The sequence below is a fragment of the Tachysurus fulvidraco genome, chromosome 1, assembly GCF_022655615.1.
Source record: "Tachysurus fulvidraco isolate hzauxx_2018 chromosome 1, HZAU_PFXX_2.0, whole genome shotgun sequence".
NCBI lineage: Eukaryota > Metazoa > Chordata > Actinopteri > Siluriformes > Bagridae > Tachysurus > Tachysurus fulvidraco.
In genome coordinates, this window is record NC_062518.1 from 6,316,188 (window position 1) to 6,439,211 (window position 123,024).

Below are 123,024 nucleotides of genomic sequence, written 5' to 3' on the forward strand. Positions count from 1 at the left end.
ATGCTCCTTATATAACTTATATAATGTTTAGCTTATTTTCCACATTTACTAGTTTTGTGAGTATTTTTGTTCTCACACGTTGTATCCGTCATGACCTCGAGAGTTATTTTAAGTGCATATAGACGTCTTAATGGGATCTCAAGCCTTTTTACTGCACTCTCACTTTTAATGAGATTTTGCAGCTATCCCATACACACACACACACACACACACACACACACACACACACACACACACACACACACACACACACACACACATCCCTCACAGTGCTGTTATTGAAGGCTGCCAGTGAACAAAGAAGACCACAAGCCCCCATATCTGGTTATATGGGGACACCCCTCCTCTCTCTTGCTTTCTCTCTCTTTCTCTCTCTCTCTGTCTGTCTCTCCTGGCTCCCATCTGGTGAAGGAATATTGAGGGGCCAGGATGAATAAAGCCTATACTGGCAGGCAGCACATAAAAGGTTCTGCTGTTTTCTCTTCACACACACATGAGTAGTACAAAGTGATTTGTAGTGTCTTTTTATATTCCACCATCTTTTATTTATTTATTTTTGCTGGATACATTTTCTGCCTTCTGTGATTTTTCAAATTGATTAATAACTAAAACCTCTACCATTAGAAAAGTGGAAGAAAGGAAATACATATTTATTATGCAAAATAATTTGTACACCATTCTTGACATAGAAACCTGATAATGTTAAAACATGACAAATGACATGAAATTGCACTGTATTTATTTATTTTTTTTTGAGTAAATATATACTGAATTAGCAGAACAGGATGTGGTTTGGGTCTCATGACAGAGGATTGGCAGACAGGATGGTGTAAGTCGGTTCCTTTTGAAAGGTCAGGCCACCTCCCGGGAGTCCCTCAGTCTCCCTCTTTTAATATGCGCCTTCAGCCACTCTAATTATCTGGGGTCCAAGACTGATGTATAATCCATGGCAAATTTTTGGCAGGTAGTTGTTGTTTTATCATGTAGTTTAGATAAAATTTGGTATTTTGTCACTAAGATAATTTGAATTTAATAGAGAAAGCAAGAGAGAGAGAACAGAAGAAAGAGGGAGGGAGGGAGAGAGAGAGCAATTCAATTTTATAAAGAATGTGTGAACTTCCCTTCTCTAGGCATGTGCGCTGTGCAATATCCCCATTCAAGGCCAACAACCTTGCAGAGAACACTCCAATTCTTCTTGTGAAAAGAGTTTGTCATTGTTAATGCCTTTTACCATTCAAGGCCACTAAAGACACGTGAGGTTATTTTTTATATGAGACCTTTATGAAGCAAGACACCTGTAACAGATTCATCCAGAAATTGAAAATATTTGGAAAAAGTTTTCAAACTGGATATCACATAAAATCATGCATGGATACAAAGAAACCAAAGAAATATCCATGCACACAGACCTATAAAGAAATTTATCGCTAATCAAATTATAGTTGCTGGTTGTTTTTAGTGCTAAGGCTAATGAAAGTGTGTAATAATTGATGAGTGTGGAGAAGTATGCAGTCAAGGGGAAGCAGTGGGGGAAGGGTGCAGGGCATTATTGGGTTTTAATATGCACAGTAAATTCATTTTGGAGCATTTCCATATAACAGAAGAGAACTGGTGGAGATGGATTACATGGATTCCACTCAGACCCCTGCCCCTGGTCCCAGTGGAACTTGGATGCTAGCTAGCCACTCCTCTCATCTTCTCTAGTTCCCCCCCTTTCAACAATTCTCTTTTCCCTCTCCTCAGATCAAGGAGATATTTATGAGTTGACTAGGCTTTCCCCTAGTCCCTATACTGCCCTGTCATCAAAGAGTGATTTTCGGTCACTACACCTCCTATGCTTGTCCCTCAGGGATGACTGGAACACCTGCCCCCCACCAGCAGTGATATAGTCATGCGTGAGATGCTGAGCATATGCGTGAGCACGTGCACACATGCACATTCATTAAATTCTCATTACAGCCAAAAATATAAACCCCCAATTAACCAAACATTCAATTCAGACATAATATAAAATATCCACATCAATTTGGATTCTGCTCTCGTTGTATTGGATTTTGCACACAGTCTAATTTGCTGTTTTTTGGACAGCTTTCATGAGCAAAATCAAGCGACCCGTGACGTTCCGGCCGGCCGAGTGTGAGCTAACATGCTTTAGAGGGGGAGTGACACTCGTTGTGCTTGTCAAATTAACAAAAAGTAATGGAGCTGAGATGCGATGGCACAAGCTGCGATCTCACCACAGCTGCCATTCTTCCTGTTCAGATGGAAGATTATAGCAGATAGAGTACATGAGATGCTGTTGGTTGCATGCAATTAAATTGGGAAGTTCTCCTAGAAATTAGAATATCATTCAACTCTGTAATAACACAGAGCAAGAAAATCAATTTCATTTATTTGGTATTAAGCAGTTAATCGCAGCTGAATAATGACAATAGTTTGTCAGTGTAGTATTCTCTGAAGAAGCAAACTCAGTTTGTAGCTAATTCTTGTAGCCATGTTTGCAGCTAAATCTCCGGGTTCATTATGTCATCACATAGAATGGATCAGTTTTCCGTTAAGCTCAATCAAGCGCAAATGTCTTTCTGCAGCTCGTGTAAATCAATCAACTTGGGGAATGTTATCCAATTAGTGACTCACTCACACAACGTAATAAAGTGAAAGGGTATAATTGGACATCGGCTCGCGCATCACCTTTGTCGTCAGACATTGGTCTGACATTGGTGAGATTGGTGAAGGTCCTTGGATGAGATAAGATTCCCACATCCTCTCATATGTCCTTTTTACCTGTGTGATATATAAAATGTCCCTCTTCTTAAAAAGTGTCTCAGCAAGTGCCTCCTACTCACCTGTATCTCACACAGAGATAACCTTGAATAAAATTTTTGGAAGACATTTGGGTATCACCTGGAGAGCCAAAGAACAGGGTTCTAATGAAAGGGAGGTCTTATCCCACAAATAGCTTTCTGAATCCAATTCCTCCATGCTGTCACCATTAATAGGTTAGAGGGGTCAGTAGGGCTTTAGTGCTCTAGGGACTAGGCTATTGATTTCACTACAGAAGAGCACAGAGGCTTCCTATTTGTACACAATGGACCATCAATAACATACATATATGAATATTGAGCTATTTGGTCTACGGGATTCCATGGGCTTCCTCTGGGTTGTCCAGTTTCCTCCCACCTCCCAAAAACCTTCTAGTTCTTTTGATTGGCTACTCCAAACTCCCCCTAGGTCTGAATGTGTGTGTTTGGTAACCTGCAATGACTGGCGTTCCATTCAGGAGGTGTCCCTGCTAATATCCAGTGTTCCCCGAGAACCACTGTGAATATGATCAGGATAAAGTGGTTACTGAAGTTCGGTGAATGAGTGAATGATTGGATGACTGTTATTATGTGTTTTTTGCCTTTACAAAGGAGAATGATTGGAAATTAGAAACAGACACTGGTATACAATTTTTATCATGTTTTTATATAAAAAGGATATATAGAGCATTTCATTTTGACATCAACAAAACTCTCAATTTACAGGTAACACAGCAAAAGAAGCCACACTTTACTTCGAGGCACAAAACAGGAATATGGTACCATAATTTCTTTGCTAATAACTGTAACATTTGTGCAGTTCTGAATACCTTTACAAACAGCCCCTTTTGTTGTGGAATATTGCAGCAGTAGTGGGTTTTAAGAGGAAGTAAGATAGGAGGAGAAGGTCTCAAGCCACTGACAAAACACATACCAAAAACAAGAGGGAAGTCAAATAAAGACAGGAGGGACTGGGAAAGGAAGGAAGGGGAACATCTGGCAACAACATACTTGCAAAAATGCAACCACTGGCAACCACACAGGACAACTACAGAGTTGTGTCCACCCACAGGACTGAGAACCGTAGCGAAAGTTTCACTCAGTAACTCGTGCAGGTGACACGTAAGAATCATTCTCTTCTGGTGAGTGGGTCCAGCGCAAACACTCCTTATCAAAGATTAAAAGAGTTTTGCACTGGACTCCTGCTAAATCTATTTATATCTTTTTATACATGTTTTAACAATAAGTTTATATTTGATCTTCTTTTTAAATTGTCATCACAAAACCACAATTTGAACCAAAAGTCACTACAGTTAAATGTGCTAATGTGTTACATACATATTTTTTTGTTGTTTATACTGAATAAACATTAACTGTTACCATGGATTTATTGCTTTGTACATTAAATATGTTTGGAACCTGCTCCAGCTGTAGGAGTCTGTTTATAAAGCAGATTAAGCCATTTTTAGTCTTTATTTTGCAGGGATTTCCCCTGAACCCTTAGACCCAACCCCATAAAACCCAACTCTACACATTACCTTTGGTTAACTGTGCAAAGAAATCAACCCATTAGTAACTGAAAGGAGAAAAGGGAAAGTGGTTCTAAAAGAAGTACAGCTAAAAACAGTGTCATCCATGCATAACTACATACCACAGACATCAAGATGGTCATGGTGTTAACTTTAGGATTCTGACAAACAGAGGACTCAAGGATTGGGTCTTTTGGACACTCTGTGCTTTTCTTTTTTTTCCACTCTGTGCTTTAATTTATCTTCTTTCTTTTCCTTGTGTCTTTCCTTGTGGTTGTGTCATTAGTAATCACTAATCTCCATCCGAGTCTCAATATTACATGGAAGCTCACAACCTGAGAGCAAGACACAAGACTAAAGCATGTGCAAAATTATAGCTCAGCTATATGTGCTTGGAGGAGAGCATTAACTTCAATTAATGGTAGTGTACAATGCTAACTTGACCATATACCAATGATCATTGTGCTACGATGCTTTTTAGGAAATTCAGTCCATATCTGCATATGTGACCAAATTGACATATATGGAAATAAACAGCCAATATTGCTTTAAATTTAGTTAATTTGTATGCAATAAAATCATCATTAATTGTGCAACTGTGCTCTCCTGGCAGTGGATGGCTGCGCTACTACAGGATATCAAACAAGTCAATGGACAATGCCTTCGGAACCAACTATGTCACTCTGGGTTCCTTGCTCTTTTTGGTTTTTTTTGCTCTTACTTGACAAAACTCTGCAATACAATAAGCATCGAAGATGTCTAAAAAATCTTCCAGACAAAGACATCATGATTGTTTTTACATCTGTGTTTCTTTTTTAATGCTGTGCTCTTAAATACAGTGTCAAAGACCCACATCCTCTTAAGTCACACAGAAAAACCTCCATCTACAATGAAAGAGTAACACATCATGGAAAAAACAGGCTCAAGGTTTTGTGCAGTGACACAGTATGAGTTTTGAAGTGCAATCAGCAAAAAAAACAGAGAAAACCAGTATATTTGTTCAGGTTACAGGGTTTTCTGTCGCTGGTTTGGCTCTATGTGCATTTCATATTGGAGCCATTATGAGGTGTGGTGGTTTTCAACACCTGCAACTAAACTAATCCTATAGAATGTTGAGGTGCAAATATTATTTTCACAACATTACACTAGATTGCACTTGAAATATATTCACTTGTTATTCTTTTTTTTTTTTACATAGACAATTTACAATTACAATCTGCCAATTTGATATGTATTACATATTTCTATAATTTTAGTTATATATATATATATTTATATATTTTATCTATTTTAACATCTTGAATTATTTCATATTTGATTATTTTCCTTTGTGCAAACAACAAGGTGTATTATTTTACATCTTTATCATTTATTTTGCACTTTTTTTTTAGAATCCACAATCACTACAAAATACGTCTACTATATGAATGTGTGCATGTGATTGTATTTATGTGCTTTCTCTGAGTGTCTGTGTGTGTTGTCTAGGAGTACTCTCTGCCCTGCCTATATCCGTACCCTCCCTCTTCTGCTCCTTCTTGTACGTATTCTTCCCTTTTCTCCCATCCATCAGGCCATCCTCCATTCATCTGCGAGGTGGCTCCGTACGACTTCGCCGGGGCACCCAGAGCTCCGTAGTTTTGTGTGATGTCCCCAGTCTCTTCAGCCAACTCATCCTCATCAATGAAGCCACATTTTTCTTCACTGGTCTGCTCTGGATCAGCCCATGGCTGTTTCTCACCCGATGCAAAGAGGCCGTAGAAGATCACACCGCCGTAATGCACCAGTGATGCAATGAGGAACACATACTGCCACTCTTCTCTGGTCTGCAGAGGAGAGAGGATGCTGATTTTACTCCTTATCTTAAAATGAGCATATTAATTATATTCAATTACACTAAATAACGTATGTATAAATTATGTACTGTAAGTGACAGAAAGGAATTTAAATAGTGTGACAGGTCTGACAGACTTGGGTCTTTGTACATACATTCATTCATTCATTCATTCATTCATTTTCTACCGCTTTATCCGAACTACCTCGGGTCACGGGGAGCCTGTGCCTCTTTGTACATATAGAAACATTTAATTGTAATTTTAAGCATTTGCTTATTTATAGAATTATCCACATCAATGATGTCCAAGTTGTTTGTAATGGAGTTCTGCACTGACTTTTTTACCAACACATTCACCTATGTTTACTTCACAATACTCACAATGATACCTGTAATTACTGAAAATGTTGTCTTTATTTACTTATTTTGACCATGGTGGTGCAGGTGTATATATATATTTGTTTGTGTTTGCTGTTTAATTACTGAGTAGAGAGGTGGTGACTATTGACCGTGCTGATAGAGGAACCAATAGGATTTAGTTTTATCTTTGCTTTAGACTTTTAGTCTATCTGTTTCACCTGCTCATCTGTACACTCTGCTCAAACAGATTACATTTATTCTACAACATTTATTTTAATATTGTCATCAACTCCATTGTCTTTGTCACCTTATAGACCACTGACTAGATGGTCTGTGCCTCTGTTGTAACTCTGTATACTGGAGCTGAATTGCATTTTGGAATTATGTCCAATATTTGCTTCCATATTGGGTTTTTGTTTAAACACTAACATGCTCTTTGAATTTTTTTAGCAGAAAAATATGACTATTATCGAATATGTTTGTTGATATTTTTTATCCTGTTAATTTTTTTTATCTTATTTGTTGATATTTTTAAAACATTTAGTGTGAAGCTTTTCTTTAATCAGTAAAGTAGAAGACATTATAAGTCTACACAAATGAAGGATATTATACATTTACATTAAAAAAAAAACAATACTGATTACTCAGAAAGTATCAGATATTTTGCCTTATTTTTGCGATGTTCCTACCTTATTTTTGGTCATAGCACCAACAATCAGAGGGCACACCATGCCTGACAGGGTCCCTACTCCATTTGAGATGCCCATCAGAATACTGGCATAACGCGGAGCTATATCTAAGTGATTGACATTGAAGCCTAAAGAGAAGGTAAAACAGACATTTGAAAAGATGAATGATCAGGAATTGATTTATAAGAAGTACTGTTTTTAAATGATTAACATAACCCCTGGTAAAATTCCATGGTAACATTTCTCTTCCTAACTTAAACACCAAGTGCCACTGAATGTATCAGATTTGAATCTTGTGAAAAGGCACAGCAGTATGCTACCAATATGAAACAAATCAATGAAAGATGCTGTGAATAAAAAGATGTCTAGTGTTAGTACAGCAGCACATTTGAGTTCAGAATACATGGGGATATTAGATTTACCTACTAAGCTGACTAATTGACTAACTGATTTATATGTGTTTTTTTCCCTGCGTATGGCATTCGCCAAGGGACATGGGTCACTCTCCCTCGTTCATTCAATTTTCCACCGCAGGGAATGATTTATTTCAAGGCATCACAAGTAACTAATTGGAGAAAGAATAAAAGGTTACAGTAAGTTATTAATGTCATTTATAAATCAGTGAAATTCTGTCCACAGTTGAAAGTACTGAAGTTACAGAAACAGCATACTGCATTAATATACTGCATTTATCGCCTCATCCACTGTAGGGTGTGGATTTTTCAGTATCTCTGACATTCTGCTAGAAAATCTGACTAAAAATAGATCGTGCAGCCATCTTGTGGAGCAGCGACTCTCCCCCACCTCCCGCTCAGTGGGTTGTGTCTGCCTGTGCAGGCAGTAAGGCAGCTCTCAGGGGAAAGAGAGGATGAATTATTTAACGGGCACAGTAGAAATACACTCTTGTCTCCAGCTGCAGAGAACACCAAACGAACACTGGGCTCTGTAGCTAACCTAGTTATAATATTTCCTTTTTTCTTTTCTTTTCTTGTCTTTTCTTTTGTTCGTTTTGCTGTTTAAAACAAAATTACTTTAAAGATCATCTTGAGTAAACAAATAATATCTGCAGTTTTGATATAGAGTGAATGACAGTTTCTGAAAGAGAACAATATGGCAGGCTCTGTTTATTGAACACCACATGGAAACAGTGCGATGCAGTTTGATTAAAATCTAACATCTTTCTTCAAAGATTTCAGACTGAAAGTCATGTTTAATAATCATTTTGTTTTAATTATGAGCAACATTCATATTTATAGAACCTCATTTGACTCACCTGATATAGCAAATCCACTGAAGCCCACAGCTAGCACCAGGAATGAGATGGCCATGCCTTTACTGTGAGAGTATCCTACTATTAGCAGCAAAGTAGCTTCCATACCGAAGCCTAAGAACAAGTGAAAGAGTTTGGTCAACAGCTTTTATCCATAAACATAATCATGACAATGAAATATTATGATATTTATATCAGTATTTTTGTAGCTTAAAATTTAGCCTTTTCCATTTCACTTGTATATAGAATACATCTGATGCACATTATATCAAATAAAGTTGCCAACCACTGGAACATATGAATGAAAGACTCGACCATTGTGTGCATGCATTGATGGCAATTTCCTCTTAATTCAGCTTTAATAATAGCTCAAATCACATGCATGGGCATTTGCATACAAATGTTGTGTACAGTGTAGTGATAATACACACCTCCACAATTCATGATCTTTCTGACATTGGTCGTAGACATGAGGTTCTTACTACGTAGATAATCTGCTATCTGCCCTCCAATGGGCACAATGATGGTCATTACCAGATGCGGAAGGGCTGAGAGCATGCCAACCTGAAAAACGAAAACAATTATGTCTAATTATACTTAGTAAGGTTATTGTAATAACCTAGTGATCTAAATATTATTGAAATATAATTCTAAAAAGTATTTTCTCATCCTCATCTCAATTATTAGCAGTATAAACAATTTTACTGGAAATAGACATCCAAAATATACATGTTGAGAAGGAATATAACTAAAATCCAATTGGCAATGACCATCATTTTTACCACTTTTATTTCACATGAATCAGATTCAAATTTAATGAACATACTCGCTGTAATAAAATATAATCGTAAGAGTTCCTTTAATATTTGTTATATAACCCATAAAAGTCATCAAGTACGTCTGCTATTGGTAAAGGTTTTGTCTATTTGACATAAACAAAACATATGGGTTGAGTCAATTACCATAAATTAAAAATGGATAAACTATTTTAAGTCATGTTCTTTGAAGAACCAATACAGGTTAAATAAAAATGCAAATTCAATTAAACACAATACAAATCCAATGACGTATAATTAATTATATGTATATTATCACCAGCATATCAACAAAAAATCAGTGTAATGACATTAAATACTGTTCACGCTGTGGGTGTTATTTTTTTTGGAGATGAGGAGACAGAAAAAAATTAGATGCAAATGCAGGCTTTGGTGACAAAGCACTGATGAATAATTCATTAAATCAGCTTACACCTTTGGGAATGTTGAAGGTCACAGATTTGTTAACTAATTTTGACCACAAGCATACAGTCATCAAAGGATCTATTTGGAGGTTCCTCGTAATATAAATATACACAAAGATGTGAGAAATTTCAGCAGCTGAGTGTGCTTACCTTGCTTATCTCAAAGCCAAACACTTCCTCAAAGTATGCTGGCTGGCTGATGAGCAGCAGGTAAAAGGTCCAGCTTCTGCAGAAGTTGGCCACAATGATTGCATAGACAGGCATTGAGGTGAAGAACTTCCTCCAGGGTGTCTTGAATTTCTGTGGGTAGAAATTTCACTGATTAAACTTTAACTCAAATTTCATTGATTAAACACAGGTCTATTTATGCTTCTTGAGTAATATTGATATTTATGTGAGAAATTATTTTATACCATACATCCTGCGCTCACTGCTAAGACCACTTTAAAAGAGACCTTTTCTAAAGCCTGGTCAATATTTATTTACTTCTCTACCTTCTGCTCTTTGGGAGAAGGTGACATTAAGAAAGAGACAAGTTGTAAATGGCAGCAATATTTGCTTTTTCTAACACAGATGAAAATCAACAAATTTTTCAACCTTATTAGATACATACTTTAGTACAAATAAAAGACTGCATCCTCAGTTTATATTGCATTATTGTTTACCAACAAACCAATGTGTCTTAACCTACAATTATATATGGAATAGATAAGCCCTTGAGGTTTACTGTAAGCTTAAGGAACATTTTCTCATTACAGTATTGAGTAAACAGGATTGCATGTGAGAGATGTAATGGACAGAGAAGATGCCGGGGAGAACACATCAAAATGAGTAACGGCTAAAGGATTTGCTCCCTGCCATTCTTCAAAGAGACTGATTCGAGGAAAGCTCTGAACTTTTTAAGGCTAAAATCTCTTTGGGTCTGTGCCAATCAGAAACCGTTTTACCATGCCATCAATACCTTTTAAAGGAAAACCAGACCTTCTTTCTTTCTAGTTGAAATCCTGATTTCTTAAACAGGATTTAACACCCATCAATCAATTGTGCATTTGAGAAAAAAATGACAGTGTGGTATTATTTTGTGTAGTGTTTTGAAGCGAGTGCTGTACTGTATTAATAATACATTATAATGTCCCTCACATCAGATGGGCCCAGAAGCTTGGCACTCTCTCCAATGCTTTCCTCGATGTAGCAGCGCTCCTCATCCGTGATTGTAGGATGCTCAGCGGGACTCTCATAGGACACCAAGATCCAGAACATGTACCACATAAGGCCAAAACACCCTGACACAAAAGACAGGAAGAAAGAGAGTGAAGGAGTTTTTTTTAATCACTATTGTGATGCTTTCTGAAAGGTTGAGTGAATCTGTATGACTGGCCCATAGACTGTCAGCATAAGGACAGAACCATGGAAACATGAGAGGAAAAATCAATACAGTGTCAAATAATAATCCATACTATGCTTAGAGCTCAGCAGCACTTTGACTGTACACAGAGAGACACTATTATCCATTTAGGTCAAATCTTTGTTTATATGAGTATATAGTGCACCCACATATTATATGCATACAATTTAATATGTATTTTGTGAAATCACTAAACTTACCATAAACATAGAAGACAGAGGACCAGCCAGAGTACTGCACCAGGATCCCAGCCAGAGGCATGGCTACAACTGCCCCAGCATAGGATCCTACATGAGAATTAAGGGGGATTATTAAAGAAAATTTTGAAAAGAGAGTTGAACAAAATTGTCCTTTATTAAAGGTATTAAAAGTAAATGTGCTTGATTTCAGTCAAATTAGTTCACATGGCAATTACATTTGGTAACATAATCAGAAAGAGGTCAACTTTCAGTGGAATTGGTTCATTCCATCAACTCATGTACTGTATGAATCAGTTATACAGGACGCTACACAAACGCAATCACATCTAAGGGCAATTTTATAGTAGCGGGTCCATTTATCAGGCAACAACTGCACTTCTGTGGCACCTATTAATATCTTAATGTATGCTAACACTTAATATGAAAATATGTCAATGCACTTTTACTATGGTACATGGTTCTAATTCTGTTATAGGTATTTACTAAAAGACAAAAATGGTTCCTCTACAGAGACAAACTAAAAAAAAGAGTGCTAGACAGAAGTATTATGCTACACAAGTCAATGTAGAATCATCATAGCAATTGATGACAAAGAGATGGAAACCGATGAACACTGACCATTGGAATATCCAACCTCTTTAATCAAACTAATCAGTCAAGCAAAAAAAAAAAAAAAAAAAAAAAATAGCACATTTGTAATTGCTGACATGAATTTTTCTGTGCTTACCACAAAAGGAGGTGGTGGCCAAGCGACTTCTCTCCAGAGGCGGGGCCCATTTACTCCAAATCCCATGGCATGCTGGGTATGTCACTCCCTGTTACACAATGACATTACAATAATTATAAGTATAAAGACTTATATATATGCATTGCTTTAATATTAAAGCAAATATTTTCAACAATGTCTAAGTAATTACTCACATCACACCATGTACAGTAATTGAATAAAACAGACAACCTGAACATACTTGTATTTGGTTTTCTTAATCAAATTTTACACTTGAACCAGCAATAATGGAATATTTACTTATTTATTATTGTTACTTTACTACTAGTGTTACAATGTTAATGTGATTTACAACCCTGGCTAATTTTTCTCTTCCATTTAAATATCAGACATAATGCAGCCCCATAAATCACATGAAGTCAGCATGCTATGAACATAGCAAACAGACAAGCTTTGAGATCAATGCTTGCTACTGAGAGTGACTAATTGTCATGTATTCTTATTCATCACTACTTTGTTCAGTTTATTATGAAAGGCATTGTTCCAAAATTATGTTAATCAGCACCAGAATTATTTCTATCTCATGAAAGCTATCAAAGATTATGTACAGTAAGTAAATAACACATGCACATTTTCTTTTTAACAGCAGAAGACCATACTTCTGTAATATACTATTTTCACAATGACCAGCACCTGCACAATTAATATTTCTTTCCTGGAGAGAATTAAAACAATGGATACTTTCTGTAACCTCTAAAAAGTAGGATATTAGATTGCTCTTCAGTTCAAATTTCAAGATCCTAATTGTGATAGCAGCACGATGCTAAACTTTGATTTTGTGTTTACAGCAAACATGTTTTGCAAACTCTGGGTTCAGATGCATTTTTGCATGTAGGCCTGGGAGATTCAACCAGGTTTTGGGTTGAAATATGCTGTTACTTAAAATTTTGATTTTTGCATCATTTAACAACAGCACACAATTACAATTGTGGTACAGTGTTAAATGGTGAAGGTTGTATGTTTCTCTCAAAAATGGCAATCAGTGTTGAACTTCAAACATGTCATAATCAAGGTAGTACAATTTGAAAACTGTGATATTTGGTAAGGACCTTACTGTATCAACGTTTTCCTTACTCTGCAGTGGAACAATATGTTTTTGCATCCAATTCCTGACAAATTTCCAATGATTTCAGACTTTTTTTTAAGTTGAATTATTGTAATTAACGAATTTATTTTTATATAATTATCTACGTTTTTCAGGTCAATCACTTGATATTTTTTACACTGATAGCGCTCTGGTTTTCACAGTGGTAATGGGGAAAAGGGGACAATGTGATTCTCCATGTGTGTAGACAAGAGTCAGAGTTTCTAGGGACTAAAAGCTCGATTACTGTTTGTTACAGTCTATTACTGGCCATTCGCATAGTGATTTGCATCATTTTTAAACATTATTTTGGGTGTCAGTGAGTTAACCATTGGAAAAAATCGTTCTGTTTTTCTTCCCTTTATGAGTCAATGCAGTAGCGCACGTGACCTGCTCACCTCCACCAGCCCCTGCAATATCCTGACGAATATGACGCAACCGTAGTGCACGCGCGCAGCAGAAGGGATGAACATGTTGAGAGTTGCGGTGAGGACGATAGCTGCCCCGAACACCCTGACAAACACAAACATTCCATCACCTTCATACGTTTGCAGGGAAACATTTTGCAACAAGACAACACAAAAATTGAGAATAGAATGTGTTGCCTCTGTGCCTATAATAAAATACAATGCTGAGTGTGCTTAAATTATATTTCTATTGATATTTATATTTGTATTAGGAAATATGAAATCTCTAAGTAAAATAAAGGAGTATCTGATTGAAGTACAAGTCAAAACGAACACCGTTTAAATGAGTAGGTATGTGGTATCTTCGGTATAATGGCTTTTATGTAATCCGATAAAAATCATTATTGTCTCTTTTATAAAATTCTTGCTTGACTGACAAAATCCTAAATTCACTTTCAGTTCAAACCTAATTTCAAATTTGTTGAACATTAACCTAATCTAGTAACCTAATAGTATTTAACCTTTTAATCGGGTGTGTGTGTATATATATATATATATATATATATATATATATATATATATATATATATATATATATATATATATATATAAATCCCCGAACACAGTGCGTGCGTGCGTGCGTGCGTGCGTGCGTGCGTGTGTGTGTGTGTGTGTGTGTGTGTGTGAGAGAGAGAGAGAGAGAGAGAGAGAGAGAGAGAGAGAGAGAGAGAGAGAGAGAGAGAGAGAGAGAGAGAGATTTTTTTTCAGCAAACCGAAACGCCTAAACGCTCCAGCTTTCATGCTGCTCAATATCAATACCAGGCTCAGAGAGAAAAGACTATAGCGTAATTTCCATCTCAGTGTTGCATATGTAATATGAGGCATGGGTAAACCCTGTGGCATCGTCTCAAAACCTCCCCCTTTCTCACTGAACGGATTAGACACGGTGTTCCCCCGGGATCTCATTAACAGGTGGAGGAAGCCAAAGCCCACTTCCCCTTGTGTTTTCTGTCACCGAGCCAAGGGCTCTGTCCCCGCTACAATTAACGGACTGATAAAAAAAAATCACTGTGGGATATTTCTGTGATTTTTTTTTTCGTTTTTTTTCTTCAATAACTGTTTCTTAAAAAATTGTGCATGTTTTGTAATTATTTTAATTTCAAAATGAGTTTAAAATGTTACATACTCACATTTTATAGAAATCGATTTACTTGAGGCGGATAAACCCATCAAATCATTAAAATATTCTATTATTAAAAGGGTAAAAACACAAAACAATTTAGTATTTTAAAATACTACATATGCTGCAGGGCCGATAGCATAAATAGGTACAGTGTAGAAAACTAGATTTACCTGTTGGCTGCTAATCGCGATGATATGTATCCTCCTGGGATTTGGGTCACTATATAACCCCAGAAAAATGAGCCATGGATCATTCCCACTGTCTCCGGGTCCCAGTTAAACTTGGCTTTCTGAGAACCAGAGGAAATGAAACCGTGTTCAAAACACAAAACACTGATATGTGATCAGATGTATTATATATTATTGTGCAGATTTATATTGTAGAATTTTTTTTGGTTCATTCACATATTATATCGCTATAAATGATTCTTCTTTTTCTTCTTCTTCTTCTTCTTCTTCTTCTTCTTCTTATTATTATTATTATTGTTATTGTTATTGTTATTGTTATTGTTAATAACAATAACAATAACAACAACAACAACAACAACAACAATAATAATAATAATAATAATAATAATAATAATAATAATAATAATAATACAATCGCTTATATTTTAAATAAAAAATTGAATTGATTCCATTTGCATTTTCACACCCCAGGAAATACATTCAATTGGTGACTGAATGGACAAGGATAGCAATAGGAATAACTTAGAGGGGAATTTTGGGAAACCTTTCTTTTCTTTTAAATATAAAAATAATAAAATATTTAGGTTAGTAATTAAGTCTGTGGAAGTCTTATGGCCCTCATAATGGTAGTAATGGTAGTGTGTGTGTGTGTGTGTGTGTGTGTGTGTGTGTGTGTGTGTGTGTGTGTGTGTGTGTGTGTGTGTGTGTGTGTGTGTGTGTGTGTAAGAAGGAGGGAACCACGTACATGACGTAACACCTCTGAAGAAATTACGTAGACGTAACAACTATGAAGAAATTCGTTGCACGCGCACGCACCTCTTTAATTATTATTTTGCCGTTCTGGTGAATGGTGCTGTTGTTCACCATGCCCACGATGGCCACGCCCAAATTGCACCGAATGCCGAAAGAGATGCAAAAGCCGAGGCCGCTCATGATGGCGATGATGTAGCGGCGCGGGAGGCCGAAGCACGTGCAGTCACATAAGGGCGCCTTCCGTTCACTGCTCTGCGTCGGTCGGCCATCTTCCGTTAATTCAATATTATCCCCAGGTTTCTGTCTCTTCTCCAACACCCTATACACCAGCGAAAGGTCATTACCGAGTGAACTTAGTATAAACCAGTATAGACCCTATTCATGAGCATGGATAGTAACGAAAAAGTTAAATAAATATTACCCAGTACATCAATAGGCCATGAGATATTATAGGGCTAAATGATAGACAAAAATATAATTATAATTAAACTCTTTTCAGCACATAAGTTTATCAAATCTCATTTTTATTCATGTTTTAAACTAGTTAAAAGTCTTGTGGGTACCATTTTTTCATCTAAATACATATATCACACAGCCATTCTTAATCATGATTTGTAAAATATTTTTGAACAATAAATATAATGTATAAACAATTGTTATTAACGCTACAAATCAAAGTCATGAAATGCAGAGGATTCTGCAAGGCCTCATCTGTCTCTCCTGTACCGCAATGCAGCATTTCGTTCACCTTCGCCCTTATTTGCATTCATACAAGCTTCACGTTTACAAGTTTCAGCAACACCAACAAAAACAGGGGAAAATGTTTCAGTATTTATTGAGAATTGTAATTATTAAGAAATGTATTCCAATACACATCTGTATTTTTTTTAATAATGTTTACACAACAGTTGCAGACGGATATCATGAAACCACGAAGGCAGATCAGTCACCCAAATAAAGAAAATCGTAATTCCAAAAACACAAGCTATTTTATTTGATTATCTTTTCATTCTACATTGAATGCATTATTTATAATAAATCAATGGCCTGAACGAATGTCATATGTTCTCTGAGTATGTTCGACGTTTAGTTCAAGCTCCCTTTTTAATGTCAAGTGTTAAATAATTTAATTTGATGTCTCTATCATATAGACAACTATTCAGTATGAAATCTTAAAATAATAATAATAAAATAAAATTAGCACAACAACGCACGTTTCATTATTCAATCGAAAAATATGTATATAAGAAAATTGTTAAAAAATCTCTTACAGGTTAAGCATAGCTATAACTATACGCGAACGAATATATGTTTAAAAACATAATATAAATCCAGAAAAACTTTCCTTGTGCACTCGTACATACAGTGAAGGAGATTCTCTTCGTGTGTGTGAATTATTTAAAGACCTTTGGATGATCTTTAAAAAGGTGAAACCCAGGAGAATTCTCTTGTCAACGAGAACAGTTCAATCAAATTTTCTCTCAAATTACTTCTCACAATCACATGCTTAACATTTCACTCAGAATTTACACACACACACACACACACACACACACACACACACACACACACACACACACACACACACACACACACACACACACACTTTTAAACATCCCCGTGACTGTGTTACAAATGTGCGTTCTAAAATCTGGCAACATCCTCTAGAATTAATTATGGAATTGTACACCATTATTTCGGTCATATCGTTCACGAAATGCAATGCAATGCATAATGCTTTCGAGTTAAATTCAAAAGAACATGATTGTTTTAGCTTACTTGTACACATGACCCAGCGTCTTCCCTGCTAGATGCTTGAAACCCTCTTTGCTGGGCACAAAACCGGGCTCCTTTGGAGTATCCATTTCCAAATATGATAATCCCTCGTTTTATATTCGTTAGTGTTAAAGTATCATGTCACGGTGGAGCAGGTCGGGCATACCGGACAGACACCCAGCAGATCTGTGATTAAGTCGGACAGATAAGCTAAAGAAACACGAGGTCGTTCCTCAGACACGAAAAGTGACAAAAAAGAGACAAACACCTATATATGGCAAGAGAAGTCAGAAGTAGAGTGGCTCTGTCTGTTCGGAATGATAAACTCGCTCTTCTTACGCACCGTGAGCGTTTTCATTGCCATCTCGGTGTGAACCAATGCATTTGATGTTCACGTCAAACCCACGACTGCCTTTTAGAACACTGGAAAAAAAAGTTTGGTGGAAAAAAAATCTAACCAACGGAAATCAAACGGACAACAAACGACAAATACAATCAGCGATCAAATAAAGGACTGGAATGGAAGTTTCCGGTTTATCTTATCTGCTGCACGACACCGCTTTCAGCACCAAGGTCAGCGAAACGGCGCGTGCTGCCCGTCGCTATGCACCGGCGCTCTCCTTACACTCTAGACAGCACCCCCACCCCCCAACACCCTCCACACACCATTCCCTCCTTTCTCTATACACGCCAATCTGCCCACTTTAAATGGGAGGGGTTCGACATCACGGGAAACATTCGCAATCCCTTCATTTTCAAAAATTCCCGTCCGATTTTGTGCGCGCAGATGCGTTAATGCGACAAAAAGGGCTTTTTTTTAAAACATCGTGTACACATTTGTGCTTTCAGTCTCACTGGTTGTTTATTATATGAAAGGCGAGGCGAGCCTCCTGGGGGCGGTGCTATGGAAACGGTATGAAGAGTGTTTCCCCCTCCGAGATCTCGCTTCTGTGGTCGCAAAAATGTATTAATAATTCAAGCACAGCTCAGCAAAGCGTCTTCTTAGCTGCAGAAGATGCGTGCAAGGAGACCGAGTGTGAATATGCATCTGCAATGCAATAAGTATAAGATGCTAAATGCAGCAATGCCTTGTGTGTTCAGAAACATACTAGCAAGATCTACTGTATCCTTCAAAATAAATCTTATTCAATATGCGCCTCTTTGATTGAAAGTTCACGGCATAGCGCTAAATGAAATAAGCACATAGACATGAAACAACACAAGGTTATAACAAGGAAAGCCACACAGACAGCAAACAGGTAGTTGGACCAGCTGTAAGTGAGCATGTGGCGCCGTCTGGTGGACATTATATGAACATGCGCACAAAACTACATCTCACCAGCTTCCCTGAACCTATTAAGTTTTTAACCACATACACCTTATAATTTTTTTTGTTTGTTTGTTTGGAAAATTTCCTCTAAGACGCAAACTGAGATTTCTTATATGAAAAATCGTAATGGTTTATTTTAAGTGTCATGCAATACATGTCACAGACAATTAAATGGTTAAATAGCACCGCTAAAAAAATTCAAATAAGCAAAAAAAATAAAACAAAATAAAAATTTTAAAGTAAAAAACTTTAACATGAAACAGTCAATTTCTTTACAAGAAACTTTGAGATGAGTTACCCATCAGCAACAATACAAAAGAAAAGCATAACAAACTCATTTAGAATAAATCTTCAAAATTAATAAAAACAATATAATAACAGCTTCACTTATATGAAAAGACGGTTTAATATCACACACAAACTTTCACAAAATGATGTTAACAATATATTGCTCAACAAACATGGAGGAACAGCCCACAGCCTCATTTAATCCTGCAGAAGATCTTAACGTTTTACAAGTCTTCTTCAAGGCTTATGAACACAGCATTTTCTGAAACCTGAACTGGAAGAACACATAAACAAAATGTATACATGATAAAACACAAGACAAAAAGACGTAATGGAAATGCCTCATGTTCAAAACGCCTCTGAATTTGTCCCTTCATTCCTTCTGTTTACACTAGAGTACACTAGGAAACATACTGAGCCTCTTAATTTTATTTTTTTTTTCATTTTTGTCTGGAATTGTACATAGCTATTTATCCCAAATAGGCAAAAAACATTACATGTGATAGATAATGTGGCAATTAAGAAAGAAGTTTGTATATTCTCTGTTTATATATATTCAAACGGAAATAAATCCTGTACCCCCAAATAAGCCTTTTGATGCTCTTTGGATTTAGTGTATACATAAACATTAGTATTTAATTTTAAGGGTAGATATCTCACTATCTATCTATATGAACACATTATAGTGCAATATATTCACTCCAGTTTACTAAAGAACTCTTTAGTAAAACTCAGGCTTTCATCAGAAAATGGTTTTCCTGAAATATATAGTGTAGCACTGTAGTTTTTTTCTTCTGTGTTTTGGCAGTTTTATTACAGATTTGGCAGTTATATTAACCGATTAATGGAAATGTTGCAGCATTTCATTCACAACTCTAACACAGTACACATACTGTAGGTCTTATCTTTGAGGAAGAAGGCAAAGGAAGAAGATAAATGATCCATAATAGAGCAAAAGCATTGCACAGAGAACATGATAAACTTTACTTATGACTATTACAGCATAAGTGTTTGGCTAGATATCATACTCAAAAAGGGTTTGAGTACAAGAGAGTAAGACACGCAGTGTAGTTGATGAGCCAGCAGAACTCTGGTTATTTCTTATTTAAAGATAAATAAAAACCACAGTGCAGCAACCTTGGGCAGTTACAGTACTGATCAAAGTTAACAGGATAATAATATCTAATTATTATAGCTTTATGTGTCTCTAAAGAAATTCTTCTGTGATCATATAAATATTCTTGAGTTCACATTTTACTTTTACTTGCCATTGGTTTACAAGGCAAAAACAAACAGAGGGTCAGTCCAGAGTGCTATCCAAATCATCATGCCCATAACTGCAGTCACATATACTGACAGAGCACTGCATGCTAAAGGAGACAAGAGTCAGAGTGCACTGCAAATGAAAATAAAATACAGAGCGCAGAAGTGCCTCAAGATCACGTCATCGCTTGATTTTCCTATTTATAACAGAAAGTGAGTTTATCTGGGTTCCAAAAGAGACAAAGCTACAGGCAGGCTAGTTCTTCACTTACACATGCAGTACAGCATGGTCTGGTGTTGATCATACTCCAGATACTCATAACTGGTTGGCTCCTGTAGGCTCACAGCTCCTCAGATGCATTCAGACATAACTTCAATCTTGTCTGGAGGGAGTAGGGAGCTGCTCTCTGTTGAGTGACAGAGGTCTGTAGTCTGACTCTGGCTGAGCTGCATTTTTATCTTCTGCACGTCGTAGTCGTGTAGGTACTCCTGCACCATGTATCTCTCGTGCTTCACACGGTCTTTAATGTCTGATGGTACATCTGGGATCAGCCAGGCCACAAACAATTTCACCACGAACACCACATGCTGGGGGGAAGGCACAAAAATTGTCTCACATACAAACATCTCATATGCAAATAACTATATAAAAAATCTCAAAATAACACCTCACTGTCCTCACCTCCATGATGATGATGAAGGCCATCTTGGCTGCTAGAATATGCCAGAACTGCATGTTTTGTGAGTACTCCTTCGGGTGCCCAGGCGGATAGCGAAAGTCTCGATATCTATAAAATTTCCAATACAATGAAAACGGTTAACTTAAGATGTTATCTACGTAAAATCAATAAATTCCAACCAGAGCCTACAAACAGTTGCCAGTAATGCAAACTTGTCCTAAATTAAATACTTATATTATATATGGTATGGTAGATTCCAATTTTAGACACCTCTTGTGCAAGCGCCATAAAGAGTTATTTCAATTTATGCAGGCACAGAATATGAATACTGTAGCTGTATTTGGTTTGAGTGGAACCTTGTACGGAAACTAATACAAGATTACAGACCCAGCCACATACCTGCATGTTGTGATGATGGACTCATTGAACCAATGGGGGTTCTCCTCACTATCTGGCTTGTTTTTTGGGTCGAGCTTGGAGATTTCATACACTGAAAGGGTGTTATTAATGTAGCCTTCCATAGTGGGATGAGTACCAATATGGTACGCATAGTGATAGACAAGACGAGGGATCATGTCTGAGGTAAATGCCATGATGAAGGCCTGGAATGACAAATAGAGCACAACAATTTTAAAAATAAATAATGAAAAACAGAGTTGTTTCCATCTGTATAGCCACCTCTCTGTCTATTAGTATATTGTGACAAACACAGGACCAACTGTAACCACAATAGTTCACACAATTATCCAGTCAGCAAAATGTGACAGCAGAGCAATACATAAAATAATGCAGATGCAGTTCAAGAGCATCTGTTAGTGTTCACACTAAACATCAGAATTGTGAAAAATGTGATCTCAATGACTCTGTTCGTGCCATGTCAGATTGTACCAGGCAGACTGGTTTATGGAAACAATATCTACTGATATGTGTCTCTGTAGGTAGAACATGCAGTTTAATTGCAAGCAGTACAAATTTGACCACATGATCTAATTGACCACATTTACAAGAGCATAGCATATCGAAGTGATAAAGTAGCTGAATATCATTTATTTTTAATGAGATCTGTTTGCTATGTGGTTGATGTGATATTGCATGATAAGTAGTTTGGTGAAAGATGGTGGCAGGTTTCAAATTGACAGAGATGATGCAAGATTATGTTTTAGGCTTTTATACACACATAACATCATAAAAGACCCTTGGCCTTTGCTACTCACATTTGTGACAACAGATAAAATAGCCACCACGTTAAGGATCTCCTGCCAGGCTCCAATGTTGCGTGCCTTGGCCGCTACAGGCCTTCGGAACTGTGTTGTGAACTTCCATGCATCAACCCTCACCTCCAGAATGTTGTTAAAGAGAGCGAGAAGTGGAGCAAGTGGAAATGAAGCCACAAATAATGTGATGAAACCAAACTGGATTACTGTTTAAAAATAAAACAAACAGTAACATTAGATTAGACACGTTTCAAAGATACTCAGATAGCAATCACAGGCTTCTTGAGGGGTTATTAAAATGATAAAACAGTGTAGATTTATATTACTAGTTTTACTAGTTACAATAATATCAGAGAGGTATGAATAGGACGGAATTTAAAGTGTGATTAAAATCATACCCATCTCTAGGTATTCGTAAAAGAGACCAAACTGGCCAAGGCTCTGTAAATCATGGTCCTGCTCCCATCGACTGTAGCAGCTCTCTGGATGGTTTCGGCCTTTCCTGCTGATCCACCAGTTCTTTAGTAACCTGAATTCCCAAACACAGTTTCGGTCACTCAGCCAAGATTACTGTATTAATTTCTATTGACCTATTATGCATGCAGTGCATTACATGGGTTTGAAAATGTGGTCAATTGGTTTATGAAAAAAATTATATATTGCCTGGTCATGATTTATTGTGCATAAGACAACAATCTCAACCTTCGCAAGTGTCATAATGCATAGTGGTGTACTACTAACACTCCATGTGTCTGTGTCTGTATAAGGGTATAGGCTAATTAATATTTAAAACGTATCAGAATAGTGAATTAACTTAAAATATTAGAACTGTAATAGCCCTACAATAAATAATTACAAAAAACCTTAACCCATTTAACTCCTGGGATCCAGGCAAATCCTGCATTTCTGCATTTTTATTAGTTTCTTAGTAAGTACTAAATTATTTTTATTAGTTAATAAATAGCATGCTTGAAATGAATAATAAACTGGACTTGAATGTTGTTAGGTCTGCTCGTGGGGTCACTCACGGTAACAAGGCCTCATGGATATTTCCCACCAGTTGTTTTCCTGCCATGACAATCACTAGTTGAGTGGTGAGCTCTATCAGACAGCCGCCTGGAGCACACTGCGAAAGATCACATCCTCAAATTACACAAGCAGCTGTGTAAACTTTGAAGCAATATATGCGGAATTAGATTTGACAAATGAAGTAAATGTGACATACAACATATAGCAAACATTATGACTACAGTATATCATCCATCAGGCTAAAAAATATTCATGCTATACGTATAATACACAGTAAATATAAAATATACAGTGAATTCTTAAGGTTCTAAGTTTGTAATTTGATGAACAGGTTCAATATTTATGTATTCACTATTTTATACAGTATTTCATACATTATGATTTTGTGATGCATATACAGGAATACAACAAAATGATAAAATTTATGTTGTATTTTTAAGATAATTGTGAAAACAACCAGAAGACAAACCAACGTACCTCCTCATTTCTCAGTTTACTCCACTTCCCAAACATGTAGGTGTAGTTGCCAGGGTAACCCACAAACTTGCCTTTAAAGAAGGCAACATAGAAGCAGGAGGAGTAGTAGTTGACAAACTGGAACATGAACATCTTCATGGTCAGCTTGTTCTCATATTCCAAATGTGTCTTGGGGATTTCTGTATGCAAGGTCAAATATTCAAAATAATAATAAAAGAAAATCATAAATAAATGACAGACAAAAGACAGCTGTTGCATCAAACAAGCTAAGAAGTTTACAGTTTTCATGTGTCACATGAAAACTGTATAACATACAGTTGCTTATATATGTTAAAGGACGTAATGCTCACACTATAAAATTGTACAAGTACTATAAAAACGAGCAATTTTTAATGAGCAAAAAATTAATGAGCAATTACATTACAGAAGTAACATTTAAAACTGACAGTAAAGCTCTGACTCACCCATATCAGTAATCCGTATAGCCACATGCTCATAGAAAAAGTTGAGGATGAGGATGATAACAAAATTAATACATGATGCTGTAACAGAGGTAGCCAGCTGTGGAGTAATCAGAGATCCCACAAGCTGGATATTGCTGGTTGGGCTATCCTTCATGATACTAGCAAAAGCAGCATAAACTGCTAACCTGTATGCAATCACTCCCATTATACAGGCCACGATCAGTAATGTCTGAAGAAGAAACAGAGGACAGATTTCAGATACGAGTTTGATGGTCCAGTTAATTTTACATATATGAATATTGTTTCGTTATTATCGAGTTTTAAAGATATGTTGTTTTGCGAGCAAGCATAGTGACTCACCCAGAACAGAACTGTAGCTCCAGAGAAGCAGAAACGAGCACACTTGCTGGTTAAAGGTAAATATGGCTCCATTTCCTGAGATAAATCAGAGGCTGTGTTATTATAACTACTATAGCCACTCTCACTGAGTACTCTCTAAGATCTAAATATTGTAAAACCGGAACTAATAATTGGAATTTTAAAGGTCAGGCAAAAAAGAATTGAGTACAACTAAGGTTAGGTTAAGTGTTTAATTTTTAACACCATGTTCGGCATCAAGTATGATATTCATGACAGAAACAAGGTTAAGCTGTATAAACAAATACATGTGCAAATATACATAAGAAAATTTTAGAAAGTAAAATAATTTAAATGTGTAAAATACTTCACACTAAGCAAGGTTAATATTTATAAGAGTCTTTTAAATTAAATTAGGATTAAAAATACAAAAATTCTAAACCCCTTTCTGGTGTTATCTTGTCAGGAAATCTCCTAAAAAGACCTCACAGAGTGAGTACAGTGAATGACAGAAAGTAAAAGAGGTTCACGTAAAGGACAGACTGAATTGCTACCGAGTGAGGACCAACCACACTATTTTGAAGACACGATTCACCTTTGTGACACGATTGGGGCGGCGCCTGGTGCACTTCAACTCAAACTCAGGCCTGATCTGAAGCTGCTGCTGCTCCTCTTCAAAATCCACTAAATCCCACTCGTATTCCAGTCTCGCCTGCCTCCGCTTCCATAATTCCAGAAATAGAGTCACTGTAGGAAAGAAAAAGAGTAAAAAAAAAAAAAGACAAACAACAAAAAAGTGTAAACGTTAGTAAAGGACTGGTTAAAGCAAATCTATAGTGTATTGTCATCTGTCTACACAGCAAAAGTGGATGCAGACATGTGATATTATCCTTTTTCTGGGAGGGAAATCGCTCTGGGACCCCCGATTAACATTTCTATCATGTATCATTTACAAAGATCCACTGTGCCTGCTCTGCCTTAAAATGAGGTAATTACTGAAATTCTTTTAGCCGACTAAATTCGGCAAATTAATCGGATAAATAGTTCTGCTTCATCCAGCCCATTATGTATTTCTGGCCCATGAGACCAGTTTGGTGTTCTCAGTTAGTTTACAGTGCGTTTTCACCAGTAGGTGGCAGTGTTTGAATGTGGTGGGAACAAACTTACCCCAAATTCCCATGAAAATGGCAAAGAACACTGTTCCTTCATTGTCAAATAGATGGGATTGCTAAAGAAAGAAAAGACATTCAAATGAATTTTAAAAAGTATATGTAGATGGAACTGTATTTATTGATTTGTAAAATGTGTATTTGCATTTTACGTATTGGATAATTATATAACAAAACATTTTGCTAAAAGATCCTGGGTACCGTATTATCCTCCTATCTTAGACATTATTACTTATTTAGTTACAAGCAAAAAGTCTGTTTTATTTTTAAAAAATATGATACTTGCATTACCTTGTCAAATTATGACCTAATATATAAAATCTAAATTAGCCAATCAATTCAAGATCAAGGGTAATTTATTATCTAATAATAAAGTCAAAAACCTAATAATCAAAAACCTAATAATTTAGTGTCACATATAAATATAAATGGACAGCAACTGGGCAATAATGACATGAATAGTGAATGAATAGTGGGCTATGAATAGTGAGCTAACTTACCCATGATGACAAACACGTTGAGTTGAGTTTCCAATAGGTGCACTTCTTATCACACAGAGGACACATGACAATGGTTCCACCAATATTGGGGTCACAGATCTCTTTACTGAAGAATTAGTATGAAGGGAAAAAAATACAGGTCAATTAAGAATACCTAAATCACATACCGAGATTTTCTACATCGAAGACAAACAACATTTGCTTACACAAAACACAAATGGTGCATTCATGTTTATTAATGATTAAAGTTCAAATGTACAAAATGCTGATTAGTGTGAGTGAATCTGTGTAATGAAGTACAGTACTAATAGCATTCTAACCTTGTTATGTTATCATCATAGCTGAGTAAACCATAGACAAAGCAGATGACACCCATGACAGCAGCAAAGAACAGCATCTCTGTGTAGAAGCCCAGCCAAGCAAAGTAAATGCCAATCTTCTCACCATAGTACTTCCTGTTCAGAGGTAAACAGGAAGCAACACCACCCAGGAATTAATACTAGGGCTTTTTTAGTTTACGTAAGTTAAGATACAAGCATTTTTCCAACATTTACAAGGTTTATTTAAATATATCAAATAAATATATAAAAAATATCACATGGTTTCAGTAAAGATGAATTCAAGTTAAATACACTGCATGTGAATGCTTACTGTATGTGATAATGACAGTGTGTGGATGGGTCGTCCCATTCAGCCACTGCTGTAACCACTTATGTTTGTCAGTGTACATTTTTGGAGTGTGGTAAATTAAGTAATAACACTTTAGATCATTCTGTGGTCTGTGACCAATACACATGCAATTGTGGCACCAACTGTTGTGCTTTATTTTGTGAGTTGCACCATGTTAATATTCTGTTTTAAAGATGACATACAGATAATTGCTATGCATTAATACTCTGTTGAAGCATCTGTAATTGTTATTTAATTACGTAAACAGACTAGTTTAAATACAATATCATATTGAAAATTTTCTCACCTGATGAGGTTAAGCGGTTGCTCTTTATAAAAGCAGAGAAAGCGAGCCCAGTACTTATACAGATGAAATCTCTCACTCTCACAATGTGGTTCCTTCGATCTCTTCCAATAGCGGCACTAAAAAACAAACAGAAATAATGGACGTTCAACAATACAGAGCTGAAATCTGTAAAAAGAAATAAATTATATATAAAGAAGTCCCATATGAAATGCTGATCTTACATCATGGAGCGGGTAGGCAGAGGTGTAGGTGCCATTGCTCAGGAGTCTCTTAATTCCAGTCTTTTCTCTATCTACTTGATCCTGATTGTAGTATGAACACCGTGTAAGTATAAAATAGACCTGAAACAACAACAAAGAAAAAAATTACACTTATTGTTAACAAAATGAGCACTTAAATTAAAATCTTAATAACATACAATCCTGTTGCGGGTGGAGGGTGGGAAGAATGTCGCCCTGTCCTCAATCAGGAAGAAGTCCACTTTGTTCTTGTTGAAGGGTGCGGTGAAGTAATCAGACTCGGGCTTCATGATATTCCTGGGAAGGCGGATAGGCTGCGTCAGCCAAGCTAGTGAGATTTCCCGTCCTTTTGGGTTGTCCGTCTTCTTGAATGGCACTTTTATCTTCAGCACCTCTGCATAGGTGGCCAAGACTTCCCATGGAGCGTGGATTTTCAGATAGTATGTTTTATGGTCATCGGAGTCCTTCAGAAAGGCAGGGAAAATAAAATCATTCTCCTTTATTGGTTGTTTAACTCATTGACCTCTAGGTGGTATCTGTGCATATTACAGTTCAGAAACTCACCAATTTATTCTCAGTCTCCAGTTCTAGACCAGCCTTCTCAAGGTTGGCTTCAAACTCTCTTCTCGCCTAAAAAACAAAAGACAGAGGCAGGCACATGAACATACTCATAAAAATATTTATTAATAACACTTTAAGGCAGCGGTGTCCAATCTTATCCACAAAGGGCCGGTGTGGGTGCAGGTTTTCATTCCATCCAAGCAGAAGCCACACCTGATTCCACCTGTTTAATCAATTTTAGTAGACTCTGTTGTGGCTTCTGCTTGGTTGGAATGAAAATCTGCAGCCACACCGGCCTTTTGTGGATAAGATTAAACACCGCTGCTCTAAGGGTGTCTACGCAGCAGTACAACAGGAAGTATTGCTGACTTAATACTCCAAAGACCATGAATTTAATCCTGCCCATACTGTTACTGTCTGTGTAGGGTTTTGCATGTGCACATGTGGGATTCTTTTGTTTTCTTAGGTCCTCTGATTTCCATAAACATACTAGTAAATAGACCAGCTACAATAAATTGTTCCTAGATGTGGATGTGTGTGTGTGTGTGTGTGTGTGTGTGTGTGTGTGTGTGTGTGTGTGTGTGTGTGTGTGTGTGTGTGTGTGTGTGTGTGTGTGTGTGTGTGTGTGTGTGTGTGTGTGCCTGGCATTCTATGCAGGGTAAGCTCCCTCTTTGCACTTAATGTTCGATGATAGTCTCTGGCTTCACCACAACCCTGACCAAGATAAAGTGCTTACTGAAGAAGAATGAATATACAGGTCAGGATCTGCATTATTCCTAAAAGCTCACCTGTGATACTCACCTGTTGTTTAGCTTTGTCTGCTCTTGGTGTACAATATTTTATATTTCTCTCCTTTCTAAAAATACATATTGACATGCATTTTCCATCTAATGGTTTAATAGCCTTCTCTAAAAGCAGAGCAGACTAACTGTATCTATTTTATTTCCTCAATTTGTCATGCCATAAAACTGAAATTCACTCTCACACATTAGGGATGAGGAAAATGGGTTAAAAAAAATTCCCGGGTCACGGGGAGCCTGTGCCTATCTATATATTAAAACCTCTTTTAGTAAAATGTAATAAAACCTCTCAAGAACACAGACAAGTACAAGACTGCAATAGAAACTGGCTAATCAGCTGGATTTTGTAAATAATCTTTTCTTGGATAATTTTTCACACTGTGTAATCACTGCAACACGACAGCACTCTTAATTATGAGACGGCTGCTGGTAGGTTCTCAACAATTAGTATCACACCATATCCACTCCATCAAAAGTTCTGAACTCACACACCGTTTTAGGAGCCGTGATACCTTTAGTGGGAACAGCAAAGACTGTTAAAGTGAATTATCCTGACGGATGTATCAACAATGAATAGTTTCTCACAGTATCAGCAAATCTATGCTAATGAAAGCTTACTTACCGATTTCTTGTCTCCATCTTTGTCAGTGTAGGACAGGACAAAATCAATGCGTCTTATGCCATCTCTGAAATACACAGAGTCACTGTTCTGCAGCAGCTTATTAATCTAAAAGGAAAGAACAAGTGAGATAAAAAAAAAGTGGTCAAAGAGAAGCACGAGCAATTGTACAAATATTGTAACATAACATAGGTTATTTTAACCATGAACTATTAACTGGGAAGATATTTATATCAATTGCAAAACTATTCAAGAAGCTGTTCTGACAATCACTGAGCTATGATAGCTATGTGAGATATAATGCTGTCTGAGGATAACACCAATACATAAAGATAAAGCACACACAGACACACGCACACACACTCTCCTACAACCACAAACCTTTCAATGACCAAACATAAAAAGGGAAATTGTTCAACAATGAATACACCCCCAGATGGTCCAGCGGCAGTATCAAACGCTCTCATTGCACTGAAGAATTAAATCTCAGTGCCGGTCCTGAGTCCGGGTAAAAATGGGAGGGTTGCGTCACAAAGGGCATCTGACCAAATCTAATATGCGGACCATGTGATCCGCTGTTGCAACCCCAAACTGGAAGCAGCCAAAGGGAAATCCGTTGAACAATGTATACACAAACACACTCTGCAGACACATAATCATGATGACAGATTGCCATTTCCTTATCCGTTGTGCTAAACATAGCATTAAATTAGTTAGTAATATGCGGAGAGTAGCTCTTGAGTACTAATGCAATGTCCTTCTGTTCTGTCATCAGAAATTATGTGTGAAGTAGCTGGCCTTGTATTACTTAGATTCCATAATAAGACATTATCAGCAGACCTTTACCCTACTGTGTCAAGTAAAGCATGTAGACACCACACATTCTCAAGTTTGCACTTTACCTATTGCACAACACTACAAAACCAAATAACTTTTGGTGATGCTTTTGCTTGCCAACTACTATGCAACAGTGCAGGCTGATCCTTCATAAACGTCCATGCATGGCCCTGTGTTTTACAATACTGGCAAATGAAGCAAGAAAAAAAAGAAATGGGCACTGGATGGTTAACCAAGCAGCGTACTGTACAGAAACTCATTAACACTAATTAAAACAAAATTTTCTTAGAAAATCCACCTTCTGGTATATTTTATAAGATTATAGGATACCAACAAAGAACCCTGAGGAAACCCATGCAGACTACAAGAACATGCACAGCACTGAGAGAAACAACGCTACCCACCATTACACATCTCTGTTGTTCCCAGTGTTATTATTATTAACTGTTTTTACTTTAATTGTTTTTCTGCCTGTGATATTGTTAGTGTTTTTGCTGGTAGTGTTATAACTGTTGTTGTTAGTGTTGGGGTTGTTAGGTTTGTCAAATGTTTTAGTATTGCTCGTAATGTTTGTTTATTATGTTTACTATGGGCCATTCATCACTGTCCTTATTTTAGACAAAATTACCTCCACAGTGTAAATGCCTAAACAAGTAGCTTTACTTAAACCTATAAACTAGAAGAATAGAAAGTAATATATTAATTAGAAAAGCAATATCCAAATGCTATCAGCCTCCATGACTTCATCACGGTAAAAGCCTTAGCCTGACATTTAATTAAATGGGAGAAAGTAAATCCATATGAATTATTTCAGTGGGACACTCTGTGTCTGGCACTTATGCAGGAGGAGCTCATTTCACGTTAGCAGACAACTGGCTTTCAAATAGCCATCAGTATGAGTTATGGCAGTGTAGTGATTACTCCTGACAACAGCAATGCTCCAGGCTAACAACAGCATCAATTAGTCAGAAATATAGAAGAAGGCTGACACTACTAGAAGTATCTGAAAATCGATATGCCCCATAAATCATTTAACTGCTTATTAACAAGAATATTGAACATGATTTCAAATTATAGGTTTAAATATTCTGGCTAGTTATGCAAACTTTAATATGGACTCAGATTACTGTACTTGTGTTTGAGATACATGTCATCCACATAAAAAACACCCACACACAGTGGATGAAAGTGTTGTGACTAGAATGTTCCATCTTTTTTTGAAGCTACCACATGAGGCAGTACACAAAACACTACTATAATTGTTATTAACAATCCAGTAAATGTTAAATATTTGCCTAACACACTAAATAAAGCCCTGCTATTTTAAAGAAAAAACAGTTCAAAAAATCATATTCTATTTTAAATGTACATGTGCCCTGAGCATACCTCAATCTGCACCTGCATGTCACTTATCACTTAGAAACCAGTCCTAGAGAAGCCCAGATCCAGAGGATTCATAGTGCATGCTATGTTTTCATGACCCTGAAAGCTGATCTCACTTGTACCCTGTAGATAAGAGTCACTTATCTGCTCACAGCAAGGACAAGCTGCATTTTTGAAACAAAATGTTCAGCTGTATACAAAACCAATTACATGGCATTGGTCATGTATGACTTGATGCTTATGATATGATGCATATCGAATGATTTTGTGTCTAGTTGTTTCATGCATAATCAGAATCAGAATCAGAATCAGATTAACTGATGCTTGCAGAAATGGTAGAAATCATCAGAATGCTTGATTGAAGTGTATTTGATCATAGTATAGTGGTTGTTTTTTTTTTTGGTTTCCTTTTTAAAATGTAAAAGGAAGGCTAAATGCTGGCCGGAATTGAAGTGAAGCGAATGTAGAGGCTTATGGGGGAAACAGATAAGCCAGGTTGAATTGACTAGAGCCAGTGGTTTTTGGACAAGTACATAGCATTAAGAAAATGTCATTTCAAATGTTTGTTTTTTTCCCCCTCTGTCACTGCATCTCTAGTTTAGTTGATTTCTAGTTTGAAAGTATGGAGACCATACCAACTGTATAGTTAGGTCAATGGACAGAAAAGCAAAATAAGATTCGGATAATGTCATGTTATAACCTCAGTAAACCTGCAATAATAATCAAGCATTTTTGTATAGCCCATTTGCCTAACACTCCGCCTCCTGACAAACAAACTGTAGTGCCTTGTAATAAATGTGCCTATTTCTAAAATGTCTATGCCTGTGTATCTGATTTTCCAAAGCACACATTAATACTAAACCCCATTACTTTCATTATAGTACAAAGTTTCCATGTTTAAATTTGTGATCATATTATTATCATTATAATTATTATTATCGTTGTTATTAATTAACTATACTGCTGTAAATACTACCTGCTGTAAATACTGACTATATTCATTTTGATTATTTACCTGTGAATCAGATATTTGTCAGGTTGTTAAAGTTCATGTCTAAAATTGAGCAGTTTATGCAAGTATACTGACCACACTCGTTTTTTCATAAGATTTGACTGTACACAGCTTTGCTTAGTAGGATTTGAAGGAAGTGCACATTCCTCTTTTTGGTATATGAAACCGACTAAAGCCATTAGCTCCAAGGAAATACAGAAAAAATTAAAAGAGTATGCAAGTTGGTGACGAAAAGCAAGTGTTTGCTTTCAGTTTGTTGAGGGAGAACCTCTTAAAAAAGTTACATCTTCAAACTAATTGTGCTTCCTAGACTCAAATGGTATTCTGTTACAGGTCGGTAATGTAAGTATTAAATCACAGAGTTCTTATAGCTTGATGAGCTAGCAGAATTTTTAAAATACTTTTTAATCTTGTTAGGCTGTCGAGTTATTGCAGCAACTCGATAATTTATTTTCGATCAAAGATTGCAAAGAAACATTGCTCCTCCACCAAACACTGATGTCCTGCCAAAAGACAGGCTGAATCCTATATGACTTCCCGTTCACTAAGTATGCACTCTAACTAGAGTAGAATATAATAGCTTAATATATAAAATATAATAGTATAATATAATAACTAGAGCATAATAAAAGAGCCTTGAGAAGATGATAACGGAATTGAAACGTGCTTTCCTATTAGACCGACTAGCAAAAGTGTAATTACAAATGGACTTCTATGACAGTTTTCCTAATAGCAAAAAGTAGAATCAGGCCTGTTTATACATTTGTTATTAATTAACATAGTAATTAATTAATAATTGGCATAGGGACATTTAATTTCCATTTGAATGAAAAATGCAAATGTAAGAAATAAGTCCCAATTATATCAAATAATTATCTTTGGGGTAATGCAACAGCAAACACATAATTTTATAATTAGCGTTTGAATAGAAGTACAGAAAATAGTTTAAATTGCCACTTTAATTCATTTTTGACCTCATTTTAATACTGATTCCTATTTTGGATGTTTTACACAAAAGTGTGACTTTCTGACACATCAGATCCATAAAGCAAAAAAATCCATAATATCTTCATAATTGATATTTAACAGTAATATACACGTAGAATTAGCAAGTATTTTTAAAGCTATACCTTTAGTGGTTTCTTTTATTTTAATACATTCATATGTGTATATGTATATTGTTAGAATTTGTGAAAATACATTATCTCCCAAAACTCCACCACAATAATAACAACGATCAATTTATCTGTAATATACTGTACATAGTACCTACACTGCCTTGCAAAAGTATTCATACCCACTGAACTTCTCCACATTTTGAAATGTTACAACCACAAAGGAAAATGTATTATATTGGGATTTCATGAAATAGACCGAAAGAAGGACACAGTAAGTGGCACATAATTGTGAAGTGGAATAAAAATTATAAATGGTGTCCAAATTTTTTTTACAAATAAATATCTGAAAAGTGTGGTGTGCATTTGTATTCAGCCCCATTTACTCTAATACCCCTAACTAAAATCCAGTGAAACCAACTGCCTTCAGAAGTCACCTAAATAGTAAATAGTGTGGAGATGTATGTAATTTAATCTCAGTATAAATACAGCTGCTCTGAAGCCCTAAGAAGTGTGTTAGAGAACATTAGTGAACAAACAGCATCATGAAGACCAAAGAACACACCAGACAGGTCAGGGTTAAAGTTGTGGAGAAGTTTAAAGCAGGATTAGGTTATAAATTAATATCCCAAGCCTTGAACCTCTCACGGAGCACTGTACAATCCATCATCCGGAGATGGAAAGAGTATGGCACAACTGCAAGCCAACCAAGACATGGCTGTCCACCTAAACTGACAGGCCGTGCAAGGAGAGCATTAATCAGAGAAGCAGCCAAGAGGCCCATGGCAACTCTGGAGGAGCTGCAGAGATACACAGCTCAGGTGGGAGAATCTGTCCACAGGACAACTATAAGTCGTGCCATCCACAAATCTGGTCTTTATGGAAGTGGCAAAAAGAAAGCTATTGAAAGAAAGCCATAAGAAATCCCGTTTGCCGTTTGCAACAAGCCATGTGGGGGACACAGCAAGCATGTGGAAGAAGGTGCTCTGGTCAAATGAGACCAAAACGTAACTTTTTAAACAAAATTCAAAACGTTATTTGTGTGGCGGAAACCTAACACTGCAATCACCCTGAACACACCATCCCCACCGTGAAACATGGTGGTGGCAGCATCATGTTGTGTGGATGCTTTTCTTCAGCAGGGACAGGGAAGCTGGTCAGAGTTGATGGGAAGATGGAGGGAGCCAAATACAGGGCAATCTGAAAACCTGTTAAGAGTCTGCAAAAAACTTGAGATTGGAGGCGGAGGTTCACCTTCCAGCAAGACAATGACCCTAAACATACAGCCAGAGCTACAATGGAGTGGTTTAGATCAAAGCATATTCATGTGTTAGAATGGCCCAGTCAAAGTCCAGACCTAAATCCAATAAAGAATCTGTGGCGAGACTTGAAAATCGCTGTTCACAGACGCTCGCCATCCAATCTGACTGAGCTTGAGCTATTTTGCAAAGAAGAATGGGCAAAAATTTCACTCTCTAGATGTGCAAAGCTGGTACAGACATGCAAAAAGACTTGCAGCTGTAATTGCATTGAAAGGTGGTTCTACAAAGTATTGACTCAGCGGCTGAATACAAATGCACGTCACACTTTTCAGATATTTATTTGTAAAAAAAATTGTTTTCCTTCCACTTCATGAATACTTTTGCAAGGCACTGTACATATTTTCCTTTTCAATATAGTCTTGCGTTCTTTGTTAGGTCACATGACCACATATGCAAACTTTAAACCGCTTGTGCATGCAATGAGACACTTTGCAAGTCAACCTAAGCTCAAACGACTGATTCACAATGCTGGTAATGAACATAGTACCGACCTCATAAGTAAATAAATCTGTATAGAAGAAACAGGCAAACAATAAAACATATAAAAAAACTCTGTACATGTACATATGTACATGTTTGTGGTATGAATAGGGAAGCTTATCCGATCCACCACAAATTTACACATAGGACAAATATTATTTCAACAAGTGAGTAAGTGTATACAGTAACTAGATTTGTAAAGTTCGTCGCGACAAACTTTGATGTTGGCTTTGAAGGTGCAAGTATAAGTGTATGACCTACATCTACAACTATATTTGATAAAATGGCCAGTGAGTAGATGCAGCTCACTCTATATGAGAGAACACAGGAAAAACATGATTTATGAACAAGTCAGTCTTCAAATGCTTGAGAGAGAGAGAGAGAGAGAGAGAGAGAGAGAGAGAGAGAGAGAGAGAGAGAGAGAGAGAGAGAGAGATGGGGAGAGAGAGAGAGAGAGAGAGAGAGAGAGAGAGAGAGAGAGAGAGAGAGAGAGAGAGATACAGACAGACAGAGAGATGGACATCAGTGCCATCACTGAAGTCAAAATTTCAACAAACCCATATCCAAACCATAGTATTTAAAACTAATATTTAATTCTCCCAAAGCATACATTGTGCTCGGTTAGAAACAGATGTGCACTTACCTCCTTATGGCCTGGCAGTTGTGTCCCTTTGTCTGTTGAGGAGAGGAGACTGCCATTATTGTCTGTGGAAACACAACCAGTCCAATTATGCAAAGCAGTAGAATACAGACATAATGTTAAAATAAATGAGAAAATGCTGAAACACCTGATGATGAACTTAACAAAACAAAGCTTTTGGTGAAATTGTCTAAAATTGTTCATTATTCATCAATGTAATGTGAAAAAAGTTTCTTTACACGAGATTTCTGGATCATATTTGATTTTGCCGGATGTCCTTCTTGATGGTCTAGTACAGGGAATTATTATAAATATCCTGACAGTCCAATATGGAAATTTAGACATATTTTATAAACAAAATACTGTCTGTAGCATTTCTTAGTGTCTCTATGTATGAACAGAATGACAATCAGCTGAAATAAAAAAGAAAGGTTCTCATGCCTTGTTTATTCCTGTTGATCTAATTTAATGTGTAATATAAGGGAAAGAGCAAATGGATATCCTGTGTCTGATTCAGAGGTCAAAGGTCAAATCTGAATTCCCTGAAGTCTGTGTTACAGCAATACACACAGTTGAAAATAAGAAAATGTAACAGTTTATAGAATAAAGCTCTCCAGTGTTTAAGTAAGTAGGACAGAGTAAGTCTAGAATACATGAAACACAACTTACTTTAGAAAAATAAATTACAATATTCTTAAAATCAAACAGTACTGATTGAGCAGAGATATGCAAACCTGTCAGCTTTGGATATTTTCTAACAAAGAATAAGTAAAACTCCACCTTCTTCTGGTATCTCTCCATCATAAGCACGTGAACTACTTGTAGCAATCTGTACCACTTATGCTGACAGTACAGAACTGAGAGAACTCTGATGGAATGACAGGACTTCCTGTGGGTTGTGCAGAGTGCTACATACACATATTTGCACAATGCAAACCCCACAATCATAATGAGCAAAGTTCCACACCATACACTCACACAGCAGAGTGGTCTGGGAGAGCAAAGGGAGTCAAACAGTATTGCGAAAAAATCTATAATTGCTGCGTAGACATGTATAGATGGCATGACTATATACAGTCAGTTAGAAAACCAACAAGAAAAGACAGCATAAGAAGAAAAAATGCTGAAATAGGACATAAACATATTGCCTTTTATTGTTCGCACTATGCTAATACTGTGTAGGACCTCCCTTTGCTCTCACCATAGCCACAGTTCCTCAGAAAACACTATGTGTTTAAAGTCTTCAACAGTCGGTTTGGGTGAGGTTGCTCCCACTGCAGCCTCAGATTTCTGTTCTTGGCTGAGAGAAGAGGAAGCTGAAATGATTTTCTGCTGCTGTAGCCCAACTGCCTCAGGGTTTTGTGTTGTGCATTGAGATGCTTGTCTGTTCACCATAATTGTATAGAAATTTTATCTGAGCTACTGAGATCACATTTTACCTTCGTCCTGATGGTTGATGTGAACATAACATGAAGCTCCTGGCCCATACTGTACCTGCCTGATGTCAGTGTTTTTTGTAAATGTCATTTCTTTAAATATTATATTATTTAAAAGAACCATTGCTTGGATTATTTGTTTATGGATGGTGATTTTATTATTTTCACATATCAATATTTTTTTGTGGAAAGTTATGTAATTTATTTATAATTCCATAATGCAAGAACAAAAATACAATTACTGATAAAGTTGAAATAAAAAATATGTGGACACCTGACATTTACATCCTTATGTGGGCTTCCTCCAAACAGTTTTAAAAAAATAAATAAATAAACTAATTGTACTGAATGTCTTTGTACACTGTAGCATTACAAATTCCCTTCATTGGAACTAAAGAGCCTAGTCCAAACCTGTCCCAGCATGACAAGCCCCTGTGCACAGAGCAAGCATCATGAACACAGGTTTGCCATGGTTGGTGTAGAAGAACTCAAGTGTCTTGCACTGATCCCTGACCTCAACCTTACTCAACACCTTCGATACGAAATTAAGACCAGGACCTCCTTAAAGCTCTTGTGATTGAATGGGCAGATCTCCACAGCCACGTTCCAAAATCTAGTGCAAAGCCTTTCCAGAAGAGTGGAGGCTGGCTATTCAGAAAGCACATATGTGTGTGATACTCAGGTGTCCATATACTTTTGTATATATGTAGTGTATATACTGTGTTTTAGATGCTTAAAAATGTTTTATATTTCAAATTGTTGGGAGTGTTAATATTGGAGAAGACAAAGAGCCATTAGAATGTGAAATAATTACACACACCAATGCACTGCAAGGGAAACATACAGTGTCAAAGTCAAGGCAACTGATGCCCTCATTGCCAGTCGCTTGTGTGGCGTGGGAGTAAATGAGAGAAAGGGCTTATCACAACCTCACACACAGCCCATTCTGTATGTGATGGCAAAATGTGTCTCACAGTGTGTTGGCACTCATCTCACACTCTTACAGACAGAAAGCAGACACAAATATAGAACAGTGTGGCACACAAGCACACACTTACGATTAACACCAAAGAAGTTAAGAAGAAATTAAGTTCATATGGAAATAAAGACAAGATCAGAAGAACAAAAGACATGCGTAAGATGAGGGACAAAGCAAAGCCATGATTGTGAATACTGAGCCCAAAGACCAGGCCTTTGACTTGAAGCAGATATCAGTACACAGTAGTAATAAAGCGGTGGGTGGACAGACTGATATCACATAGAGACAGACTCCGTCCATACCTGCGAGAAAGGTCTTCCTGTAACCTGTCAACACTGCAAAGCCATCTTAACCAGGATGACACCAAGAAGTCAGTGCACAGAAAAGAAAAGAAAGAAAAGCAAAGACATATTCTGGTTGGTGCTAAAAAGAGAAAACAGCAATATAAACACTGTAAAAGAAGAACATAATACACAAACTGTTAGACAATCTACATCTCTGTAGCTCAATTTAGGGTCCTATTGAAATCCGAGTTTGCAATACGAGAGCTCTGGATGATAGCTAGCAGGTTACGGCTCTTGTCATGAGTGTTGCTTTCTCTTAGGCCTGGTGATAATATTGCAGGTGATGAGTGCTGGGAAAAGGACACCTGCTATACCTAGTTACAAAATATTATCTTCACCTCACTGTGTGTTAAATGAAAAGCTAAAGTAATGAATACAATCAAAAGGGTTTCCAAATGAATTATTAAATTCATTTGGAATGTGCATACATTTAAATATAAACCAGATCATCTATACTTTGAGTATTCCATTGAGTAGTTCATGGATTGATGGCATTATGGTATATCATTTTAAAACTCTGAAGCAGTAATGGGAAATGTAGCATGTGTGTAAAAAAGAGGTGTTGTGAAAACAAGCGTTGTGTCTGTAAACTGTCAGTCGTACATTTTGGAGTTGTATTTGAACAAACACACAAAATCTCGTATCTGTAAACTGTCGTGGCCGTAGATTTTGGCATCCAACTCCACAAAAAACATAATTATGTACAATAGTTTTAAATTACGTACAACTAAATTAAAATTTACACACAATGCTTTGAATTACGTACGATTATTGACAGTGTTTTTATTCCATAAAAGGACCCATAAAAGGGAGTTCACAAACAATATTCAAATATGCCATGTTCCACAACTGGGCCTTTCACTGGCTTCCCTTATCTGTACAAATATTTAAATTGTCAACACCTGTTTACAATACTTACCAATCCACCTTCATGTCCAGACCCACCCAGATAACAAAACACCGATCAACTTCCAAATGCTGTTGTTTTTGATGTTTTCTTCAGAACTAGCAAATATGAACTAAGGACAATGAGTTTCGTTGCTTTTTGATTGGTTCCCAGCGATGCTACAGAAAGCTGAAGAGCAAAATAAAAACTGGCTTTTCTCTAAAGTTTTGGGTGACTATTGAATTTTAGATCCCCATTCATTCCAGCAAAGCAACTAGAAACTATTTTACCCAAGGGGATCTCCATTTCAAATATAGCCCTTCTAGATTGGTTTGGGTTTGAACTCCACAGTTGAAACCATATTGTACACCCATATTCTTGTGAAGCTAAAATCAAGTTCCCATTAGGCCACATATAAAGAACTGGCTACTTAGCAATCTTCTATAAGCACATTTAGATACAACTATGATCAAGTGTTACAGGAAAAAAATAGCTTATTTGTAAATATGCTTGGAAGATTTAACATGAGATAACCTGGTTTAGACCTGTACAGACTTTGTTCATGTTCCTGTCTTTCTGAAACAATCCCAGCAGGGAGTTGTTTGTAAGTATTTGAAGCGCACTGGTGTTTGTGGTTTTTGGTGCTTGTCAGTAAATGAACATTTCGCTAAGTCATAGTGCTATTTTTGTTTTCTGGTCCCGTTTGATTGACGCATCGGATCTGCTGCGTCGGTTGCTATTCTACAGGATGTGGCTTTTTATTTACAGTGCTGTAATAAGCAGGGGAATCTAAAGCAGGCAATATATGCCATCTCCTACGTATAAAGTGAATATGATTGTACTTCCTGTATCCGTGGGGGTTAGCTGTGGGTTCCCCGGTTTTTCATCTCACCTTCCAAAAATATTTCAGTAGGTGGAATGTCTAAGACAAAATGTTGACTGAAGATGAATTATATACAACAGGTTTTATTTGCTGTTGTTATTCACAGTACCTTAATAAATCTGGTCTGTTGGCATTCATGCTATAGGAACACATTTAGTTTTGTGTAACCCTTGTGTGTAACCTTCCTTCTTTCCAGCTGGCTACTAGAACGATCACCAAAACTATAAAACAGGAAACTAGATTACAGAGTCTTGTTGCCATAGCAACTCTGGCTCTTTTCCTTTTCTAGTCCCTTATGTGTTTGCAATAATATCAAAGGTTCATGCCGAGTAAACAAACTTAGGCCTCATGCTGTTTGCCCTAAATATTGTTTTTTGTGCTACTTTGCTAGGATTGATGATATCCGATTTTCAAAATGATTTCATTCAAACTACAGTAAAACTTGCAAATGTTCATTGATACAAGACCTCATATAAAAAATACTTCTGAGAACTGAAGGATAGTAAAAATGCCATCAGTTCGTTGTTACCACTATATTAACAATAGTGGGATGTGGTAGCTAAGTGGTTAACGTGTTGGACTACTGATCGGAAGGTTGTGAGTTCAAATCCCAGGGCCAAACAAGCTGTCACTCCTGGGCCCCTGAGCAAGGCCTTTATCCATCAATTGCTCAGCTGTATAATTGAGATAATTGTAAGTCGCTCTGGATGAGAGCGTCTGCCAAATGCCATAAATGTAAACAATACTTCATCCATCCAAACAGAAACTTGTAGTGACCATCATGGATGCCATGCTGCTTTAATTACCAAAACAGAATTACAATTCATATTACCTTCCTCTTGTCAAATAACTCTATTCTGAAGACTAAACAGATATACACTCTCTCTCACTCATACACAGAAACCAAACACATACACACACACTCTTACATGGTCTCTCTCTCTCTCTCTCTCTCTCTCTCTCTCTCTCACACACACACACACACACACACACACATACACACTCACACACAGACACACACAATAAGAGGTTTATGAATGTGAGCACTTCATGGTCTCCACATGTTCTGTCCTGATTAGTGATTGGAGAGATAAACAGGGGCAACGGAAGGCACCACACTCTGTCACTCCATTAAACACAAGCACTACAGGAAGATACGTGTGACATTTAAAATGTGCCCATTATCTTCACTGCCTGAATTCTGTTTAACCAAGCCTGGGCTAGTCATTCTTGTCTGGTCCTGTTTGATTGTTGTCAACGGCACAGCATTTCTTATGTACCTGAGAAGTGTATCCGTCTTCTCTATCATAGTGCTGAGTGTTCCTGCTCAATTGCAAGGTATTCATAATTGAAATATGAGTCTATGTTACACATTGTAGAGGTTCCTGCATTATTTTAACAATGCAGTGGTCACAAGAGCTCCAAAACACACAACATCAATATATTTTAGAAATGTGGTATAAATTGTTATCTCTTTCATTTTTTTCTGAAGATGGTGAATTTGTTGTTAAATTGAGAATCAGGTAAACATTCTGGATCTTAAATAAAAATGCACGGAAACTTGCACAAAGAGTAAGATGTTAACAACAAAAGCAATTTCAATTTAACGTTATTATATGAATATGAATATGAACTTGGTTTAATTAAAAAGCATACAGTAAATGCATTGTACAGTAAATGTACTTTTTTTTCGATCTTGGATTTTTTGCCAAAGTATGACTTGCATTTTATAATTAATATTTAAGATTCCAGACTAATCACTCCAGCACTGCTGAACAGTATAGAAAAATAATTGATATTTGGCTGGGGTTTTCTTTCAAATAGCATTTTTCCCAAATGCTGCTTATTTAAAAAACACTAATCAACCTGCCACAGAGCTTCCTGCTGCTGACTCATCTCAGTTCCATGGAGTTCACTAGTGGGTTTAGATACTTATATAATGGATTATACTAGAGAATATAACAACTACATTGCTAATAAAAGAATTTTAGTATCACTGTATGGCAATAAAATATCACAGGATAGCTTTAAGAATAGACAGCAGTCGCCTGACACATTGACATAAGAAAAGGTTCAGATTCTGTTTGAAGCCATGGCCTATACTCTGCCAAGGTTGTTAGTTATTTGATTATGTTGAAGGATCTGAAGGGCTAAAAAAATATATCCTTGCATACAGTGGAAAAGGTATTAGCCATGACTCATGCTGGATGATTTGATAAGGGCTTGTTACACTGCTGTGTTTTGTCAGAAGTCACACCATGGTGAAGTTGTGGACTGAATTATAGTAGCGAGTCAAAGTACAGTAGAAGATCTGAGTCTAAGCTGATACCTAGCACAACCATCCTCAAACAATTCTCTTTAAACTTACACACGCAATGAATCAAATATTACTAGATCTGGCCAAAAAATATGAAGAAAAAATACACAATGGTGTGGGATTTTAGGAGAGTTGTATTATAAAAAAAATTAATCCATGATGACGTGGTGTGATGCGGCCTGAGGTGAAGCAGAGTTACCCAAAGTGGTTTATTTTCCCACAACAACAGATTTATTCCTCTTTTACTCTAAGTATTTGCCATTTTTTATATTAATTTTAATGCTATAATACAAGTCAGTTATCACTTAGATTATCACTAGACATCTTTTCTCTCTCTCTCTCTGAGTTACTAACACCTGTTAACTGATTTTAACTTTTTAAAAATAGAACTGACCCTGGAGACTCCTTCCATAAATTATGCATAAAAGAGTCCTTACAGAAAGCTTTACCATATCAGCAAGTATGATTTTTAATTTAGACGTTTATTAAACATATATTACACGAGGACCATTCAAGCCTCTGTTAATGAGCTGTCTTATGAAATGATATCTTATTAGTGCAAATGCATTAATCTAAATCTTGTTTAACTTAGACAGATCAGATTTAATAACTGAATTCACTATAATATAAATAAAATATATCATATATAATCTAGTGTAGAGTTTTAAGCTTCATACTCCGTGTACTTTCAGTACAAACAAAGATCATAGTTTTCAAGTCGCTTTTAATTTCAATGTCATAACATTTTCGAGGTTATTTCGGTCACATTACCAAGGAAATCAAAATATTCCTTTACAATATATAAGTTAACAATATCATCACAGTCAGATTGCTCAGAATGTAGCATGACCTCAGCTGCATGATCTGTCTCTGGTGATTCAGTCTTGGTTCCCTTTAGGGTTCGGATCATTTGATCAAGTAAATTCTGAAACTCTTGTAATGAATAAATACAGCAGTGATATGAGACCAAGTCAAGTCAAGTCAAGAAAGATAACGTTTTCAAATGGTCTTAACACTGGTGACTTTTCTGTGAAAACCATGCCTAGCACAATCAGGATATAAATACACTAAGATATAACATTTTTTTAGAACTAATAAAGAAACCACTTTATGTTATTTAGTTACTTTATTTAGTGAATCCAAATGACTCAATCTTCCCTACAGTATATAAAATCCACTATATATATATATATATATATATATATATATATATATATATATATATATATATATATATATATATATATATATACAGACCATGCTACATAATTGATAGTGCACCATTCATAGTGCACCACGTCTTCTTTAAACACGCCTTCCATGTTATTTAACATATTCAGCAAATATACTGCTAAGTAAATAAACACGTAAAAGGATTGAATAATCTGCTCCCGAACTAAACTAGTAAACCCAGCTAGTCAAAAGCTTCATCACAAATCACGACCACCTCCCTGTATATAAGCACTTTATTGGATAGGAACTAATTGCTTCCACGCCCTATGTAGTGCACTAGGTTTCGATTAGAGAGTCGTTTTGGGGAGTAGGAACAAGAAAAGACTGTGGGAAACCGCTCCAATGGTTTAACCTAACAAACCACCCAGGCTGCTTTAGTGGAGAAACTAAATAAAGCACTATATAAACTGTATAATGGAGATTGGTGTATATAATACGTTGTTAGATTATATATCTATATATATAGGATAACCACCAATGCTGGCCTTTCTTTCTATAACCTAAAACACCGAATCACCTTTCCTGAAGTTACATCAGCTGTGTAAACATGGAAATGTACTGAATTAAACTGATTTCAGTACCTAGTTCACATTCAGTAGCTACATTTTTTACCTTCCACATGAGCGTCCGCTTTGTTTGTCATCTCTACAAGAGTGGCATCTTTCGTCTTTCCCGTTATCCGTTTCATCTTCACCAAGAGAAAGCACTTTCGTCTCGTTTCCAGCTGTTAAATCTCCGACGAATTCATTTTAAAGTCCACTTTTCATGAAGAAAATCCTCACTACAGCTACAACGGTTCATACATCCGAATCCTAAATCAGCGACAGGAGGCGAAGGTTGGATCTAAAATCGCTTCATAATCTCTTCCCAAGTGAACTACAGTCTACATATATATACACACTGCCCTACTGAATGTACTACGTAGTGTAGGGCACTAGAAGGGAGCCATTGGGTATTCAGTACACGGAGACCTGAAATGGGCGTGGTTTTAAAGCGTCAATTTGTTTTGGCGAAAATGTCTGGAATTTTTATTTGTTCATATCATTTATTCACTCTCATCATTTCCAGGAACTGTTTAGAGATGACGTGTCTTACCTGAGGACTCACATTAACCCAGCTATTATCATACATAGACAGTAAATTATGGATTAAACATTTCATTTAAAGAGTAATAAAGAAAAAAGAGAATTAATACACATTAGGTTTTGGTATTCACTTACAAAAGTTCTATGTTTAATTAATACATATGTATAGTTTTTGAAGCTATGAAGAAAGGGGGGGGGGGGCGCGATGGCTTAGTGGTTAGCACGTTCGCCTCACACCTCCAGGGTGGGGGTTCGATTCCCGCATCCGCCTTGTGTGTGCGGAGTTTGCATGTTCTCCCCGTGTCTCGGGGGTTTCCTCCCCCGGTCCAAAGACATGCATGGTAGGTTGATTGGCATCTCTGGAAAATTGTCCGTAGTGTGTGATTGCGTGAGTGAATGAGAGTGTGTGTGACCTGTGATGGGTTGGCACTCCGTCCAGGGTGTATCCTGCCTTGATGCCCGATGACGCCTGAGATAGGCACAGGCTCCCCGTGACCCGAGGTAGTTCGGATAAAGCGGTAGAAACTGAGAGAGTGAAGAAAAAGATTTTGTTTGCTAACAAGTGAGATGGAAGAGTTTTATGTCATGATTCGTTTTTGTCACCCAAATGAAGATGGGTTCTTCCTCATGTCCCCTCAGGGAGTTTTTCCTTGCTCATTAGTGATAGGGATAGATATATATAGCATTTAAAATTTTAAGTTAATATTTTTTAAATTAATTTTAAACTTTAATTGTATATATTATTAATGTATTTATTTTGATTCTTATTTTCTTCTTCTTCTTCTTCTTCTTCTTCTTCTTCTTCTTCTTCTTCTTATTATTATTATTATTATTATTATTATTATTATTATTATTATTATATTTCTTTCTTGTTTCTCTCTTCTGTTTCCATACTTTTGTAAAGCTGCTTTGAGACAATGGGAATTGTTAAAAGTGCTATACAAATAAATTGAATTAAATTAAATTTAATTGAATTGAATTGCATATATCCTAGTAATTTTTGTGCTGGATCCATGCACTCTCACACTTTATGTACATTACTGACGTATTCCTATTTAATACTCGTATTGTCTATATTGTCTATATAGTATGTTTTTTCTTGTATAGTCCAAGCTAAATGTATAGTATAGTGTTATTTATGTCTGTACTTTTTCACCAACAGCTGGGACCAAATTCCTTGTGTGTGTAAATGAATATTTCTGTGTTATAGGATAAATTGTTTTTTTTCCTTTTTATGAATTTATTTGCATGACATTTTGCTTATATGTGCAATTCTTTATCAATGTGATTGTGCTTTTCATAATGATGGAGTTGATGTTAAAACAAATATTTTAGTACATTGTTTTTCTTGTATAAGCAACAGATTGTGCCAGCTGAAATAATATACAGCGTGAACTCATTTAAATTGCAAAATGTTATTACAATACACTTTTATCTTTGCTAAAGTTCAACCATATTGAGGACTGGACTGCATTATGTCTTCAACATAAACTTTAAGATTATTTTAACTGTTTATAGTTCAAGATCATAAGTACTAAAAATCTAACCTAGTTGTTACCTAGTTGTAACTCGTAATAAAAAAAAAAAGCTGAGATACTGTATACTGTATTATTGTGTTTGTTTGTCTCTCCCTGCTGGTTAGACAAAGAAAAACGCCTATTAAAGTACCAGTATTGGACACCCAAGACAATGCACTACCAGTTAATTGTAATGTTAATTGGTAAGTGTGTGAAAACCCTCCTGGATGAAGCTCCTTTGTAAAGCTGATGGAGAAGATACCAAAGTGTCCATAGCTTCCTGTTAACAATAGTTGATCTTCAATAAATTGTGAGATTGGCCTAACACTTCTCTTGATTTTTTTTTTGCTTCATTAAAATCGGTTAAGATTGTTCCGTGAAGCTAAGATAGAGTGTGATAGTCAAACATAATTATTCAAATCGAGATTGTTCAGAACTGTTCCTGAGCAGTTTAATGTAAATGATGAACAATTATTTTCTTATATCATGGAAACTAAAAACTTGTCAGGCCAATCCAGGGCCTATTACTGGTGTGACCAAGAATGCACCATGAAAGGGAACTTTATGCACACACACACATTTACATTTACTGTACATTTAAGGCCTTAGGTAGACAACCTTATACTGTCTCTTTTGAAAGTCTCATTTCAAGGAATACACTTTTACTGGTTTATCAGGTTTGAAGTCTTTTATCAATTAATACATCCTTACTGGTTTATCGGGTTTGAAGTCTTTTATCAATTAATACATCCTTACTGGTTTATCAGGTTTACTCTTTTGGGAGAAATTACAGAAATTCTATTTTCTCATCTAATGTACACTTGAACAGCCAACATATGCAGTCTGACCAAACTGTAAAGCCAACAAAGCAGCCAAAAAAAAAAAAAAAACAGTGACAGCTTACAGAAAGCTGGTGACTGAAGACAGGCCTGAGACCAAAGGTGAGAACACGTTTGTCACACTTTAATGTTTCAGATCATCAAAACAAATTTAAATATTAGTCAAAGATAACACAAGTAAACACATCATGCAGCTTTTAAATGAAGGTTTTTATTATTAAGGGAAAACAAAATCCAAACCTACATGGCTGTGTGTGAAAAAGTGTTTGTCCCCTAAACCTAATAACTGCCATCAAGCGTTTGCGATAACTTGTAATGAGTCTGTTACAGCGCTGTAGAGGAAATTTTGTCCACTCATCTTTGCAGAATTGTTGTAATTCAGCCACATTGAAGGGTTTTCAAGCCTTTTTAAGGTCATGCCACAGCATCTCAATAGGATTCAGGTCAGGACTTTGACTAAGCCTCTCCAAAGTCTTCATTCTGTTTTACTTCAACCATTCAGAGGTGGACTTGCTGGTGTGTTTTGGAAACACTTTTTCACACACAGCCATGTAGGTTTTGTTTTCCCATAATAATAAAATCCTTCATTTACAAACTGCATGTTGTGTTTACTTGTGTTATCTTTGAATAATATTTAAATTTGTTTGATGATCTGAAACAAAAACAAAAGTGAAGTGTAACAAACATGCAAAAAAATACAAAAAATCTGGAAGGGGGCCAACACTTTTTCACACCACTGTATGTACATATTATATATATAATTAACCGTCAAATATGACTCTGAGTATATTTATCTCTAAAGACTCAGAAATCAAATATTTATTGTGATTGTGTCTCCCTCTGCTGGAGAACCGGAAACTCACTTATAACAAGAAGCAGATTAACAAACGATCTGAACACTAGGGGGCGATATACACCTTGTTCTCTGCTTACAAAACCAACACGAAGAAGAAGAAGGAAACTACGGTGTGTATAGCTTTTATTTACATTTGAGCTCAAATGTGTTTTATACACTAATTCTGGTGAAATTTCCTCATCTAGCTAACAGAAGTGGACTTTTTTGGTTGCACCGTTTGTTTTCCGTGTTGTAAACCATTGCTAGCAAGGCAGTTAGCTTTGTTGTTAGCCTGCTAGCTAACACAGAATATGCACAATAACGAATCCGGTCATTTATTCATGTTTTATTTTAAATCTGCTTTGGTGTTTTGCTTCTACGGTGTTTTTCAGAGGCACCAGTTGTTCTGCGTAATGGAGATGATCCGTGTGATTTCTCAAAAGTTTCATATTTGTGCTGAAATGGGAATCTCCCAGATCCTGTGAGTCTTCAATCCCAGTAAGACACACCAGTGTGAACACCAACACAAGTGACAGCTTTAGGACAGGAAGCCTTTATACTGTGCTTTTATGCGTAGATTTTAATAAAGAACCGGTTCTGGAATTCTCATAGTCCTGGATATTATAGTGCTTTTTTCCTCTCTTACACAAGAGGTCCATGTAATTAGCTAATTATCAGACCTTTACTACTAATAAAAAAAACCTAAAATGTAAAGGACATGAGACATTCCAAAACCAGTATTGGTGACCTGTGACAAATACACAACTGTACTCACACACTTACTCTGAATTCTTACAGAAGTAATTGTTGGAGACCGTTAGTAAAGGTAAGCAAGACACCTCTGATTTATCATATAATGTATGGTCTTGGTGTGATTACATAAACCGGGCAATTACAGACACCTTCTTCAAGTGACCAGTGTGGACAAATCTTTGCCCTGTTACAATAATTTGTGTTGTAAAATGAGTAAAGTTTATAATCGTGACTTTTAAAATAGTTACTAATCATAGAATGCAAAAACATGCTTTTCTATATACCGGTAACTATCATCTATTATTTGATATGCTTTTTTTACAGGAGCTTTATTTGTTAGTTCTGAGAGTTCCAGCTTTTGACACTTCCCCTAGTTGATATATCAGCACTATGAGTGAACCAAAGAACAGAGCTGGCATGCCCAACAGTCTCTCCAATCGTGATGTCATTGACATACCCGATGATGCTTCTTTGAGTGACTCGGATCCTGATGAGACTTCACAGCCCCTCAGCAGAAAGGTTGAGGAGGTGTCTTCTTCGTCTGATGAGGAAAATATTCAGGATGGCATTGATGTTCCTCAAGGAACTCCCAAGTTCAGGTTGACTGGAGGGAGTTTGAGTTTCTCAGATCGCAGCAGAAGCATCTTTGATCAGCTGGATAGTGCTGTGAAGCTTACTTCGAGTCACCTGGCTGAAGACAATGTCATTGATGGTGCGTTTGCTCGACCTGCGCCTCCATCGCCCCCTATGAAACGTAAAGAGCCAGAGAGAACCAAGAAAGCTTCATCAACCAAGACAGTCCCAGACTACCTGCTTCACCCTGATCGTTGGACTCGCTATGACTTGGATGATGTTCCTGAGACAAGTGACAGAAAAAACAGCCAAGTGGCTCATGAGTTCATACAGGGACTCCATAACCGTAGGAGATCCCAAGAGGCTGCTGCAAGTTCCTTTAATCCAGCTTTCAACCAGGACCATAGCAGCAGCTCAGGGCACAAGATTATCTTCTCTAAGCCCAATATGGCCTCCAAAGATGAAGGCCAGGACCTGCACAAGGTGAACCGAGCAAAGACAAACGAGGTTGGTTTAGTTCACTTGGATGATGAACAAGAAGAAGAAGGGGGAAAGATGGCATCTCTTCCCCACAACCCGTCACCAGATGGGAAGAAAAAGAAAAGAAAGTGGGTGGACGATAGCCACAGTGAAGAGGCAAAAGAGACTAATGTTATTTTCAGTAGCGGGAGGAAAGTGAACCGCAAGAACTTCCGCAAGACAGTTGATGAAGAGGACTAAAAGCTTTGAGTGCATGCATATGCCCAGTGCTGATCCCTCTGAGAATATTATCAGCTTAAACTTAGTCTCTGTGATTAAGCACTTATAATTTAGTTTATTTGTAATGGTGGTAAAAGCAACAATCAAGACCAGAGATATTTCTGCATTTTTCCAAAGTATGTTCTCTGTTTCATCATTTGTAATTTTGTGTGTGTACAACAGTATGGTAAAGAATGGCTCACAAAAAGTGTTCATCTATAACAGTTTTAATGAATAAACATTGTCCAAATTAAATTCATATTAAATTGTTTTTTCCTTGACCTTTATGTAGTGAAGACACTGGTATCAGGTTTGCATGGTTCTTTGAGTTTGTCCTGCAAGTTGAAGTTTAAAAATGATCTTTTAAAAATTGCATTACTCTGTTATGGTAAAGTTTTGCAAACAGATTAGATTAGACCCAAATGTGGTGCATATGGATAATATACCAGTTGAGATTCTGTGCTCCAACTCCTCTGATAAAATATACACTATGCTGCACTCTGTTTCCTTTGGGGTAGATAGATAAGCTGATTACTACTCACATTTGCCTTTTTATCAGTTATACCTATCATCTAGCCGGAATTTATATACATAGACAATGAATAGCTTGTCTGTAGCTATGCATGATCTGGCAACCACAATGTACCTTCAGTCAATAGGCAGGTGCTTAGAGATCACTATGGAGTAGGAAATAAAGAGGACTAAATAGGTAGATGATTCTCAACACAGCAGTCACCTTAGAATGTCACACCACTGATGCTGTCCTTAACACAGATTGAGGATGGTGCCATGTCCTTAACACAATTGGTGTCACAGATTGAGGATGGTGCTATGAAGATCTCGGACCTCCGCTGAGATGAGGCCGAATCTGAGAGCTCCATGGACTCCATGTGGGCTTTGAGGACAACAACCTCCTCATCAATACAACATTTATCAGACAGTATATTTATAATCACACCCTCCAGTGACACCCATATGTGGATGAGGTTCCCCTTTGTGTCTGGTTCCTCTCAAGGTTCCTTCCTTTATCATTCAAGGGAGTTTTTCCTCCCCACAGTCACCTGAGTCACCTCAGACTTGCTCATTGGAGATAAATGCAAACACAGTTAAATATATCTAATATTAATCTAGAATTTGGTATTATATCAATCTTTATAATAACCTTTTGTTTATGTTCTGTAAAGCCGCTTTGAGACAACGTCAATTGTAAAAAAGTGCTATACAAATAAATTTGAATTGATGGTGCTGAAAATATGTATACATCCCAATAGCTGTCTTACTTTATAACTGGCCTAGTAATGATTTATTATTAGTTTAGTACTTGTGAAGAAGTTCAATAATTGTTTTTCTAACGAAGGTCACAGTGGATCCAGGGTCTATCCCAGAAACCTACTGAGAGGTTAAAGGAAACCGGACGGAGAACTCTAAATACTGTAAACAGTAACACAAGCAGAGCATTTGAGGACAAAATAAATAAATAAAAAATCTGTTTTAGTCTCCCATTGTTGTTCTGTAATAGTCACACACTCCTCCTTCACTAGGTGTACTGTGACGTCACCGACGCCCACCTGAGCAGCCGGTACAACCAACTTTTACGCGCAGGAGTTGTTCGTGGTTCAAGTAACGCGGAAGTGTCGGATTGCCACAAACTTGTTTTTGATCCTAAACCACCTGATGGACTTTCTGAGTTTCTTTTAGCCGTGGACAGGTCGACAAGGCGACTGAATCGAAACGCAACATTTAATGAATGATCCTTAAATCTCTGTAAATATCTACAACACCATGCACTTCAAAAAAGTCCAGGTAAGTCAGGGCGAGAAAATAAACACTCGTTTGTGTGATTTATTTTGGGCAGATGGGTTAAAGTTATGACGTTTGTCTAAATTCCGTGTGAAATGTCCATGTCTAGCTCTCTAGTTATTGCAGAACTAGAGTACAATCATCTAAAATCATCTAAAATGTTCTGTGTTGGAAACACTGCACATGTTTCCTCATTTAATAAAGTACCAAACCAGCAAACAGGTTGTTTTCCAAACAATAACACATTGCTTCCTCTTTGGTTGTTCTCTTGTTTTCTGGATCATTTCTGACATATATATAAATGTATGTGTGTGTGTGTGTGTGTGTGTGTGTGTGTGTGTGTGTGTGTGTGTGTGTATGTATGTATGTATGTATGTATGTATGTATATGTATGTATGTATGTATGTATGTATATGTATATATATATATATATATATATATATATATATATATATATATATATATATATATATATATATATATAATGTGTGTATGTGTGTGTGGTGTGGTGTGAAAAAATGTTTGACCCTTCCTGATTTTTTTTTTTACACGTTTGTCACACTTTAATGTTTCAGATCATCAAACAAATATAAATATTAGTCAAAGATAACACAAGTAAACACAACATGCAGCTTTTAAATGAAGGTTTTTATTATTAAGGGAAAACAAAATCCAAACCTACATGGCTGTGTGTGAAAAAGTGTTTGCCCCTAAACCTAATAACTGCCATCAAGCGTTTGCAATAACTTGTAATGAGTCTGTTACAGCGCTGTAGAGGAAATTTGGTCCACTCATCTTTGCAGAATTGTTGTATTTCAGCCACATTGAAGGGTTTTCGAGCCTTTTTAAGGTCATGCCACAGCATCTCAATAGGATTCAGGTCAGAACTTTGACTAGGCAACTCCAAAGTCTGTATTTTGTTTAACTTCAGCCATTCAGAGGTGGACTTGCTGGTGTGTTTTGGAAACACTTTTTCACACACAAGCCATGTAGGTTTGGATTTTGTTTTTCCTTAATAATAAAATCCTTCATTTACAAACTGCATGTTGTGTTTACTTGTGTTATTGACTAATATTTAAATTTGTTTGATAATCTGAAACATTAAAGTGTGACAAATGAATTAATTGTACTTCAGACACAGAGGCTTATTCCCAAACATTGTAGTTGATTCAAAAGAGTTTTCTTTGAAGCTATTAAAGTTGCAGTTGAAGTTGTTTCATTTTAATATCATTTTGAAGTTCCCTCTTTTGATTAATGATCTTTTGGCATCCATAACAATGGTTGGTATTTTTATCCCATACAGTAAGGAATACATTACCTTAACGTTTTATAGCTACAGTAATTCTACACGTACGTATGTTCATGGTCAACGTGTGATGGATCTAATGTTGAAATCTACAGTGAGGTTGTTGTAATAAACTCAGAAATATCACCTCCATTTCACTCCTGATGGTGTTTTTAACATGACAAATATGTGATTGCAGAAGAAAGATGAAAGAAGTTGATGTTTATGTTACACTTTGGAATTTGCACACATGAACCTAGTTGTGTGACATCATGTGTTTTACATGAATACATTCCATATGTGAATGATAAAGTGTGTTTAGCATTTCTATAAGGTTAACAATTCGCCTCCTGTGAAATGTCCTATTACCGGATGACATTTGTAGGCTAGAAAGTGTTGTCATGCTTTTTACTGAAAAGCAAAAATGAAAGCATCTAACACAAACATTTGGTGAAGTGGTGCTAAATTCTTTTGCACTTTAAATGGTATTAGTTGAATATGTACAAGAGCCTTGTCTTTTGACAGTGGACATCAAAATGTAGCAGCTGCTAGCCGTATTATGTATCGCGGTGGAACAAGAGAAGACCAGATGAATAGTAATTTGGGTGGAAGACCGGATGAACAGTAATTCAGTGCTGGTTATACTGGCTGTGTTGAGTGCTTTTGTTGCATGATTTCTCTATTTTTCTCAAGCACATACACATGCCTCAGAATCATGTCTGGACCTGTAATTATGATAAACCTGTAGGAGTAGAAGTTAAGACGCGACTTGTGTTTGCTGCTGTTACAATGATCAAACAGAATGTAGCATCATCATGTAGGCACACTCTAGTCCACTTGTTTACAAAAACTGGCAGCTTTGACTTTTATACTCACCAATAAAAACTTACAAAGAGCTAAACCTATTTAAAGATCATACAACAAAGGAACAGTTGATAATATCAGCATGTGATGGATATGAGATACACAAGGCATTTAGTTATCTGCTGGTTTATGCAATTTTTTTTGTGTCTTGTATCCATTAGAGAGACAAAAATTCGGTGTTGTCCCGATCTTAGTATTAAAACGTTCAATTCAATTATTTGTATGGTGATTTTAACAATAGACATTGTGTCGAGGCAGCTTTACAAAAATCTGAAATCGTTGACGACAGACTTTCAAATTGAAGATTTTCAAATTGAGGTTCCTCTTTGAATCTGGTTCCTCTCAAGGTTTCTTCCTTTACCATCCAAGGGAGTCGTTCCTCCCCACAGTCACCCGAGTCACCTCAGACTTGCTCATTGCGGATAAATACAAATACATTTAAATATATCTAATATTAATCTTTTTTCAATTGTCAGGGTTACGCTCTTTACAAATAAATTTGAATTTAAATTCATATTTAGATACAAAAGGAACATGCCAGAGGTAACCATGGCAACAAAAATAAAACCTAGCTAAGAGGAACATGAATTGAAAGAGAAAGCATCCTCTTCTAGTTGACCCTAGATAGTAGTCTTAAAAAAAGCATTACAGAATTACATAATAGAAGAGGAAATTTAAAGATAGTAAATACTACCAAATGTGTTGTAAAGAGGTTCTGTATGAGCTTGTTGGAAATGAGTCCTGTTTATTCCTAGCCCTGATAGAACCTTGTATTCTAAGGTCATAATTTCTGTAACAGTTTCAGGCTGGAGTCATATAACTGTTGTTTAGAGAAAGATAATCAGGAAGTTAAACATTTGCATTAAATTTTACATATAGTATTATATCTTTGTGTTACACACAGAGCAGGATACAGTAACAACCAAATCAGTTCTTGAGCATGTATATTTAAGGCACATTATTTTGACTGGTACAGTATACAGTGAAACCAAAAACAACTTGTCATGCATTGCTGTTTCATTATTTGTCGTCTAAGAATTAGATCTATATGCGATATTTTTTGTTTGTTATGCTTTAGGATGACATAGAGCTGGAGATCATGAACAGAGAAAGTCCTGAGAATGGCAGAGATACCTTAATACCATTGGTAAGACGAAACTCTGAAATCACATACTCGTGCTTCTCGTCATTGGATTCTCACAAGACTCATGGTTAGCCGTTGCATCTGTATCATATGAGTATTACATAAAATGTATTACACTGTCACACTTCCTCTCAGCACACCAAAAAACAACAGATGAACAAACAAACAAAAAAATGACCACCAGAAATCTATAAATGTCAATAAGTCATGTGAATAAGTTTTTGTTGTCTCATCTGTATAGTTTTCCTTGTTGATGTTTTTCAGCTAAGCACTCATACTGCTGTGCGATCATTTGACTGCATACTTGTAGCACCTCTTCTTAAAGATCAAAATGATCAGAAATACAAGAAGCAGGAAGCCTACATCAGCGATCTCCAGTTGAAAAACCTGAAAGTGACTGTGAGTTAATGTTAGCAGTCTAATAGAGACCAAGAAATGTTTTAATCACATCGTAAAACACTTGTCTCACTCGGCATTAACAGAAAGTCCACCATGATAACAAAATATTCTATGGCGTTCGTGCTCCTGAGGAACTCTTTGACAAGTATAAGTACCTGCTGAAGGTGTCTGATTCTTGTAACTGGAGTGCTGAAAATGGAGACTGTGTCCAAAACACCACAAGGTGTGTTACTTCTGTCATTTGATGTACCAGTAGTTTACTTCAAAGTTTGTGTTGATTTATTTTGTATACACAAGCTCATACTGATCCCACTTTTTTCAGGATTAGGATTGTCTATTTTATCCTGCACCATACATTTATTGGGACAGGAGGTGAGTGAACTGCCCGACATTTCCATTCTTTTTTAAATTCTGTAAAACTGCACAGGTTGTTTAAATACATTGCCATTTATTCCTTACTAAAATTAAAATAGGTGTATTAGTAGAAGAACAGGGTTCTATAATGGTTCTTTAATGGCCTACTAGATAATTAAGGGCCATGTTAATTTTTCTTTATCACAGAAATTTGAGTATATTTAATACATTTCTGGATATTTGAATTTTTTTTAACTTGTATACGTACAGTACATTGGTTTAAGAAGTGCTCACAAATGTTTCAGAAATATTTTACGTTTCCTTTAGAGCTATTACTTAAGACATCAGATTTCTGTTTCTATCATAATGGATAAATTTCACTACAATTGACACTTATTATATACTCAATATTTCTCATTTTATAATTTTGGCCTCAAAATATAAAAAAAAATACTAAAAAAAAATATTCTCACAAATCTAACTTAAGAGAAATAAATGCTACACACTAATGCATTAAATAAGCAACCTGTTCATGCAGTGTATATAGAACTGAATACTTCCATAAGACTCCATGTTAATCAGTTGTATACTAATCCTTCTGAACACACCTAGAGGGCCTGAGGGATCTTATGAACCAAGAAGTGTTCGAGACCTTGTTCTGCCTCCATGAGGTAAAAGCTTATGTTTACTTTTATGGTTTTTATTTGATTGATTAATCCCTAAAATATAAAGCATATATTATTGATGCCTTTGAATTTGTAGAGGACACAGCAGGAGTATCTGAAGAGGAAGTGGGCAAGTTGGAAAGCCTTAAAACATCTAGTCAACCAACCTGTTGATGATATCAGGTAAAGGCTGCACTGTTGTTGTTTTTAGTGACCCATCTCTAAATCTACTTTCTATTCAGTGTTTATACTTTTTGTGACATTAGTCCTGCTTCCTTCCATGTGAATTAGTATTAGCTTACTGTCAAAATTGTGTTCTTTTAGGGATTACTTCGGTGAGAAGATAGCTTTATATTTTTTGTGGCTTGGTTGGTACACACGCATGCTGATCCCTGCTGCTGTCATTGGAATAGTTGTGTTCCTTTATGCCCTGGCTTTTTTTGACTCCAACCCCATCATGTGAGTGAGTCAAAATGCGAATGTGTGTACTGTAGTTGAATATATACAGTATACTTTACATTACATGCCAAAATGAATTGTAAATTCACTAAATGGTTCCTTATCCGATTCAGTGTTGGTATGTTTTGGCATGATATTTGTGTGTGTTCCAGAAAGGAAGTCTGTGAATCAAACATCACTATGTGCCCAATATGTGACAAAAGGTGCCATATGTGGAAGCTGTCAGACACCTGTTTTTATGCTAAGGTAATAAAACAAGACTTTTTTTTTTTTGTTAAAAGAAAACACTAAAAGTCTGTGTCATTTGTCCTTATTTGTAGTTGAGTCATCTATTTGACAATGAAGGAACTGTGGCCTTTGCAATGTTTATGGCTGTTTGGGGTATGCGTCATTCTATAAAATATCTCTAAAACAAATATATCCAGACCGCATCTATGCCTGATGATTTATTGTAATATGTTTGAACTAGCCACTTTGTTTCTGGAGCTGTGGAAGCGCCATCGATCACTAAATGTCTCCAGGTGGAGTGTCTTTGACTGGTGTGAAGATGAGGTGAAGTATCACCTTCTTTTATTACTTTTGTAATTATGCACCAGCAAATCAGAACACAATTAATTAATTACCAACAGCTGTTTAGCTAGATTTGATTACAACTTTATTGTGTCCACAGGAGGAACTTATCCTGGAAATTGTAAACAACCCACATTGTAAACCCAAGGAGTATAAACACTCATACATACAGAGCATTCTGGTTCTTCTGCTGTTCACAATGGTGGTAAGACATGCAATTATCCACACTGCTCATTGCCCGTTTGTTTGAAAGTGATTTGATATGTGTTACCTATTAATAAGCCTCGCCTGAAATGTTGCCCTTTTTCATCCCGGCAGATTTACAAACTTAACGTGTCACTACCCAATTAAATATGTGTGATTTTGGGTTGCAACTCTATGTAAATTAAGACACGTGTATATTTTTGGCTTTCAAAACCTTCTGAACTGAATGTTCCAAGCATAAAAATCCATTAAGAGAGGGATTAGTATTGTTAATCACTATTTTGAAATGACAAATTAAGAAATGCGACAAGCCTGTAGTCTTAAGGAACTTGGAATGTCCTCCAGTGACAGAATTATTCAGCATTATTCTTGTGTTCACTGTGTGTAGCTGGTGGTGATCATAGGCCTGGCACATGCTCTGGTGATCTGCCGTGTGGTATCTGCCATGCTTCTATCAGACACCGAGTGGAAGGTTGTAAGCAATAACGCCAACATGATAGCAGTGACCCTGGGAGCAGTGCTGCACTACTTGACTATACAGGTTATGACTCGGGTAAGAACCGCCACCTAGCACCACATTTACAAAATTACAGACTAAGATACTGTTTATGAGCTGCCATTATCATCCACTGTCAAATACTCATGTGAATGAATTCAAATATGTATAGACGTATACATTTCCACATTTCTAGTGTGAACAATAAAGAGTCCATTAATGCATTAACTCTGGTGCACTAGGTTACAGACTTAAGATACCATGAGTCTAAATCACCGTTCAAAGTTTTTTTTTTTTGTGTGTGTGTGTGTGTGTGTGTGTGTGTGTGTGTGTGTGTTTTTTTTAAATACAACAAACAGGGAACAAAGTGCTAGTTGAAGTGTTTCTTGAATAAGTAGGTCTTCAACTTGTTTAAAAATAGCCAGTGGCTCCTAGGGGAAGTTCATTTGTTCTTCCCTGTCTTCTGTGATCTACTTATGATCAAATATTAATACTGAGTTGTATTTAAGATCAACTAGGTCTTAGATCACTTAATGTTTCCAACTCTGGAGTATAAACCAGGTAATATATTTATCTGATTTCAGTGCAGTCTGCTATAGTAGTTTCACAAACAGTTAAAACCTGTGGATTATAATGACTGTCATGTGGCTCTAGTTTCATGACATCACCAGTGTGATTAACACACAGAGGTGTAATTGCTGAACAGTTTCACATCCTTCAGTAGAACTTATGAATTTTTTTACAAATGGGATTAAAACAAGTTTTTATTACCTTCTTAAACATATTTGAACATGCTCATGAATATCCAAATCATGCCATGTTTTTGAACGCTAGAGAAACCGCTCTCACCAGTTTGTTCAGTTCATGTATTTTTACCACATTTACAGTCTTCACAGCTTATTTTTAAAAATTAAGTATGGGTATTGAATGTTGTCAATCCCTTTTTTTTTTGCAGGTGAACCGATTTGTGGCATTCAAGCTGTGTGCATTAGGTCAGTATAGACATTCAACAAATAAGTCATGTCTAATCATTTTGATTCCTCTACCTATTGTGTGTTTAGAGGGGAATTGCTATAAATAGAGCCAAATGACTCACAGACACTAGTTGAACAGGTTTTTTTTTAAAAAGATGTCTATGTCTAAACAGTGTACTTCCTTACCTATCCTCTGTGTAGTATCATATTTTACACTGGTTTGACACATTATTAAGCAAAGTATTTTCTTTACAGTGCATATTTTTCTACATTAAAATGATAATAAAATGATTGGTTATTAAAGTTATTACATTTTAGGCCACCCTGGAAAGAACAATAGAATCGAGTCTGTTTACAATCATGAACTTATATTGATCTCTGACCATTTTTTTTTATCTTGTGAGACAGAATGTGATCATTTAAAAACTCAAACTAAAAGTTCCTGTAAGAATAATGTCTATTAAAGAAGGTAAAATGTACCAATTATTTTAGTGTTAACTGTATACATTACTAATAAATCTGGTATTGTGTATGTGACTGTGTATCCCTGCAGAAAAGACTCGCTCATTTGCAGCCACAGAGAGGAGCTTTACTGTGAAAATGTTCACCTTCCAGTTCTTCACACTCTTCTCTTCTTTAATATATGTGGCCTTTTTTCTGGGCAGGTAATCCCTATCTGTACAGATTTCCCTTATATCTGATATATGGATAGATTTTTTTTTACAGAACTTTTTTCAGCATACAATATAAATGCAATTGTTCTTTGTCTTACTGACAATCAGCAGCATGTGTAGTCCTACTTTATGATCACTTACTTTACTGTACTTTACTTAGGATTAATGGCTACCCAGGCAACTATGTGCGAATAGCAGGAAAATGGAGACTGGAGGAGGTAAGATTTATATTTTAAAAAACCTATAATCTAACTACTTAGATTATAGCTGTCCCAAACACACATGCATGAATATTATAAATATCTGTGTGTAGCTGATGTGTTCATTGTGTTTTAGTGCCACCCTAGTGGTTGTCTTACAGACCTCTTCATTCAAATGGCTATCATTCTTATCCTCAAGCAAACCATCAGCAACATATTTGAGTTTGCTGGGCCGTAAGTGATATTTATTAACTGAACTACTAAATGCCTTGCTTTTTAACTTGATTTTCTTATTAAAGTGACTTGTTTCCATGTAGGTGGCTTAAGCTTCGTTTTAAAAGGGCAATATTTAATAAAGACCTGGAGAAGTGTGGTGATTGCAAAACGCCAACATGTAAAGAAGACGGTCCTGGTATTGAGCTCTGTGATGTCTGCAATCTCAAGGAGTGGCTGAGGAACTACCATCTGAATACTGTCCATGCCTTCAGTTTGTTTAATGAGTTCCTAGAAATGGGTAGGTTTGTTTGAACAGAAAACACAACAAAACAAATATTCAACCTGAGATAAGGTTGGAAGACAAGAAAGCAATATTGGCCATGTTTTCTGAATCCTTACCATACAATCATAGAGACACTAGACAATCATGAGCATCTGTGAGCTCAGGAGAGAAAATTAGGGAAGATATGCTTTACACATGCACTTTACACAGCATGAGCAGCAGTTCTCCAACTTTGATTAATATCCGTCATATGATAAAGTCACCAGGTTGTGGAAAGAAATGTTTATTGTCAGTTCAATTCTGTCTATCATATGTTTTAATATATTTTAATATAATGCCCTAGTTATTGCAGTCTCTGGTAGATCATGTACATTGTGCCATATCTCATTTCAATATGATTTGCTATTCTCCCCTCTCTGTAGTTATCCAGTTTAGCTTCACAACCATCTTTGTAGCGGCATTTCCCTTGGCTCCACTTCTTGCCCTCGCCAACAACATATTTGAGATCAGACTGGATGCCATTAAAATGCTGCGCATGGAGCGCCGCTTAGTGCCAAAGAAAACCAATGACATTGGTAAGATGTATTTATTTGCAACTGCACATGTATTCATTCTGAAAGAATATTCAGAATATCAGCATTGTTTTGTTCATTTAATTACCTGCCTTGTTACCTTGCCTCTTTCCTTGTTTGTGTTCAAACAGGTGTGTGGACTAGAGTTTTAGAAGTCATTGGGGTGGCAGCAGTCATTGCTAATGGACTTGTAATTGGAATTTCTTCTGAATTTGTTCCTCGTCTGATTTATCGCTATCGTTTCGGACCATGTGCCAACGGAACAGCCACAGACTTACAGTCAGTACCAGAAACTGGATCCATCAAACTATATTTATGACAGGATATGTTTAAAACTTCACTACATTTATAGCCTTGTTGTGTTACATGCTTGATATCTGAGTGCTTGAAAAATGGTTGAGATCTCTTAAGTAAATTATTTGTGTTCAACAGGTGTTTGGCAGGCTACACTGACTACACACTCACCACTGCATACATGTCTAATGCAAATGTACGTAAAGACTTCAGCCCTGAGCAGATGATGCACGGTGGAATGAATGTTACTCAGTGCAGGTGAGGTTCTGTAACACATTACCTTACATTTGGCACAGAGTGTAGTTATATGTTTTTAATTAGTAGTAAAAGAGTCAACTAAAGAAGAATGTATTGGTAAAAGCTTCACTAACATGTATTTTTCATTCTCCAGCTACAAAGCCTACCGTACTGAAAATGACCAGAGCTTTACCTCACACTACTGGTTCATAATAGCAGCCCGCTTTGCTTTTGTCATCCTGTTTGAGGTATGATTGTTAGCCTTGTCTATCACATTGTATATATTGGTGTTGCATTTTTGTTTGCCTTTTGCCAGTTTTTAAAGAAATAAATACATATATTTGCTAATAATTATAATGAGTTGGAATCATGCTAACTGAGACTATGCTAGTTGAGCCATGTTAGCTTTGATAAATAGACACCTTAGAATTTACTTCAAAATAAAAGAGCTTGTTTCTTAAATGTTATAAATATTTCTCTTGATTAGAGAAATGTATTTAATATAGTTGTTGACATTTCTACAATAGAATGAATATTAGGCTAATGTTAGTGGAAATGACATCATTCACTGATCTCTTCTAGCTAATCAAATACAGACTTTAGTGTAATTATTGTAATATAGTGATGACTACTTCTACTCAACAGCATGTTTTATTGGTGTGTAAGTTTATCGTTGCCTGGTATGTGCCCGATAACCCCATGCGGGTGAAGAACAACAGGCTACATGACAAACTGAAAAGGCTGAAAGAGGAGTTACAGTGAGTTGCATAGACAGAACTTTGGATTATTCCTCCTTCTTCAAGTATTTGTCATAACACTGATTTGCCTTTTTTTTTCTCTGTTATTGTCTCTAGGGAACTGAGTGCACAATACGACAACAGGACCACTGACGTTTAATTAAGTTTTTTACTGATGGCTCTTATTTTAAAAACATTTTTTGTTTATTTTTAAGTGCTTGAAAATTTAAATATTAGTTTTAGACACAGACGGTGCAAGAGTAATTTTGACCAGCAAAATACAGCTGGATAACATTTGAAAAAGTAACCTGCAATAATAAATTTGTGTGGTTTTAGATGGAGGTAGAGAAAGCTACTCTCTGAATTGCACATTCTCAAAAATACTACTAAACCCTATTTAACCTTGCCCTCGATGTTTATATCTTTTAAAGTGTAATGTAATAGAATAGTGTACCATTTTAAAATATTCAAGATAAAGGAAATATGGCATTATCTCTGAATGATATGTGCATTGGTGCAAAAGGTGTACACATGAGAGTGCCATCCAGCAATAATTCATGATAACCCTTTTTCTGAGCATGTAACCAACCCATAGCTTGCACAGTGATTGTATATGATTATACAGTTGATGGTAATTGCCTATTCATCGAGATACATGCTATCTTAATTTTGTAATTTTGCTATTGTATTGTACTTTTTGCTATTGTATTGTATTGCTATTCTCACAGGAGGTAATATGAAATCTAAAAACTTTTTGATTGGTTAAATTGAAAGGTTTTCATTGTCATATTGTAACCACTTGATGGCAGTGGTGGCAAGAATGAACAGAGACAATGACTGTTTTTACATTCAGTAAGCTTTAACAGTGCCTTACTGAATCTCATAACTTGTGCATTTTACAAGGTGTGTGTTTATTTTGTTTTGTATTGTTTTATTTTTAAAAATCTATGTACCGGTGTTATTTTCTGTACAAACAGTATGAAGGGAGAAAAATTTGGGATACATGAGTGAAAGTAAATTGTGGATGTGTAGTTTAAAGTACGTTTTAACTGTGTTTCAAGAACTGTGAATGTACGAAAACTTCCTGTCATATTGAATTACATTCAGGTCTGAAATCTTATAATGCATTATGAGGAGACCAAATGGAAATGTATAAATTTCCAAATTTCATGTTTTATAAATGTTTAAGAATTTAATGTATTTCTTTTATATAATTCATGTCAGTGATATGTGTTATTGTGTCTAGAAAATAATCATAGATAAAATGACAATAAGCTGTTAATCAAATATTTCCTTTTACAGAAAAAGAGACAAATGTGGAAAATAATTGCATAAAATATTATTACTAGCACATAGAGTGTATTAAATTAAATTTGCACTTCAACTTGCGAAAGGAATGTTCATTGTCAACAATTATAATGTGCAAGCCAGCACTAACCATTCTTTTGCGTTATGTATAAAAGTAGTTGTACTTAAGCTAAGAAATATCTCTTGGCCTTTTGTAAGTTAAAAACTACTTAATGGCACTTACAATCAATTATGTAATTATGACTGTTGTCTAGAGTCTCCTGTTATTTTGCACATTTTGCTCTCAACCCTATCCTTCAGTGGAAAGTGACTGCCTTTTTTGTTTAAACTACCCCCAACCCCTCAGCCTCTCCTACCCTCAAGATATTTGTATTTCAACACTGTATTTTTGTAAAGTTTTATTTTTTTTTTTTTATTTTTTTTTTTAAAGTGTCATTTTCTATTTTTAAACTTGGTTTAATATCATTGTCCACCAGGTGTCAGTGTTATTGAAATTTTTTATCATCCGGACTGTATTTCTTCTAAGGGGACATTAAGTTGTGGTCCCATGGAGATTTTCTTAATAACTGCTGTATAATTTGTCCAACATAATTTACATTGAAAATCCTGGAATAAACAACATAACAGAGGACCCTCTTTTCATATTTATACATAATGCTCATGCTTATAAAGTTTGAGCATCTTCTATGTTAATTTACTAGAAGTTAACACAAATGTAAGTTATTTTAAATAATCACTGTGTAAGGAAAAATGCTTCCTTAACTGCTTGCCTGCGTCCTCCTGTGCATCTTGCATTTGTGTGAGGGATTGTATATGAAATATATTTCATCATATTTATGTATATTTTCACCAAAAGTCAAATTAATCATACTATGGTTTGATTGTAATTGGGACTTGGAACAGTGACAAACTAATTACATTTTTCCGTATTTTTAGATTTAGATTTAAACATATTCAGCTAACTACCGACCCAATACCCATAAAAATGCTTTGTTGACTGCAGAAGCATGTTTTCAGTTCATTTTATTTTTAAGAAGCTTAAATATTGTAATATGATTTTGATCACAATTCTGTTATGTTTTCACTAAACTAAACAGGATCTTCCTAGCTGCTACAGTTTGTTGACAGAAGAAAAAAAAAATGGATAGACCACCACCTGGGAGTCATCCGGTCATTTTTCATAAAGCTCCACCTCTTAAACTAGCATTTAGGTTCTGTTTGGGCATAGATTTTTAGAGCACACTTAGAAGGATATTTTGTGTTTTTGTTTTGGAGTTTTTTGTTTGTATCTTAGACTATCAAAATCATTTCCTGCGCATTTAATTCCATAATTAATCTTGGTATAATTGTTCTTTTATTCAGCAATAGAAAGGTATTCTATCCCACCGTGCTTACTAAACCGTTTTTTCTTTTAAAATCCAGTATACCAATGTCACAAAGAGCCACGTGAAACCATATTTAAGGGTCTATGCTTTAAACTGCATAACCCTTGTCTATAATCAGTTGTGACCCATAGCATTTTGATGTGAATTCAGAGTAAAGAAAATAGAAAAGATATATTTACCAACGCATCTTGTTAACTAAATGTCCCATGTTTAAACCTGTTATTTAGGCACAGAGCAGCTATTTTAAGGAGCTCAATACTCAGAGGCAATTTTCACTTTCACTGAACCCTGCTTCTTTCAGATTTACAATGTACAAGACTTTTTTCTAGTAAAGCTTTAAAAATGAAGAACATTGTTGTGTTTATTACAATTAAGATTCATTGTATTACACTCTTTGACATTCAGTTATCTCACTATGTAACTCCCTTTTTCTTTTCTGTTACTATCAGTAATTCTCTCTCAATGGCCTGCACAGTGAGAAGATAATAATAAGCATTTGAGATAAGGTCAAGCCAAACCCCAAGGTCAGCATTTTTGGCTAAAGTCCATCAGCTTCCTGACATCTGTTTTTGATCTGTTCCTTTTACATCTATCAGTCCTCTGTTATTTCCCACAGTTTTTCCAAAACACCCCCTTTCATACAGCTATTACCATTTGCACCCATACAGAAGACAGACTGTGTAGAGGGCAATCTGTCTAATCACTGCCTAGTGAGAGAAATGTGTATCCTATCAACCTTTTAAATCCTCGCACGTGTTTGGAAAATATCACCCAGAACAATGTGCTTCGATACACAGATGGACGCCAGAGAATGAGTGAAAAAGACAATTTTAAAGTTAAAACAAAAAAAAGATGGACATATGCTAAAATAATTTTCGTGAACACTAACAAAAGTAGACTTTATTGGCAGGACTAATGGTTTTATTTGTTCAGTTATCTATATATGAGATGATCATGATGTTAATTATAGATGTCTGAAAACAACAGTGTAATTTTTAAATTGGCAACGTGATGCCAGATTTTTGGTTAATGTGTTAAGTTAAACATCGAGGTCGAGGTACCATTAGATTCTCTCATGTAACACTTCATTTCAGTATTTAAATCAATCTGTTCTGTTAGAGATGCTACACTAACAGTAATTTCTCACGGTAATCTGTAACCCTTCAGTAACAAAAGTACATAAACACTCAAATCTCTTAGATTAATAAACATCAAACAGCAAATATTGTAGCTTGAGTGATACAGAAAAAGCAACAGCAGTAAATCAAGCATTACAAGCAAATAAACTTGATTTAAGATACCATTTCTTTTGTTTCAAATCCAAGTCCAAATCTTTCTTAATTGCAACTGTACTAGGCACCATATCCTTCTTTCTTTCTTTTTTTTAACTCTATACACAATACTGCTAAGCACCTCAACATACTTGGAAGAAGGGAAAGCTAGATTGGAAGTTGCATTAAATCCCATCCCCAATGGGGCACATTTTTCTCTTGTATTTCACAACGGCACAAGTGAGATTCAGTCCTAGTTCAACATTCTAGAATCTTTCTTTCTTATTGTCCAGAAAACAAATATGAATTTACAGTTTTTTTTATAATACTCTAAAAATAGTAAAAAAAAAAAAAAAGTCAACTAAAACAATTTAAATTGTTCATGATAGATAGCAGAGGAAAACTTCTAGCATATTTCAACAATGTGAGTCTGACACATAAAGCATTAACACATCCAACTTAAAACTTAAACACACTAAAAACTACTGGACATAAAATGACAATTCTTTTCCTGGTCAGTTTCTTCATCGTGATCATGGATGTGTGTGTGCACGTATTGCTGAATTGAGTATGCAGAAAAAGTCCAAATTATTGGAAATTGTTCATTATTCCTTATATTGAGGAATATGGTGTATTATTCCTTATACGGAATGGGGCTTATCCAAAATTTCCATCCAGTTTTATCCCACTTCATTGGAAAAAGAGGCACCTTCTCAAAAATCCACAGCAAGCAAAAGGGAGTAAAAAGGAACCAAAACAAAAAGCACTCGAGCTCAGTCCAGAGATTAGAAGCACATCCTCATAAAAAGCCTTCCTTCATGGTGAACGCCAGTTATTCGTGTGAAGTTTCATGACAGGTCCAGACACTCAGTATTTCTCAGCATGACCAAATTAGAATGTATCAGTGAAGTCTCTTTTCGTGAACCCCTTCTGTAAAATGGAAATAGAAACAAAAACAGGAACAACAGTAAAGTATTGCTCACATACATTATAATTTAATGCATTATTACATTATTTATATGTACATTATATATACATTATATTATATACTATCTGTGTGCATATTTGCATACTCTTGCTTTAAAATGATTCAACCAACAAGACAACGAGGTTTTGCTGATTTTCATTCATGTTAAAATATTCAGCATGAAATGGTCAAATAGATATTTGAGAATGAGACATATACTAAATATGTATAAATATGGAGCTTATTAATATTCTCTAAGATTTTTTTGCCAGAATTCTGGCAAAAATCTTAGAGATCTTTAATTCTCTATCAATTAACTGTTCACAGCCAACTGAGTTTTCATCCATGTCAACTTTTCATGCCCTAAATACAACTTGAAACACTGTTTTTCAAGCACTAAATGAACTAAAGCATGTCATTAGGAATGCAAACCTTCAGACACTTTTTGGGAATATCAGTCAAATCTTAAATTAATAAAACACAAACTAAACAAACAATGAGAACAAACAAACAAAAACGTTGTATTTTTAACAAGAAAAAAACATGGGGTAAAATCATTGGCAAGCTTATTCGCCACACCCAGTAAAACCCCTGTAGCACTGGAGGCAGATATTACTTGTGATGAGAAATGTTGTCTATTGTTGAACCAGGAAGACTAACAGATAGTGCTGCAGTAACAGGGTGGAACAATGCATTCCTGCCACATTCCACACATCCTACTTATCTTGACCAAAGACATAATGAGCCATAAGAGTGTATCAAGTGGGAGATTGTGCTTATTATAGTGTTACTTTAAAACAATGCTATTACAACTTCTGATATGTCTTTGGGAAGCACAGATTTGATCTTATTATACTGGTCAATCACAGCATGCTCATATGAACCATGAAACTAGAGTTCCTTTGAATCAGGATTTCCAACTCCAAAAAATAAAATAAAATGTAAATAAAAAAAATAAAAACAAGAAAACTATAAGAAGGGCAGATTTGTTCATCCAGTAGGCAAAAAAAACAACAACAACAACAACACCAAAAAAAACCAACAAGTGGGATATGCTATGTAAAAATAATCAATGATCGGGTAGTGATGAAACGTAAGGCTGAGTTTCCACCCTGAACTGTATTATTTTCCTATAACAGCACATTCCATCATTATTTATTTATTTAGTAATGGCATACTTCTATCTGGTTATAGTTCCATTTCAAATTGTGGATTTTTAATTTAGTCTGTTATCATGATATCTGCTATTAAAATGATTCTCTCACCAAACTCTCCTTTTTCCCTCTAAGAAATTAATCAGATCCAAAAAAAATGCAGCTTGTCATATTACAGATCGTGCAGACTTTCATGACTCCAAATGTTTTTTCATCCAATATGTGGAGCCAAATAAATCCATGAGTTTCTATTATTGTTACCATAGAAACAATAACATACTGGGATTTTTTTTTTTTTACTTTTTTTCAGCCAAACTATTATCAGAGCTGATGTTATAGCTTCTGATGAACCAGAATCATAAATCCAGCAAGGCTGTAGTATAATATGCATTCAAGAATACAAAATACATGACAGTAAAGTCAAATACAAATGTATCAGTGAGTTAAATATATTATAATGTACTTCAATTAAATAAGCTGGAACATCGCAATGTGTCAAAGTTCTTATGTGCATAAAACTGCCTCGGTTTGTGTTGTGTTTTTTTTAAATAGGATATTGTAAAACGTTAATCAGTAAGAGGTTTCCTGTGAATTAACTTCATGTAACTTTGGAAAAGGTCAACAAGACTTGCAGGATGAACAATGAAGCAAAATAAACAAGTATCCACAGACATTTTCTATGTCTAAAATATGTTTTATACTGCATGGTGTAGTAGGCACCCTGAAACTGTAATATCAGAGAGTTAACGAAGAGGAAAGTCTTCACGCAAGGTGTTTGGATCCTCGAGGAGGACAACACACAGAACTTTTCTGGACTTGTCTGCACAACACCATCTTCCTCAACCAGATTTGCACAGCATATGTTCTATACATTGAAATAAAATTGCACATATCTGCACCTTAATAATCATACTGTTCTGCACTGATGTGCATTCATATATCTTCTATTTATTTTTCTCTTCCAACCTGTACGAATAAATTAATTTATTTATTATAAAAACCATTTCACCGCATGCCGTACTGTGTGTGGTTGTGTGTGACCAATAATATTAAAATTTGTATTTGAATGCATCTCACCTGCTTGTAGTTTTTATGCAGCTTGCTGTACTGAAACATGTTACACAGCACTGTGGAGGCGGCCTTAGCTGCTTTCACCTTCCCTGGACTGAGACGCAAAAGGAAATCGGAAACATGAGAACCACCCACTGGACCATACACAGGACAATTTTTCTAAATAATGAATAAGCCATACGACACGACAGCACAGGAGTAGGAGTGGAGAAGATTAGCTTGAACAGAGGACATTTTTGTGTCCTGAAGGCATTTGCATCACGGTCAATTGCTTAAAGACTGTAAAGAAAACAAGAGGGCTATGAAAAGCTTGGCTTCCTGTACACTCAATTTACTGTCATACTCTTTGATTAAACATTATAACCCATCATCTCAGTAATCCTGCTGCATATACAATCACACAGCAAAGCTCAATGTTTTAAGAATTCAAACTTATATTTTGAATCCAAGTCCCAAGTTAACGCAGTGCTTATGTGGGTGTCACTGAAGTAATCAAGAGCGCTTTTTACTGATTAATCTTGAGGTAATGGGCAACTTGTTAGCATTTTTTGGATCTCACAGTTAGCCGGTAATGATGTTGACTTGGTTTTATTGAAACCCTACAATTCTACAACTCACGACTCAAATTAAAACAGAAGAGTCGACTGATATCCAACACCGACATTAACTTAAAAAGAAGAGAGCGCAAATAATCCTTTCCAACTTCATTTTTCCACTAAAAATAAAATTGTTTATGAATGGAATTTTTTACTGATCAAATCTGTTTTTAAAGCTTGTTTTGCTGGTTTCTTGCTGGCAACCAGTAAACATTGCTGGTCATGCCGGTAACAAATAATGCTTTTTAAGCTGTTTTTTTTCTCAGCAGGATTGGTAAGCACACTGTTTACATCTATCTGTCTTATGTCAATGCCATTTTTATCCAAATTGTAACCTTACAGTAGACTAATCAGTATTTTTTTAAAAGAGGTTTTAGTTCTACAGAGATTGCAACGTTACTTAGCATGGGTTATGCTCTTACCAAATGAAAAACAGGGTAAATGAAACAAACACACATATGAGAAATTTTGATTGTCATAAACTGGGCTTAAAATTTATAGCTGTGACTATAAATTATTAGACTGTTAGCATGTTTACTAGCCACAATCAATTCGCGTTTAATATTAGTTAGTTAGTTATTAATTATAACATGCATGTATATTTGTGTACAACTTTTTAAAAATAAAGATATATATTTAAATTAAAACACTTTCCCTATGTTATGATGTTTTGCCTATAACAGACAAAACTGACAAAACATCAACTCATTATCTGGGTCATGCCCAGGACTTTTACCTAATTTGACTGTTTTGTTTTTCCTTTTTCAGTACTATTTTCAACTCGATCACTTTTAGGCTGGTCATTTCACACCAGCTGTAGGTTACATCATCACATTTGGCCCAACTTAACTGTAGTTTCCACATGGTGAGCGTAACTCATATAGAAACTGCAGCACATCTAGCTCCAAAAAGTGACTAATTTCACCTACAAGTGGGCAAATTTTAATTTCTGTAGTCTTGTACATAATTAAATTATCCTTAGGTTTATTAATCTTATTTCAATCAAGGTGTGTTCTAAAAACCCAGCCTATCCTATCTTCACTACCTGTTGTCATGAGACGTTTTGATTCCAACCAGTTTGGGCACTCCATCAAAGTAAGTCACATCTCTTGCAGCCAGTGAACTTGCCATGACCAGGTTATTGAGAATGCCACAGATGTTGACGACTACATCACTAGATGGCTCTTTCTGATGGCCATCACTAGGCAGCTTGGGCACCAGGATATTCACCACTTTTGTAGCTACAGTAAGAGAAAGAGAAAAAGGTCATATTAGGCCAGTGGTCATGACACATGAGTAAGAAATTCCACTGGTAAACTAGAAGAGTGTAACAGAATGAATGGGGAAGCAATGAATTGTAGCCAGAGAGAAAGCATGGGTGGAGACACCCATGGGTGGGACGTTGAGAAAAATAACATAGAATTAAGGCATTATAAGGCAGAGAGACGTGGTGTAGAGTTGAAATATACATTGAGATCTGTGGAAGAAGTTCTCATTATGTTTGATTAAGAACGAGAAAGGGCAGGATTTAATTGCTGATTTAATTTTCTGAAGTGGTTCTAGGCTTGAGCAATTCAGACTTTCCAGCATATGGTTTTGAGTAAAAAAAAAAAAAAGAAAAGAAAAAAGAAGCCAGTTTGGCTGTTTAAGCACAGAATTGTGCAACAAGCACATTACAGAACAGTAAAAAAACCCATTTTTTTCTCACCAAAAAGAAAAAAAAACAGAGAGAGAGAGAGAGAGAGAGAGAGAGAGATGGCAAGAGAGGGAGGGAGAGAGAAGGAGGACATTGACAAAACAAGCCTTGTCAAAAAGGAAAAAGTCATGGAGAGTATTGTTTTGTAAAACAAAAGGTGTTTAAGGTGCAGGAACTAGCTTTACAATGACATTTTATGATTTTTGTGAATATCTTTGTTGGAAGCAAGTGAAAATATGCCAAGCAAAATCACAGATCTTAATCTCCTCAGGAATTTCACACATTCACTGGTGCCTGGCACTGACCCATATCTGCCTTGTCCTTGGAGTGCCGGGACAGATTCCTCAACAGGCCGGTGAGAGAACGCAGCTCAGCTTCGGTCGGGGTTCTCAACTGATCCAGAATCACAGGTAGCATTCGCTCCTGTTCCAGAGCTACACGACTCAACACTGACGCCCACTGAGAGAAAGAGACATAGATCAAGAGATGAGAGACAAAATCAGGAAGCAAGAAACCCTAAGTTTGGAGTAATTAGGGTGACCTACTCAGAGCGGGAAAAAAAACCCCAAAAAGATTAAAGCAGAACTAGAGATAAGAAAAGAAAAAAAAATGATAAGCTTAGACCACTCTGTACAACTAGAATAAGCAGAAAAGCATCTCACGGGCTGTATTTTTTGTATGTCATGATGATGATGTCACAATGAAACATTAATAGCAATGTAACAATGTTCCATAAATATTAAGGAGAAATACAAAAATCCAGAATGCATTGTAGCCACACAATGTAGCTGTGCTGAGCTGAAGCATAGACTTGGTACAGTTTGTTAGCTATCTACGAAATGACAAGCTCAGTGGCATTCTTGGTGGTATTATAGTGAAATTTGAAGCTTTTTAAGCTGATCTGTTTAAGAAGTACTGAGAACGCTGAGAGATGAGGAAGCTGAGCAAACTAAAGGAATCTAGTGCTGCTGCATCACTCTCTTTATTTAGAGTTAAAGCAAGAGCTAATTCCCACTGGTGCCTCTATCAACTGGCAAATGAGCACCACGGCGTGTAATTTGAAAGTTAAATTGTTAAACAAAGTTAAACTTATTTTTTCTTTTATGTTCATTCTTCTCCCATTACAAATCACCACAGGAATTCATCTGCATATTCAATTTGGCACAGGTTTTATGCCAGGTGCCTTTCTTATTTGTATCCAGGTTTGGACTGACATTGAGAGTGCGCTGACTTGTCCAAGCCCCAGAGGCTAGCTTGGTTCCCTGCCCGGAAATTGAACCTGAGCCATGGCTGAAAGTGCAGGGGATCCTAGTCACTAGACTACCAGGGATTCTAAACTAAATAACTAAAATATCAAATTAATATTTCATAAAATACCTCTTGGGTGCCACTAAAGGTTGCATGTTAATTATAAAAGAGTATATGTAAATTGTCTAGGTTTGATGTTTTACATAAATATGACAGATTAGAATGTAGTAACAAGGAAGTGCAGAAATGCACTTCCTTGCAAAACCACAACTAGAAATTATTTCAGATGTTGTGAGTATACTGAGGAGTGATGTCTGACCCGGCCTTCCCCTGCAGTGATGTTCTGTAAGGCCCCAGCTGCAGCCTCACGTGTAGTGTTGTTCATCTCACAATTTTGCAGCACTTGATTATACAACCCAACTATCTGAGGATGCCAAAGCCACTCAGCCCCCTTTGGTACTCGAGCTACCTCAGACAATGTCGACAGCTCATGGTTTCTTTTCTGCAAGACAGAAACAACCTTGACTTGTAAAAATTTAAAATAAAGCAATAAAGTACTTTTTTGTACATTGATGTCACTCACATCCTTTGATTTTTTGCTCTGTGGTGTGATGAAGCAGCCGATGGCGTCTCTGCGATGTGCGTCCTGAGCTCGTGTCGGACCCTCCAAACGCTGATGCACTGATGTGGGGATCTCAGAGTACAGCTGGAAAGACAAGTTTCTCAGGACACACACACAGTTCTCTACACCCTGCATCATGGGAGAGAACCACAGAGAATCACCTTATGTTTATTTTTTAAACATATTAATATCTGATAATGGATATTCTATCATTCTTCTCGTAAAGTTACGTTTAAAATTTTGATATAGATATTTTCATGAGAAAATTTCATTCTTTTGGAGATTATAACTCATGCACATTCAAAACTTTAGTTATAAACTCAGAGCTCTCAGAGTTTCTCGGATCTGACCTTGTCCTCAGCCTTGCCCTCCTGCAGAGAGCTCTGTATGTATCCTACGAGAGAGTCCACAAGGCAACGAGTGTCTCTCATCTGCTGCCTGGTCCTTCCATTCACCGAGCTCAGGTTTCTACAAGAGGGGGATGAAAAAATAATGGATACTGTATATACAATACATACTGTAAATGCTTTGACTTTGCACAGAAATGGTTGTGTTTTTCAAGTAAGGCATTGCTGATAACTTACTGTATTTGAATTGAACTCGGTTTGATTAGGTATGCATGAATGTGCTGATGCATGTGGATCTTTTAAATATTGCCTACTGCCTATTCATGTTGGTCTTGTAAACATTTACACACAAACACACCCAACACACTCAACCCACACACACACACACACACACAAACACCAACACTGCTTTATCAACTGTGCAAGCAAAGTGCTTTAAGTGTTTGAGGGGTGGATGTGCGTTTTTTCTATAAACTTGGTGTACCACGTCTAAAATTGGTAGAGTGCAGTTTCTTCTTCAATCCTTCTTCGGATTTATAACGCATGGAACCCAAAAAGTATAGTCAAAATGTCTAGTGAAAGTTTTTCTAATTTAACATATTTAGCATAGCAAGTTGTCAGAAGTAAAATTTGTTAGAAATATTTAGACGACTTTCCGAAGTCCCACTTTTGCTTTAATGACATTATGCACTTAGCCTGACTCCACAGATTTATGTAAAACCTAATTATCCATCTTAGATTAAATCCACATGAAGATAGTTTTCACACCATTTCAGTAGAAGAGATACAAATCAATGGATTGCACAAAAATGGGAGATTTGATTTGTCCTTCAAAGTAATTAACACGCTCAATGTCATACAGTAACACTGTCAGTGACATACAGTTTTTTCTAATAAGATTTTTAAAGAAAAAAAATAAATTAAGTATTTGAATGATTTTTCTACTAGAAACATATATTTGAGAAGTTGTGATAAATGTATGAGAAATTATGAAAAATTATGCACAATTTTCAACCTATAGACTGAACTACTTCCTTACCCTGTATTCACCTTCAAAACAATTGGGATGTTAAAAAGTGGAGCCTAAACATTATATTCTTTCAGTTCATGCACTATAAAAATGCACACCAGATATCAGGAATATGCAAACCTTTGCACTGTAAAGCTATAAATTGTCTGTGTATGTACCTAAGACAGCCTGTAGTGTTGTAGAATATGTCCATTTCAGACTGGCTCTGCTGGATAACTGCAGAATCTCCACCTCCTGAGAGAGGAATCAGCACTCGCTCTGTCAGCTCGGCTAGACTCTCCCTCGCTAACTTCTCCTTTAAACTATCCTTAGATGACAGGTTCCACAAAATACCTATAGAAAAAAACAACATCAACAGCGTACCGTAACATTGCTATATTCTTGCAATATTCACTTCTAATCATAGCAACCTTTATGGCAATAAATACATTTTCACATATACAGTATAACACATAACCAACTGAGCCATAAAATATCGCTAAATCACCTGGCAACCGAAAACAGAGAAGCAAAGAATTTCAAGCCCTGTTTGTGTGTGTGGGTGGAAAAGGGGGGTTTACGCAGGCACAAAGGCGACCTATGGAAGGGAATTGTCCACAGTCCCATAGGACCTCAGAGCTGGAATGAGTCCAGAGAACGGTCTGATCATTTTCAATCTCGTGCCTTTTTTACTCACTGTGTCTCTCTAAAGTCTTCCAGCATGTTCACTTACAGCACGTTCACCTGTGGTTACTGCCAAAACTAAAACTAAAAAAAATCACTCTACCTAAATCTAGTTATTAAAACCTTTTCAGTGCACTGTTTAAGTATATCAGTTTGTTCTCAATTTAAGTGACAATAAATTATGCTTTACATTTACATTTACAGCATCTGGCAGGCGCCCTTATCCAGAGCGACATACACAAGGGCTTAAATCTCTCTCATTGGATACATTAATGCTGGTTCACTAGGTTGCATACTTAAGATACCATGAGTTTAAAACATTGTTCAAAGTTACAATAAACCATTTTACAATTGTTTTTAAATAAATGCAGAAGATTGAGAAAGAAGTGCTAGTTGAATAGTAGCCAGTAGCTGCACCATGCCGATTTGTCAGAAGTGATCAGGGAGGAATGTATTAGGGAGGAAGTTGCTTGAGCTTATCCTCCCTGTAAGTCTGACAGCATGAGTTCTGCATGACAGAAATACTATGAAACAAAAAAACAGCTTAGCAAGTGAAAATATCTTTAATATAGTTACATTATCTAGTGTTTCCTACTATAAGTTTACATTAAAACGAATATGATTACTAAAGCTAATTCTAGAAATTAGTTGCTAATTTCAATATTTTTTCTCTAGAAAAAAGCTACATTATCGGCTAATAGAATAAGAGCACATAAAGACTGAAATAAGTATTAGCATCAAAAAAACAAACAAAAAACAAACAAACAAACATTTGATTAATAATAAGAATATAAAGTTCCTCATATTCAAGATATTTTTAGTTTTTAAAAAAGTCTTTTTTTTAATGTACAGTATGTTATACCTGTAACATTCTTGCGAAGTTCATCATCTGGCTCTCTCAATGCAGAAACCAGTTTGCTGATACCTCCAGCCTCGATCAGCGCTGCTTTGTTTTCCATGTTCTCGTAAATGAGATTGCGTGTGGCTCCCGTAGCGTACCGTTGCACTTCCTGGTTTTCACTACAGTATAGCTGCACCAGTGCAGGGATCCCCTTCAGATTTCGTACCTATGTATGTGTACAAGCATAGGAAGATGCTTTAAAGTGACATTCTTGGAACGATGCACTTCAAAATTCCTTCTTTGCCTTTGTAGGACACATGCAGTGAAGCACTGCCTAATCAAAGTGCCAAACATCTGCAGCTTAAAGAGATGAAAAGACAAGTTTTGGCCAGTTTTTGCTCTCATGTGTTCTCAGGCACAAAATGTTTTCCACCCTTAGGGCCTCTGGATTACAGACACATGGAAAGTGTTCCATGCATTTAGTTTGAATGTGAAGCTAAACAATAGAACTTATTAAAAAATTATTCTCAGAAGGAAGGACTTTTAAGGTCAAGGTAATACAAATCTGCATATTTAATAATATTTAAAGGAAAGTTCCCTTTTAAGCATTACAAAGAGTAAAAAAAATCACAATAATGTATAATGATGATTTCATTAAAATTAGAGCTCTATTTTGATAGATATCATACCCGAGAGGTTTTTAAAGGTGCAATCGTTATTTTTCATTTCCAATTAGAACAAAAAAAAAAATAGAACTTAGTAGAAATGATTAAAAAAATAATAGTTTAAGCAATTGTCAGAACAAGTGTATAATGTAGCTGAAAAAAAAATTGGAAAACTGCCTTTCGGAATGTGGAGTATCTGGAATGTTTTTTGTATTTGGATTGGGCTCTTGTCAATCATTTTATACATGTCCCCAACCTCCTTTTCACAACTTTCATTATAAATCATAAAAAAGGAGAGGTTGCATGTTTATAGATTGTAACTTGGCTTTCAAGCAGTTAAACTAGATTTGCTAAACCTGCGCAATTTTGCGTAAAATCCCTGGACCTCACACCTACAGCTCCATTGTTCTCCTCCTTTTGTTGTGCAAACGGCTCCATCACCTGTGAGGCCTGGCTCATTTGCATTTGTTCACTCAGAGTAGCTCAGATCCAAGGCAGGCCAAAGCTCTGTCTGTGACGGAAACCTTCAAGGCCTATCTATACAAAATAGTCTGTTTAATTTATATAAAAAAATTGTGTGCTAAGGTTTGTCATTGCCATAGTACATATCATATTTATACAACCCTTGTGCAGACCTGGGGTCTATTTGACTCATCTGGAAAGTTTAATGTGTCATAACTTGGGTTTCCTTCCACATATTTGCCTGAAATTTACCAGGATTGTTACAAATTATGAACTTTGCAAGTAAAATTAATCTTGTCCTCCCGGGTCAATTGCCACATAGTTGGGCAATAGGTCACACTTTTGCCCTTTTCAGCGCAATGAACATACATACAGACACAAAAATGCACACATAAAATGTCCACTAACACACGCACCCAAAACACACACTCACACACCACACACACACACACACACACACACACACACAAAATGGGCATTGCATCTCATTAGGCCTCCAGAAAAAAAAAGCTACACATTTGTAAATATTTCACACTTTTGAAATGCCTTTGTCAAGCAGAGGGCAAAATATGATCTGCCGAAACACACACACACACACACACACACACACACACACACACACACACACACACACACACACACACACACACACACAGATGTTGTGTTTTCATATTCAAATCATATTTGTTTTCTCTCTTTTATTCATGAATTTAGTTGCTTCAGTCAGCTTTGACCTGGGGATGTTTGACATACACCAGCCAGTGGTTATCCAAAATAATATTTAATAATTTCTGCTTATTTTACTTAAAATCATGGAATAATATCATGAGGTTTATTGTTCATAAATTAAATATAATAAAAAGCATAAGAGGTGTGTGTGTGTGTGTGTGTGTGTGTGTGTGTGTGTGTGTTTGTATGTGTGTGTAGCCCGTTTTTGGGTGATCAGATGGCATCTGGTAGGCAAAATAGACATAACAAGTGTAAAATGTTCAAAATGTAAGCTGATCACACAGAATGGTGATCATTGTAGAATTTTTACTTTATAAGCATTCAAGTCAATTTGACCTGGAAAAAACAGGTTTTATTGTTTACTGACATTATAAATGGTCAAAATGGTTTCAAAACAATCTCCTGACTTTCAAAGAGACAATGGCAAGAGATAGATTCATTTCAATTATGCAACACCTTCTAACAGACAAATTTGCTGCGGTCTCCGACATCTGGACATGCTTCAACAAGAACTGTGCTGAGAGTTTCACTCCAGGAAAACACATGACCATAGATGAACAACTGTTCCCTACCATGGTTTGTTGTCCATTCACACAGTATATCGCAACCAAGCCAGACAAATTTGGGATCAAGTTCTGGATGGCTGCATCTCCTTACTTGGGAAAGTACCCCAGTCGCCCAGGGTCCAGCTTGCACAGTGAAGCACAAGCGATTTGCTACTGCACTGGTCATTCCAATGTCCTCCTCTACCCACACAGTGCCGCCTTTTGTCGTCTGGCTCAGACAGGGCTTCCTATTACCATGGTGCATCTTCTGTGGAGGCATGTTGCGGTCCGTCTCAAAATTAACTTTTGGTGTTATAATTCATTGAGGGCCAATGAAAATGAAATTACATCATTTTATTCATTATGTCTAAGAACATGTCAAAAGCCATGGACCATAACTTCACTCAGCTTATGACATTTGTCTACAAACATACGTTGGAGACTGAAGTGTTAGCAAGTTTTCATTTTATTCATGTATTAGAAACCTTTCATTCTTTCCTAAGTAAGGGATGTCTCATACACACTCCTCTTCATGTCTCATACACACTCTTACTGTTCCAAATACACTCCTCATGTCTCATACACACTCCTCTGCTAGGCAAGGGCATATCAAAAGTGTATCAAAAGTGTATCAAATGTGTGTGTGTGTCTGTGGTGTGTGAGTGTGTGTTTTGGGTCCGTGTGTTAGTGGACATTTTATGTGTGCATTTTTGTGTCTGTATGTATGGTCATTGCGCTGAAAAGAGCAAAAGTGTGACCTATTGCCCCACTAAATGTGCCCGGGTAAAATTGACCCGGGAGGACAAGATTAATTTTACTTGCAAAGTTCATAATTTGGAACAATCCTGGTAAATTTCAGGCAAATATGTGGAAGGAAACCCAAGTTATGAAACATTAAACTTTCCAGATGAGTCAAATAGACCCCAGGTCTGCACAAGGGTTATATAAATATGATATGTACTATGGCAATGACAAACCTTAGCACACAATTTTTTAATATAAATTAAACAGACTATTTTGTATAGATAGGCCTTGAAGGTTTCCGTCACAGACAGAGGTTTGGCCTGCCTTGGATCTGAGCTACTCCGAGTGAACAAATGAAAATGAGCCAGGCCTCACAGGTGATGGGGCCGTTTGCACAACAAAAGCAGGGCTGAATAACTGTGAAAATCTCAACAGGGGGGAATCCCACCTTGGGACCTGCACCAGAAAATAAAAAATCCAGTATTTCTATTGTTAAGTATACAAGTGTGCTTGAAAGTGATGTTATGACAGTCCTTGCTAATGATAACTCTAGCTCGCACGCTATCTCTACTTTAATTGGAAATAATCATGGGCTCAGTGAGTAAAAAAAAGCATTCAAATTTTATTCAACATCACCCATATTTAATATTAAGAGGACCAAACCTACCTAAAGTACCTTTTTGAAGCGTACCCTGTTTCTCAATTTGTTTAGTGAGAGAGATGCAGTTTCATGCACACACAACTGGGGAAAGAGCGAGTTCATCTTGCTGCCTGCTGCTTTCTGTACAGGATTTTCAGAGATGTTTTGAGTGATAATTTACATTTTAACTATTTTAACACACCCTTTAAAAAAATATTATTAAACGACTACTATTAAAAGGATTCTAATGGAAAAAAATTGTGTTAGAAGATAAATATTATCTCTGTTTTTTTGGGCATCATGTATTATGTTTAATATGCATTTCATACAATAGTCTTCGATCACTCTTATGAAAAGTGCCGTTCAGTGTTTTTCACTAGCTGACACAAAGCCTGTAATGAAGCTCTAAAAAGGAAAATCTAAATCAGTATAGATACTGTACATTATCTAAGGAAAGCGTCTATTGGTTTACTGATGATACCTGATTTTGCACAATAATAATTTGTTTACCAGGTCCTTGGCATCATTGCTATGGTAACACTGATGCTGAATGTAGGCGGCTCCAAGCATGTGCATTGCAACATCTGCTGAGCTGAGATAACTGACTGCAGTCGTCATGTCAAGGCTGTGAATTCTGACCATGAGACAAACACAGGAAGAGCAGGAAAGACATCATGGAAAAGGTCATGGGTAAATCATCACAGATCAGTCCAGTTTCCAGTATTTCATTATTTTAAAAGTCAAGGGACAAGTAGTTACCACATGACAACAACATGCTATTTTGCATTTACTTTAACAGTTTGTCCAATAAATTGATAAAGCTAGTGGCCACTTTCTAGCATCAAAAAATATCCACCTGAACATTGAATGCTTTCATTGTTGGCAATATAGCATACAATTGATTCTGATTCAATTAAGCTAAAAGCTGTACGACTAACTTACCCTCCAGAAATGTCCCTGCCACTGGCCAATGCATCACAAACATCCATCCCTCGACCAACGCTCTTCAGGCTGTGCATTGATCCTGTTCGCCGTATCATACCAGGATACTGCCCTCCGGCCATCATGGTGCTGCCTCCAGCGGATGCTTGCTGCCACTGAATAGTGTTGCTGCCCATCCTCTGCTGCTGCGTCTGCCGATTATTCATGCGCATCAGGGTGCGGTGGGCTGGGCCTTTGGAAGAATACTGATGAGCAAGCTCTGCCTCCTTCCATCCTCTGCCAGGAGCATCAAGCACCAGCGTACCACTGAGACTCCGTCTCATAGGTGACATACCGGGCAATGGACTATGACCATAGTGGGAGCGATGCTCTGAGGAGGTCATACCCTCCTGAGTTACCCAGTTGCCACTTGGAGAAGGCTGCCCTTGCATCACTTCCTGCTCCACTCGATTTACCTGGCCAATATGATGCCCTCCATTGTAGGAGCCATCATAATATCTGTACGGATTGCCAACAACAGCGGGCATGGGTGTGCCAAGGCTGACCTTGCGCTGTGTGCCCATTTCCACAGCTGAGCGTGAGCTGAACCCTCCAGTACCCTGATGCAATCGTGGATTCTAGAGCAAGACAAATGATGAGACAATAACTAAAACTTATCTCTCTTTACAACATCTGTAACACGTGTGATTACAACATGCAAGAAATTAAACTTTCCCTGCAATGAGAAAAGTCCAGACTGCATGGTCATTTAAAACGTATTCATATAATAATGCATTCATTCACAAAGAATTTATGGGGAATACATAGTCCTGTGGTACAATATAATAAAATTCTCAGTAAATGAACCTCTAAATCTGTATGATTGGGCCTGTTTTTTTTTCTGAGGGAATAACTTGTCTGTTTCTGCCCTACCGTGGGTGGACACCAAAAAACACCTTCAGGTGATGATACATTTATTTTTATTGTATTGCTTCATTGTTTAAAATGTTAAAAAAACAACAACATCAGAGCAATTCTGGTGAATTCACATTAAGCAGTGTTGACTTTAAAAGATCTTTGACAATGACTTTTTTCATTATTGCAAAACATGTCAAAATTGCTATACATAGTAAATAGGCACATATTATCAATGAACATTAGATGAAGAATCCTTTAATACTCTAAAGAAACACAAGTAGTTGATTTGAAATGTATTCTTATGCATTCCTAGTGTTTATAAGACAAACATACAGTACAGTATGTACATTCCAGACATTCCTATACCTTGTTCCTCTGCCTAAATATAGTACACCGATATACATGTCTAAATCATAACTAAAGATTTACAAAAATAAAACTCATGACTGGAGAAAGCCTTTGTAGTCTTAGTTTTGTTTCTGATTTATATTGGAATAGCACACACTTGGCAAATGTCCCTCATTTTTTGCTATCACAGCTTTTTCTTGGCCATTCAACTCATGAGATCATGGATTGGGAATGTTCCAAATGCTCCCACAGCACTACATGTGTAGAAGCTGTACTTCACCTTCTAAACATGGCTTTGGCAGAAGAATGTCAAATACTACACCAGCGTGTGACAGAGGTGTAGTCACCAAGTGTGTCACTGTGGGGATTGTCATGAGACTAACAAATGCTTGTTTGTAAATTAAACTTTTAACCCTATGATATATGACTGAAAAGGGTTGATTTTCAGACAGGTTTTGTCTTTTTAGAAAATTAAAGTCTCTGCTTAACATTCCTTCTTATTCTTTCATTGTAAATCTTTTCAAAAGGTCAATAGTGACACATAACATCAATTTACCCCGCCCCGTAATGCTTTTTCTCTCTTTCCGCCTCTCCAACAATTGTCAACCCTTTTACGCTCTTTTTAACCTTTAAACAAACAAATAAATAAACAGAAAAGATCCATTACTTTTAGATGGATGACTGTTTACAATGCAGTTACATTTTTTGAGGGTGTAAATACAAAAATAAAAGAGCACTTAGTACTGATGTGATGCAGTACTTACTGCTGTTCTGCTGCCATTGAAAACAACTGTCTTAGAGTTTATTCCAGTCCCCTGGCTGTTGTACCTCTTCATGGATATGCCACTATACTCTAAAACAGGAAAATAAAACAAAATGAATAAAACAGTGCATGAACCATGACATCAAATACGCCTTCATCGATTCAATGTGATCGTTCCAACAGAACAGGTTTTCAAATAAATAAATAAATAAATAAATAAATAAATTTTCTACCGCTTATCCAAACTTCTTGAGTCACACGGAGCCTGTGCCTATCTCAGGCGTCATCGGGCATCAAGGCAGGATACACCCTGGAAGGAGTGCCAACCCATCGCAGGGCACACACACTCTCATTCACTCACACACTACGGACAATTTTCCAGAGATGCCAATCAACCTACCATGCATGTCTTTGGACCGTGGGAGGAAACCGGAGTACCCGGAGGAAACCCCCGAGGCACGGGGAGAACATGCAAACTCCACACACACAAGGCGGAGGCGGGAATCGAACCCCCAACCCTGGAGGTGTGAGGCGAACGTGCTAACCACTAAGCCACCGTGCCCCCCTCAAATTAATTCAAGCATCTCTAATAATCCAACCCTCTCTGCTGTGAGACATTAATACCACATATTACTATGCACATGACATCAGAGATAGGATCCCAGGAAGCCTTTTAGTAAAGTTAGTGAAATATCACAAATTAGTGAAGTGTTTGGATAACAGGTCTTCTGACATCCTAACAAAATTTCAGCAAAATAACTTATATTAGAGACAGAAGAATTCAAAAGAAAATTTTACTGGATATTTTGAATGTTTGATTTATCTTGGTTTCTATAGTTCACTCTTAATTTGAGACTTTTTATCTACCTATCTCTTTATTCAACCACCACCGCCCCATACAAGCACTTTCTCTCTTACTCCTATTCAACCATTAAAAATTTCAGAGGTCGACTGGGTTTCAGAAACGATGAAGTCAGCTATGAAGAAATAAAAGCCAGTTCGTTTAAGGGAGTGGGAGGGGGATTACTTATCAGACTTGTTCGCTTCAGAAAGTACAGTAAGAGTCCACTTAAAATGTAACGTCCACTACCAACAGTGCAAATCTACAATAATACAATAACATGAAACTGTTTATATACAGTAACAACAATATTAAACATTTTCTTTCATTAGATCTACCTTTATATCTGAATTAAGCCTTTAAAACTTTATAAAAAGTTAAAAGTATTCATAGTATTTTGTTTTTCACTTTTTCGTTCCCTGCTTGTCTATATATTAGCTTACGGCTTTTTTTTTTATTTTATTTCTTTGCAATAATTAAATAACAAACAGGTTTATGCCAATCTTTATCCAAATCATATTAAAAATGACAGAAGAATAACATTCTATGGTACAATTCGCCAACACAAGAGATTTTATACATGAATGCAAGAAATGTTCCCAGTAAAAACTGATGCTGTATAAAACACCAGATTAAGCAGTTAAGAAACAGAAAAATTCTAAAAAGCAGAATTTCATAGAAAGAAAATTGTGTGATAGCTATGTTTTTTTTTATTTGTTTTTTTAAAGGCTGTTTTGCAGGCTGTTACAAAATGGCTACATTTAAAAAGAGCCTGATTTGCTTGAACTCACTGGGGAACAATAAATCCAAAGGATTTTGTAGTCTAAAGTATAAAATATATATTAAAGCAAAATGATGCATCAATAGAAAAACATCCAGATTTATTGTGTTAATTTTGTGGCTTGGCTTGATACTGGTTAGCTACAGTAATGACTGGATTGATGGTGCCTCAGATTCAATTTTTGGAATCTAAAGTTGTTTTTTTCTGCTATTTAATCCCACCTGCCTCAAGCTTTGGCATGTTGTGTGTTCAAGCTGTTCCATTGTGCTAAAGAGTTGTTAGTTACTTTGGTCCTGTCTTTAGATTTTTTTCTGATCTCTCTGAACTATCTTTTCCTATTAAAGTGACTGGTGAGTGTATATGAGTTACAAAGTTAGATAATAAATAAAATATTATATATTATTTCTATTAATGTTGTTCAGGACAAATCGCCAGCTATAGAAATATACAAATTAATGTTTATTTTAAAATATTGAAAAAATTATACTCTACATGATCAATAATGATTTGCCACTATTACATATTTTGTAAAAGTAGGTTAAACAAGACTGGCTAGGTTTCATAATTGTGAGATGAAAAACATTTACAAGCTATTTGAGAATTGAACGTATAGAAAGACTTGTGTGGTCTGTTTTCAACATACGCAATAATGCTGAATTGGCTAGAAATACATAAACAGCTCCCTTTCAGTCCTGTAGATAATTCAACACTGGTGGTCTTTGCTGTGTCGTAGATTCAGAGTTGTACTGTTTTCTTTAACACTTTAAAGTAAACACTGTTATGACTTTTTCTCAAAGACATTTTTCCAGCAACTTACACTATGAGTCATACATAAATACCCAAAGCTCCAAATAAGTGTTTGAGGGTAGTAACAAATACATATTTTTCATTTTTGTGGATATGTGCTCCAAGAGGTTTTTAGTTGGCTTGTGTATATTGTGTAAGTTTTTATATTGAGGCTGTAACACAATTGTAAGCAGTGTTTCTGCTGTGGTTTCCTCAAACCATTTTCTCTTTTGTTTTATTCAGGGGTAGAACAACGGGATCGGTATGGGCGATAGCATACCTTGACAAAAATAAAATGAAGGGGTTACTGATAGATCTTTACTTTTTTATTAGATGATAAACCTTCAGGGCAAGGAGCTTCCTGCAAGTCTAATCAGAGGTAGCTTTCTACTGAAATCTCAACATCTGGTCTTCTTCAAAATGCGGTTGCGTGACCAGGGCACAAAGATCAGACGCTTTTGAGCTGCTTGTCTCCTCTGTTTCCCAGTTTTTTCTCCAAAGTGAAAGCCTTTCATTCTAGAAATCTACGAGCAGTATGTGGGAGTGTGTTGGTCACTCCCTTTCTCAAACAGATCTGGTAAATTTCCGATGCAAAGCATCTGCTTGAGCTAAAGTCATATAGCCATGATGCAACATTGTGAATGGTATTTAAAACAGTTGTGCTTCATTGCAATTGTTTCTAGTAATTTTCTACATTTTAACAATGTTTCACACTCAATCTGTTAGACTTGGTAGCTCTTTCTGGGCATCCACAGACTTAATTTCAATCAAACTGCCTCTTCATCTCAGTAGCATCACATCCTTAGTCCTTTTGTTCATTATCCGGAAATTCCTTTCTGTAATTTCAAAAGAAGCAATCAAAATGACCCTAGCCGTACACACAAGCAACGCAATAAGGGAGGCTATTGTCTGGCAGCTGTGCCGCTAAAGCTGGGAATGCAATCATAAATCCTACTGACAGCTAAATAATGAGGCGGATGCAATTTTTCCAAGTATCGTCTTAAAGTAACAGTAGCCTGATAAATGTTAAGGAGTATTACACCATGCCCTGCTATATCTGTCAGCTATTTTACACAGTATTTCTTCAGAAGAGAGTTGAAGAAGTTCAACACTGCGCAGCTAACCACTTAACCAACAGTCTAAAAACAGCAGTGGGTTACTGATAACACATACCGAATGACAAGACAGGAATGTCTCCTGCACAGGAGTCACTGATTCCAGAGAAGTGACCACTGAACCGGTCATCCTGAGACTGTCTGATACAGAGCTGACTAAAGGTTCAGTCAAAATACGAGTGCTACTTAAAGGAACTACTGTTTTCAATCTTACATCTTTCCTCTGTGTCTGTATGTGCAATTATAACTAAGACGAATTTCCCTGAATTAAGAAAAGAACCAGAAGAGTATTTGCTGAATTACAAATTACCAAAGATTTTTATGTTTTTTTTTTCTAAGCATTAGTCTGTACCTTGAGCTAAAACATAATCATAAAATTTTACATTTAAAAGAGTAGTTCTTCTTCCTTGTTTTTCGGACTGCTACATATGTCGCTCTAAAGGATTCTACCATTGGCATTGCCGTTCCCATGGATACAAAAGTTCATGTGTCCACGTGTTGTTTTCTGGTCTAGTCCCATTTCAAACCCTATTGTGTCCTTGCTTTGTTGCCTGATTCTGTTCACCTGTTCTGCTTGTATACCATCTATATACTTTTGCTTGATGCTATTCCTTTGTAACATCAAGCAGCTTTGTCATGCATTATTAACAAGCAAATAATACGCGTTATTGTATCATCACTTGTAAGTCAAAGTCTTGTTTTCTGGTTTATAAAATTCCTATTTTGTCCATATTTGACTACATAGTTTCCAATAAAGTTTCTAGTTTCTTGATTTTCTGATTTTAATCAAAGTTTCTATGTTACATTTCTGATCTATTGATTATATATAATTAACTCTACCTGCCTCTCCCTACTCTATGATGTTTGTATATGCCCCAACAAAGCTTGTATCAAGTTTACACACTTGCATCCTGTCTCCTACCTCCTATACCAAACCCCTGCTTATCCTCTTTCCTGTTCTTGTCTTGCCAAGGAGTTTAGGAAATGTATTCATGACCCTAAGTATAACTCTCTAGTCCTTTGTTCCTTGGTACCTTTGTTAACCTTAAATCTGCAAAATAAACGGGGTTCTGCCGGTAGAGCAGACACATATAGACACTGAGCAAATAACTTCGTAATTCTACACCTTCATAACATTTTTTGAATTGCCAACATTTTTTAATACAGAGCAGGATTAAAAGCAGCTTTTTCTGTAGTTGTTTGATCACTGGTCAATGCCCAAACTGAATAAAGCATCAAAACTCTAACTTATGTAACTACTGCTGACTATTCATTATCCTTCGTTTGATGCTGTGTGGTCACTAAGGAAACATAGGCACAGCTGCAGAGCCTTCTCTAAAAAAAATGGCAATAGGCTCAGGGCCCAGAACCAGAAGAGTGCCTTGAGAACATTGGAAAATTAGATGAGGTGGCAGCAAGCACCAAATAATACAATATGGTTCATGCATACTTGGAAAATGGAAAACAATGGAAAACTTATTTTTTACAGTTTAACATTCTATATACAGTAGCATAAAAGTCATCCTAAACGAACCTGACCTGATTTTTTCTTATTTGTCCATTTTGCTGGGGACAAACCTAAATCTTTAACCGTCATATTTTAATAAAATTGGACAATTTAATGGATCAGATAGACTTCTACCTGGACCAAGACCAGGACTGAACATAACTATCAACTTACAAACATTAATAAGCCAATAAACTTTCCCTAATGACCTTGAGGTTTGAAATTGTCTGACTGTATAGTACACAGTTGTGGAAGTGTAATGACTCACAATTGCATCCACTGCATCTTTTGTCACCAAGATAAGAAATAGGTTCACTTTCTGAGTCTGGTTCCACTCAAGTTTTCTTCAGTATGTTGTCTTAACAAGTACTTCCATTTCCTCTGCTGCTGTTGGCTTGCTCATTTAAGGCTGTGTCAATATTTCAGCAAAGTTACTTTTTTATGAAATTAACAATCAATTGAAATTAAAATTGACTTGAACTGAATTCATGAAATACATATTTTGGATATCGGCTCTGTTCCAAAATAATATTTTTCCTTAAATCAAACTATCATATTGTTATATTCTAATGTATAAACCATTCTATCTCATGTCTTACTTCATAACATATTCCCCTGGGATCTAAGGTTAAGATCCCAGCCTCACTCTTCATACAGGCCGAAGAAGCTCTGAACAAAATCCACATGACATGCAGCCAAATTCAAAAGAGCTGCCACATGGTTCAGTAAGTTTACAATGGTGTGTGGGTTTTATAACACAGGGCACAGCTGGTCCTGGTGTTTGAGATAATTCCCATGAATGCAGGGCTAAGGGGAACGTAAATTCTATAGGCACCAATGAGAGATTGGAATGGATTTTGGTAGCTCATTGGGGCTGTTAAAACAGATTAGGAGATAAGTTAGCATGCCATTGCCAGAGCTTGTTTGAAAGAGGAAAAAACACTAGTTCTTAAGTGCTAGTTCTTGCATAGATTTTTGGTGATCTTTCCTATAAGGAACTAATCCATGTCCTCATGACTCAAAGGGCAGTGCCACTTGTCACACAAGTACAGTTAGTACAAGTACAGTTCTCTAAAAAAGATGAATTTTACAGATTTACTTCTGGCCCAATTTCCCATAAACTTTCATTATACTGTAAGGGAATTTCCAGTCAGCAGTTTTCTGTTCCTTCCTCGGGACAGGGAAATGAGTCAAAATTCATGTCTGGGGAAATTATACATACATTGTAGATGCATTAAGTATAAATTTAGTTTAAAAATAAAACTAGAGTATAATTTTAAAACATGTTCATGAAACTTTTTCCACTGAAAAAAGTATTCTCTATTCTCTAGGGGACATACTAAACTAAACATGGCACATAAAGCCTTTGTCTAATGCATCTGCTCACATAAATGTAAATCTTTAGCAAATACTTATCAGGAGGTTTTGTCTTTCACAGTAGTAGGTGAAGGCGTAAACATGATAATGTTAACACTAGAGATTCATTAAAGGCTCAAAATGACACATGACCTAATTCCAACAGAAACATGAGCCAAGAAGAGGTAAGTGATACCTGCACAAACACACACACACACACACACACACACACACACACACACACACACACACACACACACACACACACACACACAGAAAACTCTCTAGCCAAATACTACCAAAACATAATAGCCTGGTGTGACCCATTTTAGAAATTTACATTTAATCACATCAGCTTCTTTCACACACACACACACACACACACACACACACACACACACACACACACACACACACACACACACACACACACACATACACACACACAAACACAACTATTTTTTTTTTAGTTTCTAATTATAGGGACAAAACAATGTGAACAGCAGTAATATATTACTGCAAATTACCATAATCTTGCTAATGCAGGGCTCCTGAGGTAAAAATAAATAAATAAATAATCAGAATGTTGCCCTTTATTTAAGCTCTTTAAGACTTTTATATTAAGACCACAGAACCATACAAAGATCTACATTAAAAAAGATGACAATTTTCCCACAGGATTTTCCATAATCACAGTCTGCTGCCTGGAAGTCCAAAATTAGCCAAAACACTGCAGTTCCACAACACATAAGCATGGGAAAACCCTGCAATTATCTTTCAGACTTTTCACCGTGACTATCAGCATTTCCATTCTAAAATCCTGAATATTACGACCCCAGTTAGAAGACAAGCCCAATGAAAAGCCTTAAAGTTTTAGTAAAAACAAATCCTTGAATGTGTTTTTAATATCTGTTACCCAGTATGACTAATTCATTCATTTCTGAATATGCAAAAAAGAACAACAATACACTGGAAAATTTAGTCAAAATGTTTGAATTTTGCATTTTCTCTCCACACCGTTCACTTTTTTTTTTTGAAGCTCCATTGTTAAAATCAAGCAGATGTCAATTGTCTGTAGCTTTTCAACGTTCCCTTTTGTGTCTGGCTTTTTCCAAATATTTGAACAGCAAACCATGGACCCCATGATCCCATATAATTCTGAAGGCTACAGTGAGCAGAGGCTTATTGTGTGTATTCAGAGATGGGTAGAGACACTACCTGTGTTTAATAATAATAGGAATGTAATTATCATCAGCTATGTTGCTTAATATTCAACCTACATGGTTAATCTTACTGCTGTTTTTTGTGTGTAATAGTAACCAAAATGTAAAAACTGTAGCACTGTATTTATTATTCTAAGAAAAATAAGACACAGTGAACTGATTAATAGAACAGAAACTAAGCAGCATGACCTCACCTCTAAGTGAATGCCATGTAAGTAACCCTTACAGAAAGGTCACATGAACTTCACATAGGTTTACTGTATTTACCCAGTGAAACTGAAATGTGTTGTTTTTCGGACGCTTCATGTGGGTTTTGTTTTCATATGTGATTGTTCAGATGATTATTTTATTTTAAAGTACATATCTGATGCATTTGTTTTCACTCTGTTTATTTTACGCACGTGCAATTTTATGACATAACATAGTTCGTGCAAAGCACCTTTACAGAACAGATCCCTAAACTCATCACTTATGATCACATAAAAAAGCATGTTATTTTTCCATAGTTAAAAGTATCTGTACGTTTATAAACTAGACATAGTTGACTCGCGCGCTCACCTGATGATGCTTTTTCCGCAAGCCTTTGTTGGACCTGCTGCTGCACGCGCTTCTCCCTGGGCTGCCGGTCCGCGGTGAGCTCGCGGTCATTCGGTACAGCGTACGTGCTCACGGCTGTGTGTGGCTGCAAAGCCGAGAAAAACAAACCCTCACTGGTGCTCATCCTGAACCTGTCGCACGGGGAACTATGGCAATGACAATTGATCCGAAAACAAACAAGCAAGCAACAAAAAAAAAAAAACAAAGAAAAAATTCAAACTTTCCAAGGAAATCGTATCGGCGCAAGAAAAAAGTGGATCGGGGTTGAATGGAACACGTAAATAAACCCTCTAGCGACTGATTCCCGACTACACGGGAAACTCAGAGTAGATAAGTCTCCTCTTTCTCCTGTTCCAAGGTTGCCAGGTTGATTTATTTCCACCCTATCGACCCTATTTTTTTCTATCCATTAACCCCACCCAGTTTCACGCAAACCTTTCTATTCGAAATGCAATGAGTCTAAAACCCCCATCACAAACTAAATACCCTTACACAATAAAATTAATATTTTGATATCTGGCAACCCCTGTGTTTTGCGACCCCCTTCCCAGTGGCAGTCTCCACTGGGACAGAACAATGTGAAGGTGGGTGGTGTTAAATGGATGGATGGCTGGATAGATGGACAGGGAATTAAAGAGATGGAGGGATGGATTTCAGCTCAAATTTTTTCAACAGCAGAAAGTGTGCATTAGTGTAGACCTCCTTAAAAACAGAACATTGGAGAAAAAAGTAGTAAAAAAAAATAAATGCTTTTGGTAAAAGATTGATAGATAGTTAAAAAGGTTCTATATACAAGTTTACAGAAAGTTATTTGGTTACTTCTCAGGTTTCTATGTTTAGTTTCTCTTTTCTTTGTTTCTAAGGTGTCTCCCTTATCAACAGGGAGAAACTCAGATATACCCACTCAAAAATAGATGACATCATCCCTCCCTTCTCCTCATTATAATCTCAGAAGATGATGGGTGTGTGGGAGAGCATTTGTTCTCCAGGATGAGGAATGAAACCAGTGTGAAGCTGAGAAAATCAGACAGTCAGGGGTTGCTACCTTGCTACCATTAAGATTCTGATGAAGGCATTTCTTTAAAATGTTATGGAGTGGTTTGACTTAATGTAAAGTTTTCCTGGTGTAATTACACAGTTGTAAACTTCCTCTAGCTTTACAGTGCATCATATTAGATTTGTTTGATCTGTTTTAAACTTTGAATTTTTCCCAGTTTGAAAAGAGAACTAAGAAGCCTTTGTTCCTTAAATAAAAAAGGCAGCCTAGTAAAGCCTTGTATTGATTGCTTAGTCTGATACGCCCAGCCCATAAATGTGACAAGTTACCATGTTGGTCAGCATCCACTGTTTCTTACAAAAGCCTCCCTGTGATTCACAATCCTGAGAATCTTTTTAAAGGTTTCTTCCTCTTTTGAGTTCACTCCACGGTAATGCGTATAGCTGAAGATAAATCTTCATGATGTATCGTTTTTAAACCCCAACATCTCTTCATGAATTTAGAAAATGTAGGAGCGTAATGCATTAAACGTTTACTGATACAATTTGAACATATTTCTCATTAGTGACAAAAGAATAGTTAAGTAAACAATTTGCAACCCAATTAGCATTGTTCTTGCTTGAACATTACCACATAAAGCAACTGTTTACACCTAAAATCTAATAATTAAATCATAGCCTGGTTTATCCTAATGTATCCACATTTTAATTATCATACCATATGGTTTTTACTGCATTAAAACCAGCATTTTATATTGACTTTATGACCAAAAGTATGTGACCCTTGTCTGCCCCAATTCGTAAAATTTAGATTTCCCTATGCTTTATCCAAAATGCCCAACCACTTTCAACATGAAAAATACTATGTGCACCAAGTGAGCTCTATAAAGACTTCTATCTTTTGTTTACCAAGGCTGGTGTGTAAGAAATTGAGAGCTCTGCACAGAGCCCTGACCTCAACCCCACTGAAGAAGTTTGGACCAGGCCTCCTTACCAAACCAACAGTGGCCAACCTTACCAATTATTCAAAATATAGTGGCAAGCCTTCTCAAAATCTAGTAAAAGCTGCTATTACCACATAGGGTGGCCAACTTTGGACCATAATATATATATATATATATATATATATATATATATATATATATATATATATATATATATATATATATATATATATATATAAATAAGAGTTTTGTCATTCAAGACATTTGAGTGTGATGGTTGAGTGTCCACATGTTGGGCCATAAAGTGTTCTTGTAGTCTGTGATTATCACTTGAAATGAAGAAGACATGACAGACATTTTATTTGTAAAATACATTTAATCCCTAAGTATTTGGGCAACAAAAAAGAACCAGGAACTATATGAATCAGGTGAACCAGGACAGAGATTGGAGTGAGCATGGGTCCCGCTGAAAGGAACATTGTTCCAATGGACACTGATTACGAATTCCATCCTTTCTCTTCATGTAAATCCTGACTGCTATTATCCATATGTCTGCCACCTTCTGTGGGACTGCAAGGATCCCAAAGGCCTGACTGGCTTTCACTGTAATCTCTGTCCTTTATTTGACAAGTACCAGAAAAAAGAGATCACAATGCCTTAACATAGTCATTAGTACAATCATATATAGCTGTACATATTACAAGACATTTGATCAGCATATCAGCATAGGCATTAAGTGACAGTTACGGCTTATATGTACGAAACAACGTAAATAGTGTGTGTGTATGTGTGTGTTGGGTTAAAATAAATGTATATGATAGAAGTGAATTACATGTCCTCGAGTGATATTAGAGGAAGTTACTAAAACAAATGGAAGTGTCAAGAATCAATGAAGTGTTTCTGCTTGCAGAAAATAAATGCTATTTGGGCGACACCTTGTGGAGCTAAGAGGTACAGTAACTGCAATCCGTGGCAGTGAGTTTAGATCTTTTCAAAAGGCGTTTTACCATCAACACATCAAACACACACACCAGAGCCTTACAGTACACTCAGTAGATTGATTTTGCTATGCTATGACATTGTTAAGCAACTCCTAGCATGTCAGAAGTTATGGCAAAAAGGAGTTATTTAGAAGAAAAACAAAACGTTATCATCTTTTATCCTTTTTTTTTTAAAGCACAGCATTCCATCATATGGATACAGAATATAGAGCACAATATACGAGTAAGAAATTCCACTAGGAATCAACAGGACATACTAGATAATGCAGTCTCAATTACTGAAGGATAGGACATTCGATCAATAAGGCTGGGAGGTGCATATAAGAGCTTTGGCTTGGGTTAGTTAGAGCGTGAAGGTGGCTTGGGGTCAGAGGTCAGCGGAATTCCAGCGATCAAAGCAAAGCTATGCGACTTAATCTGCTGGTTTCCACCTCCCTCAGAACAACATGCGGGCAAACATTAGTCACATCGTTAGCATTAGAGGACTTTTTATTTCTAAGACTTGCTAGGGTTTCAGATCATGGTCATGCTTGCAACAGCTATGATTCTGGCAGTTTGCTGGCCCACAATGTATGGCACAAAGAAAGCCAAGGCTACATGGCATTACATATTTTGGCTACACCAAGGTATAAGAATGAAACTTTCATGTTTTAAGGTCTGACCTTCTTTCTTTTCACTAATACTGTTTCTTAGTGGTTGACCTTTTGAACAAAACGTATAAGCACATTCAGAAAAGAAGGTCCATAGGGCTGTCCAATTACAATATCCATGCTGCAAAGCTAAATGGCTGCAAATATATACAGTTTTTTTTTTTTACATACATAAGAAATGAATAACGTCTTACGTACAAAATAAAAGAAAACAGAAACCAATAGCAATAGTAATAATAGTAATTATCCTCACTGTTAACACTACTACAGAAAACAGAATGTAAGTGGCCAATTTGTTTTACGTATCCAATTTGTTTTTTTATTGTGTACACATGTGTAATCATCTAACATTTCTGTCCTACTCTTGCCATTGTCTACTGGTCAATGTTGCCACAAGAATGATGCGCATGCAGCATACACAACAGCAGACAGTGACAATCAGAGTATCATAATAACAAAACACAGCAGAGAATAAAATCATTTGTTCCTTAAGACAAACTGACTATATTAGGAAATTAGGGTAGATACAAAAATTAATCAGGAGAATAAAGTTTTCCTTCAATTTTATTGGCTGGTTCCTCCAAATACCACAAACCCACAGCCTTCTTCGCCAAATCATCTTTCAGTATACAGGGCTGTTTCGAATTCCACAGCAGAGCACCATGCTGAAGATCATCTCGAAGATCTTTATTTAAAAAAAAAAAAAAGGAAACAAATTAAAAATCATTTATACATACTGAACAAGAGGCAGTTTTCCCACTATCAAATAAAAGCTACAACCCCAGAAGAGAAAACAGACATTCAACCCCAGCCAACCCCATCTTTTCAAACTGTTCACAGGGCATCATATTACACTCTGAGTTAAGTGCGATCTACCCACTTCCACATGCATGAACTTACAGATTCCCACAATTGGCTAGTGCTGGGTATACCATCACTAACACACAGACAGTACTGCAAATTTTGCTCTTGGCCAAGGACGCCCTTAGCATCATGGCGTGATTTCTCGAATATAGAGTGAAAGCTTTTCTGCTGCCTATTTGGGAGTTCACAATTCTCGTTTAATCTGGTGTTTGACCGTGGGTGAGTCTTTTAACAGTTACTTCTACTATTGTTTGACATGATTGCCTTAAAGTCAAATTCTAGCTCATATTGTGTGATCCATGCCTGATTAGATCACGTCAGTGAAGATACTTTAACGACTGCTATGTTCTGTTTACATCATTAATCATCAATCTGTGCTAACACAAAACAGAGCTGCAAGAATGTATTTTTTTAAATTAAATTATTGCTTTAAAAATTTTTTTTGCATTTCAAATGCTGCTGATCTCGGTTCACTTATAATGAATTCTTTAATAACGTGTGCATTTCTTTCTTAGCGACAACAAAGTCCGGCTGAATATAACTCACCATGATGACAGCAACGACCAAAGCAGCAATGCCAATCAGGTAGATCTTGTCATTGAAGAGATCTTTGATTTTTGTGTGACAACTCTAAGAAAGAATATATTAGATTGGTGAAACACATCAAAGCGTACGTGGCCAGAAAAAACCCACTAAATTATTGCTCGGGAAAACAAAATACATGCAATTTGAACTAGTAGAGGGATTCAGGGTGGGTTAGGATAGGGCTTACCTCAGTGATCTTAATTCCGTTTGTTTCAGGGCATAAATTAGTTGTCCAGGTTGTTAGAACTGATGTCACAACACCCTTGCCGCAGCATTGCAGCTGAAAGCCAAAGATATAGCAAGTTTGGTACAGAATAAGGTCAATATATCACACTGTTTTTATAGTAAAGCAAAGCAATTAGACCAACTAAAGATGGATATTTAAAAAAAAAATCTTTCACACAATATTTGTCGTGAAATAAAGATTTATTAGTAGATATACTAATCTTTATTAAATATAATTGTATGTGGGTGTGTGTGTGCATGTCTGGGAGATGTACGTGTTGAATACTGCAGAAAGTACAAGTACAGCATCAAGACATTTTGTGTGCTGTATTTAGTTTTTTAAAGCTACCAAATGAACAAAGTGCAAAAAGGTATGTATGTTATATAGCAAAACCACTGCTTCTTGATTATGAAGACTCCTTTAATATATGGTTCAATATAATAATATTATATTTATATCACGATAAATGATGCCACACTAAGATTTTCTTATGATATCATGTTATCTTTTACTTTTTTCTTTACAAACTGACTGTAAACAGTTGATTTAATGGTTTAATTTAATTTTAATTTATATTTTTTGTACATTATAGCACAGGTAAGTGCAGTACCTTTTATATGTTTCGATGGCGGTTTGTTAGCCAAAAAACAAACAAACAAACAAACAAAAAAAACACAAAACACGAGTAAAACATGATTCATAATGTGGTGAAAAAAATAAGTGACAGGTTAGGTGAACTCACAGACTCGTGGAAGACCTTCAGTACACCAGCTGCCGCTTTTTGTTTTTCAGTGGCGGTTTCAATCACGCCACGGTCATATACGGTGTCATAGAAGCCGATCACGTCTTTAGAAATCTGAATGCAGAGAAGCCGATCATGGTAATTCATTACATTTGATGGTAAAGGTGGCATAGATATACATTATAACTAAATGATAAATTTGTCTTGTGAATATGTGAGTATACAGTATTTCCCCCTCACCTGGTCTTTGTGAATAAAACCCCAGATACCAGCAGCAACCTCACAGGCAAACAGGATGACCAGGCAGGCGAAGAACTGGAAAGGAGAGAAATCATAGTGAAAATGTATGCCACTCTACCTGAACTTCTCGCAACCATGATGTTAATCCTGAACACAATTTACATGTAGTGATTTATTGTGTTTATAGAGCTTAGACTATTTCACAGTTCCATGTTAAATAGGGGCCTTAAAAGTTTTGCACCTGTATAAAAATACAGCCAGGAGACACACTGGTGCAGCAGGTAGTGCCGTTGCCTCACAACACCAGGGCCACTGGTGTGACGTTAAACCCATGTTCATGTTTGTATTATCCAGGTTTTCCTGTATCTAAAAAATTAAGGTAAGTGGATTCCCTAGATTTGGATGATTTGGGTGTGTGCTATCATGAATTCGCCTGCCTTGGCCCCCAGTGTTCCTACAGTAGGTTTCATAGCACAATGGTTAATGAAGATGAATAAATGCTTAAATTAACTGTAAGATTTGTTGTCAAAGCTGCATATAAGAAAATGAGAAAACTGAGCATTAAAATGGGAAAGCATTCTGGTCTCTCTGAGGGAGAAGACTGAAGGATTATGACAAATGAACCGACTGGATAATGTGTGACTCACTGTTCCCAGCAGGCACTGAGACTCCTGGATGGCACCATAGCAACCAAGAAACCCAACAAACATCATCACAGCACCAACAGCAATCAGGATGTAGACACCTAAAGGAGGGAATAGAAGCAGGTCAATACTATGGATTTTTTCACCCAGTACATTTACACTTATATATTCGTCAGAGAAAATGAACTAGTATTGAATATTTGAGTTGGGGTCTTTAAAATTTCCTGTAAAAAAATTTGTCTCTAGGGACTGGACTTCAATCAAATAGAAATCTATTTGACAGAATAACAAGAAAAAATATACACAGGTCATTAAACATTTATATATCATCTACATATACACATAAAATGATGTGCTGATTCTCATAAGCATTCGAGGTCAGTGTCATAGTATAATCGTGTTGGGTGTAGTGCTCCAGTGTGACCACAAGGTGTCAGAGTATAAGAAATATTATTTACACACTAGTCTGTTCTTGTCAAGCGACTGCGACTTTCTGAAAGCGTTAACATAAACACTTCCTTATTTGACAATTATTCTCCATTGCAACAACAATCGGGATAAAACACAATAAAAACAGTTATATTTAGTTGAATTTAGTGAATACATGACATTTTGGCAGACACTGAGAAAAACTGTGGGGAAAAAAGAGAGCCTGAAAGAAAGAAAAAAAAGGAAGGAACCCATTTTCCGTCTGTTTAGAGAGGTTTCTGCTTGCACTAGTTCTGTAACCATGACAACCTTGCACTACATAGATACAATTATTACGTAACTCTGCAAACCATTTGCCCTAGTAAATGAAAGCATAAAAAATTGTAAAAACAAAAGATCCTACAGATGATTCATCACCAACATCCTACATCGTGTACTGGGTTTCTTCAACAAATACAGCCCAAAGTGCAAATGCGACTTTTAGCTAGAACATAAAAATACTCTAGCACTTCAGTAAGAAGAGAAAAGATCCTGTAATGGGAATAAGAACATGGTCCCACTCAGATTTTTTCTCTTCAACTTCAAACCCACACCCTAAAAAGCATCAAACTGCATTAGTGGATGATGTGGAAAATAAATTACAAAAAAAAAACATCTTCAGACAAATGAATGTCACTTAACGGTTTCTCTCACCCTGGAGCTCTTTGCTCTTTGTGGCCTTTGTTTTACTTCTATTGATCTACCATCTCTCATGTCATATATTACTATTTACCAACTCTAATTTTTACAGTAAAAATAAATAATAATAATAATAATAATAATAATAATAATAATAATAGGAGCATGGTGCAGGCAGAGGGTGAGAGACAAGTTAACATTTATACTACCTCTAACTTACAGTTGTCTCCAGAAGATAATTTGATTCTGGATCCCTAGGTTTTAAAAGGTCTGCATAATGTCTTGGTGGTTGTTGCACAGACAAATTGATGGAGGGACGGAGGATGGGAGCTTAATTGTGTTGTGTATCTGGCATAGAGCACAGACAGCCATCAGCCCACAGCCCGCTGAGACACACTCAAGGCGAGCAGTGCGTGACTCCAATGCTGAACAGCTGGACAATGCAGACCAATCTCTCTCTCTCTCTCTCTCTCTCTCTCTCTCTCTCTCTCTCTCTCTCTCACTCTCTTCATACATCCACTCTGATTTGCCCTGCCCTTTTCCTCTTTTTCTAACATTTATCGGAGACACAGATTTCCGTTTATGTCAGCATCAAGCTGCTTGCACAGCAAAAATTTCAGCCATTGTCTTTCCTACTTGTGTTTGCTCAGTTAGCAGTCAACAGGTCTGTATAATGTTTCGGTAAATCGATTCAAAAGTTTACTTTCAAATGAGAGTGCATAATAAAGTGAAACCATATTGTGCTTGTAAATTGCAAATTTAATTTTTAATTGAAGGAGGTATTGGTAGATTTAATTTAGGTTTAACAGCCTATGTGCAGAATGGACAGCACCAATTCATCACCCCCAGTGTTATTAATAGCCAGAGGGCACAGAAAAGTGCCAGAAACCAGGCAGTGTATCAAAGATGCAATATAAGCTCTTCACTCTCAGCGAGAAGAGCAGAGAGTGACATGGGCACAGTGCCACCGCAAAGGTAAGGAAGAGTGTAACACTCCTCCTTTTGTCCGCAGAATGCTCAGATGATTCAAACAGAGATGATGCTTTCTGAACTCGCTGCGTCCTGCCAAATTCCTGGGCCCGGCTTGTTGCCACACCTCTAAAGCACTGCATCCCCTCTGAAAAAAAAAAACTGCACTACCATTCACGTTATTTGGTCTCTGGTGTCTGTGTTTAGCCCCTCGTAGCCGGAGTCGCTACAAATGGCGGAGACAGCACCCTCAGCCCCACCTACCATGGAGCAAATTCTTCAGCACTTCTTGGAGGCCAGCCTTCAACAGCAGATGACCCAGTCGCTGGCTTGGAGCCTACACTTCAACAAGCTTGTGGCTCTGAAGAAACAACCTCTCCCAAGCTCCTACTCTCTCCCCGTCCTCTCCCGTGAACCACCTAATGGGTCATCACTAAAATGAGCAGGACAACAACATCAAGTTCCATTTGTAGAAATTGCACAAGGAGGACTGTGTCTGTATCCTTGCCCCCACCTCTGAGGAGAAATTCAAATGGTGTACTACACCCTGAGAACTGAGGGAGCTGAAGATTATGAGAAGCTTAAGCAAGAGATCCTGGTCTGCTGTGGGAGCTCCCTAGTAATGCCATTTCAGATTATCATAAATGGACTTATCACCCAGATTTGATCTCCAGGACTGTGGGTTATCCGTTGCACACTCTAGCTTGACCAGCTGTCCAAAGTTTTTGAACTGATTGTGACAGACCACTTCCATGGAGCCCTGCCTGCCACAGAACGCAAAGCTGTATGTAGGGCTTAAGGGCTCCACCACTCTGCGGAAAATGCTGGAGGCCTTAGAGAATGCAATAGCAAGCCTCCAAGGGTCCCATTATCAACATGGCCATGCCAACCAGTCATCTCAGGGTCACACGCGGACTACACCACCTATTACCCCAAGGTGGTCCCACTTTGGAAAGCCAACTCCCGCAACTTTGTTCCGAGAGCTGATTCTACAAGCTTCAGCCTGGGTACTGAATGAACAGAACTATTTCAGCACCCACCGTGTTATGGATAGGTTGACATCAAATCACACCAAAAACAGGCAGCCAATCAAAGTGGCACTCTAAGCTCTTCACCCTCAGCAAGAAATGAGAAAAATGTAGTTTCATTTTCTCATATATTTTAAGTAGACAGTTTTTATTACCTATATATAAAGAATACCACTGAACATTTTTACATTACATTCATCAAAAAGGTTAACACACAGTCCATCCCTGTTTTGGCCTTGAAAAGTCTGGCTGTGAGAGTGGGCAGGTTTAAGTCCTTTTAAGAACCAAATGTTCAGATAACGATTAAAAACACACAAGACTTTTGAGGTAGTTGAGGCATTTGTCTAAATAAAAAGATTTGTGTGTGTTTGGGGGCAGGGGTGTGTGGGGGTGGTACACCAGTGTAGTTTATTTTTAGTGTGAAGACAACAGAAAAAAGAGAAAATAAATCTGTAATGCTAAATGCAGCTGCTATTCTCCTTTAAGAGAAACAGAAAAAGAAAATGATGGAATTAAAAAGTCATACATTACAACACTGCTTTTCAGTCGGTCAGGAATAGCAAAAAAGGGAGAGTGAAGAAGGAGAAATAATGAGCAGGGTGTGGCATGTAACGGGAATAGCCAAGCCAAACAAAGTATGGAAAAAATGGAGACTAATGAAATAAAACCCCTAGGCACCAGTAGCTCTGAAAAAGGAGGACATTGGAGAAGTGGTGGAGATTAAACAAAGGAAGCAAGAAAAAAGTGTAAAAAGACCAAAAAAGTGACACAAGGTCACTGAAAAGTTAAAAGGAAAAGAAAGCAAGCAGGCAGTGTACACTACTGACTTTAAACACAAACAGATGGGTTGTAGCACAACCTCAGTGGAAAGCAATGATGTGAAGCAGAGAGAGAGAGAGAGAGAGAGAGAGAGAGAGAGAGAGAGAGAGAGAGAGAGAGAGAGAGAGAGAGAGCGCGAGCTTGTAGACTTTTTTAGACAGAGAACAGGGGCCATTACCAGGGGGCTAGAAGGAATTTTCCTCTTGCCTTTTTAACACTTAAGCTTCTACAACCACAAACATGTACTTATATTTAAAGATTTATCCATTATTCATTACACCACTGTGCTGATTAATGCTGATCAGAAGCTGTTAAACTTTTATAACAGCAGCTCTCAAGAAGTGTATTAAAAAATAATTCAAATGTGTATACTAATATGCTTATATAATAATTATTGGTTCTATAGTAACAATGAATTTACTGTGACCTGTATGATGGACATACTTCATGATCATTGATTGATGATTAGATGGGACTGCTGTGTTTGTATTTTAAATAATTAACTTCAAGAATAATAATAAAAAAGGCTTGGAGTCTTGTGGTATAAAGGAAGGAAACACTTATGCTGTTTTTAAAAAATCCTCAGGGCGGGTATTGTTTAAGACCACCCATTCTACAAACTTCCTGCCTTAAACTACGAAGATGATCTTTTTTAGAAATGCTGCCTTTTTCTTTTTTCCAGAGAGTTAGTCAGGCTGCATCCAGTCCAGCCCTACAGACCTTGGCCTTGTTGGGTATAATTTAGGCATAATGACATATATCCCCTTCCTGTTTGCATTTTTTCTGTCCTCTTGGACAAAATACTTACTCTCCACAGCTTCCACTGATTATAGTCATCTTAGTGGTAATGGAATATATCAGTACATGTAGGTGTTCCCTTTCTGACTGGGCCAAGATCTGACCATTTGGTTCATTTATATTATTCCTAAAAATGGCTTATGTATATCCTGATGAACAGAAGAACAACACAAATCTTAGAGACATAGAGTTCCTGTACGTAGTCACACATGAATACGTAGATAATAGAGGTTGTGTATACACTTTAGACAAGCTCACTTCCTTTGTTAAGAATTTAGTGAGGATGTGTGTGCTTACATTTGTGATTTTACTGTATGAGAAAAACTGACCCATGACTATATTATTTCATGAAGCAGTGTCACATTCCCCTTACGACAAAACAAGCAGTATGGCAGTTAACATTTGAGAAAAGCACTTCTTTTTCTACTAGAAGGTCCTGGTTGTAATATAAATGCAGGTTTGGTGTCTTTTAGTAAGTTTGCAATCTTAAATCGAGCAAGTGCCAAGCTACAATCTTGAATAAATCTAAATAAATCAAATCAACATATCGTTTTATAGAAAGCCACTTATTAAGCAGATTGATATTGTTTGGGAGTTTTCATACAGGCGTGGTCTTTCTGCCCGCTTGGCGTGCTTCCATAAATGTACTCTTCCTTTCACTACCTTTAAAAAGCTATTAAAATTGACCCTGCATGGCTTGCAAAGATGCACTTTTAAATGCTCAAGATTAAATATGTTACACAAGATGTTACTTTGTAGGAGAGATTTTCAGCGTGTTGAACAAACAGTATCTTATGTCAAGTACACATAAACTGATTAGCCAGCACCACAAATTTTAATTGTGCTCACTCTAAATCATAACTCTGTCTTGCAATTTATGTAAATGTAATTTGTTATTATAATAATAAGTGAGAAAGTTATCCACATAAATGGTTTATTTTGTATGTTTTATGCATGTAGTCAGAACCTCTAGATTTCAGTGTGTATTTTTCATTACCCGTTGCCTGTATTTGCGTGAATTTTTGGAAAAGATAATAAACATCTAAGCGAGGAACGATACTTTTCTACTCTAAACTACTTTATTTATTCTCATATCTCATGCTTTCTTCTGTGAATAATCTCATCTGGATACCACAGATATTTACTGCTGCAGTAATCATTAAGACTGTATCCCAGTATTGTTATTCACAGTATATGTTAGTCATCATCATACCAGACACTCACAGGGTGTTGCTGTTTACAGTTTTTGGTTTCCAGTGGCTGTACAGTTACCAACATATTGACCAACATATGGTGTGAACATGTCGGTATTTGTTTTCTGGCAGTGTTTTATTTGTCAAGCGATATCAGGTTATTGGAATCAGCACAAGCAAGTACAGGCTTAGGTTAAACAAAGTCTTGTTGAACCTTAATAGATGTCTTATTAAATGTTGCCACTTTTTAAACCGTAGAGGTATCGTTTATATTAAACACATATCATGTAAAATATACAAAAATTCTTAATCATTTTAATATTCTATCTAACTATATTAGAATATAAATTATTTTCTTTATTTTTTTTTAAAAATTATTCCTAGTTCAGTCCTACAGAAAATAGGTGGCATTATTTCACAAAACCTAAATACTGTAAATAAAATAAAAGGGGCAACCATAATAAAATCCAAAATGCTGATAAGAGTTCTTGTGCTATAACTTAAAAACTGAGCAAACATAACTGTCAAAACACATTAATCTCATTTTGTGATTAGTATGAATATTGCAGAGGCTTTGGAACCAGAACAGGTCTAGACCCGTGCTTTAATTGCGGGTCATTGTGGTTTCTACTAACTCTTTACTAGAATAACTTCAGTTTAAGTTAATTATCTTCCTTAATCCAGTTGCTTTGGAATACTGTTATTATAGGATCTCTTTTGGTATGGCTTTGAGACTGTAATTAATGAGTATTTGCAGCAGACATTTAGGAGTACTTAAAGTTCTCAAAGCAAAATCATTCTCTATATTCGTCTTTTTTAAATGGAAAAATAACATGCCACCATACAGGCAATGTGGAAAAAATCTTAAATCATGCAGTTAGCAGTCCTGGTTTGGTGGTCAACATTCTGACTGGAAGGTATTGACTTCCCAAATACTAGGGCAGATATAGAGATACTGCTGGATCATTGAGCAAATCTATCAACCTTCAGCTGATTGGCTTTATCCTATCTCAAATATAAACTGCACTGGGTTAAAGTTCTTATGCAAATCTATTCAGAACAGTCATAACACACCAACTAGTATTTGAAACCACTATTTTGAAAAATGCCTGTGAATGTTTCATTTCTATATTTGGAAAAATAAAAAAGACTAAACGAACTCGGCTCAAAAGTAATTTTAATAAGATAATGGTATTATTGGCTAACATCCAATCGGCAACTTGTCGCTATGCAGATTTTAGTTTTATGGTGTAACTTTTTTTCTGTTAAAATGTTTTTTATTTATTTATTTAGGTAAGGTATATTATGGCTGGATAATAAAACACATTAATCTAGCATATATATTGTGTATATATATATATATATATATATATATATATATATATATATATATATATATATATATTTTAATGTTTCATGTTAAATCATTAAGACATTTAGCACAATTCAACTAGTAGATTTGTAAATATGGCTCATGAAATGTTGAAAAATATCCATTTTGCTATATTGCTCATTATATACAATATGTTTACACTGTGATGACTTGCACATTTCATATTTACCTAACAGAAAGAGCACCGTTTTCAAAGCAAATTTCATTGTGTTCTCAAAGTCGCACTAAAATATTGAATCAAATTTTACATTTAAGTGGACCCTGTACATTCCACTGCACATTTCCCAATTTATTTGACTGATGAAAAGCTTTTACTTACAAGATCCTTCTGCAAAAATATTTTGGACTACACTACATAAAATGCACTGAATGTTTAGAACATTACGTCAAATTAGAATTTAGATATTGTGTATGCAATATTAAATAAGATTTGCTCTTAAGATCTTAAAATCAATATTTCTCATAGATTTATGAACGGACATAAAGTGCGGGAAAATTCACGCCTAATACTTAAGAAGCCCATTAGCTTGATGCATGAATTCTGCCTCCAAAAGGCTCTTGTCTCATGCTGGACTGAAGCATTAACAAAGCAGAAGCACTCAAGTAATTTGGTTTCTATGGATATATCACTCTCCTCCCATTAGGGATAATTGAGTCACCTAAACCAAGCTGGGTTCCTCTAGCACTCTGTTCTGTGCATTCTCCATGCAAGGCTAACCACATACTGAGCTGATGTGTTTTACCTCAGCAAAGCAGTGTTTTAAGGAGTGGCATAAAGAAAAAAGACAAAGGAAAAAACATAGTAGACATAGTAGAAAAAAATATAGTCATTGTCTATACTGTAAGTATTATGATTTATTCAGAGGTCCTGGGTGGAAATTTATTAGCTAGCCCCAAAAGCTAGAAAATAATTTCTTTGCCTCTTTTAGCAACATTCAATTCCTTTCCCGCAAGCATTTCCCATTCAGCCCTCAATTATCATGCAAGACAATGCATCCTGTAAAGATGCAAAACACTCTTATCTAAACCCAACTGAAAAACTCTGGAAGATCCTTGGAAACAAAGATTTTGCTAAGAAACACAATGCAGTTACTGAACTGTAGAAGAGACTGAAAGAAGAGAAGTCCAATATCACACCACAGCAGTGTGAGAAACTAGCAATGCCCTTTGGCCGCAAAAGTATTGAAGTCATTCAGAGCAAGGCCTTCACAGTTCCTTCTTCTACAATTCCTTAAACTCATTGCTCACATTAGCCCTTGCTACCTACAGCTAATAATATCAGTCTGCTTTCCTTCATCCCGCATTAAGACTCTGAAGATTAGAAATAAAAGGAGTGAGCAATGCCAGTTCAACAGAAAAAGCCGAATTGCCCAATATCACCATAGGCCTGATATCTGCCATTATACCACAAAGATGAAGGCTCTGTTTTTCTTCAGAGGTATTCGGATTAACTAATTTTACAGGAAGGTTATTGTGGGGGTAGAAAAGGTTTAACCAAAACAAATGGAAACCAAAGTAACTGGTGGGTTTTACTTAAACAACCTTTAGTTGGTCAACACATAGTGAAACTGTCCCTGCCATTGTGGTGCATGCTCTGCAACATGAGTATATAAGTAAACTGTGTTTGACTGTAACCAGAAACACAGGGTTAGTAAGTAATACCATGTACAGCAACACTGTAAGTAATGATCTAACATAATTCAAACCGTATGGCTTCTGTCTGCTGGTTATGGATGATAATGCTATCACCAGTGGTGGACACTAACACAAGTACGGTAAATAAGTAAAAGAACATTTCTCAAGTATTGGCTAGATAGATCTCCAGTTGCACATTTGTGCCTGAGTCCATCTGTTTACCACGAACATATCAGAATATAAGAACTCAAACTTAAAAAAAAAAACACTTTACCTTTACAGGAATAGTGTACTTTCTCCACAACTGGGTATTGGTTTCTATGCTAAAATGATGGCTTTCAAAATATAGATGACTTATGCAGACAGACTATTAGGTCTCACTCTGTTTACTCAATGCAGGCTTGTGATTTTCTTCTATTATACTCTTTAGGGTTACCATAATGTAAAATGCTAAAATGTTACTTGTGGTTGAGATATGGGCAAAGAGAAACATATTTCAGTTACAAGGAAAGCTTGTAATTTTCAGAACATCTGAAAGGGTTTTCCCAGGCCGCCACATATATTTGGGTGAACTACATTTAGCCCTGCATTCCCGCCCATTCCTTTAGTGTGTGACCTGCAGCTGTTCCCAGACATCAGCGCAGTCACCCACAGAGTTCTACAATAGGCGCTGTGTCTCCAAGAGTCCACTGGAGCCTAAAGGTTGAGAGGTCAAGGCCTGCTTAAACTACTTTGCAGATATTGAGGTTATGAATGTGTTGCTGCTTCAACAGGTGATTCACTGTTAGTAATGTGAACACTGCCATGTATCATGACATCTAAACTTCCCTTTCAAAGCACCAGACCCACACCCATGACTATCTGAGTCACATCCAGCAGTGGTGAGATTACTTGCTCTTTTATTTTCTCAAAAACCCATGTGCAGGAGTGAGTGAGTGAAAATACAAAAACACCCAGTGAGACACTTTTCGAACAGGGCTTAAATGTTCAGGAAATACCTAGACTGACTCACTGGGGAATTTCACATTTTCCAAAAACACACAAAAACCCCTCTTTCTCAGCATGCCCTTTCAGCAAAAGAGAGCTCTTCTAAATGTGCACAATAGAGATAATTCAGGACGCTGAAAATAGAGGGGTTCGGTTTTCAACTGATCCTCTTTATTCCTAACACAGAAAGGAAGTTAAAAAGGGAGAAAATACACAGATTCTCTTTGCTTAAGGCTCATGGTCAGTTCTTTCCTTGTTGACACTAGCAGAATGCTTGTTCAGATACAAGGCTGAAATTAGCAAGACTTGGGTTTGCATTTGGATTTGCGAGAGGAATGGAGTTTTCCATAAGGCAGGAAATGCAATCATGCTGGAAAACTCTGATAACTGTGCCAAGATTCTTCCGAAACTCTGTGCGAATGAAAGAAAAGAATGTGTTTAAGTGTGGGAGGGAAATAAGAAGTGAATGAAAGTGTGTTAGAGTTCTTTAGAGGTATGGTGCAACTATAAAAAGGCTGATGTTTGTGGAAATATTTCATCAGTCTGGAAAAAAGTCATGGGAGAGGTGTGTGAGTTTCTTGAAAAGGTCAAGTGACTTTTTTTGTTAAAAAACAAACAACAAAAAAAAAAACCCTAAGTTTTATGATTAATTAATTAGTGAGATTATCATTAATCACTTTTCCAAACTCAAAGACACAGACAGTGACCTTGCTGCACATTCGGTAGATGATCATAAAATTACAGAACAACACAACAACACAACACTCTAGTTTCCCTCACTGCAACAGTACAGTGGCAAAACGGAAATACAGTGACAAACGGAAATACAGTTTCAGATGGAAATCTAGTTCTATTTTAGAACTAAACCACAAAAACCACAAATATTTCTTAATATTTTTTTAACAGGTTGCGTAAAAGCTGCTATTACTAATTTAAACTAGCTTATATAAACTAATATACATTGAATGTAACTTTCTACCTAGCATCACATAATCATCTATGTAGCTAAGGATACTGAGAAAGAATGCATTTAAGTGCATAATATAAACTGATGTATTACGGTGTGTATCTAATGTGTCAATATTTACATATTATATATATGTACAATTATAATACTTGTTTAGCTAACAATATTTGAAAGGGTTTTTTTAAGCAACTTATGTAGTGCTGTAAAAAGGGTGGAATGTAATTTATTTCGTTAACTGTTATGATTTTTAAAGCAATTTTTTAAAATTGCTAAAATAAAATAATGTATTAATAGAGTGTGTGTAACATGTTAGTCAGCATTAAACTCTGCTAATTTGTAGCTAGGTTAAGTAAAGTAATTTATATACAATTTACATATAACTTGCTAGCTAGCTATACATATTTATATTACAGTAAGCCATTTTTAAAATGTAACCTTCACATGGGGTAATTCTGTTTAAAAGTTTAAGGTTTGTTTGTCCAAGCTGAGTAGCAGTACACAGAAAAAACTCAAACAGCTTTATACATACACACATTTGATTAGTTTGTTAAAATCAGCAGACAAAAAAAGTATCCTGTCTCAAACATTGGTGAAATGCAGCTAATAATGATTATGCAATGACTAACCCTCGCCCTCTAAACAGTCTGATGTACTATTACAGGGGTGGAACTCGGAGGTTAAACTGGATATCCTGATGAAGGAAACACATCAGCAACCAAAATTTTGCAGCCTGGCATTCTAAGTACAAATACATTGTTAGACACATCCTTATCAGATTCTTGCAATTAACTCTTTTCATAAACAAAAACAAAAAACTACAAAAAAACCCAACAACGCTTATTGCAAACCTTATTTTGATGCTGGGCACCGTTTTTCCAGAACTTCGTGCCAAGTTAAAGCGGTGTCGAGCTGTTTTAGTTAATTTTTTAGATGTATTATGGTGCCCGAACCCATATGACTTTGAACGGTGACCGCGAACATTTTGTTTACTGCAGCCGCAGCCATCATTACCAAGCGCGAACCGTTGACTCTGACAGTGAGTGAGAGTATGAGACGAAGCAAACGCACAGGCCATAGTGTGACATCTGTTAACCAGTAGTGTAAACATAGATGATGACAAGTTTTTATTTAAAATAAAGAATGTAGCCTTCGTTTGTATGTAGGCCTAGGCAATTTCTATATTTACAATACTTACTAAAATATAATTATTATTATTTTATTGCTTTTGTATTAGTTGTTTGAAGAGTAAAAACAAAAAATTGGTCGGTCTTAACGCAAATTTACAACCAGAAAGTCGGTCGGACTTAAAACAAAAAAAATTGAGTTGGTCCTAAATTAACAGGTTCGGTTGGATTACGGCAAACAAGAATATTTTTAAGGATGGCCTAATTATATTCTAAATTGCCAGTATTGCAGGTGGGTCTGACCCATTTATAATTAGACTGGCTTAAGCACAGGAGTCCACCTAACATAATAATGTTTATTCTCCATTCAGTCAAAGATCAATTTCTGTACTATTTATATTAATTTAATTTTTGTAATACCAAATATTATTAATTTGTGATACCAACTAATAGCAAAAAAACCCACCAGAAATTCATTCTTCCAGGCCGTCTTTTTTCCTCCTGTTGTATGCTGTGCTGAATATCTACTTGCAAGGTTAGTAAACTGCATCTACAGTCACAAACATCACACCCACAGAGCAGTTGGACTCTAGATTAAAAAATTCTAATAATAATTTTAAAAAATTATGAGTCAGCTACACAGTCTGACTACAGACAGCAGAAACAACCATCTATTTGAATAAGGCATCATTCCAACTCATCAATAATCATAAAACGTTATGCAACCATTGTGATATGAATAGCTCATATGAACAAATATTACAGTCAAAACAGGACTTTTGTTTTTTACTCAACAGAACTGGTATGGTTACCTCGTTCATTTGTTACTCCCTGCGGTTAAGCAGATGTAGGGCTCTCCTGGATAAACAATATTTTCCCACAGAGAATGAAACGGTTTGTGCTGAGACAGTGCACCTGTGGACCAATCATAAACGAAACCTACCATCTAATGTCTGGTTTTCTTGGCTTAAAATTCAAAGAGTATGGACATAAATCCGGTGTTGAATAAAGAGAAGCAGTCACATGTTTAATGTTTATGATTATGCCTGTCTGCACAGGTTTGTGGTGTAATTTCTTTTTAAACTAGAAAAGCATTATCAAGTTCTCGAACAAATGCATGGTTTAAACAAATCAGGAAGCTTCCAGGATCATTGACTTTTAAAAGTAACATGAATTTGTTGGACATTTAATGTGTGAATCCAGTAAGAGCTGTGTAACACAATGGAGATCTCTAACGTCACCGCCAGATGAACCTCTGCACTGTGCCTGGACAAGTACTCTCTTGGTTGCATGCCAAAAGGTGTGTGTGGTTTATATCTGAATGTTCTCCGAATCTCAGACTCAATTTGTATTCAACTTCTTTGTTGAAATAAACTCTAAGTATTATACTATTGTGTGATTTACTTGTCAGTGGGGTGGTTCCATTAATAGTATATCTATAAGTTTAATATATATATTTTAGATTGAAACATGAGTAGACTCTCTTTAATTGAGCTCACAATTTAATAGAAACATACCTGCAAATATATGCAATTATCCAATTAGCTAATCATATGGCAGTAGTGCAAGTAATGCTCAGAGCAATATGGGAGAAATATTTCACCAGGGCATGGTTGTGGTTGCCAGCCAAAATGGTCTGAGTATTTAAAAAACATGCCATATCCTAGAGTTTGCATTTTTTGGTAAGTTTACACAGAAATATTTGCATGAATAGGCAGGGGTAATGGTGTTCCCTTTAAAGTCAACTGTTTGGCTATAAACTACAAATTGTTGATGTTATGCACATCGCTAGGACCAGTAACTATAACAAATCTGCCCTGTGGGAAATAGGTGGAAAACCAGAGAGGAGGGGTGGAGGAGGAGGAATCAAGGGTATTAAGTATTTTGATTAAGATTATAGTGATACTGTGACAATGTGAGAGTGCTTACTGATGTAGAAGGTGTTGGGTGCCTCTGTGTCTTCATACTTGAGGGCCAACAAGCTGCTAGTTTTTTCATCATGACGAAGCCACAAAGAGACGCCCAGGATCACACATCCAGCCAGCTAAATATAGAGGAGGAGAAAGAAAGGATATTAGATTATTCTATTTCTATTATGCTATTCTAGTCAAACTGATCCCATGACAGTGGACATGGGTCAAGGTTCAAAGTTCAGCTTGCCTACAAGAGTGGAACCAGAAACGTTGACAAATTCTAAACATGAACTTTATCAGACCTTTCCCAGATTTCGTCCTTTGGGAAAAAAAAAACTGCTATGTTGGTAACTTTCTGTCAGCAGGTTTAAGTGACCTTATGATCCCCTGTCCCTGTTATCTTCCTTTCCTTTTGGAGTCTTGCAGAACTTCATATAAACAAGAAAAAACATCTGTGCACAAATTTCTGAATCGAAATGCTATTCTGCTTCTTCGTTTTAGCAAAAATGGAAATTTCTGCTCAGAGCCAAAGAAGCAACAAATTGGCCAGCTATGAGGGTAGGACGTCCTTATTTAGAGCTGGAAAATAGTCAGATTCTGTCCGTCAGACACTTTTAAAGTCACACTACAATGGGTATTGTATGGGTGGGGGCTATTAGGAGTGGGTTAGAGGCCTCTGTTTCCAAATAAATCACTGTCAAATCGAGTCGAGGCTGAGCACTGCTGGGGCAGCTGGACCTCGTCTTGAGCGTACAGACACTGTAGAGGAATGTAGGATACAAATAAAGGAGATCAGAGACAGTGCAGACCCCAGCGGGTGCTCACTAGCTGAGTGAAAGAGAGGAGATCCAAGTACACCACTCTTAGCAAAGAACTGGGAATGGGAGGAGTGGTGGTTTACAGTAGGAATTCCGGGAGAGTTTAGATTATTAGCCAACAGCTCAGATAACAAAGAACTGCTTCCTTCTCATTACGTTCATGTGCTACCCACCTCATTATCGGTTCCAACAATACCCCCAGCCGCCATCACTCAACCCTGATCTCCTCTCTCTCTCATACACACACATCACATCTGTGAACAGCTGCACAATGAACATTATCCACCCACAGGTCAAATCTAATGGGATTTTCCCACTCATATGCCATATGAACTGAGAAACATGGACAATATTTTACCCTCCCAGGGTTTTAACGGTAATCCCAGTGATAGCATGTTGTAACACAGTTTTGTTGTAACACAAGTTTACATGTTTAGACAGTGCATGCCATTTTCCCCATGTTTAAATCTTGCTCTGAGCTAACAGGAAAATATGGCTATTTTTTTTTTAAACTAAGAAATGCTTTCCCTCGAGGTGAAGGCTAAAACTGAAAAACCAAAGAATCATATCAAATGAAAGTGATTCATTCCTGTAACCTGAACTGTTGCCATGTCAGATTGCTGTCCCAGAAGAGAGGTAAAGTTCAACCACTTCTCTAAGGGGGACGGATACAGAGACTCTCTTATCCCACTCCTCCCCCCTTGCTAGCTCTTCATTTTGGTTCATTCTAGAGCTCAGGCAACTCGTTGCTCAGTGACCGAGTAAACACAAAGCCTACTGGGAACAACACTCATCTTCAGCAGCATAATCATTTAAACTGTGTTCAATCATGCACCACTGATTTTACAGTGATACCTAACTAAGGGGGTTTCCAGGGCTTGTTTAATTATTACATACAAGAGTCACTTCCTAGCCAACACGTTCATTGGAAATGAGTAACTAGCCAACATGTTTATTGGAAACTGAAACCCAAACATTTAAGATCTTGCTATATTATGAGTAATCAACAGATAAGTTTCTAGAAAATATACTGCTATTATGCCCCAGCTGTCTGTGGTGCTTTTAGAGGCTCTAGATTTTCCAATATATGCTTTACATATTGGTTTCCTGTAATTCACACATACAGTACACACTCACACAAACACACACCACCTAACAGCCGCTTACTAGCAACTGTAACCTTGGCCCAAGGCGTGTACATACATGCTTTAATAACACTGAGGAGGAAATTGCAAATGATCGTTATGCTTTTACAGTGACCAAGTCATGTGACAAAACTTAAACATTTAGGTTCAATCTCCATCTCTGTTCATCTTAGTTCATCTAATCTAATGACATCATCATTTGTCTTTCTTCATTCACTTTCAAACTCACCATTTTCAAAATATTTAAATTTTCTTTTTCTCTCTTAAGAATTTGTGTTTAATATTTTTCAATATATTTTTTTACCTGCATTTAAAGAAAGATTTCATAGGATTATATCCTCATTTACACCAAAAAACATAAAGACACGTTGAAATTAATAAGAATAAGAATAATAAGAAAAGGAAATGTGCGACCCAACCCATAAACCAGGAGATTAAATTAACCCTTGTGCAGACCTGGTGTCTATTTGACTCATCTGGAAAGTTTAATGTTTCATAACTTGGGTTTCCTTCCACATATTTACCTGAAATTTACCAGGATTGTTCCAAATTATGAACTTTGCAAGTAAAATTAATTTTCTATATTTTCGTTGAACTATGTGTTCGTAAAATAAATATTTTCCTCCTCAAGTCCTCCCGAGTCAATTTGACTCGTCCACATTTAGTGGGGCAATAGGTCACACTTCTGCCCTTTTCAGTAGAATGAACATACATACAGACACAGAAATGCACACACAAAATGTTCACTAACACACACCCAAAACACACACTCACACACACACAAATTGGGCATTGCATTTCATTAGGCCTCCAGAAAAAAATAAGCGCCACACATTTGTAAATATTTCACACTTTTGATATGCCTTTGCCTAGCAGAGAGCAAAATATGATCTACCGAAATGATGCTACACACACATGCAAACACACAGTCAAACACTTTTCAAAGCATTGGGCATTGCATTTCAGTTGGCCTCCAGACAAAATAAAAGCTACACATTTGTAAACATTTCACACACACACACACACACACACACACACACACACACACACACACACACACACACAAACACACACACACACACACAAATTGGGCATTGCATTTCATTAGGCTTCCAGAAAAAAAAAGCTACACATTTGTAAATATTTCACACTTTTGATATGCCTTTGCCTAGCAGAGGGCAAAATATGATCTACCGAAATGATGCTACACACACACACACACACACACACACACACACACACACACACACACACACACACACACACACACACGCAAAATGAGGGCAAAGTGTGTTCTGAGTTCAGTTTAAAGGGACTACAGTCTGGAAGCCATTGCACACCCTGGGAAGCAGTGGATGAATGTGTGTTTTTTTCAATGCCATTGTCAATACAGATGGGTCATTAATGGTAAACAGCGAGATAATGACTTTACTTATGCATTATTTATTTTCGAAAGTCTACTGAGATTAAAACCTCTTCAGCAAGGTGGAAACTGGATGATAGATGGTCGTATAAAGTGAGATGATAAGATCATTGGATGATTGACCTCTAAGTGGAGGAAACAAAATGTACAGACACTGATTTTTTTCTTCTTCAGTAAAGTAGGTTGCTTGGAGAGAGTGATGCCCTGCAGTGATGAAGAAAGCTGTAAGTATGTACAGCGATCTCAATATCTAATCAAAATGAAATGGAGAAAACATTTTAATGCATTCTAATGGCAGCTTACCTTCAAGACCACAATATCTTCAAGACCACAATATTCCCCTCCCATTTAGTTTGGGCTCATAGAGTAGATTTAAAACTAAGAGTGTCCTTTTCTTAACCACTAAATAATACACCAGTAATTATACCCCATTAACTACATACTCACAGCAACACCCTGGTGATGCAAAGTGGTTGGAATTCATTCAATTGCAATAAGAGCCAACAATATATAGTGAAAGGATGTGATATCATATGGCTTATCATATCATATGCCTGATATCATATGTTGCATAGTAGGTAGGAAGAGCAATGCAAAACTTTCTAAATGACAAGCAATCAACAACAGAGATTACAAGTACTAAAAATAGTTGGTGGCAAGCTCCTTCTTTCACCCACTTCAAAGGATTTGGTTCCTAGACTTTCCAAGCTGCTACAGGATTTACTAAGATTTAACCAAATTACATATATATGGTTTTATGCTGTTTGTATTTTCTTTTACTGTTCATACACAAGCAATTTCTCTTGTGAAATTCTAGTTTAGCAAGAACACATGCAAGGTGGAGTCAAAACGGGCAAGATAGCTCCTCTTTTTCAGACAGCCATCTAATTTGTGGTCAAATGGGTGGGCTTGCTGCCATATAGGCCGTTTATGTGGCCATACACACCACGTGACTTAAAAAAAAAAAAAAACTGACATCAAGTAACTGGCATCAGCAAGAAAAGTAACACCCATAAAATAAAGAGAAAAGTGAACAGCACAAAACGACTTGAGCATTTGGTAGCACATTTGATGCAAAGTCACAGCTGAGTCATGCGCTCCATTAAAACAAACTGAAGAAGCCCAACCAATCATCATGTTATTCATGTTATGTATGCAAAGAGACTGTTTTTATGTGGACTGGAGATTTCCAAACCGCCTGAGGTTAAAAAAAGGGGATTGTGAAAGACATGATTGTGTCAGCTTTAGACCTGCAGTGTCATTTCCTTGTCCTAATATGTAGGAAGCCTGATATCATATCTCTGTTCAGAGAACAAGGCACTGACATTAGGCAATCACAAGAGCAAATGTGATAGAATGAGAAACCGGAATCTCTAGCTTAAACAAACTAAATTCTCGATTAAAATCAACAGTTCCTAAAAGGCTCTTTTCACTGATACGACCAAGCCAAAATATTATTTTTTTTTCAGACATGAAGGTCATAACGATCTGTCCTTCTGTCATATTTACTGTAGAATAAACATTATTAAAACATCCTTGAGCTGGCATGAACCACAACTATAGTGTTAGCTAATACCTGCATAAAATACAGGACATCTTCTTGCTATGCTTTCCTGGATACCATCTCCATTCTAGGAAGCGCTATCTATAATGAGTTTGATGGGTCTTATTAGGCACTCCTCTCTTAGACTCCTCCTCGTCCCTGCCAGAATCACAGTGGAGGCTATTTCTAACCCGTGACTCACTGATAGGGGTTTGTAGAATCTCCGGCATGTCACTGATAGAGCCCAAAGCCCAAGGCCACACCTTAAAATTACTCTTCAACACCATGCTTACAAACCTGAACGTGGCTTTAGCATGATGGTTCTATAATGTTTTTTTGTTGAGCATCTTTATTGTTTAAAGACATCTAAGTGGGTCCTTTTTAAATGAAGCCTCTCATGAATACCGCTTGTAGTGTACACATCTACGAGAAAATCTAATCCACCTGTTGTGCATTTGAGATGAGAGATCACACATATCTCCTCAGCCACTATCAGTATCAAGTTTCCCTCAGGGAGAAAGTGAAGATAAAAGATAAATGAATGAAATCCATCACCGGTGTAGACTGATAGACACACTTATATACCGTAATGCACTGTAATGATCAATGCACAATGAATGTATAATGTCAAAGAGAGCTGCCAATACCACAAAGCTTCTTGCCTCCTCATGTCTCCTCCAACTTTGAACAGTGTTGCATAAAGACATGTGTGTGTGAGTGTGTGTGTTTGTGTGTGTGTGGTTGATGCTCCTGAAACTCCTCTCCATTGTTTGGGAAGACTGTATGTTTTTTTCATGGTGTTCTTGCCAACGATTAAGTCTAGAGTAAAGAATCTCCAAAAACTGCCATTAGCTTAAAGCTCCATACAGGGCTAAATCTCTCTCTCTCTCTCTGTGTGTGTGTGTGTGTGTGTGTGTGTGTGTGTGTGTGTGTGTGTGTGTGTGTGTGCGTGCGTGCGTGTGTGTGTGTGGAAAAATTGTCTCACACTCTTGAGGTCTTTTTCATGTGTTTGGTTATTTTCCACAATCCCACTGATGACTCATAACTGCTTAGACAGAACATCTGGCCACAATCAGTCATTTTATTATGAATTAAAAGTAAATGCTGAGACTTTTTAATGGCTGTTAATTCTTAAGATTTGTTCGGGCCACACGTGCAACAGCAATTTAATTTCTAGACACATTTCTAGGATCATAACCTGTACAAAACATGTCTAGTGAAAACAAATATTCGAAAATATCTTCTCCTTTGCACGTTTTTTAACAAATAGTGATGTGAAAAGTTTTATGTTTATACTATTCATATGAAATCCAACCACACTGCTCTTCTTAGCCTTTTATTTTGTATGCAGCTTCATATGATACCCAACCTTGTTTTTTTTATGTGTCTGGTTTATAACATGACAATTTCACTTCCCCTAAATTTCACCCTACAGTGACATTTAAAAAGCTTTTTTTTGTATGAAGCATAAAGTCCACACCATCTTTAGTCCATATCCATGTCTGTGCCTCTGACAAGTCCTGAGGTAAATGTCGATTAGCAAAAATAAACAAACAATTTACTATATTTAAATAAATTATATTAATATTAAAATTAATATATTATATTATATGGTGCGGTAATGATGTACTGCAGTTTGTCGACAAATGTTTTATACATCTGTATCAATCTATAACAAAACCGTTATTCATTTAAAAAAATCCGTTATGTTTTAACCGTTTTAACGGTTTTAACCGTTATCGCTATTACGCTAGCTAGCATTAATCTCGTCCTCTGGCTGCTTTATGAGCTAGGATTCATCTAACCTTCGGAATTTACGCATATCACGTTTGCGTTTACAGAACGAACAGAATCCGTGGTTATTTCCACTGTTTACTCTTAAATCTGTGGTAATAACGAGACAGACGGCTACGTTGTTCCACTAACGGCCAATGCGAGACAAAAATAGGTTATAAATTGATCTAACAAGCACTCACCCAGAAAATAAAGTTGAAGAAGAACAGCATGTATTTAATACATTTCGTGCAGCCTTCCACTCCCATTGTAGCGGTGTGCCGGTTTCGCTTTCACGTCGAGTAATGTGTGAATTTAGAGAATTCTAGAGTGTTGAACTGACAGATGAGAGCAAAGAAAAGCCGGTTATGTGTGTGTGTGTGTGTGTGTGTGTGTGTGCTCCTCCTGACAAAATAGCTCCTCCTGACAAAACCCAGCTCCCCCCTCCTCCTAGGGAAAGTGGGACAGTCCAAAAAATCATGGCGTCTGTATGCATAAGCCTTATATTTACCTCAGTAAATATAGCTTCTGCATTTTGCTAGTACCTTTAGTCAAAATTTCTCTCTCATACTATCTTGACAATGCTGTTTGGGCCCTTCATATCATAGAAAACCTAATTACTTAGACTGTTGTTATTTGGAACTAACTTCCTTTGTGTACTTTGTCTCTTTGAGCACACCACCAGAGTTGGATGTTTTCCTATAAATCCCACAGTCAATTCAAGTCATGAAACTTTTATTGTCATTTCAACCATTTATAGCTGTTGCAGTTCACAGTGAAATGAAATGATGTTTCTTTATACGTATCATTATATCAGTACCAAACATGACAGTATGAATGTAATTTCTAATGTATGTTTATAAGAACATGTATGTATTAATGTATGTCTAAATAAGATAAGTAAAACCACTGAACATCTCTACATACAAGGTTTTATGTACAGATACTTAAGTCTAATAAATCGAAATGCTTCAGGAAAGGCTTAATTGTAATAACATAATTATGCATACTTTATTCCAGAATCAGAATCAGAATTTAGGTTTATTGTCCAAGTGTGTTGACACACACAAGGAATTTGGTTCCAGCTGTTTGTGACTCTCAAAAGTACAGAAATAAATATCACTATACTATACAAACTATACAAGACAGTGCAGACGATGAGATAAAATATAGACAGAATGAGTATTAAATATGAATATAGAATATGACTGATCAGTTATGTACATAAAGTGTGTGAGTACAAATAACAATTGTGCAATATTATGCTTTTTGTACAATATAGCAGAAGTAGTGTGTGTGATATATACAGATGATGTGATGACTGACAGTCCTGATAATGCAGTACTTATAGATTATGAAGCAGTGAATATAATTATGGTGAGTTGTTGATCAGGGTGATTGCCTGGGGAAAGAAACTGTTATAACCAAAGTTCTGTAGTGCCTGCCAGAAGGGAGGAGCTGAAAGAGGTGTCCAGGGGGAACCAATTATTTTTTTATTACTATTTGCAATTTGTAGAAAAACACTATAAAAAAAAAAAATATATATATATATATATATATATATATATATATATATATATATATATATATATATATATATATATATATAAACATGAATGTGAAATACCTTTATTATTATTAGTTTGCTAATTGGTGAATAGCTCAAGTCAAGTCTTTGATAAGTCCGTGGCTCCCTCTGGTGGGTAGCAGGTACAAGGACATTTTAATGAAGACATTTTAATGAAGAACGTTATTCAGCTTGATCTGGGCTTATTTATAAGTAGTAGCTCAGGATTACTAGTAGCTCAGGCTCCACTGTGTAAAAATGTGTGCATCACTTCTGCAGTCATCAGAATTAGAATCAGGTTTATTGGCAAAGTGTGTTGACACACACAAGGAACTCGGTTCCAGCTGTTTGTGACTCTCAAAAATACAGACATAAATAACACTATACTATACAAGACAAGACAAAACAGACTATACAAGGCAAAGCGGATGTGATACAATAGACAGTATGAGTATTACATATGAATACAGAATATATGACTGATCAGTTATGCACATAAAGTGAGTGTGCATGGTAGTGCAAATAACAATATTGTGCAGTATTATGCTTTTGTACAATATGCAGCAGCGATAGTGTGTGTAACATGTACTAATGATGTGATGACTGACAATTCTGATAATGCACTACTTCTAGATATGAAGCAGAGAATATAATTATGGTGAGTTGTTAATCAGGGTGATTTCCTGGGTTTATTGAATGTAAGTTTAATAAAAATATGGAAGCCTCAATATAGGTTTATTGAAAATATGTTTGTCTATTAAATGTCTGAATATTTGCTTTAAATATGTAAATACTTTTAAGTTAAATAAGTCTAAACAGTTTTCAGATAATAACTATTACAACAACGTGTAGTTTCTGTACTGCTGCAAGGCGACAAGTACAGTGGCAGTGCCATCTAGTGGACATGGCTACATTATTGTCCGGCCTCAAAACAAATACTGTATAGCACATTCAGCAACACAAAAGAGGGGAGAAACTGCTGCAGTTTATTCTTTTTACCACTAGATGTTGTACAGTGCCTTAAAAATTAAATTATGCTCCATTTTATAATCACTAGCACTATATATATATATATATATATATATATATATATATATATATATATATATATATATATATATATATATATATATATATATATATATATAAAAGATGCTCCAAAATGTGATTTATTTGTGCTATATTCTTTTTCCTCTTCAACATCAACTATAGAAAATAAAGTTTATTAATATTAACATAATCATTAACATAGTTTTACTATTAGTATACAATTGTCTTTCTTACTTCAAGCATATGATCTCTGTATGATGATTTTTGTAATTGCCTTGGGAAAGTGCAGAAGCCGGATCAGTTCTTGCTCCTGGACTGACAGTGGAACCTTAGTGAGCTCAGGAGCTGACAAACCTTGCAAAGACCCCTAACTAGTAACATCAATATGCATTTACATTTCCACTCTTATCCAGAGCAACTTACATTATCTATTTTTTTTTATACAACTGAGCATTAAGGGCCTTGCTCAAGGGGCCCAACAATGGCATCAAGATAAGCCATGGGAAGGAGGCATATGGTAGCCCAACACCTTACCCACTAGGCTACCATATGCCTCCTTCCCATGGCTCATCTTGATGTTTATGTGTCTATTGCAGTTTTGGCAGTGAAGGGGGTCAGAATGGGCTGTCTCATCAGC

The 123,024-nt window shown here is 36.5% G+C and overlaps 6 protein-coding genes across 10 annotated transcripts; 2 read left to right on the forward strand and 4 right to left on the reverse strand.

Moving 5' to 3' along the window:
- Window positions 1–4,271: 4,271 nt before the first annotated feature.
- On the reverse strand, window positions 4,272–18,154 carry slc17a6b (solute carrier family 17 member 6b). Its single transcript, XM_027137056.2, has 12 exons — window positions 17,507–18,154; window positions 15,791–16,046; window positions 14,957–15,075; window positions 13,595–13,709; window positions 12,053–12,140; window positions 11,326–11,412; window positions 10,861–11,003; window positions 9,871–10,020; window positions 8,912–9,044; window positions 8,484–8,594; window positions 7,211–7,338; window positions 4,272–6,153 (listed from the first exon to the last, which is right to left on the reverse strand). Exons 1-12 carry the CDS (start codon window positions 17,590–17,592, stop codon window positions 5,812–5,814), a joined length of 1,758 nt encoding a protein of 585 aa, XP_026992857.1. The 5' UTR covers window positions 17,593–18,154; the 3' UTR covers window positions 4,272–5,811.
- A 1,066-nt stretch (window positions 18,155–19,220) lies between these two features.
- On the reverse strand, window positions 19,221–45,250 carry ano5b (anoctamin 5b). Of its 3 annotated transcripts, XM_027137052.2 has the most exons (21): window positions 44,949–45,250; window positions 38,976–39,020; window positions 36,262–36,323; window positions 29,473–29,577; window positions 28,054–28,119; window positions 27,669–27,953; window positions 27,472–27,591; window positions 27,251–27,366; window positions 26,595–26,729; window positions 26,275–26,380; window positions 25,773–25,833; window positions 25,201–25,352; window positions 24,609–24,683; window positions 24,249–24,477; window positions 23,785–23,963; window positions 23,307–23,404; window positions 22,677–22,807; window positions 22,279–22,484; window positions 21,464–21,666; window positions 21,067–21,172; window positions 19,221–20,972 (listed from the first exon to the last, which is right to left on the reverse strand). In XM_027137052.2, the coding sequence occupies exons 1-21, from the start codon at window positions 45,022–45,024 to the stop codon at window positions 20,736–20,738; spliced, it is 2,793 nt and encodes a 930-aa protein (XP_026992853.1). In that variant the 5' UTR covers window positions 45,025–45,250; the 3' UTR covers window positions 19,221–20,735. The 3 variants fall into 3 exon arrangements, with proteins under 3 accessions (XP_026992853.1, XP_026992854.1, XP_026992855.1); XM_027137053.2 differs by lacking the exon at window positions 38,976–39,020 and having other exon boundaries at window positions 44,949–45,249; XM_027137054.2 differs by lacking the exons at window positions 36,262–36,323; window positions 38,976–39,020; window positions 44,949–45,250 and adding an exon at window positions 31,693–31,934.
- A 3,365-nt stretch (window positions 45,251–48,615) lies between these two features.
- Window positions 48,616–50,935, forward strand: tssc4 (tumor suppressing subtransferable candidate 4). Its single transcript, XM_027136910.2, has 4 exons — window positions 48,616–48,743; window positions 49,005–49,110; window positions 49,411–49,438; window positions 49,690–50,935. The coding sequence occupies exon 4, from the start codon at window positions 49,756–49,758 to the stop codon at window positions 50,656–50,658; it is 903 nt and encodes a 300-aa protein (XP_026992711.1). The 5' UTR covers window positions 48,616–48,743; window positions 49,005–49,110; window positions 49,411–49,438; window positions 49,690–49,755; the 3' UTR covers window positions 50,659–50,935.
- A 1,302-nt stretch (window positions 50,936–52,237) lies between these two features.
- On the forward strand, window positions 52,238–65,040 carry ano9b (anoctamin 9b). Of its 2 annotated transcripts, XM_027137097.2 has the most exons (24): window positions 52,238–52,479; window positions 55,704–55,772; window positions 56,034–56,168; window positions 56,252–56,391; window positions 56,491–56,540; window positions 57,135–57,193; window positions 57,285–57,370; window positions 57,512–57,646; window positions 57,799–57,892; window positions 57,967–58,027; window positions 58,116–58,198; window positions 58,317–58,421; window positions 58,809–58,973; window positions 59,872–59,908; window positions 60,444–60,555; window positions 60,725–60,782; window positions 60,901–60,998; window positions 61,082–61,278; window positions 61,686–61,838; window positions 61,967–62,114; window positions 62,268–62,387; window positions 62,521–62,614; window positions 63,012–63,124; window positions 63,221–65,040. In XM_027137097.2, the coding sequence occupies exons 1-24, from the start codon at window positions 52,459–52,461 to the stop codon at window positions 63,261–63,263; spliced, it is 2,376 nt and encodes a 791-aa protein (XP_026992898.1). In that variant the 5' UTR covers window positions 52,238–52,458; the 3' UTR covers window positions 63,264–65,040. The 2 variants fall into 2 exon arrangements, with proteins under 2 accessions (XP_026992898.1, XP_026992899.1); XM_027137098.2 differs by lacking the exon at window positions 52,238–52,479 and having other exon boundaries at window positions 55,720–55,836.
- A 1,566-nt stretch (window positions 65,041–66,606) lies between these two features.
- Window positions 66,607–92,702, reverse strand: pkp3b (plakophilin 3b). 2 transcript variants are annotated; one of them, XM_047815616.1, is made up of 13 exons: window positions 92,205–92,702; window positions 84,039–84,127; window positions 82,030–82,646; window positions 81,598–81,721; window positions 77,324–77,528; window positions 75,957–76,131; window positions 74,772–74,889; window positions 74,383–74,550; window positions 74,101–74,301; window positions 72,857–73,010; window positions 71,901–72,096; window positions 70,266–70,353; window positions 66,607–67,997 (listed from the first exon to the last, which is right to left on the reverse strand). In XM_047815616.1, the coding sequence occupies exons 1-13, from the start codon at window positions 92,365–92,367 to the stop codon at window positions 67,959–67,961; spliced, it is 2,337 nt and encodes a 778-aa protein (XP_047671572.1). In that variant the 5' UTR covers window positions 92,368–92,702; the 3' UTR covers window positions 66,607–67,958. The 2 variants fall into 2 exon arrangements, with proteins under 2 accessions (XP_047671572.1, XP_026992900.1); XM_027137099.2 differs by having other exon boundaries at window positions 74,119–74,301; window positions 92,205–92,695.
- A 3,699-nt stretch (window positions 92,703–96,401) lies between these two features.
- On the reverse strand, window positions 96,402–120,188 carry cd81a (CD81 molecule a). Its single transcript, XM_027137100.2, has 8 exons — window positions 119,974–120,188; window positions 113,085–113,199; window positions 99,139–99,236; window positions 98,492–98,566; window positions 98,252–98,365; window positions 97,471–97,563; window positions 97,245–97,328; window positions 96,402–96,519 (listed from the first exon to the last, which is right to left on the reverse strand). The coding sequence occupies exons 1-8, from the start codon at window positions 120,037–120,039 to the stop codon at window positions 96,457–96,459; spliced, it is 708 nt and encodes a 235-aa protein (XP_026992901.2). The 5' UTR covers window positions 120,040–120,188; the 3' UTR covers window positions 96,402–96,456.
- Window positions 120,189–123,024: the final 2,836 nt, after the last annotated feature.

Excerpts from the sequence above, each read along its gene's own strand:
- ano9b (XM_027137097.2), top strand. The coding sequence starts at position 52,459 with ATGCACTTCAAAAAAGTCCAG. Across the intron at positions 55,773-56,033 it reads GAGATACCTTAATACCATTG|CTAAGCACTCATACTGCTGT; the intron begins GTAAGACGAAAC and ends GATGTTTTTCAG. Across the intron at positions 59,909-60,443 it reads ATTCAAGCTGTGTGCATTAG|AAAAGACTCGCTCATTTGCA; the intron begins GTCAGTATAGAC and ends GTATCCCTGCAG.
- tssc4 (XM_027136910.2), top strand. The coding sequence starts at position 49,756 with ATGAGTGAACCAAAGAACAGAGCTGGCATGCCCAACAGTCTCTCCAAT.
- ano5b (XM_027137052.2), bottom strand. The coding sequence starts at position 45,024 with ATGAAACGGATAACGGGAAAGACGAAAGATGCCACTCTTGTAGAGATG. Across the intron at positions 27,592-27,668 it reads CCTCCACCCGCAACAGGATT|GTCTATTTTATACTTACACG; the intron begins GTATGTTATTAA and ends TTGTTGTTTCAG. Across the intron at positions 22,808-23,306 it reads ATCCATGAGGCCTTGTTACC|GTTACTAAAGAACTGGTGGA; the intron begins GTGAGTGACCCC and ends TTGGGAATTCAG.
- pkp3b (XM_047815616.1), bottom strand. The coding sequence starts at position 92,367 with ATGAGCACCAGTGAGGGTTTGTTTTTCTCGGCTTTGCAGCCACACACA. Across the intron at positions 74,551-74,771 it reads AGGGCAAGGCTGAGGACAAG|GGTGTAGAGAACTGTGTGTG; the intron begins GTCAGATCCGAG and ends CCCATGATGCAG. Across the intron at positions 70,354-71,900 it reads AAAACGTCTCATGACAACAG|TCCAGGGAAGGTGAAAGCAG; the intron begins GTAGTGAAGATA and ends TTTGCGTCTCAG.
- cd81a (XM_027137100.2), bottom strand. The coding sequence starts at position 120,039 with ATGGGAGTGGAAGGCTGCACGAAATGTATTAAATACATGCTGTTCTTC. Across the intron at positions 98,366-98,491 it reads GTTTTATTCACAAAGACCAG|ATTTCTAAAGACGTGATCGG; the intron begins GTGAGGGGGAAA and ends CTCTGCATTCAG. Across the intron at positions 97,329-97,470 it reads ACGGAATTAAGATCACTGAG|AGTTGTCACACAAAAATCAA; the intron begins GTAAGCCCTATC and ends ATTCTTTCTTAG.
- slc17a6b (XM_027137056.2), bottom strand. The coding sequence starts at position 17,592 with ATGGATACTCCAAAGGAGCCCGGTTTTGTGCCCAGCAAAGAGGGTTTC. Across the intron at positions 16,047-17,506 it reads ACGCTGGGTCATGTGTACAA|GGTGTTGGAGAAGAGACAGA; the intron begins GTAAGCTAAAAC and ends GCTGGTGTATAG. Across the intron at positions 11,004-11,325 it reads CTCTGTCTTCTATGTTTATG|GGTGTTTTGGCCTTATGTGG; the intron begins GTAAGTTTAGTG and ends CTTTTGTGTCAG.